Source organism: Schistocerca nitens, chromosome 1, assembly GCF_023898315.1.
Source record: "Schistocerca nitens isolate TAMUIC-IGC-003100 chromosome 1, iqSchNite1.1, whole genome shotgun sequence".
Taxonomy (NCBI): Eukaryota; Metazoa; Arthropoda; class Insecta; order Orthoptera; family Acrididae; genus Schistocerca; species Schistocerca nitens.
The window spans coordinates 136,836,561-136,980,739 of record NC_064614.1 but is presented as its reverse complement, the minus strand read 5'-3'; the positions used below and the strand labels follow the sequence as shown (position 1 = coordinate 136,980,739).

Sequence of the window (144,179 nt, the reverse complement as noted above, 5' to 3'; positions counted from 1 at the left end):
AATATGATGATCTGGTTGTAGATCGATAGCAAACTCCCTCCTTACATTCCTGAATACGTTGTAGTTACTGTAATGGAAAAAACACCACTCACATCACAGTCAGAATCTGATTTGACATTGTCTTCCTCAGCACTACTCGAACTATCACTGAATTAAATTTTCGATGCATTCTTCCACAACCCCTTCGGTTTTGGCCGCCTCTCTGATGGCACTTGCAGTGCTGTTTACAGTTTTAGCCCACGTCTCGCTTGTCACTTTATTGATAGCTGCTGGAAGGAGAGTTTCCACTTCAGAGATCGTGAATTTTTTATTGTTTGCAGCAATGTAATTTTTTATCTGCGCCCACACTCCTTCAATTGCATTGAAGTGACAGTGGTATGGAGGAAGCCGAACGATTTCATGCCCGTGCCTTTTAGCAATCTCGTCAATTACATATGTTGGAAATTGGGGTTTAGTGCCGGCCGCAGTGGCCGTGCGGTTAAAGGCGCTGCAGCCTGGAACCGCAAGACCGCTACGGTCGCAGGTTCGAATCCGGCCTCGGGCATGGATGTTTGTGATGTCCTTAGGTTAGTTAGGTTTAACTAGTTCTAAGTTCTAGGGGACTAATGACCTCAGCAGTTGAGTCCCATAGTGCTCAGAGCCATTTGAACCATTTTTTTTTGAAATTGGGGTTTCTTTTGTGCCACAATTTCGAGCAGTTCCGCCTTCCTTAAATCTTCTCTGAAATCTACTTTTCGCCGTTTCAACCACTGAATGATATCGTCTTCTTTTGTTGCCAAGGTTGGTGCCTTATCGTGAACAACGGAATGATAAGGCGCATTGTCCATAACAATCACTGATGGACTTGTCAGATTCGTCATAAGCGATGTCTCGAACCATTCTTGAAATACTACACTGTTCATTTCTTCATGGTAATCTCCCGTCTTTTTTGACCGAAACATTTTCAAGCAGTTTGGCACAAAACCTTTCGATGTTCCTGCATGTAAGACAATAATACGCCCTCCTTTGCCAACATGCACTGCCATTGTCCCCTCGGGCGTTCCATCATTCCAGCCTCTACGTAAAGAATGGCTGGCATTGACCCAAGTTTCATCTAACCACACTATACTTTCGAATTCCACACCCATGATCCTGCGCAGAAACCTGCACCGCCATGCAACTACATTTGTCCTTTCCATTAATATTTTGCGTCCGTTAAACAGTGAATAGCTGAAGCCTATGTCTTTCAACACTGTACGCAATGAAAATTTGCTCCCTTTAAAAAGATCGTCTTTCTGAAGCGACACCTGTAATTTAGATAGAGTGGGATGTTCCCTTCTCTTATAATAGCTGTATATATGACGACGAATAGCGTCTTTCTGAAAATCGTCCAAAGCTGTCACCTGCTTATTTCTCGGTCGCTTCTTTCCTGGTGTGTGCAGCTTTGTTGTGCCACTCTCGTCACAATCTACACTATACTGTTCTTTCCCTATCTTTACAAAAGTGTTCTTACTTATTTTCAATGCTGCTGCAGTTCTCTTCACAACCTGAACAACAGGGATTAAGGGCCCACCTTTGTCCTTTTCTTTCTCAAAGTAATCCCTCACAGAGCACACGAATTCACGGGCCTGGGTGTGTAGCACACTTTTCTTCCTCCGTTTCACTTCTTGTGTTTGGCTGGTACTACCCGCCGCACTAGACATTGTTTACAACGAAACATAAACAAAGAAACACTAAAAACAACAAAAACGAAATAAACTGCGAATTCAACATCAGACAAACGACGAACGACCGCACCGCCTGCACGCAACACACTGGTAAGTTTCATAAGCGCGCGCGACCGGGTTTCAGAGCGGCAACGTGGCCCTTTCTACCCGCTCAAAGTCAGGCCGTCATTGGCTGCCTGCCTGCGGTCGCTAGGCAATGGAAAGACGCTACCGAGCTGTCAATACCAAAGACTCGTCTCCCAGCCTATAGCATGTGGAAGACACATTTGCCTGTTCTCTAGACATGGGAAAGACCTTAGTTGGATTGTAAATTATAGGGGTGACTTGGAATCTGTTACATCAGCAGCTTCGGTATTCGAGAGTGGAAATATCAGTTTCCGCTATTTGTTTCTAGTTACTCAGTGCTTTACAGCATGCCCCACCTATCTTAAGTTCCGGGTTTGTAGAGAAATAATTTTCAGTCTATATCTTAGGAATTATGTTGCGCCAACGATCGGTAGGGTGCTACCTAGTGCTTGATATCGAGAAGTACCACGAAAGTGGTATAAAATTATGACGGACCATGCGAAAAAATACATGTTTTCTTGTAATCCCCAAGTCTGGAGATGTGTGTAGAAAAGCGAGCAAGCAAGTAAGCAGGCTCAGAGCAGAAACAGTAATGTGTTTGTGCCGAGGGGAAACGATCCCGAATTTGTAGAACAGTTCTGAAAGCGACTTCAGTCCACTGAGGGTACTCTGGTCTCGCATTGGGGGGTGGACGACTTGTGATCGCTGGCTGTGGGAAAATATCTAGTGCTGAGAGGAGTATATATATACAGTACTGTATGTCTTCGCAGTATATCTATGAATGGTGTAAAAGGGATTATTTTGTTTGGTGCAGAATACGAATTGTATGTTTACTACATTGACATGGCATGTGGCGATATATTGCTGGGTTGGAGATCTGTTTCACCCACTAATATTCAAGCTCCTGTCCTCAGTGGGAGAGCAGTGTAATCGAGAAGAAATCTTTCCATGTTTCACTATATGTATGGTAGTTTGCAAGGGTTAATTGCCAGTGAAATATGGCAATCTGTGTAAAATAACCACTGAAACTCTCGTCTGCAGAAGGAAAAAACGTGGATGGTACTTCGATACCGGCGGCATCAATAATTCGGCTGATAAATTCGATAAGAGCCAATCATAATGCTCGATTCATTTACATCCTTCGTGCTGGGATATAGGAGGCTCTACACAGCGGAGGGAACGTTTGTGTGTGTTGAAAGCAGGAAGGGTAACACATGATGGAATGGGTACCACGTTAGGTCTGCAAGGACGACTACTGCATTCGGCGTTATTCGGCGCTTTTTCCGTGCATACAAGTTGAAACAACAAGAAAGCGAGCTTTCTGAGACACTATACAATTCCCAAGAGATCGACTTGACTCTAATGTTTTACAAAGCCATGTGACATCAGAATAACATTGAGAACATTTTAGATGGCGATTCGCCATGTGGACGTTTTGCGGCGAGGTGTCAGTCACACTGGGGGCAGGTACGTATGGCTGGACGCCGCCTAAAGCCGCCATCTTGGTAAATGGTAGTTGCATCATAAGCTAACGTCATGACCGCCATCTTGGATTACGTAATGTGCTGTTGCCAAGTCTACACGCCGCCACCTTGGATGACGTCATCGCCACCATCTTGGATACATCTGGCAATAATGCCGAGTGTGCCAGAACCCACCTTGTCCCAATACTGTTGTCAGTCATCTGTTTGTTTTCAACAGCTTGTGGGATAAAAGAGAGGAAAAAACATTGTTAAGGATGGATAGGGACTGCGCTTGTTGTGTACTGATTCAGGGGGAATTTCCCACCGTCCATAAACAGCTGGAAGCTGTGTTGGCTGCGGCTGACAGGTTCCAGGCTGTTGCCCTGGGCTGCGGTGAGATTGGGACACCCGAGGCGAGCGCTTTGGCGCCTCTGGAGCCTGTAGCATCGCCTGGGATCTCTGACGCCACTGCCCCTCGGATTCGGACGTCCCTGCCGGTCGTCACTTGCCTGACGGTGATTGGCGAACCATGGTAGGGTTGCGAATCCCTGGGTGGAAGGCGAAGTTGGTGCTGGTTGCAAGGCTGTATGTACCCTTACACCTCCGTAACATGTTTGAGGTACTGCCCACTGCTGAATGTACTTCTGAGTCAGCAAGGGCGACCTTGCCTGTTGCGGCAGTGGCTGATCTTCCTGAGAGGTCCAGACAAGAGAAGAAGGTGGGATTGCTTTTCGTTGGAAGCTCCAATGTTAGGCGGGTGATGGAGCAACTTAGGGATATGGCAGCTAAGGACGGGAAGAAAGCCAATGTGCACTCTGTGTGCATACCAGGTGTGGAAAGGGTCCTTCTGGATGCCATGTAGGGTACAGGGTGTAGCCAACTGCAGGTGGTGGCTCATGTCGGCACTAATGATGCTTGTCGCTATGGATCAGAAGAAATTCTCTCTGGTTCTGGCGGCTATCTGAGTTGGTGAAGACTGCCAGTCTTGCTAGCGAGGTAAAGGGAGAGCTCATCATCTACAGCATCGTCGACAGGACCGATTGCGAACCTTTGGTACAGAGCTGAGTGGAGGGTCTGAATCAGAGGCTCAGACGGTTCTGCGCCATAGGTTGGTGAGGTTTCAGGTTCCGCTAAATCGGTCAGGTGTCCACTACACACAGGAGGCGGCTACATGGGTAGCAGGGGCTGTGTGGCGTGGACTGAGCGGTTCTTTAGGTTAGACAGTCTCGGGAAAGATCAAAAAGGGCTCCAGTCTCAAGGAGTACAGGGCACAGAAACGACGAGAATCGACCAAGCAACAGTCGGTATTGTAGTTGTAAATTGTCGTAGCTGTGTTGGAAAAGTACCAGAGCTTCAAGCGCTAATAGAAAGCACTGAAGCTGAAATCGTTATAGGAACAGAAAGCTTGCTAAAGCTGGAGATAAATTCTGCAGAAACTTTTACAGAGGCGCAAACCGAGTTCAGAAAGAATGTATTTAATAAATTAGGTAGTGGTGTGTTTGTGTCTGTTGTTAGTAGTTTATCTTGTAGTGAAGTTGAAATATATAATTCCTGTGAATCACTATGGGTAGAGGTTATACTCAACAGCCGTACCAAAATAATAATTGGCTCCTTCTACTGGCCCCCCGACTCAGATGATATAATAGCTGAACAGTTGAAAGAAAACTTGAATCTCATTACAAATAAGTACCCCACTCATAGTTATAATTGGTGGAGACTTCAATCTACCCTCGATTTGTTGACGAAAATAGATGTTCAAAGCCGATGGAAGAGAGAAAACATTTTCCGAAATTGTACTAAATGCTTTCTCTGAAAATTACTTTGAACAATTAGTTCATGAGCCCACACGAATTGTAAATCGTTGCAAAAACACACTCGACCTCTTAGCCACAAATAATCCTGATCTAATAGAGAGCGTCATGATGAATACAGGGATTAGTGAACACAAGGTCATTGTAGCGAGGCTTAAAACCTTATCAACCAAAACCACTAAAAATAAACGCAAAATATATCTATTTAAAACAGTAGATAAAAATTCGCTTGATGCCTTCCTAAGAGAGAGTCTCCATTCCTTCCAAGCTAATTATGTAAGTGTAGACCACATATGGCTCAAATTCAAAGATACAGTATCGACAGCAATAGATAGATTCATACCGCCTAAGTTAATAAGATACGGGACTGATTCACCATGTTACACAAAACACGTCAGAAAACTGTTACAGAAGCAACGAAAAAAGCATGCCAAATTCAGAAGAATGCAAAATCTCCAAGACTGGCTAAGTTTCATTGAAGCTCGAAATTTAGTGCGAACGACAATGCGAGACGCTTTTAATAGTTTCCACAATGAAACATTGTCTCAAAATATGGTAGAAAACACAAACAGACTCTGGTTGTATGTAAAGTACACCAGTGGCAAGAAACAGTCAACACCATCACTGCGTGATAGCGATGGAAATGTTACCGAAGATGGTCCACTAAAGCGGAGTTACTAAATACAGTTTTCCATAATTCCTTCATGAAAGAAGACGAATTAAATATTCCAGAATTCGAAACCAGAACAGCTGTTAGCATGAGTGACATAAAAGTAGATATCTTAGGTGTTGCAAAACAACTCATATCACTTAAGCAAGGCAAGTCTTCCAGTCCAGATGGTATACCAATCAGGTTCCTTTCAGAGTATGCAGACACAATAGCGCATTTCTTAGCAATCATATACAACCGCTCACTTTACGAAAGGTCTGTTCCTAAAGATTGGAAAGTAGCACAGGTCACACCAATATTCATGAAAGGAAATAGGAGTAATCCATTGACTTACAGACCCATACCACTGACCTCAATTTTCAGTAGGATTTTGGAGCATATACTGTTCTCGAACATTATGAATCACCTTTAAGAAAATTACTTATTGATACATAATCAACACGAATTCAGAAAATATCGCTCTTGTGCCACACAGAAGTAATGAGTGCTGTTGACAAGGGATCTCAGATCGATTCCGTATTCCTAGATTTCCAGAAAACTTCTGATATCGTTCCTCACAAGCGACCATTAATCAAATTGCGTGCATATGGAGTATCATCTCAGTTGTGTGATTGGATTCGTCATTTCCTCTCAGAGAGTTCACAGTTCATAGTGATAGATGGTAAATCATCGAGTAGAACAGAAGTGGTATCTGGTGTTCCGCAACGCAATGTCATAGGCCCGCTGCTCTTGCTGACTTATATAAATGATCTAGGTGAGAACCTGAGCAGCCCCTTAGATCGTTTGCAGATGATGCTGTAATTTACAGTCTAGTAAAATCATCAGACGATCAATTCCAATTACAAAATGATCCAGAGAGAATTTCTGTATGGTGCAAAAAGTGGCAACTGGCACTCAACAAAGAAAAGGGCGAGTTCATACAAATGGGTATTAAAACAAATCCGATAAATTTTGGGTATACGATAAATCGCCCAAATCTAAGGGCTGTCAATTCGACTAAATACCTAGGAAATACAGTTACGAGTAACTTAAACTGGAAAGACCACATAGATAATATTGTGGGGAAGGCGAAACAAAGACAGCACTTTGTTGGCAGAACACTTAGAAAATGCGACAAACCCACTAAAGAGACAGCATACATTACACTTGTCCGTCCTCTGCTGGAATATTTATGCACGGTATGGGATTGTGGCGTTCGCTGGATTATTCAGTGGTTTGGTATTTAACTAATTTGTAAATGGAAATGATAATCTTATTTTATTACATTGAGTAATTACTAAATAATTTTTCTCCCAGCTAAAGATTGGATCAAGTTGCTAAAGAACTCCAAGTAAACGTCGTGTTAAAGTGTTGTCTGTAAGTTGTGTAAGTGTCACTAAATCACAGTTCATACAACAGATTCTATACAACTATTGATTAAGATGGAAGCAGTTATCTTCAGCAAAATGATCATTAAAACCACCGAATATCAGCCGCGCACAACACTGAGGTATGTTACCTGAAACAATATTCTTCACAACTCATATGTAATTAATTTCGGCTCCATACATCAGCTAGAAAAGTTTGTTATAACGTTAGTGCTATGAGCACTGTTTTTTAAGAACCAATCTGATTCGAATTATTTTCATTAAAATGAGTTTGGGACCACCGGTGCACATTTATTTTTACACATTTGTATCACCTTCGGCATTTATTCTGCAGAGTTGCGTAATTTAAATTTGAATTTGCCGCTGAGATAATTGTAAAGATGGCGGCAGACAATTGATAGAGACTTTCTATTGCTAGAGCAAATAAGTAAATATTTAAAATGGTTATTAAATGCTATAAAATCTACTTTCGTATTGTGCACTATTTAGACTTCATCAAGCAAACATTTGATTTGTTTCTAAGGAAAACACAGACAAACACGCGATGCAAATCACTATCATCAATAGCTGCGCCTGTTGCAGTGTAAAGAAATAATTAACACAGATAATGCTTACTAAGAGAGGAATTAGAGTTACAAATAATTAATCACTCATATTTATAATAATAATGAACTCTATTTTCAAGTAATAATTAATAAATAATTACAATTTCTTAACAGACCTCAGTTTGATATGCATCTGCAACTTACAAAAGCCATCCAACAAAAGGTAAAAACAAAGGAAGACAAACGCAGATCATAAAAGCACTTTACAATTATCATTGTCTTTGTTCGATACACATCGATATGTCCAATTATATCATAGAATATTATATAATTAATTAATATTTATAAGTTTTCACTGTTTTTTCATACGTCGAATAGATAATGTTTATAACTGTTAGAGGCATAATTTCCTCTCGTAGCCAAAAATTTAACACGTGGATGTTACAATGCCCCTTGGGCTGAGAAAAAAAATTGGTTTATCTATTGTATATATTTTTATCAGTCCACGTAATCCACATAGATTTGCTACTCTCAAGATGCATATGTTCAGTTTCAATGTTGTTTTAGACATGACAAAATTATAGTTGAATCGAGTAGTTTAAATGACTTCAGTGACTGTATTATCTCGGAAATTGCTGCGGATACGTCCCGGATTAACTTATCCCCCCCCCCTTATTTGGGTTCACTGGACTCGGAAAACCGGGAGTAAAACTGTCCAAGGGGCTTCAAGAAAATACAGACACCTACTTTTAACAGTCAGGCTTGACATGAATGTAAAAAAAAAACATGCTGGAAAATGCAAATTTATGACTCTGTTATAAGCATCTGAAATAATGAATGTTTTTCATGGTGGTATATCATAAAATTTCCAAAGTCACTCATTTATCGAACGTCATAATAATTTGCCGCTGACATCGTAAAACCGCCCCCGTGTCGAGCCGTTGGAACGCAGACAGGTAGTGGCTGCTGCTGGACCGCCCCCAGCCAAGTCAGTGGGGCATCAGTTGCCGTCGGCGGCATCGTGGTTTGGATCTGCTGCTGGCTAGAAGTCGCGCTGCAGCAGGTCTTGTTTCTCCTTTCCCACGTCCCTCAGTTTAAGACGGGTACATGAAATGTCAAAATGTAAGCATCAGTGACAAGATAATTACTATTCTCAACCTGTGGAAAAGTTTATTAGTGTCCATTTCACTTGCATTCACACAGATGGAATTAGACTGTCTTTGGAGTATGTTCTGTATATTGACACTGTTCAACACAATGTAGTGATTCACATGTAAGTTTATCACAATATGCACATTTCGAACACTGCACCGTTCATCATACAAGTGTCCGTAGTGTGCTTCATTTACTTAAGCGGAATGTAAATATTTTCGTGACACGCTGCATAGCCAATGTTGCATTATTGTTTTGCCACGCGGCTGGCTGTACAGTCTGTCACATTAAATTTGGCACACAGAGACGCTTCATATCAAACTACTAAAGGTCATCAGTTCAAATTAATTATTAATACAGTCAACAGAACTCAACGTTCATAGCGTTGCTGCTAATTTTGACACTCCAAGAGCGTTCATAAGGTTACGTGATCACAATTTTTATCACTGTTCATCATTATTCACAATGTAAATCACAGTTCTTCATGTGTCCACTAGTTCTTGCGAAACACGTTTCACGGTTCTGATTGCTGTCAGTAGTTTTCCACAGTACTTAACAGACAATCTATATGTAAATGACACTTTTCAAGTAATGAGGTCTGGAACACTTGCACATAAGTTCATATTACCATGACTGAATAACAAAATTTAAAATTTTGCACTGTCACATGAACATGAGACAACATAAAACTTTCAGAATCTGCTACATTATCATGACCATGAGATCATTACTGAACTGTCCAGATAACAGTACATTTCCATTTTTATTGCAGATACATATATTTATATATATTTCTATTTTTTATTTTTTTGGGATTGTTATTTACCATGTTTTTGGGACAGATGTCCATGTTCGGTTCATCTAACCGGAATGTTGCTCATAAGAGCATTTTAAATGACTTTGTAATGAAACTGTGTACATAAATCAGTACACATTCAGATTTTGCTTCACTAGTGGTGAAAGCAGTTTATTTTATTTTTTATTTTTTTTCAGTCACACAGCTCACACACCACCAACACTCACTACGTGTGTGGGACTACATGACTTAATCTTATGAAAATATTTTTATTATGTCCATTCTTACACATGAACAAATATATTATTTAAGCATTTTAATCATTTCTATGCTATGTATAGAAAGGTAAAATTCCTCACATTTAATGCAATAACACTCAAGTGTTTATCAAGTTATTTATTATGGGGATTTTCTACTCCTTGTTCAATTAATTCAAGAACATTACAGTGCAATACCTCACATAAATGCTTATAAACTAATACATACATAATATTATCAAATTATTACTGTTAATTATTTTACCATAAACATTATATATACAGTTATGGGGTAGTGCACTTGCACTTCTGATTGCTCCTTTGTATATTCACTTCATTTTTCTTAGTCCAGGGGACCGAGTAAGATGCTCTGCAATAGGTCTTGTGCAGATGTACTTTCATATTATACTGGTAATCTTTTATGATTCCAGAGCTTTCAATGAATATTTCGAGGTATCCGGATAGTAATTCTGTTAATTGTCTAGCCTCTGAAGCATTAATGCAAGTTGCCTCCTGTACTTTCTCTTCTATTGTTGTGACGATGTCACTCACGTTGCTGGGTGCATCGTTATTTCGATTTTTTTGACACATCTGTGGCTGCTTATGATCGAACACTAACAACTTCTGTTTGCTGACAGAAAGATTCATTTTTCTCATCAGCGGAAGGTTCGCACCGAACTCCCGATTCAGCATTAATGTTATGGGTCGCTGTTGGTACTTAAGTGCACATGTCCCATGGGCGAGATCAATTACAGCTTCTCTTTCCCGAAGGAAGTCAAGACCCAGAAGCACCGGTACTGACAAGTTATCCATTAGTAGGAACGTGCATAATAAGCGATCATTTCCCAAGGAAACTTCCACCTGTGTCTGGTATTTTATACTCTGTGCCTTTTTTCCCAATGCCCCTATAACCTTACAATTTGCAACCAGCAAAATCGGCAATCTCCTTATCTCCGATACTTTCTTGAAAAACTGCGTGTTCATAACTGATACATTCGCACCTGTGTCAAGCAGAATAGTAGTTGTTACACCATTTACAGCTCCGGTGACACTTGCTTGGATATTTTCCCTTTGTGGCTTATCAGAGACAGCAGGTTCCTGATATAGCTCATCTTCGATGTTGTTGCCATCCTGATACCGTATCATGTTTATTTTTTGTTCTGTCGACCTATCGCCTTCATTGTTGGCCTAGGTCACCTGGCGAAGGCCTACAGGGACCGAAATTAGTTTGTTGGCTTCTGAGTGTTTTGTTTTGTTTCTGAAGGTACCTCCAGTATTCTAACATTTTGTGAGTTTTCAGTCGGAGGAGACCTGCTTGGATCCCACCACGGTGGATATTGATTGCTTGGTATAGGTATAGCCTGTACATAATTTATTTGCTGAACTGAATTGATAGAATTTTGCTGCGGCTGCCAATGACTAGGCCCTGGCTGTCACCAATATTCACTGCCACCCCGCATATTTTTAGGCTTGTCTTTATATGGACTGTCTGACCTGTTGTCATTTCGTCTCTTTCAGTTGCTATTCTTATTGTTTGGGTTTTCATTGTGGTATGGCCTCTGATTACCATTCGGTTGTTGGTGTTCTTTGGCCTTTTGATAATTACTGTTATTATTATTAGGATAACCAAAATTTTGGTTGTAGGGATTCCTACTACTATTATTATTATTGTATTCTCCGTTACTATAAGCTTTACGTTTATTTTCTTTGGACTACCTTCGCCCCTATTTCCATTATTTCCAGTCCGTGAATTTTTTCTATTAGGACTATTATTATTGCTGATCATGTCAGAATTTTTTCTGGCGTCTTCTTGCACTAGATCCAGAGAATCAATTACAGACAGAAATTCTTTCAGATCGGTGTCTGTAACATTAAATAATTTTTCTCTAATATGTATGGGTAATCTAGCTTTTAACACTCGCAACAAGTCTCTGGTGGTTACTGGCTCATCCCAGTACCGGGTCATGTTAATATATTTTTCAAAATACTTTCTTAACGAACCTGACTTCGGATTGTACATTTCTGCACTGTAAACAATTTTGCAGAGTCGCTCTTGAGTAGACGCTGACCAGAATTGATCAAGGAACGCTTTCTCAAAGTCGTGGAAAGTCTTGCAAGTTTCTGCTGCATTTAATGCCCAGAGCGACGCATCACCAGAAATATGTGAAACCACAAACTGTATTTTCTGTTCCTCCAACCATGATTTTGGAAGAACTCTTTTGAAGTTTCGAATGAAAACTACTGGATGTATGTTTTTCTTGCTTTCTTCGTTAAATATTTGAAACTGTCTATACTTAATCAGGCTTTCTTCATGCATCAAAGTAGTTAAGTGCATGGAATTGCTATCATTCGCAGGTGGTGTGGTTACTTTATTACAAGTACATTCTATTGCACTATTATTGTTCCTTGGTGTCACATATTGCTCTGGTAATATCGGTTGATTACCAAAATTTGGGCTTCCTTACGGTTCATTAATATTTGCCGTCAGATTATCTGCGCTCTTTTGCCTGTCAGTACCAGTGTTGTCATTACTGCATACTGTCAGATTTTCAAAGTTTTGATTTTCAGAGCTCAGCACCCAGCACAGAAGCTGTTTGGACTTGCTTTCGGATTTCCGAGGGAATGTCCTCCTGCATTGTTTCCACAGCGGTAGCCAAGGCTTTGAATTAGTTCTCTAGTCTATCTACTTCAGTTTGAAGACTATTGACCTGAACTGGAATGTTTGTTAACGGTTCAATAGTGGTTTTTACTGCATCGATCTCCTGCTTAAAATGGATAGTAATAGCATTATCACGATCGACCAACACTTGATTTATCCTATGGACAATTTCTTTATCTCTTTCCAGAAAAATAGCCGGCCGAAGTGGCCGTGCGGTTAAAGGCGCTGCAGTCTGGAACCGCAAGACCGCTACGGTCGCAGGTTCGAATCCTGCCTCGGGCATGGATGTTTGTGATGTCCTTAGGTTAGTTAGGTTTAACTAGTTCTAAGTTCTAGGGGACTAATGACCTCAGAAGTTGAGTCCCATAGTGCTCAGAGCCATTTGAACCATTTTTTGAACCAGAAAAATATTTCCAGAATGAGATTTTCACTCTGCAGCGGAGTGTGCGCTGATATGAAACTTCCTGGCAGATTAAAACTGTGTGCCCGACCGAGACACGAACTCGGGACCTTTGCCTTTCGCGGGCAAGTGCTCTACCACTGAGCTACCGAAGCACGACTCACGACCGGTACTCACAGTTTTACTTCTGCCAGTACCTCGTCTCCTACCTTCCAAACTTTACAGAAGCTCTCCTGCGAACCTTGCAGAACTAGCACTCCTTTCTTTCAGGAGTGCTAGTTCTGCAAGGTTCGCAGGAGAGCTTCTGTAAAGTTTGGAAGGTAGGAGACGAGGTACTGGCAGAAGTAAAGCTGTGAGTACCGGTCGTGAGTCGTGCTTCGGTAGCTCAGTGGTAGAGCACTTGCCCGCGAAAGGCAAAGGTCCCGAGTTCGAGTCTCGGTCGGGCACACAGTTTTAATCTGCCAGGAAGTTTCATATCAGCGCACACTCCGCTGCAGAGTGAAAATCTCATTCTGGAAACTTCCCCCAGGCTGTGCCAGAAAAATATTGTTTATATTTTCCATAAACTTCTTTTCCTTTTCTTGGTCCCTGAGCTCCTGTTGCTGTTTTTCTATAAGCTTTTCCTGTCTACGTTTTTCCTTTTCCTGCTAACATCGTCTTTCACGCTCCTGCTCTTTAAGCTCACGTTGTTTTTCACGCTCCTGCTCTTTAAGCTCGCATTGTTTTTCATGCTCCTGCTCTTTAATAGTAAACTTTTCAAATAATGCTGTTAGCATATCCTGTAGGGACATAGCTTGAGCATTGCTAACTTCTGCCCCTTGCCCAGAAGAAATATTCTCATTAATTCCTAACTGGTTGAATGCAGGAGTGTCAGTTTGTTTTGCCAACTCCTTGGTTTTACTATCACTCGGGACATCAGTTTCTAAATTATCATTCGTAATTAAATTTTCTAATAATTCGACAGAAATGTGGGTAGATTGTTCTACCTGAGACTCTGATGTCATCTCTGCATCAGTATGCTCATTAGGTTTATTTCTCTTTTGTTTAACCATTCTATCACCAATATAGCACAACAAATATATAAATCACTGACAAGCACCAGTTGACACAAAATGATCTTATAACTAACACATATCCACAAATAACACTCAAAACTATTATTTTCGCAGCCAGAAAATTCGATTATTATTACCTATGGTTACAGGTACTGGTTTAAATTTAAAATTGCACACGCAGCAAATGTTGTTAGTGTGCTACTATGTAATAACAGAACATGAACATCTGTTCCTACCTGAATTGATTGACAGTTGTGGACTGCACTGCTTATGTGAAGTTACTCGTGTGTCTGGCACCAGTGCAGATACAGATTCGTACAGCAGTTCGGTAGGAAGATGTCAATGCTCATGAAAAAATAAATAAACAATGATTAATAGTTTGTTTTGGTACTCCATACCTGTAATAAATCACAATTTCAATTATTAAAATGAATACATGTGCATTGGTGGCCCCACGCTGGGTTACTCAGTGGTTTGGTATTTAACTAATTTGTAAATGGAAATGATAATCTTATTTTATTACATTGAGTAATTACTAAATAATTTTTCTCCCAGCTAAAGATTGGATCAAGTTGCTAAAGAACTCCAAGTTAACGTCGTGTTAAAGTGTTGTCTGTAAGTTGTGTAAGTGTCACTAAATCACAGTTCATACAACAGATTCTATACAACTATTGATTAAGATGGAAGCAGTTATCTTCAGCAAAATGATCATTAAAACCACCAAATATCAGCCGCGCCCAACACTGACGTATGTTACCTGAAACAATATTCTTCGCAACTCGTGCGTAATTAATTTTGGCTCCATACATCAGCTAGAAAAGTTTGTTATAACGTTAGTGCTATGAGCACTGTTTTTTTAAGAACCAATCTGATTCGAATTATTTTCATTAAAATGAGTTTGGGACCACTGGTGCACATTTATTTTTACACATTTGTATCACCTTCGGCATTTATTCTGCAGAGTTGCGTAATTTAAATTTGAATTTGCCGCTGAGATAATTGTAAAGATGGCGGCAGACAATTGATAGAGACTTTCTATTGTTAGAGCAAATAAGTAAATATTTAAAATGGTTATTAAATGCTATAAAATCTACTTTCGTATTGTGCACTATTTAGACTTCATCAAGCAAACATTTGATTTGTTTCTAAGGAAAACACAGAGAAACATGCAATACAAATCGCTATCATCAATGGCTGCGCTCATTGCAGCGGAAAGAAATAATTAACACAGATAATGCTTACTGAGAGAGGAATTAGAGTTACAATAATTAATCACTCATATTTATAATAGTAATGAACTCTATTTTCAAGTAATAATTAACAAATAATTACAATTTCTTAACAGACCTCAGTTTGATATTCATCCGCAACTTACAAAAGCCATCCAACAAAAGGTAAAACAAAGGAAGACAAACGCAGATCATAAAAGCACTTTACAATTATCATTGACTTTGTATGATACACATTGACATGTCCAATTATATCATAGAATATTATATAAATAATTAATATTTATAAGTTTTCACTGTTTTTTCATACGTCGAATAGATAATGTTTATAACTGTTAGAGGCATAATTTCCTCTCATAGCCAAAAATTTATCACGTGGATGTTACAGAATCCTGACCAGATAGGATTGATGGAGGACCTTGAAAAAGTGCAAAGAAGGGCAGCTCGTTTCATGTTATCGCGCAATAGGGGTGAGAGTGCCACTGATATGATATGTGAGTTGGGGTGGCAGTCACTGAAACAAAGGCGGTTTTCTCTGCGGCGAGATCTATTTACGAAATTTCATTCACCAACTTTCTCTTCCGAATGCGAAAATATTTTGTTGACACCCACCTACGTAGGGAGAAATGATCATCATAATAAAATAAGAGAAATCGGAGCTCAAAAAGAAAGATGTAGATGTTCCTTTTTCCCATGCGCCATTCGAGAGTGGAATGCTAAGTGTGAATTGCAGAATAACCATGTAAATGTAGATGTAGATCATCTGCCTGGTCATACTCTGGATAAGACATCACACCACTACATATCCAAACTCTCATACCAATTAATGTCCACACAAACCATGCCCCAAAACAATCCATATAAAAGGGTCAGCAGTAACATCCCAAGCATCTCAGAAACCAAAACACAGCTGCATAAACCTTAGATCACTTAGTCTATGGACTTACATCACCTGCTCTAGATACAAATAGTTAAAACTGTTGCTTTGCATCGACATGTAGTGCATGACATTTCTTTTCCATGTAAAATTATAATTAACTCAAAATGCGTGTTATATGTAATAATAAAAAGGTTGCTTACTTTTGTTAAGCTTCCGAGGGTTGATTTTATAAACATCCTTGTTAGTAATAATAAGCAATGGAGTTTTAGGTAGATGTTAGTAGGGGTATTTTGTACCTCCCTACATTTCTCAAGGCCATAAACAGCCCTCCTTACCCTAATACAATGCAATATCATAAACAACTATAACGCAATACAGTGTCAGAAACAGGGTGAGTGTCCTAAGACAGTCAAAGATTATATGACATCACAAAACTGCACAATTGTTGACCATATTTGTAGTTGGAAGGCTCTGGATTCAAATCCCGACCTGCATAAACTGCTTAAATTTCATCATAATTAAATGAAATTACACAGCACCTAAACTATGGAGTTCCAAGGCCTCAGGTTCAAGTCCTGGTATCTGTAACTTTCTTAAATTTCAGTGAATTTAAACACATATATTGTTTAAATTATTTCACATCCAACTAACTGTCCTACCATCTTTATAGTCAGATGTCTCTGTGTAATTTTGTTTAAATTATTACAACACTATCCCAACTCTATAGGATGTAATGTTCAATCTAAAACACATTTAATTTTCACAGTTGCAGGGCAGATGTTGAGATCATATCCATCACCACAATTAAATGTGGATGATAAGATGTAAGCATATGTTTAAAAAACTTTGATTTTGTTCATGAAATTTCATCCACATATGACGCCCTTGATACACATCCAGTACAGGAGATAAGATTTTCCCCATTTCTTCATTATATCTACTGAATTAACTTCAGTCAAAAGACACCTGTTTCCACAGATCAATACATGTGGTACAATGAGCAAAATTCCATGCTATTACTTTGTGAACTGTCACACAATTTTTTGCAAACTGCACTTTCTTACTATGCATAAGCATGATGATCAATACCATCTCTGATTCAAATTACCATCACATTAATGACACAATAATGTTAGGAATAACATTCACCCAACAATTATTTGATCATTAAATATCAATGCAGCAAAACAGGAGTAGTAAATTAATAATGTTAATAAAATACCATTTAGCATTTAGTCTTTCAGTGCCACTTCACCACTACTGTAGGAACATGTGTGTATTGGAATTCGCTAATGATATGTTTATTGCTGCCCTCACTGATGCTTTACAACAATCCAGTTCTACATCACTCTGTCAGCATGGTGAAACAAGTTAGTATAACTTCCATCAAAAGGAACGTATAGGGATGCTGCTGCCACTAATAATGATAACAGTAATAATTATAATAATGACAATAATAACAATAGTGATAGTAGCAGATAGAAAAAGAATGTATAGGTGTACAAAATAGATTTTCTGATACAGCGAGTTCCAAGAGGAGAAATTTAATGAGACTGCACAATCTAAGAATACTGGGACAGGAGGAAGATCTGGTTGGATAGAAGGATGTACAGGGGTAACACATGTGTAAAAGGACAATGGTAATCGTTATTGTTGCTTTAGCAGATATGTTATTAACAGTCTTTAGAAGCTGGAGATGTTGTTCAGTTCTCTAATATAAGACAAGATGTTATTCCAAAGTGAGGTTCCTGCTGCTAAGAAGGACTTCGAGATAGGGCTGAACAGTGGAGTGGAACAGAATGGATTTTTCTCTGATGGGAACGCATGTTTCTGTCAGGTTTTTCAGACAAGAGTGTTAAGGTCCAGGGGGGATATGAGGGACAGTGTAGATTGATAAAACAGTAGAGAAGACAATCTGCACACAACCATGATAGTTGTGCACTTGGTGGTGAAATATCACCAAAGAGTCGAACCTCAAAGATATAATGAACACAGGCATTCATAACCAGTTCTAGGCGTCATGAGCTTTCCTGAGAAAGACTTTCCAGGATTACATCCGTGTATTCAATAAGTGGAAGTACAAGTATTTGAACAAGTTTCTTTTTGAGGTCAGTAGGAACAGCTTCTTATATTTTTGTAGGTCATGGAGAGATAGTGATACCTTCTTGCTGATTGCTGAGTCTAACGGAATTTTCATCTATTATTACTCCAAAACTCTTTGCTGAGGAATAGAAGCTGATATTTGTCCAATTTATGGTCAAGGATGGTATGGATTCCCGATAATTTGGGTTAACAAGCCTAGAATGACCCATTGTACCACTTGGTTTTGGACACATTGAGCTTTAATCCTATACATGGTGTGCATTTTGATAGTGCCCAAAGGTCGGTTTTGAGATCCTTGATAACTGTCTACAGGTTTGTTGGTTTTGCACTTACAATAAGGAGATGATCAGAATACATGTGGTACCACAAAATTGACGAAATATCTTTGATATGGAAGATATAGGATCTAATACCGAAGCCTAGGGGATGCCTGAAAACACCTGTCCCATTGTGATTTTCTGATGCCAGACATGACACACTCCTGGCGAGACATCTGGAATGAACGAAACCATTGCACTGCACTTCGCAAGAAATATTGTGTCAAAGGTTTCGCTGAAGTCTTGTTCATTAAGATATCATACAGCATTCAGCAGTTATTAATTATCATTGAGTACCTTGATAATATTCGTTTGCTGCACATGTCTAACTCCTATAATTTTTGAGATACATACAATATTAATTCCTACAACACATCTTAGTGTTGTAAATATTCTGAAATGCTTGTATTTGTGCTGTGATGAACTATCTGATTATTACAGAATTAAGAATGTTTGAATGTCTCCATATTCCAACAACTGGCTAACACCACCACTATACACTTTTCCTGCACTGTCCCTTTCACACTGCTGGCCACAAGCTCAGCCTGGCCGCCAGCTTTCATGGTAAAAACCGTCGATTACCTGGTTATGACTGCCTCTTTGTCACTGAGTGTGAGACCATCCTTTCCATTACTCCCTGCACTGGTCTGACTCAGCTCAGCTAAGTCTTACCTTCAACATCTCATACTTTAAGGTGGCCAATTTCTCACATGATAAAAATTTAAGAACTCTGGTTCATTATGACACTTTTCCATCGAACTGTGGTACATGACTTTCTGGGAGAACTTCTTGATAGCTGCTGTTATATCTTTGTTTTGATGAGACATTGATACTGACGATTTTTGCACGCATTATCAACCTCCTTAGCAAATCTTACATTCTTGGGCGTTTTTTCTTACACATGTCAATAAACTCAAAAATTCTGTTTTAAGAGCTCCCTTATCATCTTATCATTAACATCTATAATCAGATCTCATTATAATTCACTATAAAACCAACAAGCCTACTATTGCGACCTACATAAAACACTGGGCATGATTTTGTGCTAGTGCCATGTGCAATACCTGTAGCAGCATATTATTCAATGTTTGCATAACCTTTTGCTTTTTAGTATGCCCTGTATTGCTTCTTTCACATGGTTAGCGAAAACAGCCCTCTAATCAACAATCAGCATTTCAATTTTACTGTGAAACTCTCTTGCAAATGCCGGTTTCCATCAGATCACCGAAGTTAAGTGCTGTTGGGCTGAGCTAGAACTTGGATGGGTGACCATCCGGTCTGCTGAGCACTGTTAGCAAGCGGGGTGCACTCAGCCCTTGTGAGGCAAACTGAGGAGCTACTTGATTCAGAAGTAGTGGCTCTGGTCTTGTAAACTGACATGCGGCTGGGAGAGCGGTGTGCTGACCACATGCCCCTCCATATCCACATCCAGTGACACCTGTGGGATGAGGATGACACAGTGGCCAGTTGGTGCCATTGGGCCTTCCAAGGACTGTTCGGACGGAGTTTACTTTAGGGAATTTTCTCAGACCGAAAGAAAATTCGCTTGCAATCTCAATCAATACATGTAATTGCGAATACTTCCATGCTCACTTTCAGATCAAATAAATCTTTGCAGACCTTTTTTACGTAGAAACACTGTTCCTTATAAAAAAATCTAACAATTCCCAGTTCACTTTTGATTTTTTATTAACTGAACATCACTAACTTCGATTAACTCAATATGACTTATTTCTGAAACAGTCACTTGAGGTTCAGTTGCTTCAGTTATTTGTTTACAATTTGATACTGTTTCTGACAAAGCATCAGTTACTAAATTTTCACTTTCTTCATCATTCCTTCAGTAGTGCTGAGTTTTCTGAGCGAATCTCATCTTTTATCTAATCAAGTTTTTTCAAGATATCATACAATTTTGCAGAGTCGCTCTTGAGTAGACGCTGACCAGAATTGATCAAGGAACGCTTTCTCAAAGTCGTGGAAAGTCTTGCAAGTTTCTGCTGCATTTAATGCCCAGAGCGACGCATCACCAGAAATATGTGAAACCACAAACTGTATTTTCTGTTCCTCCAACCATGATTTTGGAAGAACTCTTTTGAAGTTTCGAATGAAAACTACTGGATGTATGTTTTTCTTGCTTTCTTCGTTAAATATTTGAAACTGTCTATACTTAATCAGGCTTTCTTCATGCATCAAAGTAGTTAAGTGCATGGAATTGCTATCATTCGCAGGTGGTGTGGTTACTTTATTACAAGTACATTCTATTGCACTATTATTGTTCCTTGGTGTCACATATTGCTCTGGTAATATCGGTTGATTACCAAAATTTGGGCTTCCTTACGGTTCATTAATATTTGCCGTCAGATTATCTGCGCTCTTTTGCCTGTCAGTACCAGTGTTGTCATTACTGCATACTGTCAGATTTTCAAAGTTTTGATTTTCAGAGCTCAGCACCCAGCACAGAAGCTGTTTGGACTTGCTTTCGGATTTCCGAGGGAATGTCCTCCTGCATTGTTTCCACAGCGGTAGCCAAGGCTTTGAATTAGTTCTCTAGTCTATCTACTTCAGTTTGAAGACTATTGACCTGAACTGGAATGTTTGTTAACGGTTCAATAGTGGTTTTTACTGCATCGATCTCCTGCTTAAAATGGATAGTAATAGCATTATCACGATCGACCAACACTTGATTTATCCTATGGACAATTTCTTTATCTCTTTCCAGAAAAATAGCCGGCCGAAGTGGCCGTGCGGTTAAAGGCGCTGCAGTCTGGAACCGCAAGACCGCTACGGTCGCAGGTTCGAATCCTGCCTCGGGCATGGATGTTTGTGATGTCCTTAGGTTAGTTAGGTTTAACTAGTTCTAAGTTCTAGGGGACTAATGACCTCAGAAGTTGAGTCCCATAGTGCTCAGAGCCATTTGAACCATTTTTTGAACCAGAAAAATATTTCCAGAATGAGATTTTCACTCTGCAGCGGAGTGTGCGCTGATATGAAACTTCCTGGCAGATTAAAACTGTGTGCCCGACCGAGACACGAACTCGGGACCTTTGCCTTTCGCGGGCAAGTGCTCTACCACTGAGCTACCGAAGCACGACTCACGACCGGTACTCACAGCTTTACTTCTGCCAGTACCTCGTCTCCTACCTTCCAAACTTTACAGAAGCTCTCCTGCGAACCTTGCAGAACTAGCACTCCTTTCTTTCAGGAGTGCTAGTTCTGCAAGGTTCGCAGGAGAGCTTCTGTAAAGTTTGGAAGGTAGGAGACGAGGTACTGGCAGAAGTAAAGCTGTGAGTACCGGTCGTGAGTCGTGCTTCGGTAGCTCAGTGGTAGAGCACTTGCCCGCGAAAGGCAAAGGTCCCGAGTTCGAGTCTCGGTCGGGCACACAGTTTTAATCTGCCAGGAAGTTTCATATCAGCGCACACTCCGCTGCAGAGTGAAAATCTCATTCTGGAAACTTCCCCCAGGCTGTGCCAGAAAAATATTGTTTATATTTTCCATAAACTTCTTTTCCTTTTCTTGGTCCCTGAGCTCCTGTTGCTGTTTTTCTATAAGCTTTTCCTGTCTACGTTTTTCCTTTTCCTGCTAACATCGTCTTTCACGCTCCTGCTCTTTAAGCTCACGTTGTTTTTCACGCTCCTGCTCTTTAAGCTCGCATTGTTTTTCATGCTCCTGCTCTTTAATAGTAAACTTTTCAAATAATGCTGTTAGCATATCCTGTAGGGACATAGCTTGAGCATTGCTAACTTCTGCCCCTTGCCCAGAAGAAATATTCTCATTAATTCCTAACTGGTTGAATGCAGGAGTGTCAGTTTGTTTTGCCAACTCCTTGGTTTTACTATCACTCGGGACATCAGTTTCTAAATTATCATTCGTAATTAAATTTTCTAATAATTCGACAGAAATGTGGGTAGATTGTTCTACCTGAGACTCTGATGTCATCTCTGCATCAGTATGCTCATTAGGTTTATTTCTCTTTTGTTTAACCATTCTATCACCAATATAGCACAACAAATATATAAATCACTGACAAGCACCAGTTGACACAAAATGATCTTATAACTAACACATATCCACAAATAACACTCAAAACTATTATTTTCGCAGCCAGAAAATTCGATTATTATTACCTATGGTTACAGGTACTGGTTTAAATTTAAAATTGCACACGCAGCAAATGTTGTTAGTGTGCTACTATGTAATAACAGAACATGAACATCAGTTCCTACCTGAATTGATTGACAGTTGTGGACTGCACTGCTTATGTGAAGTTACTCGTGTGTCTGGCACCAGTGCAGATACAGATTCGTACAGCAGTTCGGTAGGAAGATGTCAATGCTCATGAAAAAATAAATAAACAATGATTAATAGTTTGTTTTGGTACTCCATACCTGTAATAAATCACAATTTCAATTATTAAAATGAATACATGTGCATTGGTGGCCCCACGCTGGGTTACTCAGTGGTTTGGTATTTAACTAATTTGTAAATGGAAATGATAATCTTATTTTATTACATTGAGGAATTACTAAATAATTTTTCTCCCAGCTAAAGATTGGATCAAGTTGCTAAAGAACTCCAAGTTAACGTCGTGTTAAAGTGTTGTCTGTAAGTTGTGTAAGTGTCACTAAATCACAGTTCATACAACAGATTCTATACAACTATTGATTAAGATGGAAGCAGTTATCTTCAGCAAAATGATCATTAAAACCACCAAATATCAGCCGCGCCCAACACTGACGTATGTTACCTGAAACAATATTCTTCGCAACTCGTGCGTAATTAATTTTGGCTCCATACATCAGCTAGAAAAGTTTGTTATAACGTTAGTGCTATGAGCACTGTTTTTTTAAGAACCAATCTGATTCGAATTATTTTCATTAAAATGAGTTTGGGACCACTGGTGCACATTTATTTTTACACATTTGTATCACCTTCGGCATTTATTCTGCAGAGTTGCGTAATTTAAATTTGAATTTGCCGCTGAGATAATTGTAAAGATGGCGGCAGACAATTGATAGAGACTTTCTATTGTTAGAGCAAATAAGTAAATATTTAAAATGGTTATTAAATGCTATAAAATCTACTTTCGTATTGTGCACCATTTAGACTTCATCAAGCAAACATTTGATTTGTTTCTAAGGAAAACACAGAGAAACATGCAATACAAATCGCTATCATCAATGGCTGCGCTCATTGCAGCGGAAAGAAATAATTAACACAGATAATGCTTACTGAGAGAGGAATTAGAGTTACAATAATTAATCACTCATATTTATAATAGTAATGAACTCTATTTTCAAGTAATAATTAACAAATAATTACAATTTCTTAACAGACCTCAGTTTGATATTCATCCGCAACTTACAAAAGCCATCCAACAAAAGGTAAAACAAAGGAAGACAAACGCAGATCATAAAAGCACTTTACAATTATCATTGACTTTGTATGATACACATTGACATGTCCAATTATATCATAGAATATTATATAAATAATTAATATTTATAAGTTTTCACTGTTTTTTCATACGTCGAATAGATAATGTTTATAACTGTTAGAGGCATAATTTCCTCTCATAGCCAAAAATTTATCACGTGGATGTTACAGAATCCTGACCAGATAGGATTGATGGAGGACCTTGAAAAAGTGCAAAGAAGGGCAGCTCGTTTCATGTTATCGCGCAATAGGGGTGAGAGTGCCACTGATATGATATGTGAGTTGGGGTGGCAGTCACTGAAACAAAGGCGGTTTTCTCTGCGGCGAGATCTATTTACGAAATTTCATTCACCAACTTTCTCTTCCGAATGCGAAAATATTTTGTTGACACCCACCTACGTAGGGAGAAATGATCATCATAATAAAATAAGAGAAATCGGAGCTCAAAAAGAAAGATGTAGATGTTCCTTTTTCCCATGCGCCATTCGAGAGTGGAATGCTAAGTGTGAATTGCAGAGTAACCATGTAAATGTAGATGTAGATCATCTGCCTGGTCATACTCTGGATAAGACATCACACCACTACATATCCAAACTCTCATACCAATTAATGTCCACACAAACCATGCCCCAAAACAATCCATATAAAAGGGTCAGCAGTAACATCCCAAGCATCTCAGAAACCAAAACACAGCTGCATAAACCTTAGATCACTTAGTCTATGGACTTACATCACCTGCTCTAGATACAAATAGTTAAAACTGTTGCTTTGCATCGACATGTAGTGCATGACATTTCTTTTCCATGTAAAATTATAATTAACTCAAAATGCGTGTTATATGTAATAATAAAAAGGTTGCTTACTTTTGTTAAGCTTCCGAGGGTTGATTTTATAAACATCCTTGTTAGTAATAATAAGCAATGGAGTTTTAGGTAGATGTTAGTAGGGGTATTTTGTACCTCCCTACATTTCTCAAGGCCATAAACAGCCCTCCTTACCCTAATACAATGCAATATCATAAACAACTATAACGCAATACAGTGTCAGAAACAGGGTGAGTGTCCTAAGACAGTCAAAGATTATATGACATCACAAAACTGCACAATTGTTGACCATATTTGTAGTTGGAAGGCTCTGGATTCAAATCCCGACCTGCATAAACTGCTTAAATTTCATCATAATTAAATGAAATTACACAGCACCTAAACTATGGAGTTCCAAGGCCTCAGGTTCAAGTCCTGGTATCTGTAACTTTCTTAAATTTCAGTGAATTTAAACACATATATTGTTTAAATTATTTCACATCCAACTAACTGTCCTACCATCTTTATAGTCAGATGTCTCTGTGTAATTTTGTTTAAATTATTACAACACTATCCCAACTCTATAGGATGTAATGTTCAATCTAAAACACATTTAATTTTCACAGTTGCAGGGCAGATGTTGAGATCATATCCATCACCACAATTAAATGTGGATGATAAGATGTAAGCATATGTTTAAAAAACTTTGATTTTGTTCATGAAATTTCATCCACATATGACGCCCTTGATACACATCCAGTACAGGAGATAAGATTTTCCCCATTTCTTCATTATGTCTACTGAATTAACTTCAGTCAAAAGACACCTGTTTCCACAGATCAATACATGTGGTACAATGAGCAAAATTCCATGCTATTACTTTGTGAACTGTCACACAATTTTTTGCAAACTGCACTTTCTTACTATGCATAAGCATGATGATCAATACCATCTCTGATTCAAATTACCATCACATTAATGACACAATAATGTTAGGAATAACATTCACCCAACAATTATTTGATCATTAAATATCAATGCAGCAAAACAGGAGTAGTAAATTAATAATGTTAATAAAATACCATTTAGCATTTAGTCTTTCAGTGCCACTTCACCACTACTGTAGGAACATGTGTGTATTGGAATTCGCTAATGATATGTTTATTGCTGCCCTCACTGATGCTTTACAACAATCCAGTTCTACATCACTCTGTCAGCATGGTGAAACAAGTTAGTATAACTTCCATCAAAAGGAACGTATAGGGATGCTGCTGCCACTAATAATGATAACAGTAATAATTATAATAATGACAATAATAACAATAGTGATAGTAGCAGATAGAAAAAGAATGTATAGGTGTACAAAATAGATTTTCTGATACAGCGAGTTCCAAGAGGAGAAATTTAATGAGACTGCACAATCTAAGAATACTGGGACAGGAGGAAGATCTGGTTGGATAGAAGGATGTACAGGGGTAACACATGTGTAAAAGGACAATGGTAATCGTTATTGTTGCTTTAGCAGATATGTTATTAACAGTCTTTAGAAGCTGGAGATGTTGTTCAGTTCTCTAATATAAGACAAGATGTTATTCCAAAGTGAGGTTCCTGCTGCTAAGAAGGACTTCGAGATAGGGCTGAACAGTGGAGTGGAACAGAATGGATTTTTCTCTGATGGGAACGCATGTTTCTGTCAGGTTTTTCAGACAAGAGTGTTAAGGTCCAGGGGGGATATGAGGGACAGTGTAGATTGATAAAACAGTAGAGAAGACAATCTGCACACAACCATGATAGTTGTGCACTTGGTGGTGAAATATCACCAAAGAGTCGAACTTCAAAGATATAATGAACACAGGCATTCATAACCAGTTCTAGGCGTCATGAGCTTTCCTGAGAAAGACTTTCCAGGATTACATCCGTGTATTCAATAAGTGGAAGTACAAGTATTTGAACAAGTTTCTTTTTGAGGTCAGTAGGAACAGCTTCTTATATTTTTGTAGGTCATGGAGAGATAGTGATACCTTCTTGCTGATTGCTGAGTCTAACGGAATTTTCATCTATTATTACTCCAAAACTCTTTGCTGAGGAATAGAAGCTGATATTTGTCCAATTTATGGTCAAGGATGGTATGGATTCCCGATAATTTGGGTTAACAAGCCTAGAATGACCCATTGTACCACTTGGTTTTGGACACATTGAGCTTTAATCCTATACATGGTGTGCATTTTGATAGTGCCCAAAGGTCGGTTTTGAGATCCTTGATAACTGTCTACAGGTTTGTTGGTTTTGCACTTACAATAAGGAGATGATCAGAATACATGTGGTACCACAAAATTGACGAAATATCTTTGATATGGAAGATATAGGATCTAATACCGAAGCCTAGGGGATGCCTGAAAACACCTGTCCCATTGTGATTTTCTGATGCCAGACATGACACACTCCTGGCGAGACATCTGGAATGAACGAAACCATTGCACTGCACTTCGCAAGAAATATTGTGTCAAAGGTTTCGCTGAAGTCTTGTTCATTAAGATATCATACAGCATTCAGCAGTTATTAATTATCATTGAGTACCTTGATAATATTCGTTTGCTGCACATGTCTAACTCCTATAATTTTTGAGATACATACAATATTAATTCCTACAACACATCTTAGTGTTGTAAATATTCTGAAATGCTTGTATTTGTGCTGTGATGAACTATCTGATTATTACAGAATTAAGAATGTTTGAATGTCTCCATATTCCAACAACTGGCTAACACCACCACTATACACTTTTCCTGCACTGTCCCTTTCACACTGCTGGCCACAAGCTCAGCCTGGCCGCCAGCTTTCATGGTAAAAACCGTCGATTACCTGGTTATGACTGCCTCTTTGTCACTGAGTGTGAGACCATCCTTTCCATTACTCCCTGCACTGGTCTGACTCAGCTCAGCTAAGTCTTACCTTCAACATCTCATACTTTAAGGTGGCCAATTTCTCACATGATAAAAATTTAAGAACTCTGGTTCATTATGACACTTTTCCATCGAACTGTGGTACATGACTTTCTGGGAGAACTTCTTGATAGCTGCTGTTATATCTTTGTTTTGATGAGACATTGATACTGACGATTTTTGCACGCATTATCAACCTCCTTAGCAAATCTTACATTCTTGGGCGTTTTTTCTTACACATGTCAATAAACTCAAAAATTCTGTTTTAAGAGCTCCCTTATCATCTTATCATTAACATCTATAATCAGATCTCATTATAATTCACTATAAAACCAACAAGCCTACTATTGCGACCTACATAAAACACTGGGCATGATTTTGTGCTAGTGCCATGTGCAATACCTGTAGCAGCATATTATTCAATGTTTGCATAACCTTTTGCTTTTTAGTATGCCCTGTATTGCTTCTTTCACATGGTTAGCGAAAACAGCCCTCTAATCAACAATCAGCATTTCAATTTTACTGTGAAACTCTCTTGCAAATGCCGGTTTCCATCAGATCACCGAAGTTAAGTGCTGTTGGGCTGAGCTAGAACTTGGATGGGTGACCATCCGGTCTGCTGAGCACTGTTAGCAAGCGGGGTGCACTCAGCCCTTGTGAGGCAAACTGAGGAGCTACTTGATTCAGAAGTAGTGGCTCTGGTCTTGTAAACTGACATGCGGCTGGGAGAGCGGTGTGCTGACCACATGCCCCTCCATATCCACATCCAGTGACACCTGTGGGATGAGGATGACACAGTGGCCAGTTGGTGCCATTGGGCCTTCCAAGGACTGTTCGGACGGAGTTTACTTTAGGGAATTTTCTCAGACCGAAAGAAAATTCGCTTGCAATCTCAATCAATACATATAATTGCGAATACTTCCATGCTCACTTTCAGATCAAATAAATCTTTGCAGACCTTTTTTACGTAGAAACACTGTTCCTTATAAAAAAATCTAACAATTCCCAGTTCACTTTTGATTTTTTATTAACTGAACATCACTAACTTCGATTAACTCAATATGACTTATTTCTGAAACAGTCACTTGAGGTTCAGTTGCTTCAGTTATTTGTTTACAATTTGATACTGTTTCTGACAAAGCATCAGTTACTAAATTTTCACTTTCTTCATCATTCCTTCAGTAGTGCTGAGTTTTCTGAGCGAATCTCATCTTTTATCTAATCAAGTTTTTTCAAGTCTTTTCAGAAGTTTTAACTGACATTTCGAGTTTTTCTTCTTGATTTTTCATGGAATTTTCGACTGATTCCCAGAGTTCTCTGAGAAACCCCATCATCCTGATTTCATGGTCAGTAATATTTACCACTGTACTTTCAATAGAGAGTTCACCATCACTATCAACCGGTGCAGTGCCTAATAATAAAGTGCATTGACTTTCACTCTGTACATTCATTTCTAAACCATAATAATTTGAATGAATCTGATCTGTGTATTCTGTGACATCTGAAATATCTTTCATTGATAAACTTTTCTCATGTAATTCTGTAAATTCGTCATTTGATTCTGACTAAAGTTCATCGTTGTTATCTCTCCCATGAGAACACTAACATATTTCCATGTTGCTTAATAATGTGACATTTCCTCTGTTGGCACTCATGGATCAAATCTTACTGATATTTATAATAAAAATATCTGTTGCGCATCTTCATATTTTCACGACGCAATGACTGTTCCATCAAATTTTGAGCGTGCAACCACGTACATTTTACTTCTTCTTCTGATATTCTGACTGTATACCGTCCAGCCATCTTCAGAGTGAGCCAAGTGAGTGAGGTTTCAGCACTTGCTCCATCGTTTTAAATCCACTGGCCATGCCACTGTGCATGCCACCACAGTTGCACAAGGTGCCAGAGACTTTGATTGGTGGCAAAGAGGTACAGTGTATGCGTAAAATTAGATCTATGGCTGCACTCTCGATATTGATACATCACTGCGAGCTGTGCCGTTGCGACGTCTTTGTGAGTTTGTTACAGAAAGTGCCTGATTCTATGATTTGCCCAAGCTCAAGTCGACATCTGTATTTATTAAATTTGTCGCCAACCGAATTTCAATTGCTTCTTTCACTACTGAGTCCCAGAAAGATGAAGTCAATGCTAAAATTTCGATGTTATCGTACACCATAGAGTGTCCCATGTCAATAGAGTGCTCTGCCACTGCCGATTTGTTTTCTTGTAAGAGCTGGGTGTATCCGCAGTGCTCTGTGCAAACAGATGTATGCACTGCAACTGTTCATTGCACATTTTTGATGTGGTTTTCACATCTTCGAAATATATTTAACTATGTTAAGATGATTTGAAAATGGGCCTTGGCCTGAAACTAGTCATGGAGTGAGTAAAAAAAAAATTTGCAACTTTGGACTGACTTTTGTTGCTGACCCACAGCTATTCCAGCATGCTGGAAGTCCGTAAACAACAATAACAACATGATTGTCCTGTCATGAATCTGTGACATCTCTCTGTCCATTGTCAAGGAATGCGAAATCCCCTTGCCCATCAGGTGGTGACTTTCGGTTTCTGTGACAGCTCCCTGTGGTGCGAAGGGTCGTCTGTCTGCCTGCCACAAACTAAAGTAGAGTAAAGTAAAGTGTGATAGTTCTTATCAGTGATGTTACATACACAACCGCTCTCTGTTGTTGCCACCACTCAACTCTAGCAATGTAATATTTCTTAAGAATTGTCTACAGCCATCTCATATGTGACCATTCACCTTGGCCATCACCACCTGATTCTAACCAGCAATGACACCACAGTTGCTGCCTCAAACTTATCAGCCAGTAAGGGACAAGGGAAATTTTCACTACCTTATTAGGTCTGCTTCCTTCAGCCAATACTAAGCGAATCTGCTGTCTGCAGGTGGATTGTAACGCTGTAACTTATCACCAGGATGCCTTCACCTTGTAAAAGGCCACCCAGCAGTAGGGTTTGCTACATATTGCATAATATGACTATTTGAGGGATACTCATTTGCCATAAATGTTTCAAAGCCAAACTTTGCATTTGTTTCTATAAAAAATAGCTCCACTTTCCACAATAGTTAGTCGTTGTATGTCATGAGAGTGAACTTTTTTTAGATTTTCTTTGTTTTTCCTAGGTCAAGCCATTTTCATTAGCATTTTGTGAGTCTTCTGTTTTTAAGTTGCTTATATACAATAGACACATCATAGGTTTTAGATCCACTAGCTACTGCTACCTGCTTGTAACATCTCTATTTCTTTGCTGATTTTGTCGTGTCGTGAAGGTAGCCACGTGAGACTGTGGATCATAGAGCTAGAAATTGCTTTCTTGCTTTCTGAAACAGGAAGGTGGTAGTATCTATAGAAGACCTCTTCTAGCTTTCTGAAACAGGAAGGCAGTAGTCTCTATTTTTCTTGTTCAAGAATTATATATCTCTGGTGGCATATTTTTTTAAAGCCAATAATCTCATTTGGATTAAACAAGGACTTTGTTTTTTTAATGTAGTTGCTATCATATATGACATCTGTATTATCTTTATCGCCCTCAGTAATGGTAACTTCAGCCATTTCTAGTTTTTATGAAGGTTACTCAATATCTGAATACTGTTCCATTGGCATTTTTCTATTTTAAAAGGTGTATTAGTTTTGATTGATCTACCTTAGCTACTTCAGTGACTAATATTATTTCCCCAATAATTTCTTTGATTTTATTCATCAAGTCAAAAACTATATTGAAAGTCTTTAACATAGCTTGTTGCTTATTGGTCAATGCAATTTGTGTAAGACTAATTACTATATCATAGAACGTTTGTACTTTCTGAGTTTCTTTTCAACTGTTTTCCTGGATTCCCAATATATGTTAGATATATTTTTTCATGTTAAACTACATTCCTGTCACTACTGTGTATTCTGTAAAACCACTTAAGGAACATATTTACTTCCTCAATTCCAATGCCACTACAGTTATTTCGATAGAAAAGAAGCATCACATCATACCCCCAAACTAACAAATCTACAGCAAATCAGGTATTTTTCGCTCATGATACATAATGATTAGGCAAGAATAGGTTCATTAACTTACTGAGGAATAAGAAAAATCATTTGCAAAAATTTAGCCCATATGAAAATCTAAGTAAAGGAAACTAGTAGTGGAAATTTTCTGAAAGAAACAAAATAAATTTACACACCTTCCGGAAACATGAACTAAAAAAATGTAGGAATAAGCCCTGCTTAACTATGCTGGTAAAAAAAGCAATGACAGTCTGTTTACCACGACAAAACGTACACAATTATATGATTACAGACCGGATTTACGAACATTTAGCGTTTTCTTGAATGATACGTAAAAAAGTGAAACTTTTAATAGGAGACTGACAACACACACTAATACACGTATTTACTGCATAGTCTTTACAGAACTAGCCGTTATTGCACGCCAAATAACTTATCTTTAAGTGAGCACAAAACTTGGGCGCCTCCCTGTTACGTCGCCCTTCCGTTCAGTTCCGTTGACGTCCAGTATGACTCGACCTCTAAGCGAACTAATGATTCTAAGTGTTCTTTAGATGACCAAACGAAACAGTAACAATCATAATAATAATAACAGTCTAAACTAATGCAAAAAAACTCTCTAAAAATTAGGTACGTACATTTTGGACGTGTTAGTGGCGATAACGACTTTTTATTTGCATATCTCTGACGCGAGTAGAGTCACATGTTCCGTTATGGAAATCTTTGCACAAACCTACGTACTACGTAGTCGATATTGATGGCGTCGGAACAGTGCGAGTATTTGCGACCAAAAACGAGGGATTGAACGTCGATATCTATTTGTCAAAAGTTGATTATATCGGAAATATCGCGGTAAATTTTGAGTGATAAACAATTTAAAGTTACAAAGTGTTTACACTTTTTGTAGTTTTTCTCGGTATCACTTCATGGTATTAACTTCAACGTATATGAAATGTGTGGCATCCATTTTGAAGTGAATTGTGCGTTTTAAGATTGCCTAGACAAGCGTAGTGTAGTGTGTTGTGGAGCGACAATGTCAGTAAATTAAACACTTGGGTGCCGTTTTCTATGAAAATGATTGTGAAAGTCATGCTTCGAAGTGTTAGGCGTGTGTTGTATGTAGTGTGAATATTTAAAATGGATTTCCTTTAAATATTATGAGGAAACCAAGACATGGATTCAAAAATACAAATGCAGATGATGTTAGCAAAAATGATGGAAGAAAAACACACATTTACGTATAAGAAGTTGGTTGTGCCGATGTCAATGAGGAGTATTTACTGGAAGTATTTCGGATTCCCCGCTACCAATGAGGGAGATATTTTGACAAAGGTAAAGATTGTCTGCATACTTTGCAAGACGCAAATAACATATAATCGAAACACCAGTAATTTAAGAATGCACTTGCAAAATAAACATGCCCACGAGTTGTTGGAGCTGGAGGCGTCAGCGCCGCCCCGTAGACCAAGCATGGATCCCAAGGAAAAGCGCGCAATGAAAAAACTAAAGTTGCCTGGACTTTCACCACATATTTACACAACGGCTGCGGACGGAACCGTGCAGATTGAGGGAGATATACAGTTTATAACGGATCCAAATATAACTCTTCAGAATATAGACGATGATTCGTCTAGTAACCAGAATGTTCGTGTTGTCCTGAAGGGTAATACGCAAGGAATGAGCAATCAAAATGTTGCCATTATTCTTCCAGAAGAAAACAATTCTAGTAGCCACATCCATAGTATGGTGGATGGTAAGACAGTGTCTGACGCAATAGCAGAATTTATCATTTTAGATTTACAGTTACCTGATGTTGTTGAAGGTCGTGGATTTCAGAGACTTATAGCAACGCTACGTTCACCATGTGAAATACCAAGTAAGACCAAGCTTGAAGAAGAAATAATACCCAAGATATATGATTCTTTCAAGGATTCTGCCATGTCAGCACTGTCAGGTATAAACAGCGAAATGTCAATGAGTATAGAGGAATGGAGCCTTGCAAGTGGAGAACTGTATATCACTGTGTCAGTTCATTACCAGCCGTCTGTTGAACCAGTAATGGAAACAAAAGTGTTATGTTCAATACACTGTGCTGCTGATATGGACTCGAGTCAGTGGAGTATTACTTTTGATGCATTATTTCAAGAGTGGGACCTAAAGATAGATCATATTACTGCTGTTGTTATTGCCACAACAAGGGAAGAAATCCTTACAGCATTGTCGCATAAGGGCCTATCATTGGTGCCATGCCTTGTTCATAGTTTACAGGTAAGTTTATGAGTAATGAACTGTGCCATTCTTTGTTTAGTATCCACCCTGTAGAATACCTATAGGCCTATTTATTTATTTTATGTCAAATGTCATGATGTTTGAGCATTGTCACACTGAATGTGATTATTTTTCTACCTAACCTTCTTTTTCCTCTAACCAGTCTTCAAGGTATCATTTCTTGTTTTTATTTATTAGGTGAATTCTAAAAATGGAAGAACATGTATGTATGTTTATGTTGTAGGAGAAGTGTTTTAATACTTTCCATTTGTTGTACCATAATGAACTTAAGAGGTTATATTCATTACAGTACAACAAATGGAAAGTTTGAAGGCATTTCTCCTACAACATTGCTTACCACAAGTCTTACTTGTGCTATTTGTAGCTTTCAAATAAAGCAATTAGTTAAATATATATATATCTCTCTCTCTCTCTCTCTCTCTCTCTCTCTCTCTCTCTCTCTCTCTCTCTCTCTCTCTCTCTCTCTCCCCCCCCTTTCCCACTCCCCCCCCCCCACTGACTCTCTGTGTGTGTGTGTGTGTGTGTGTGTGTGTGTGTGTGTGTGTGTGTGTGTGTGTGTCGAGGGGGGGGGGGGTCAGTCAGTTATTTAATATTGTAAATATATGAAATACAGTATCTGCATGTGCAGTGTAAGAGGTGAATTCTGTATAAACTCTTAAGATAGATTGTTCGTATTTGACACCATCCTGTTCAGAATGTGTGTAGGTCATTCTCACAAATGACTTTCCAAGTGACAGACACTAGGGGTAAGTACACTGAAACTCTTACTGCTACATTTGAAAATGAATAGTAATGAATCTTTAAAACATTGTTTTGGGATAGCTGTACTTCCTTTCTGGTGTAGATTCTGATTGTCACAAGCATCTGCAAAGGTCTCAAGAGATGAGAATTTTCTGCAGAAGAATGAAACAAATGGTAAACATTAAAATTGGGGGAGGATCATTGTGGGTGGTTGCAGCTTAGTTTGTAGATCACATGATTGGTTTCACAGGTAGCATCTTCAGCCTATTACCCACAACCTACCCTCCTATAGAAAAGATACCAACCACTTACTCCACCAACACTCCACATTTCCTGATCCTGTATCACATGGTGACTACAGCCCCCTTCCTGGTCACCGTGACTTCTTCTTTAAAGGCATCACCTACAAACAAATCTGGGGTATAACTATGGCACACTCATGCCACCATCCTATGCCAACCTATTTATGGGCCATGTAGAGGAATCTGTCCTAACCACCCAGAATCCCAAACCCTCACCTTGTTCAGATTCATTGAGGGTGAGGACACCCTATCCACATCCCTCCAGAACCTCAACATCTTCTCCCCCATTTGTTTCACCTGGTTCTCCTCAACTCAACAAGCCACCATCCTCGACATGAACTCCACCTCAAAGATGGCTACATCAGTACCTCCGTCCACATCAAACCTACCAACCACCAGCAAAAGCTCCACATCAACAGCTGCCACCCATTCCATCCCAAAAAGATCCTAGCCACCCATGGGTGTTACATCTGTAGTAATGAGCAGTCCTTCTTGAAATACACCAAGGATCTCGCTGCGGTCTTCACAGACTGCAATTGCTCTCCAAACTGTGTACAAAAGTAGATCTCCCTTGCCTTATCTTTCCGGTCATCCAGCACCTCCCAAAAACCCACTGTGGCCACAAAGGAGCATTCCCCTTGTGACTCATGACCACACAGGACTGGAGCAACTGAATCACATTCTCCATCGGGTTTCGACTGTTCTCATCATGCATTTCATTGAGGAATGCCCTACCCGCTAACCTTCCCAGTCCCACAGTGATATTCTGCTGCCCACTGAACCTACACAATATCCTTGTCCATTCCTACACAACCCTTGCCTTATGGCTCATATCCCTGTAATAGACCTAAATGGAAGATCTGCCCCACACATCCTCCCACCATTGCCTACTCCAATCCGGTTACAAACATCACCTACCCATCAAAGGCAGGACTTCCTGTGAAACCAGTCATGTGATCTATGAGCTATGCTGCAACCACTGTGCTTCATTCTATGTGGGCATGACAACCAACAAGCTACCTGTCAGCATGAATGGCCACTGACAAACTGTGGCCAAGAAACAGCTGGATCACCAACTAGCTGAGCACTCTGCCCAACACGACATTCTTCAGTTCAGTGAATGAATCGCATCCTGTGCCATCGGGATGCTTCCCACCTACACAAGCATTACTGAATTCTGCAATACATCCTACGAACCCATAATCCTCCTGGCCTCAACCTTCATTGGTCATTGCCCTTTACACGCCTATCTTCTTCAGCACTAAACAGCCCTGTATTCAATTAATGAACCCACAGCCCTCCTCCCTCCTTTACCACTGCCTCCTTCTCCTCCCTCTACCCCCTCTCCATCTAACCTCCAGACTGCACCTAGCTGCCTCACCCTCTCCCTACCTCGTTCCTGTATGCTCCCAGAAGCAGGACTTTACTGTACCCCATCCCTACTCTGCTATTCCTCCCCCTCCCCGCACCAGCCTCCTCCTCACCATCACCACCCAGTTGCTTCTCCCACAATGTGCTGCTGCTCGCAGTGTGGCCTTGGCAGTCAGAGAATGTTGTGTTTGTGTGTGTGTGTGTGGGGGGGGGGGGGGGGGGGTTGTACAGGACTGCACTGTTTAAAACAGTGACGCCTCATTCGGTTGACCCACAGTGTACAATGCTGTTTTACAAATAATTTACTTAATAAAGTAAAAGGCTGCATGTACATACATATTCTGCAAGCCACTGACCAGTGCGTGGCAGAGAGTACCAAGCATCACTACTAGTCATTTCCTTCTCTCACAACTTTGCTGTCCATATGCGAGATGTACATTGGTGGCAATAAAATCATTGTGCAGTTTGGCCAAAATGCCGGTTCTCTAAATTTCTGCAGTAGTGCCTTGTGAAAGAGCATCGTCTTCCCTCCAGGGAAGCTGATTGAACCTACCAGCAATACATTTAGTAGCACACCTCTGAATGGCTTCGATTTCTTGTTTTAATCTAACCTGGTGGGGATCGCAAAAGCTTGAACAGTACTCAAGAATTGGTCATACTAGCTTTCTGTATGCCATCTCCATTATGGATGAGCTACCCATTCCCAAAATTCTCCTGATAAAAATAACCATCAAGCATTTGCTGTCTATACTATCAACCTGTCCTGCTCATTCCGTTTCATGTTGTTTTGCAACGTTACGCCTAGATATTTAATCTCTGTTACTGGTCAAGCAGTACACTACTGATGTTGTATTTGAACATTACTGGATTGTCTTTCCTACTCATCTGCATTGCCATCCATCACACCAACTAGAAATTCTGTCTGCAGGGTGACAGTTATTGAACTATATGAAATAAATTCATCATAACTTCTGAACAGTTGGTGTTACGATGTTCAAACTGCACAATTGGCCACAGGGCCTGGTGGGAACTAGTTCACGCTGTATGGTTTGGTTTAGCGACGAAGCCCACTTTCATTTGGGTGGGTTCATCAATAAGCACAATTGAAACATTTGGAGGACTGATAATCTGCATTTCGTAATTGGATAGTGTCTTCACCCTCTGTGGGTGACTGTGTGGTGTGCAATGTCCGGTCACGGAGTAAGCAGTGCAATGTTCCGTGATGTCACAGTGAATACCCAATGGTACGTGAAAGTTTTGGGAGATGATTTCATCCTCATTATCCAAAATGAGCCTCTTTTCAACAAGATGTGGTTCACGCAAGATGGAGCTCGACCCCGTCAAAGCAGGAAAAAACTGTTTGATGTCCTGGAGGAGCACTCTGGGGACCGCATTTTGGCTCTGAGGTACCCAGAGGCCACTGGCATTGATTGGTTGCCACATTCTCTGGATGTGAACACAAGTGACTCCCTTTTATGGGGCTATATTGTACAGCAATAACCCCAAAACCATTGCTGAGCTGAAAACAGCCATTCTAGAGGTCATTGACAGCATCGATGTTCCAACCCTTCAGCAGGTCAAACAGAATTTTAATATTCGTCTGCCACATCATTGCAAATGAGGGCAGGCATATTGAATACGTCATAATCTAAATCCGTAGTGATATTTACATGTTGAATAAAGTGTATGCACACTGTAGTTTGTAACTAATCTATGTCCCCCACCCCATATGATTCAGTCATTGTCACCCTGTAAGTCATCTTGACTAGTCACTCAAAAATGACACCTTCCCATATACTACAGTGTCATAAGCAAACAGCTGTAAATTGTTGCTCACCATATCCATAAGGTCATTTATGTATATAGTGAATAAGAGCCGCCCTGTCACACTTTCATGGGGCACTCCTGATGATACCAATGTTTGTCACCTCACACACACACACACACACACACACACGTAAATATTTTCTTTAATGATGTTGCAGCCATTTGACTGCAACAATTTTTATTATATTGTTATATTCGCTGTATTTCATACCAGTCTGATATATTTTGACATATAAATAAGCTAATGTACTTGAAAATGGCCAAAGGCCGAACTGTGGATTTTATAATAATATAATAAAAATTATTCAACATTAACTAGGTAAAGCAAATTGCACAAATGTTATGTGTAAAATATCGAATAAGGACGTTATCTCTATTTTTTGTGCAGGAGAACAACCACATAGTCTTCGGTATCTTCACTGCTACTGTTCTCATCATCTGATAAAGAAATTACAATATTATGAACGGGTTCTTCTCTTACACTTTCTTCTACGTTTGACCTTGTAATCTCTTTCCACACGTGGTTCACGACATTCTTCCAATTTTCTGGCGTTGTTCATGTGACAGCCTTATTTACCAGCCTCTCTGTGTCTCGCAAAGTAAAGGTTTTGTTTCGCTCCACATCATCTGCGTTTATTTGAGCCCAGATAAGTTCAATTGCGTTGTAATTGCAGTGGTACGGTGAAAGACGTATAACATTTTGGCCGTGGTTTTCTGCTACTGTATCAATCACATAATGCATTTTCTGTGGCTTGTATCATTTCACTAATTCCAGAAGTTCCACTTTCTGCATATTCTGTTCGAAGTCTATTTTACTACCTTTCAACCAAGTGACTATTTCATCTCTCCTTGCAACAGCCGGTGGTGCCTTATTTAATTGTACAGAATGGTACGGCATATTGTCCATTGCAAAAACATTACCAGAATTGACGTTTGGTAGAAAACCATCTCCTCGTGGTAGTCGACAGTTTTTTTAACTCAAACATCATCATAGCCCAGACACAAAACCGTACATAGAGCCAGCATGAACTATAATTAGTCGCCCTCCCTTACCAGTTCCGTCGCGCATGTCGTCTGTCCATGCAATGGAACATGCATGATGCACGTTGACCCGTGTTTCGTCAATCCGTATTACCTTTTCCGGATTCATTACTAGCAACTCACGCAAAAAAATGACATTTCCATGCTACAATGTCTCCACATTCCATTAATTCCTTTTGTCCTGAGAACTTTTTCCAATGGAAGCCAATTTTTTTCAAAACAGTGGAGAGACTTGTTCTGCCTGTGAACTAACCACTGTCCTACTGTGATGCCATCAACTTTTTTAAGTGTCAGATACTACTTTCTCTTGTAGTACGCGTCTGTGTGTTGCCTGATAAAACGTTCGTCAAAGTTGTCCTTTTCGGTCACACGACACAATCTCTTCCTTGAGTATCCAGGTGTCACAATAACAGTTTCGCAGCCAAATAGGCAGCCTCCTTATCATTTGTGACTCTCTTCACTGTCGCTGTAGAGATGTTCAATGCTTCTGCCACTCTGTCAACCAGTTTACTCACTGATGTCAAAGGCCCACCATTGTCCCTTTCCCTTTCAAAGTAAACATGCAATCTGCATATAAATTCACATGTTTGGGATTTCAGCGTAGCTCCTTTCGCTAAAGCTCTCTTCTCTGCACTACAGGTAGCCATTTTCCACTTACACACGGCAAGAAACTCACAGAAGTAACAGAATGCACACATACATACAAACCTGAGCATAGCACGTGACGCAACTAACTGAAAGCAGCGGTTGCCCAGCACAACCACAATGCTGGGGCGTTGCCACAGTAATGTAAACAAAAGCTCATGATCTGATTGGCCCTCGTGAATGCGTGAAGCATGTGAGCCAAGGCCACGTCAACTGTCAGAGCTCTTCCCTCGCCGTGTGGAGTATAGTACTTCAGAGATTTACTAACTTTAGCAATGATCGTCACTATTGCGGCATGGTGGTCACTAATTCCTATCTTTCCACAGACACTGTCAATAAGGTCAGGCCTGTTTGTAGCTGTTGTTGTGGTCTTCAGTCCAGAGACTGGTTTGATTCAGTTCTTCATGCTACTCTATCCTGTGCAAGCTTCATCATCTCCCAGTACCTACTGCAACCTACATCCTTCTGAATCTGCTTAGTGTATTCATCTCTTGGTCTCCCTCTATGATTTTTATCCTCCACACTGCCCTCCAATACTAAATTGGTGATCCAACCAATCCCTTCTTCTAGTCAAGTTGTGCCACAAATTTCTCTTCTCCCCAATTCTATTCAATACCTCCTCATTAGTTACGTGATGTACCCATCTAATCTTCAGCATTCGTCTGTAGCACCACATTTCGAAAGCTTCTGTTCTCTTCTTGTCCAAACTACTTATCGTCCATGTTTCACTTGTATACATGGCTACACTCCAAAAAAAAAACTTTCAGAAAAGACTTCCTGACACTTAAATCTATACTCAATGTTAACAAGTTTCTCTTCTTTAGAAATGCTTTCCTTGCCATTGCCAGTCTGCATTTTATATCCTCTCTACTTCGACCATCATCAGTTATTTTGCTCCCCAAACCGCAAAACTTGTCTATTACTTTAAGTGTCTCATTTCCTAATCTGATTCCCTCAGCATCACCCGACGTAATTCGATTACAGTCCATTATCCTCATTTTGATTTTGTTGTTGTTCATCTTATATCCTCCTTTAAAGAGATTGTCCATTCCATTCAACTGCTGTTCCAGGCCCTTTGCTGTCTCTGACAGAATTACAATATCATCGGCAAACCACAAAGTTTTTATTTCTTCTCCGTGGGTTTAATTTTCTACTCCAAATTTTTCTTTTGTTTCCTTTACTGCTTGCTAAATATACTGATTGAATAACATCAGGTTGAATAACATAAGCTTATAGCCCTGTCTCACTCCCTTCCAAACTACTGCTTCCCTTTCATGCCCGTTGACTCGTATAACTACCATCTGTTTTCTGAGCAAATTGTAAACAGCCTTTTGTTTCCTGTATTTGACCCCTGCCACCTTCAGAATTTGAAAGAGAGTATTCCAGTCAGCATTGTCAAAAGCTTTCTGTAAGTCTACAAATGCTACAAACGTAGGTTTGCCTTTCCTTAATCTATCTTGTAAGATAAGTCAGAGGGTCATTATTGCCCCACGGGCTCCAACATTTCTACGGAATCCAAATTGATCTTCCCAGAGGTCAGCTTCTACCAGTTTTTCCATTCGCCAATTCATGTTAGTATTTTGCAGCTGTGTCTTATTAAACTGATAGTTCGGTAATTTTCACATCTGTCAACACCTGCTTTCTGGGGGATTGGAATTATTATTTTCTTCTTGAAGTCTGAGGGTATTTCGCCTGTCCCATACATTTTGCTCACCAGATGGTAGAGTTTTGTCAGGACCGGCTCTCCCAAGGCCGTTGGTAGTTCTAATGGAATGTTGTCTACTCCCGGAGCTTTGTTTCGACTTAGGTCTTTCAGTGCTCTGCCAAACTCTTCACGTAGTATCATATCTCCAATTTCGTCTTCATCTACATCCTCTTCCATTTCCATAATATTGCCCTCAAATACATCACCCTTGTATAGACCCTCTATATACTCCTTCCACCTTTCTGCTTTCCCTTCTTTGCATAGAACTGGGTTACCATCTGAGCTCTTGATATTCATACAAGTGGTTCTGTTTTCTCCAAAGGTCTCCTTAATTTTCCTGTAGGCAGTATCTATATTACCACTAGTGAGATAAGCCTCTACATCCTTACATTTGTCCTCTATCCATGCCTGCTTAGCCATTTTGCACTTCCTGTCGATCTCATTTTTGAGACATTTGTATTCCTTTTTGACTGCTTCATTCACTGCAGTTTTATATTGTCTCCTTTCATCAATTAAATTCAATATTTATTCTGTTACCCAAGGATTTCTACTAGCCCTCGTCTTTTTACGTACTTGATCCTCTGCTACCTTCACTACTTCATCCCTCAAAGCTACCCATTCTTCTTCTACTGTATTTCTTTCCCCCATTCTTGTCAATTGTTCCCTTATGCTCTCCCTGAAGCTCTGTACAACCTCTGGTTTAGTCAGCTTTTGTAGGTCCCATGTTCTTAAATCCCCACCTTTTTGCAGTTCCTTCAGTTTTAATCTACAGTTCTTAACCAATAGATTGTGGTCAGAGTCCACATCTGCCCCTGGAAATGTCTTACAATTAAAGCCTGGTTCCTAAATCTCTGTCTTAGCATTATATAATTTATCTGAAACCTGTTAGTATCTCCAGGCTTCTTCCATGTATACAACCTTCTTTTATGATTCTTGAACCAAGTGTTAGCTATGATTAAGTTATGCTCTGTGCAAAATTCTACCAGGCGGCTTCCTCTTTCATTTCTTACCCCCAATCCATATTCACCTACTACGTTTCCTTCTCTACCTTTTCCTTCTATTGAATTCCAGTCACCCATGACTATTAAATTGTCGTCTCCCTTCACTTCTGAATAATTTATTTTATCTCAGCATACATTTCTTCAATTTCTTCGTCATCTGCAGAGCTAGTTGGCACATAAACTTGTATTACTGTAGTAGGCGTGGGCTTCGTGTCTATCTTGACCACAATAAGGTGTTCACTATGCTGTTTGTAGTTGCTTACCCGCACTCCTGCCCAACTAAAGGATCTGAATTCCACACTCCAATATGTAGTACATCAGTTTTCTTTCTCCTGAGAATGATGTCCTCCTGAGTAGTCCCCGCCTGGAGATCCGAATGGGAGACTATTTTGCCTCTGGAATATTTTACCCAAGAGGACTCCATCATCATTTAAGCATACAGTAAAGCTGTATACCCTTGGGAAAAATTACTCCTGTAGTTTCCCCTTGCTTCCAGCCATGCGCAGTACCAGCACAGCAAGGCTGTTTTGGTTAATGTTACAAGGCCAGATCAGTCAGTCATCCAGACTGTTGACCCTGCAACTACTGAAAAGGGTGCTGCCCCTCTTCAGGAACCACTCATTTGTCTGGCCTCTCAGATACCCCTCCGTTGTTGTTGCACCTACGGTATGGCTATCTATATTGCTGAAGCACGTAAGCCTCACCTCCAACAACAAGGTCCATGGTATTATTGTCCATGGTTCATGGTTTGTAGCTTTGAGGTCTAAAATTCTTCCATTGCACTTGCATTGCCCAACTATTTGTTAAAAGCACTTTTCTATGTCTTTCTGTACCACCTGCAGTGAATCTATTGGCATCTCAGTCTATATTCAGTAAATTTGCTAAGTCACCACCAGCTAATATAACGTGATATGGGTATTCCTGCACTACTGAATGCAGACTTTCCTTGTTTGGCTGGCAAAAACATCTGTAATCACCTAGGCCTACTACTCGTGGTTGGTTGGTGGTTAGTGTTTAACGTCCCGTCGACAACGAGGTCATTAGAGACGGAGCGCAAACTCGGGTTAGGGAAGGATTGGGAAGGAAATCGGCCATGCCCTTTCAAAGGAACCATCCCGGCATTTGCCTGAAACGATTTAGGGAAATCACGGAAAACCTAAATCAGGATGGCCGGAGATGGGATTGAACCGTCGTCCTCCCGAATGCGAGTCCAGTGTGCTACTACTCGTGTCTAGATACTTCACACCAGACTCAATTTCGACCTTGATAGTCACAATATTTTTGTCATCAGTAATGAACGTTCCTCTCTATTGTGTCTAATCTGCCTTTTCAATGTATGCTCCATGCCTCACTAAATGTTTTGGAGCTATCTACTTCAGGTTTCAGCCAGCTCTCGGTTCCGAGAGGCTAATGCTGCACATTTCATTCATTTCTATTTGGGAGTGTCATGAAATTCCGCTCCTTAAGGTAAGTTCCGGCCAGCCAGTATGTCTTGTAATACAGGAAGAAAAGTGCAACATTTGAAATTATAGTATGCAGGCATCTAGTGTGGATGTATTATTGTTCATTCACTATGAGATGCCTACCAGTAGTGATCATTTCTGTGCCTGAGGCTAGACGTTTATGGCTCAGTTTTATTATAACCCTCTGAAGCAACTGGATGAAACAGCTAGCACAACTGTCATGAATAAGTAAATTTGTTTTGGTTTCATCCATATCCCAGCGATCTGTGATAGTATTACTCTCCCATGCTACATATTCTCCAATTTACTCCCGTGAGAGCTTGGAAAAGGCTTCATAGCAATAACTCCCATGTTCCAGCAGGAATTCAGAAGACAATGAAAAGCAGTGACATTCAGGAATCTGGCATTGCTTTACAAATAGTCCCATATATCTGATGTTCGAGAAACCGTAAGAGTATCTCAAATGTTTCTTTTATTTTTTCATAAATTCTGTCATGATGCCAGGAACATTTTTTTGGGGGAATGTTTGTACAATGTGGCAATTTATAACAGGACACAGCTTATTTTAGGAGTCATCTAAATCCAATCCTGTCTAGAAGTGATAATAATATTTTTTGGCTTCTGTGTCATTTACATACCAAAACAATTTCCTTCCAAATAATTCTGACAGTTCATTTCTTTTCTGTCGATGTTGAAGACAACCTTATACCAGATGTGGTGAAAGATGGTGTAGGCACAGCAGTGACTATCCTTTATTAATTGCTTGGAATTTAATTGGATGTTTCTTTCTCAAATAATTTTTCGTAGCGGAAGTACCTATTAAACGATAAAAATATTGGGTTTAGGATAGATTAGATATTTACTATTAGTTGTGAGTGATTTTTTATTACTGCATTTCACAAAAACATCTGTGCATCCCTAACCAGTTTACATAAATGATATATTCAGTAAATAGGCACATACTTGGCAATATTAATCATCATATCTAGGGACAAACACGTTGTGGATCAGTGTTACAAAGCAATTCAAATCAACAGAATAAATAACAAGCTAAGTCTTTGGTACACAGCTGCTTTTCTTTCTTCTCTGCCACAAGAAATTTGAATTTTATACAACAAACAAATGGAAAACTTATTATTGTCACTGTTTATATCCACACGTTCTCTGATAACATTTTTTGTAATTTATCTTGCAATTAACAAATTGTTTTCAGTAGTTATCTCATATAACAAAACGTGAATGTGATCACAATTCACAACCAATAGAATAGTCAGGTCAGTCAGTATATCATTCACTTGGTTCACTCGTGAACTAAAATGTCTGTGTTTACCAAAACCTGCCTGATCATCCACACTGACCTCCGAAGGCTTGCTCAGATGTACGTGGTATGGCGTGCTTTGGGATGATGTTCGGCTGAATATCCGGCCACCGGCTATCCATCTTACAGGATGGCCAGACATTCAGTGTCTGGTCAGAGTTATACATGTAACCTCTAGTTACAACACTCCTGAGATGAAAAATTTATTGGTGCTGGTGCAAAAAAAGTATGTTTATCAGATTTTTGCTGTGTTATCATTGGATGCAGGTATAGTTATAAGTTAGAGTGCTGTGCAATACCACTGGTTTAGGGCACTAAGCAAGAAATTTTCTCTGCATATATGTGCAAGTCAAATAATTAGATGAGTCAAAATGCCCTGACATCATGGAATACTGTTGTTTTCGGATCACCACAGGAGCAAGTGAAATGGTTTATTGACTAACTTGAGTATTTTATTTGTTGCAAATTGTGATCACATTCACTTTTTGTTGTATGAGGTAACTACTGAAAATAAATTGCTAATTGCAAGATCACCACTGATCGAATCAAATATACCCAGAGTCATCATCATCGGATGTGAGTCTTGAGTTCTGCAGTACTGTACCATGAACTATTTGCAGTAACAAGGAGACAGAATAGCTGACCAGTAATTACTTTCAGGATCTGATATCCCAATTACTGCCAACAGTAATTTTTTCCTCTAATGTTGTATGTGTGGAGATCATTATTCTTCTCGAATTGCAATGGCATACTTATGATGAATTTCATTAATATATGTATTGTGATGATGCAGTTAAAATACATAACTCCTTGGCAATGTACCTACATGACAACTGCCAATGAACACCACATTTTATTTTTTTCTGCTCGCTTTGCTTTTGTGTAATCGGTACTTCATTTCTAAGTGGTGAGTTACCACTGAAAATTATTCCATGAGACATTATTGAGTGAAAATATGCTAAATATGTCAGGAGATTGGTTTGTTTGTTTCTGAGATCAGTAATTATACAAGGAGCAAAACTAGCTGAACTTGAGTGTTTGAGAAGCTCAGTAATATGCTTTTTTACAGTTCAAGTTTTCATTGATATGAGCACTCAAAAATTTGGATCATTCTACTCATTGACTCTTGTTCATGTGCTACATAAATTGTTTGTATGACTTCTTGTACAGAATTGAATAGCGTCCTTTTTTTTCCAAAATTAATGGGGAATCCGTTTTCAGAAAACCACTCAATAATTCTTCAAAAAACACCATTAACAATATCTTCTGTTGCTTTCTGTTTAATAGGATTTATTATTATAACACATCTGCTGCCCAATATTTTACAGTTGGCATGAATGAGTAGACTCCCCCAGAGTAGTTTCTAGCTCAGCTTTAGTATAAGTTGGTTAAGATCTTTCATATTAATGGATTGTATTACACAACAATGACCAGTTGTATCCATGTTTACAGATTTGCTTAGAGTTTTCACTGTTGATGGCTGTGAAACAAATATTAAATAATGTAACATCATCAAACCTCGAACTTAAGCTTTTATAAGGATGGTACTTTCTACCATAGTCATTTGTTTGAAACAACCACCACTATCTGTACTTTAGGTCGGATGTTTCCGAGACAACCATTTCACTTAACAATCTCTGTACCACTGGCATACTTCGAGATGCAGTGTGGGATATGAAATCTCCTGTTGCAGTGATGGTAATGACGTTGGTGGCATGTGTTGCACACCACCACCGTTCCCAATTTATTCAGAAGTTCAAACGTATTCCACTCAACATTGTCAAATACTTTCTGTGATTCACAAATTATCTGAAGAGAAACAGTCTATCGTCTTTTTTCCCCAGTTGTCCCTTCTGTTATTACAGGTAAGATCAGATTTATATCTTTCCCTTTCGGAAACTGATTAATTTTTATGTAGTGCCCCTGTAGCTTTCCTTAACTCTCACCTGCACACTATTCCTGTCAGCAGTTCGCAGATGTGAAATGAAATGTGAGACAGATAATGTGATAGGTCACACATTTATCTATGTTTTCGCTTTATGTAGCAATGTAATGATAATTATTCTGTGGGAATCTGGTGACATAAGTCTTGCGTCATAAAATATATCAAATAAAAATTTTGAAAATTTACCAATGTTTTGAATATGAACTGATGGTAGGGTTATATAATTGTACCAAATTAACCAGTAACAGGCCTTCTCTTTATGGATACAGTTTTGCTGCCTTTACACGAGAAACTCTTTGCAGAGCAAATGTGTGAATATTTTTGTTGACAATGTCTTTTTATTGGAGAAGTGGATGCTTCAAGATTTTACTTTGGACAAATATTAAAGCTTTTCAGCCCCTCAGGGGCTTAGCATTTAGTTGCTGGGTACGGGCTTGGTGACCCTGGGGTCCCTGAGCTGGGGACTGGGAAGCGCCACCAGCCCACAATACCGTAAGCTCTGAGCGTGTTTCAACGACCACCGTAATGTGCGACGGTGGAACGTTGCACAGTACAGAGCCCGGGGATCTTGGCTTAACTGCCTGGGTCATGAGGATGGTATAAACCCCTATAAAAAAAACCTCAATCTCAAGGTGTGCTGCGCGCCGAGGAGACGCATGGCTGTTGAGGCAGAACAGTTGCTAGCGGGCGACCTCTGGGGAACCTGCCACCCCCCGGTTGTATTAGGCTTACCCAGGCAAGCGGGGCTCTGTCTGTTTGGACAGTCCTTCCCCTAGCTGCTCATAGGACCACCATGAAACAAAATATGAATAGTGCGCAAGCACGAGTCTCTAAGAAACGAAAGTTCAATGCTTTACAGTATGACCCCAAATCGTTCCCTTCCCTGTCCACACCAGGGAAGGAACGGCAGTCTAAATTACCTGGTGAGACGTATTCTCCTCAATTTCTGGTTTGCAGCCGAACAGATGGGGACCCATTTCTGACCACAAAGCCTCAGTTTTTTGTGGAAAATTTAGAGGACAAGTTTGGAGAAGTTGAGGGCATGTCTAAAATGAGGTCTGGAGCAGTCACGGGCATTGCTTGCTTGTGACAAGCTCGGTGATGTTGCAGTCTCCATTACACCTCATAAGAGCCTCAATATGGTTCAGGGACTTATTTTTCATCGTGACCTGTTGTTGCAGTCTGACGACGAGCTCCATGCAAATCTGGAACGCCGCGGTGTCCACTTTGTATGACGTGTCTTCAGGGGACCTAAAGATAGTAGGGTCGCCATCAGCGCCTTCATCTTGGCTTTCGAGGGAGACACCCTGCCCGAGAAGGTCAAGGTGATGATATATTGATGTGATGTTAAGCCTTACGTCCCTCCTCCCATGCGCAGCTTTAAGTGCTGGAGGTTTGGGCATATGTCATCGAGATGTGATGCCAACCCTACCTGTCGGGATTGTGGATGTGCCTCCCACCCCAATCTCCCGTGTTCACCGCCTCCTGTTTGTGTCAACTGCATACAGAAACAGTCACCTTGCTCATCAGGCTGCGTGGTTTATCAAAAAGAATGGAAGATTATGGAGTATAAGACCTTGGACAGGCTCATTTACACAGAGGCTAAACGCAAGTACGACCGACTTGCTCCTGTGCGCATTTCATCGACATTTGCTGCAGCAGCTTCGATGTCGCCATCCCTGGCGACGAGCCCCCAAGCTCAGCCGCTTTTTGTGGGCCCTCTAGCCTGACCGTCTATTCCTGCCCCCCAGATAGTTGGGGGAACACCCTCTTCCGTTGCTCCCCTGTTACCAACATCGGGAGTAACAACCCGTCCTTCTTTGGGGACTTCAATCCCCACCTCTGAGCCAGAGAGTGCCAGACTCCTCCGGCTCCCCTCGCAGGGAAGGGATCGCTTGGTGCCCTCCCTTCCATTGTTACTGCCCCTCCAGATGTCAGCCAGTGGCTGAAAAAGCCACCACCTGAGGGTCCATAGGGCTTCCAGGTCTTCCTCGGTCCGTGAGACTGGGTCAGAAAAGCCCACCCAGCCTGATAACCTGAGGGACAAACAGGACCTACCAAAAAGAAGAAAAAGCAAAAGGAGAAGGACATAGAGACCACTGCACCTGAAGATGATGTGGAGCATCTAGTTTCCCCTCAGGAGCTAGATGTTGTTCGACCTGCAGCTCCTATGGAAGTTGACCAGGCTATTTCGCAATCGGTGGTGGCGAGTGCTTCTAAGGCGTAACCTATCCCCCCCCTCCCGGTTCTTTCAAGTCTTCACAGTTGGATACCATTATCCTTCAATGGAATTGCCGTTGTTTTTTACACCACCTTGCTGAGTTGAAACAGCTTTTGTGCTGCTTCCCTGCCACTTGTCTGGCTCTACAGGAAACCTGGTTTCCTGTTCAGCGAACCCCCTCCCTCTGTGGCTACCAGGGTTACTATAAGAACCACGTAGAATACGACAGGGTGTCTGGCTGTGCCTGTGTTTATGTTCTTGCCACTGTTCCTAGTGCCTCAGTGCCACTTCACACGGCTCTCGAGGCTGTGGCTGTTAGAGTGTGGGCAGGAATGGAGCTTACCATCTGTTCCCTCTACCTTCCCCCGGATGAGGTTGACCCTCTTGCCAACCTAGCTGCCTTGTTCACCCAGCTCCCCCCGCCATTCCTCCTTTTGGGGAACTTTAATGCCCACCACCCTTAATGAAGTGGGGCCCAGATCTTGGGCCAGGATAGGAACGTTGAGGCTCTCTTGGCACAGCAGGACATTTGCCTCCTTAACACTGGTGCTCCCACATATTTTAGCTTGACTCATGGCACATACTCGGCCATTGACCTCTCGCTTAGTGGCCCAGGTCTTCTTCCATACCCCAGTTGGAGGGTCCACGACGACCTCTGTGGTAGCGACCACTTTCCTACTATCCTGGTTTCTCTTCTTCAATCCCAACCCCCTGACCAGCTGCCACGATGGTCTCTTCGTGGAGCTGATTGGACAGCTACTATGGCCATTGCTCCGCTTCCTGGTGACATTGATTTGGCGGTGGAAGAGGTCACTATGGCCATTGTTTCTGCTGCCGAGGCAACTGTCTCCTGCTCTTCAAGTACCCTAAGGCGTAAGTCAGTCCCTTGGTGGACACCAGAGATTGCAGAAGCTATACAGGACTGCCAGCGAGCCCTGCAACGCCACTGGCGTCATCCTTCGGTAGAGAATCTGGTTGCCTTTAAACGGCTGCGGGCCCAGGCTCAGCGGTTAATCCGGCGGAGCAAACGGTATTGCCGGGAACGATATGTTGCCACCATAGGTTCTCGCACCTCCCCATCTCAGGCGTGGTCGCAGGTTCGACGCATTTTTGCTTTCGCCCTCATGCGTCTGTCCCTTGCCTTTCTCTTCGGGGTAGACTTTGTACTGACCCAATCGCCATCGCCGAACATCTCGCAGAGTACTTCGCTCATATTTCCATGACATGAGGCTACAGCGCAGAATTCCGCGCAATTAAAGAGCAGGCTGAGCGTACGCAGTTGTCGTTTCACACGATACAACGCCCCATTTAGTGAATGAGAGTTCCAAAGTGCCCATACAGCTTGCCCCGATACCTCTCCAGGTACAGACCGAATTCACAGCCAGTTTCTTCGCCATCTCTCAACGCACTGTCAAGATGAATTACTTGCCCTGTTTAACCACATCTGGACGGAGGGTGTGAAACCTGGTGCAGATCCACTGGTGGTTGATAGCTATCGCCCTATCAGCCTTACCAACGTTATGTGCAAATTCCTGGAACGGATTGTGAGTTGGCAGCTCATGTGGATCCTCAAAGCTCAGGGCCTCCTAGCCCAGCGACAGGGGGGGCTTCCGTCAGGGCCGCTCAGCGATCGACAATTTAGTCTCGCTAGAGTCGGCTATTCGTACAGCTTTTACTCAGCGAGAACATCTAGTTGCTGTTTTCTTTGATCTTCGGAAGGCGTATGATACCACCTGGTGCCATCACATCCTTGCTACGCTGCACGAATGGGGCTTACAGGAACCACTTCCGATTTTTCTACGGAATTTTCTCTCCAATCGCTCCTTGGCTCATATTTTAGCTCTGCTCATATTCAGGTGAGCGGTGTCCCGCAGGGCTCGGTTCTCAGTGTTCCCCTCTTTTTGATGGCGATTAATGGTCTTGCGGCTGCGGTGGGCTCATCGGTCTGTTCCTCTCTATATGCCGATGACTTTTGTCTTTATTATAGTTCCCCAAGCATCAGTGTCGCTGAACAGCAGCTGCAGGGAGCTATCATAAGGCACATTTTTGGGCATCCAACCATGGTTTTCAGTTCTCAGCCTCTAAGACCCGAGTGATGCATTTCTGTCGTCGTCGAACAGTCCACATCCATCCAGAGCTCTACCTTGCCAATGAACTCCTTCGTATTGAGGAGACGCATCGCTTCCTTGGCATGCTGTTTAATGCTCAGCTCACTTGGACACCTCATCTTTGCGAGCTTAAACAACGGTGCTGGCGGCACCTCAACATCTTTCCCTGCCTCAGCCACACCGTTTGGGGGGCTGCACGAACAACCCTCCTACAGCTCTATAAGACCTAAGTCCAGTCCCGTCTCGACTACAGGAGCGTGGTGTATGACTCAGCAGCACCTTCAGTGTTGCAGACCCTTGACCCGATTCTCCATTGTGGCGTCAGACTGGCGAGAGGTGCCTTCCGCACTTGTCCAGTGACTAGCCTTCTTGTAGAAGCTGGAATCCCTCCCCTACGATTCCGCCGACAACAGTTGCTTGTATCATACATCGCCCGCATCCATGCCTCACCCGACCATCCAAACCACAGGCTCCTTTTTCCATCTTCTGCACTCCCCTCCCCACGACGGCGGGCTAGGTCGGGTCTCCGGATCGCGGTCCGCGTTCGTTCCCTTCTCTCGTCACTCGAGTCTTTTCCCCTTCCTCCATCCTTCCGGCCCTCTCTTCTACCCCTCCTTGGTCCCTCCCTCGCTTGCAGCTTTGCTTGGATTTGTCCTGCGATTCCAAGTCCTCCGTTCCACCTGCCAATATTCGTCAACAATTCCTGGTTCTTCTTGCCTCATTTCGCAATGCACATGGTTCTGTGGTTGATGGACGCACTGGGTTTGCTTTCATCCATGGCGATTATGTTGAGCAGCATTCCCTGCCTTGTGGGAGCAGTGTTTTCACTGCGGAGCTGGTTGCTCTTTATCTTGCATGCGCTCACCTTTCCTCCTGCCCTGGGGAGTCATTTGTCATATCCAGTGACTCCCTGAGTGGATTGCAAGCACTCGACCAGTGTTTTTCTTGGGATGTTTTTCTTGGGACCCTTTGGTGCGCGGTATTCAAAATGCTGTTTTTGCTCTCGCCGAGTGTGGTCGTTCAGCGACGTTTGTGTGGACCCCGGGCCACATCGGCATTCCAGGAAATGAATGTGTCGATCGGTTGGCCAAGCAGGCCACCCCGGGAGCTTGGTCTCGTGGAAAGAGACCTCCGGTCAGTCCTACATCGCAAGGTCCGCAATGTCTGGAGCTCTGAATGGTCTGTCTTGAACACGCCAAGTAAGCTCCGCATGGTCAAGTCATCCACGGCCGCATGGAACTCATCCTTGAGGGGCACGCGTAGGGACTCAGTTGTCCTCTGCCGTCTCCGAATTGGACATACACGGTTGACCCACAGCTATCTCCTTCGTCCTGAGAACCCCCCCAAGTGTCGCTGTGATGCAGGGCTGACGGTGGTCCATCTTCTGATGGACTGCCCCCTTTTAGCCCCCTTGCGGCAGTCGTTTAATTTACCAGCTGCACTTCCTTTAACTCTCGGTGACGATGCCTCTACAGCTGACTCAGTTTTACGTTTTATCCGTGCAGCTGTGTTTTATCACTCGCTCTAGTGTGGGCGCTCTTGCATGATTTCTCAGGCTACACCCACTCCAGCAACTTTTAATTGTGACATGGATACCAAAATAGTTTCTTTTATGGTAACAAGTTGTGTTGGTACCTCTATCAATGCTTTCCAGCTGGAGGTTCTTCGTTTGTAGTTGAGTGGTTGACCTTTTACCTGATCCATCAACCACTGTAGTCTGTTTTACTCTAGTCAACTATTTGCTCTGCTCCTTTAAGTGTCCTCTATTTTGTGTTACTGCAGTGTTCATTTTAGCTCTGTATCCCTTGGTGTTCCCTCCCTCTGGGTGCAGAGGTTACGCTTTTACTGTATATGCCTTTTGCAAGTATGTCTGTTTGGAACTGGGGACTGATGACCTCAATGTTTAGCCCCCATCAAACCCCAAAACCAACCAACCAAAGCTTTTCAGTATTACAACAGACTTATTTGCCTTTTATTGTGGACACACAATATAGGTCTAAAATTCAAGCAATTGTAGGGCCATTCCTCGTGATAGAATGGGACAGTCACAACAATTTTCTGTGTAATTTTAATTTTTATTGGAGACTAAATTTTTTTATATGTTGGAACTTGATGTACTGTAGTAAAAAAAAAAGTATTATTTCTTTATTATAGAATAAAAAACAAAGAAGTACCTTACATAATACAACCAAATTTATAAATAATCACATTTGTGGTGGAACAGGACTCATAAAAACAAATACTGTCATCCTTCTGAGTATGAGGTGGAATTCCTGTGAAAGTAATTATTGTTAGTACCATTTCTTTTTAGTGGTACATGAGGGATGCTGCTTGGGTATACAAGTCACATAAATGCAATAGCTCTAATGATTAATATAGGCCTATTAAAAATATACCAGGATTTGAACTTTAATAGTGGCAACTATTTATTTACCGAGTTTTACTGACCTTCAAAGTAGTCACCAGCATTGTGTATAACCCATTGCCAGCGATGTGGAAGTCGTAGGATATTCTTAGCAGTGCCAGTTGTGTTGACAGTTCGAGCAGTGCGGTCTATTTCCTGACAGATTTGTAGCAGTTCTGAAGCAAATGCCGTGAAGTGTTTCCTTCACTTTATAAATTAATTTGAACTCACAAGGGCTTAAGTCAGGGGAGTGCAGTAGGTGGTGTAGCACTTAGCAGCACAATCAGTCAAACAAATCAGTAACATCTTGCACTTTACGTGCTTGAGCATTGTCCTGCAAAATGATGGTCAGGTCCTGCAGAAAGTGTCATCACTTCTGTCTCTAATCTGGTATTACGTTGTGTTCCAAAAATGAACAACATAGATACAGAAATGATGACACTTTCTGCAGGACCTGACCATCATTTTGCAGGACAATGCTCAAGCACTTACAGTGCAAGCTGTTACTGATTTGTTTGACTGATGGGGTTGCTAGGTGCTATACCACTTACTGCACTCCCCTGACTTAAGCCCTCATGAGTTCAACTCGATTTCTAAACTGAAGATGGGAAAAGGAGTGTTGGGAGTGATACATCTTGACCTTTGGGTGCCATACATCACCTTTTCAAGTCTGGGCAAAGATCAAATGAGTTTTTGGGTACCAGACCCCAACACGTGTTCCTGGTGTTAACATAAATGGCCCTACCGACACAAATGCTGTTGCAGAGCACTTTGCTGAGCACTATGCTCGAGCCTCTATGTCAGAGAACTACCCCCCACCCTTTCGCACCCTCAAATGGTAGTCCTCTCATTCATGGCATTTGCTTCAGAACTGCTACAAATTCGTCGGGCAATAGACCGCACTGCTCGAACTGTCAACACATCAGGGACTGCTAAGCTCTTCCTACAAAAATGCTGATGACTACTTTGAAAGCCAGTAAAACTTTGAAACACATATCTACTTCCCCTCCCCTGCAGGTCCGGGGGTTAGAATAGGCCTGAGGTATTCCTGCCTGTCGTAAGAGGCGACTCAGAGGAGTCTCGCATGTTTCAGCCTTTGTGTGATGGTCCCCTGTAGGGTTTGGCCTCTAGTTTTCAAAATTTTCCCGAAGAGTGAGCCAATTGGGGAAGGGTGCCTTACATGGTGCATTGAATCCATCTTGCACTGAGATCTTTAGCCCACTTTCTCGTCATCGCATTGCAGTCCCGCACATTCTCCTTGTCTTGGGCGAGGACACCTTCCTGGGTACATTTTCCACCACGCCTATGCATTGTCACTTTCTGTGCCGACAATGACCATGGACTTCTTTGTGCCTCATATCCAGCGTGGTAGCAAGTCAGTTGTGGTGGGGCCACCGTGTACCCTGTTGGTTGTAGCCCCCTGACAACACAGGGATCATCTGCTGATGCCTGCGCCATTAACTCCCCACATATGCCAAGGAGTAAATGCCCATCACTCTAGGGCATTGGGACTCCCAGCAATGGCCACCGTGCCAGGTGGCCTTTGCTGTGGCTGGGTGGCGCCCTAGGGGAGCGACCCTGGTCGGAGTGGGTGGCATCAGGGTGGATGACACGCCATGAAGCGTAGTACGTCATCTCTTGCTGGTGATCTGCTGCCAGCAGTCTCTTAAGCTGGCAAAGTCTAACTTCAATGCCAGAAATATGACCCCCAGTCGTTCCCCTCCCTGGCCACACCATGGGAGGAACTTCAGGCTAAGGATGACAGCGAAGTTTATTCGCCCTGGTACCTCGTATGTACAAGAGTTGATGGGGAATCTTTCATGTCCACGAAGCCTCAGTTTTTGGTGGAGCATTTGGAGGACAAGTTTGAGGAGTTGGAGGGCTTGTCCAAAATATGCTCTGGGTCAGTTCGGATAAAAACAGCATCCTCTGCCCAGTCACAGGAATTACTCTTTTGTGGCAAGTTGGGGAATGTTTCTGTTACCAACACACCACATAAGAGCTTAAATATGGTCCAGGGTATTATATTCCACAGGGACCTCCTTTTGCAGTCTGATGACGAGCTGCGCACCAATTTAGAGCGGTGAGGTGTTCATTTCATCCAGCGCGTCCATCGGGGTCCGAGGGATAACCAGGTTGCCATCAGTGCCTTCATCTTGGCCTTCAAGGGTGACACATTGCCTGAGAAGGTCAAAGTGATAGTGTACCGCTGTGACGTCAAGCCAAATATCCCTCCCCCAATGCAGTACTGTAAGTGCTGGAAGTTTGGCCATATGTCTTCCTGTTGTACTTCTAGCCCCACCTGTCGAGATTGTCGATGTCCATCGCACACCAATACTCCATGTGTCCCGCCACCTACCTGTGTCATCTGTGGAGAGCATCATTCACCTTGCTCGCCAGACTGCAGGATTTTACAGAAAAAGAGGAAAATTATGGAATATAAGACCCTGGACTGACTGACTTACACTGCGGCTAAGAGGAAATTTGAGTGCCTACATCCTGTGGTTATGACCACCTCATATGCCGCCGCTATGGGAACAGTTGTCACCCCATCAGTTCCTCAAATTCCTGTCGCCTGTTAGAACCGGGAGACTACATGTGCCGCCTTGATGGTGGGGGATTGGGGGATGGGGTGGGGGGGACTTCCCTCCCTGTTGCTTCCGCACCACCTACTTTGGGAGCAACACCCCCCCCCCCCCCCCCCAACCATCGGGAATTTCAGTCCCCGCTTCTGAGCCAGAGAACTGTAAGGCTTCTTCAGCTTCTCTCGCTAGGAAGGGGTCCCTTGGGTCACTCCCTTCCCAGGTTCCTACTATTGAGAAAGATGGCACCTGCCAGTGGCTGAAGAGCCAAAAAGCAGCTGGTCGTAGGGCTTCACACTCATACTCAGTCCCAGAGACTGATTCAGTGAAGTCCTCCCAGCCAGGGAAACCCAAGGAACAGCGAGAGAAATTGGAAAAGAAGACCCCCAAGAACAAGAAACTTGCAGTGGCACCCACATCACCGCTACCTACAAGCTCTGTGTCTGAGGATGGGGGTGGAGAGTCCGGCGTCCGCTGAGGACCTGGATCTCACCGGACCCTCAGACACAACTGATATAGACTGTTCGGAGGTGTAAACTGCATCATTGAATGTTCCATGCCTTCCCAGACTCACGATGATGTCATCTTCCAATGGAATTGCGGCGGTTTCTTCCACACCTGGCTGAGCTATGGCAGCTGTTAAGCATTACACCTGCTGTCTGCATTGCCCTCCAGGAAAGCTGGTTCCCAGCAATGCAGATCCCTGCCCTCCGCACTTGGCACATATTTGGCCATTGATCTCTCGGTTTTGCAGTCCTGGCCTTCTCCCATCTATCCACTGGAGAGCACATGGCGACCTGTGTGGTAATGACCACTTCCCAATCTTCCTGTCACTGCCCCGGGATCAGGTCCATGGAAGCCTGCCCAGATGGGCTTTAAACAAGGGGACAGGGAAACATTTACCTCTGATGTCACCATTGACTCTCCCCCACATGGTAACATTGATGTGATTGTTGAGCAAGTGACCATCACAATCATTTCTGCAGCAGAAAACACAATCCCTTGCTCTTTAGGGTACCCCCGATGAAAAACAGTCCCTTGGTGGTCACCAGAAGTCGCTGAGGGCAATTAAAGAGCATCGCCAAGCTCTACAGCGGCATAAGCGGCACCCTTTCCTGGAGCACCTAACAGCCTTTAAATGGCTCGCCAGCTTATTGGAAGACGGAAAAAGGAGTGTTGGGAGAGATAAGTCTTGACCATTGGTTGCCATACATCCCTTTTCAAGTCTGGGCAAAAATCAAATGAGTTTTTGGGTACCAGACACCTAACAGATGTTCCTGGTGCTAACATAAATGGCGTGTTAGCTACCGACACAAACACTATTGCAGAGCACTTTGCTGAGCACTATGCTCGAGCCTCTGTGTTGGACAACTACCCTCCAGCCTCTCGCACCCTCAAACGGCAGATGGAAAGGAAAGTCCTCTCCTTCACTACATGCCACAGTGAATCCTATAACATGCCATTTACAGAGTGGAAGCTCCTCATGCCCTTGCACATTGCCCTGACACAGCTCCTTGGCCGGATCGGATCCACAGTCAGATGATTAAACATCTCTCATCTGACTACAAGCGACGTCTCCTTGCGATCTCAACCAGCACTGGTGTGACAGCGTCTTTCCATTGCAATGGCGGGAGAGCACTATCGTTCCGGTGCTCAAACCTGGTAAAAACCTGCTTGATGTGGGTAGCTATTGGCCCATCAGCCTCACCAACATTGTTTGTAAGCTGTAGGAACGTATGGTGTGACGGCAGTTGGGTTGCATCCTGGAGTGACATGGCCTACTGGCTCCGTGCCAGGACGGTTTCCACCTGGGTTGCTCTACCACCGATAATCTTGTGTCTGCCATTCGAACAGCCTTTTCCAGATGCCAACACCTTGTTGCCTTGCCACATAATACGGGTGGGATCTCTGAAGCCCGCTCATGATTTTTATTCAGAATTTCCTGTTGCTCCATACTTTCCACGTGCAAGTTGGTTCCTCCCGTAGTAGTCCCCCCCCCCTCCTCCCCCATATCCAGGAGAATGGTGATCCACAGGTCTCTGTAGTGAGTGTATCACTATTTTTACTGGCCATTAACAGTTGTAGCAGCAGCTCTAGGGCCGTCCATCTCACTATCTGTGTATGCAGACAACTTCTGCATTTTATACTGCTCCACCAGTTCTGGTGTTGTTGAGCGGCACTTGCAGGGAGCCATCTAGAAGGCGCAGTCATGGGCTCTAGCCCATGGCTTCCAGTTTTTGACTGCAAAGTCATGTGTTATGCCCTTCTGCTGGCGTCATACTGTTCATCCGGAACCAGAACTTTACGTTACTCATGATCCCCTCACTGCAGTGGAGACATATCGATTCTTAGGACCGGTTTTCAGCACCCAATTGACTTGGCTTCCTCACCTTTGTCAGCTTAAGCGGAAGTGCTGGCAGCACCTCAATGCCCTCCACTACGTGAGCAACACCAACTGGGGTGCAGATCGCTCTACGCCGCTGCAGCTCTACAGAGCCCTTGTTCAATCCTGCCTTGACTATGGTAGTCTGATTTATGGTTTGGTGACGCCCTCAGCATTGCGTTTACTCGACCCAGTGCACCACTGTGGCGTTCGAGTAGCGATGGGAGCTTTTAGGACGAGTCTGGTGACCAATGTCCTGTTGGAGGCTGGAGTCCCTCAATTGCAGGTCAGGGATCCGCAACTGCTCTTCATGTATGTTGCACACGTTTGTAGTTCTCCCTGCGCATCTGAATTACCATCTCCTTTTCCTACCCACGGCGTTTCGTCTCCTGCATCGGCGGCCCAGGTCAGGGCTTATAATTGCAGTTCGCGTCCAATCCCTTCTATCTGAACTGGAGTCCTTGTCTTTACCGCCTATACTCGAGGTCCATTCGCGTACAGCTCCATGATGTACACCTAGGCCGTGGCTTCTTTTGGACCTTTCACATGGCCCAAAGGACTCAGTTGACCCTGCGGCTCTCGGCTGTCACTTCCTCTCGATTCTTGACATGTACCAAAACCATGAAGTGGTTTACACCAACAGCTCGATAGCTGATGGTCATATCGGCTTCGCGTATGTCCATGGAGGACATATGGAACAGAATTCCTTGCCCGATGGTTGCAGTGTTTTCACTGCCGAGCTGATGGCTGTATCTCGTGCACTTGAGCACATCTGTTCATGCCCTGGAGAGTCGTTTCTTCTGTGTACTGACTCCTTGAACAGACTACAAGCTATCGACCAATGCTACCCTCATCATCCTTTGGTAGCGACCATTCAGGAGTCCATCTGTGCCCTCGAACGGACCGGTCATTCAGTGGTGTTTGGATGGCCCCCAGGACACGTCGGAATCCCAGGCAATGAACAGGCTGGCCAAACAGGCTACACGGAAACCACTTATGGAGATCAGCATTCCAATACCTGACCTATGTTCATGTTTATGCCACCAGGTTTTTTGGCTTTGGGAGACGGAATGGCATAGTCTCAGTACGCACAACAAACTGTGCGCCATTAAGGAGACTATGAATGTCTGGCAGTCCTCCATGCGGGCCTCTCCGCATTGGCCATGCTTGGGCGACCCACAGCTACAGCCTGCGCCGTGAAGACCCACCTCTGTGTCGATGCGGCGCCTGATTGAGAGTGGCCCATATTCTGGTGCACTGTCCCACTTTGACTGCCCTGTGACGAAATCTTTGGTTACTGGACTTGTTGCCACTAATTTTATCTGACAACACCTCATCGGCTGATGTAGTTTTACATTTTATTTGTGAGGGTGGGTTTTATCATTTGATGTAAGTTTTAGCGCGTGTCCTTTGCCCCTCTGTGCCCTCCACCCTAGTGCTTTTAGGGTGAAGGTTTTAATGTGTTGTGGAGTGACTGGCTTTTCCTTTCTATTCTCATGGTCCGCCAGCTGTGGTAATTTGTTTTGTTGTTTTAATCTCTTCTACCTGTTTCTTGCATTTCTGTGGTTTTTTTTTTTTTTGTGCCCTTTTGTCCATTTAAGTGTTTGGTGATTAAGATGATGTGACAAAGGTAAAGAAATTTAAAAAAATACATTTAAACCAATTAATTGAATAAAAATAATGATCGAAGTAATATCGATAAAGATTTAAATATTAAAAAAAGAAGTTACTGCTCCTAACAAGGTTCGAACCCACAACCTGCTGCATGCAAAGCAGTAGTCCTATCCATTATACCATGCAACCATACCGTATAATGCATCTTTTTAACAATATTGAGTATCTCTCATAAAATTCTGGTTTTTTTCCCCATTACTCACAAATGAGGGCCCACCAAGGTGAATGGCTGCGGCATGTGATACCTGGGATCTTAACCTACATCACCATATAGATTTTTCAAAAAGTTGATTCTACTGCTGATGAGCCCTTCTTGGAAGCGAAAAAAAATTTCAGTTTCCAATTTTGATGACTGTATGTTCATTTTTGAGAATTGGATAGGCTTCTGCAAAAGTTATATACATATATCTCCTTGGACATTTGGTTTTCACATTATCATGCCCCCCACAGGGTTCACCCCTCTTTGGTGGGTTCGTGCTTAGTTATCAAGGGGCCCCAGCCTTTGCAGCATCTTTTCACTTCCATATCCTGTTGCTATTTTTTTCCCCTCTCTTGGGGAACATGTCTGAGATTTTTTGTAAATGTGTTCTGCATTTTCAGTAGCCTGCCATCAGAACAGTCCCTCCACTGTTTTTTCGTTCTTTTTCTTTCTTCATTCCCCTTTTCTTATCCTTCCTCCACTTTGGCATTTGAGGCTCATCTTTTTCTTCTTCTTCTTCCATGTGCACTCCTGAAGGTTGGCCCACATGTCTGATGAATAACAGTGACTGGGTAACATGTAATTCCCAGCCCTGCTCAGGTAGAGGTAATTGTCTTAGCTTTTACCTTCCCAAAATGCCATTGCCAGTTAGTCCTTCTGTCAGGTGTTTGGGAGGTGTGACTTGAGGTGTGAACAATCACCTAAGGCGGGTGAGCGCGCCCCCCACCCCCACCCCTTCCCGCCTTTTGAGAGGGAGGTCCCCAGTTGGAAGGCGCCCACTATCGGAGACACTGGCAATCATGGGGGATTTTCTCGCAATGGGCCACTTATGTTTTTCAAAGTCTACATCTACTAAATGTAAATCGAATGAGGCTAATGATTCAAAGACTCTCCCAGCTGCATCACAGTTCCTCGTGGTCTCACATACTGAAGACGGTCAGTCCTTTGCCACAGTAAATCCGTTTATTATTCAGAAAGATGTTGATGCAGCTGCCAGCCCTGTGAAATCTTGCTCTCGTTTATGCAGTGGCGCTTCTGATTTTTAAGCACAACAACTGCTTGCAGCTTCACTCCTTCATGGCTATCCTGTTCGTGTCGAGGCCCATCAAATGCTGAATTCTTTGCATTGTGTTATTTACACTAGACTGTTCGATGGTCTGACCGAGGGAGAAATCCAAACTTACCTCTCTGATCAGGGTGTCATTGCAGTCCATCAATTGATGAAAAAGGTAGATGCATCTTTAGTGCCCAAACACACTCTTTTTCTCATGTTTGATAGAGTAGTGCTTCCATCAAGGTTCAAAGCAGTATGAAGTTATCACAGTCCGACCATACATTCTGAACCCAATGTGCTAATACCAGTCATCGTTACAACCACACTTAAATGTCCCGTCGACACACAGCCAAATGTGTAACGTGTGGTAGGGATGCTCACGAGGGTGATTGTCCGCCTCCTTCTCCCTGCTGTATCAGTTGCAATGGTGACTATGCAGCCTCCTCCCAAGATTTTCCTTTGTATCTCGATGAGCAGGCCATCGAGGTGATCCGGGTGAAGGAAAAAGCGCCTTACCCTGTGGATCACAAGTTGTTGGCTAGTTGCAAATCCTGCCACTTACCATCTGGTTCTTACAGTACTGTTCTCGCTACATCTCACTCCACGAAGGACATGGCCATGCAGACGTGCTGCCTCAAATTCAGCACCCCAGTTCTAAAATCACCCACCGTCATGGTAGCCTCCTCGTCTCCTCCTCCTCCTCCAGCTGTCCAGCAAGCCACCAAATTTTTGGTGTGACTATGAATGTCATCCCGTATGAGCAGCATGACTCCCCCATGAGATGGAATGCCGTCCTTGGGGAGAAAGTCAAAGTGGACCATAAAGGAATAATCCCACGAAGACTTTCTACATCCCTCCAGCCAGCAGACATCTGAATCGTCATCTGCCAACTGCAAAGACTCCCAAGAAATCCAACAGGGGGAAACAGTCTCCTCCTTTGCCAACTCGGAGATCCTCTTCAATGGTGTTGCCGTGTGATACTCTCATACGGCCGACCTCCATGCCATCAGTGCGCACCACCAGTCGTTTTTCTGCTCTGAACTCGGGAGACTGATAGAGGGAGTATGCTGATGCCTCTGCAGATCTCATGGAGCAGGATCCTCTAGCCTCTGCACCCTGCAGCAGAGTGTCTTTGAAGGTTGGCAGTCAGCAGCCACTGAGGTGACACTTCGCACAGACGAAGGTCAATGGCTGGGTACCCTTAAACTATATATATGAACACAGTAACTGTTCTTGAAAGAACAGAATACTGTTGATGACCATGCAGCTTTTCCCTGAAAAAGCAAATGCGCACAGGTTGCCCAAACTCTTACGGGAATCGCCAAAGCATGCGTGAGTAATGAGTGAATGGGCAAATGTCTATAACATACATTACATATGTAGAATTGTGGACAGTTGGGAATGTGATTCTCACGGGAAGCGTGCAAGGGATAAGTCCCTGCAGTCGCACTATTCATCTGTGTCCTCGGTGGCTCAGATGGATAGAGCGTCTGCCATGTGAGCAGGAGATCCTGGGTTCGAGTCCCGGTCAGGGCACACATTTTCAGCTGTCCACAGCGAGGTATATCAACAACACCTGTCGACAGCTGTGGGTTTCAGTTAGTCATCATTTATTCCAGGGAAAAGATGCACGGTCATCAACAGTATTCTGTTCTTTCGAGAACAGTTACTGTCTTCATATACTCCTTCATTTTTTTCCTCCTCCTCCTCCTCCTCCTCCTCCTCTCTCCTCTCTCCTCATCATGATTCTCCTTCAATGGGACGTTCACGGCCTTAGATCCAACAGGGAGGAATTATTGCTCCACTTGTTCTCTATCTCCAGGAAACAAAATTGTGTGCTCACCTCCGCTTTGACCTCTTGTATTTCTTTCTGGTCTGCTTTGACCTTCTCCCCAAGGATGGCATTCTATCTCATGGGGGAGTCATGCTGCTCATATAGGATGACATTCATAGTCACACCATCTCCCGACCACCCAGCTGCACGCTGTTGCGGTCTGCATTTCCCTTCCTCACTTCCCCGTTTCTCTTGGTACCATTTACATCACTCTGTCATTTGGTGTCACCAGGGAAGACTTCCTCCAGCTTATTGGGCAAGTCCCTCACCCCATTTTTGCTGCTCAGTGACTTTAATGCGCACCAGAGCACGTGGGGCTCTCCCAGAACCTATCAGAGGTGTCCCCTTTGCTGACCATCTCAATCAACTCAACCTCATCTGCCTTAACACTGGAGCACATTCCTTGCAGACTCCATGAACACCTATTCCCATTTGGACTTCTCTTTCTGTACTGCCCCCACATATCCGTCATATCAAGTGTCTGTTCTCTCTGATACATACTCGAGTGACCATTTCCCATGTGCTGTCCATTTCCTGACTCCTACCCCACATATGTGCACACACAAATGGCATCTTTCTAAGGCTGACTGGCGGCTTTACTCTCCCTGGCAACCTTCAGCGAACAACACTTCTTGAGATGACTAGGTCGAATACCTTACCAACATTATTCTTACTGCCGCAGGACGTTCCATTCCTTGCACTTCATCTTAACCGCACCATGTCCCGGTCCTTTGGTACACTGAGGCATGCCGTGACACAATTCGCACACGGGGACGTGCTCTCCGCATTCTTAACTATCATCCTATGATGGTAAACTGCAATCGTTATAAACAGTTACGTGCGCAGTGTCGTTGCATTCTTTGGGATAGCAAAAAAGCTAGCTGGATTTCATTTACTAGTTCTTTTAACAGTTCCACTATCTCTTCCATTGTGTGGGACAACCTCTAATGGCTCTCTGGAACCACGGTCCATTCCCCAATTTCCAGCCTGACTGTAGCAGATGATGTCATAGTGGACCCTGTTGCTATCTCCAACACCTTGGGCCACTATTACGCAGAGATTTCGAGCTCCAGCCATCACCCAACCTTCCTCCATCAGTAATGAGTAGAGGTGGCTCAAGCGATACCCTTTTCTTCTCAAAATGAGGGAGCTAGATCATGCTCTCCCTTCATCCGAGTCCTCCGTACCAGGGCCGGACAGTGTTCACATTTAGATGTTGCAGCACCTTTCTCTTTTGAGCAAGCACTTTCTCCTTCATACATTCAATCACATCTGGGCATAGGGCACATTTCCCAGATGCTAGCTTGAAGCCAGTGTCATACCCATACCTAAGACTGGTAAAGACAAACACCTTCCTTATAGTTACTGCCCCATTTCTCTCACCAGCTGCATTTGCAAGGTGATGGAACGTGTGATTCGCACCCAGCTGGTATGGTGGCTCGAGTCTCGCAATTTACTAGCCACTTCACAGTGTGGATTTTGAGCACGCTGTTCTGCAGCTGACCATCTCATCACTTTGTCAACCCATGTCATGAATGGTTTTCTGCAGAAATACCAGATTGTGACAGTGTTTTTTTGATTTGAAGAAAGCCCATGACATCTGCTGGAGGACTGGTATCCTCTGTAGTCTCTACATGTAGGGCTCCTGAGGCCACCTGCCCCATTTCCTTCAGGAATTTTTAAAAGATGAAGGTTTCAAGGTATGTGTGGGTTCTGCCCTGTTGGACACCTTTATCCAGGGAAGCGGTGTGCCTCAAGGTTCTGTCCTGAGCATCGTCCTCTTTGCTATGGCTATTAACCCTATCTGTCTCCTGCCAGCTCCCTTTTTATTAACGATTTTGCCATCTATTTCAGTTGTTCACAGACTTGTCACCTTGAGCAGTGTCTTCAGCATTGTCACAATCATCTTTACTTATGGAGCATTGACAATGGCTTTTGCTTTCCCACTGACAAAACCATTTGTATGAATTTCTTCTCGAAAAGAAGAGCAACAAGCCCAAGATGTAAAGATTTATATCTAGGGCTTGTAGCTCTTCTGTTCGTTGAAACTATGAAATTCCTGGGGCTCATGCTTTACGGGAAACTTTCTAGGGCCTCCCACATGTCTTACCTGGCTGCCTGCTGTGCCTGGTCCCTCAGTGTCCTCCGTGTCCTCAGTGGTACTTCCTGGGGAGCTGATTGTACCACCCTCCTCCATTTGTACTGGCCCTCGTCCATTTGAAACTAGACTATGGGTGTTTCATTTATACGTCTGCATGTCCGTCCATCTTATGCCGTCTCAATGCAGTGCACCTCTGTGGCATCCATTTGGCCACTGGCGCCCTTAACACTAGCCCATTTGAGAGTCTATCTGCAGAAGCTGCCACACTATCACTGTCGTACCAACGTGAATTTCTTCTCAGCAGGTTCGCACGTCGTTTGTCTGCCATGCTTGGCCACCCGTCCTGTGCCTCCTTACAGTATTGCCAACCAAATTTCATACATTCTATAAAAGAGGAACATTTTCTCTATCAAAAGAATACAGTTTGTTAACTGTAAACAAAATTTCAAGTTTAACTTATTAGGGTTCACTTTTCATGGAATGGCCCTGTAGTCACATGTACAGGATTTATTATTAACTTGCTGCTGTGTTATCAGAATATCCCTTTTACCCCAATTGTAAATGGTATACAAATATTATCTCCCTACTCCCTTTCTTCCCTTGCAAAGACTCAGCACAATACTGGATGATCCCAAAAAGGAATGGAGCATGCAGCTGCAATTTGTGAAAAGGCACCATGGTTTCACAATGTGCTATAAAATTATAAAAAAGATTTCCTCTGAAACTCAAAAATAAACTCATACTAGTTTTTTGAAATCTTGTTTGTCCATAGCTGCTTTTTGAATAAATTAAATCCAGCAAAAAGTGTGCATTACAATCAGAAAATGAAGAGGTATGTAAACCAGCCATAAAAAAAGGTTAAGAAAAATCAAAACACATAAATGGAGGAACTACTGTATGTATGTAATCTTTGACAAAACTGTGGGATTCATTATAATTTGAGCCATTTCTTTCAGCAGCAAAAAATAAGGAAAGAGCTCTATATTTACTGTATCCCCCTTTCTGTCCCCTGTACTGTTAATTTATTGGGTCTTGGGGCTTCATAGCTAATCGTATGGATACTAGCACAAATCAAGTACAAAATACGCAACACACACTACGGCCAATATTTTACCATCCATTGTGCATATGACTAGCAATTTCACTCTTCCTAATGCTTTCACACAACTCATTTCCTTTCTGTCTGTGCAAGTATATCGTAAATAGACCCACATTTCATTTGACAGGTGTTTCTTACTTTATTTTGTTTTTGTGAAATGTTATGAAAAATGTTGTAGTAGCAGCTGTGTTGCATTTCAAAAGTTAGCTGTAGTAAATATAAAAAATAGTCAACGTGTTGTAAGGTCTAATGGGATGACTTGTTGCCAAGTGGAATAAAAAAACTGGAAAAGATGTAGAAGAATATTTATATTGGTTTTAGAGTTATAATATCAGATTTCTATGTGTTACTGTTATTCGCATAAGTTGCCTTCGACTTACGAATATGGCGCTAGATACTATTGTGAAGCAAGAGCCTATTCTCTCCTCTCAGTATGATTTATTTCTTTCTTTCAGCTCTGTACAACTTCGTGTTTCGAGCAACCAGAAGTTGCAGCAGTCCTCAACAAATGTCGAGCTATTATTGCCTCGATTAATAGAAATGCTAATGCAGCCGCCACACTTAGGATACAAGAACAAATGATGCAGGTAATATATAACTAGCATGAACTGCGTGCCTGAATGTAATGGCATTTTAAACTAATGGCCTTTGTTACTACATTGATATTGTTACCTATTTTTCCCTGTTCTACTCTCCCGACTTCAATTTTTTCCTAGAACAATACTATACGATAAATAGTGTTAGTGATAAATATTGAAAATGGTTACCTAGACATGATGCCAAGTCAGTGAATAGTGGCACTGATCTTTTTTTGTCCCCCTCCCTTTTGCACTTGTAGTTGTGAGCGGTTGTTTCATGAGATGACTAAGTCCACACAGGATTCACAGCAGAAAAATAGGAATGTGTCACAACAAAGCACTGTTTGTAAACATTCTGTGCTGGAAAATGGGAGCACTTTGTAGTGAGCAACCTGTGGCTAACTTTCCCCCTCTTCAGAAATCTGAGATGAAAGTTTACAAATTTTTGCTGCAGGCTCGTGGTGAATATGACTTTCCATACTTAACTTCATGTTATCAGTTGAAACTCTGCAGGAGAACCATCCTTCAAAATCAAAACAAAGCAATCCAGAAACTCTGACTACCAGAGTAATAAGATCATTATCAACATGATTGTCTTTATTGTAGAAAGACAGACCTATGGTGCTGGATACATATGAAAAGGCATTCAATGTCTACTGGGATGAATCATTAATTTTGGTTTATTGGCAACGCATACAGCAATGTTTAAGCCTGTTTTTAGAGATAATCACCTTCAGAATTGAGACACTTGTCATATGGGGATCCAACTTTTGCATTCCTGTGTCATAGAAGTGCACTGCCTGGAAGTGGAACCAGTGTGTGACAGTCATCTTGAAAATGCTGACTGGAGGAAAGAAATTTATTGGGGTATGAGAGAAGATGAAAACTTTTGGGAACAAGATGAGGACTGTACAGTGGATGATCAAACATCTTCCAGCTGAACTACTTCTAAGCACTTGTTGCATGCAAAGCCATTTGTGGATGAGAATTGATATGGATCAGCAGAACACCTGCACTGAGCATTCCATGTCACTTATTTTGAATGGCCTGTTGCAATTTCCACAGTGTTTCCCAGTAAATCGGAATTTACTGTTTCACCTCTTGGTAGATAGTTAATAAACAGAATGCCCTTCCTGTCATAGAACACCATGCACACTACTTTCCATGTCAGCACAGTCTGTTTGAACTTTTTCTTGACCAGACATCCATTGTGAAGCCAGTGTGTCGAGTGATGCTTGCCAATGTGTCTACTGATGCCTGATTTCTGGCATAAAGTGAATGACCTGTGTCTCGTTGTCTGTGATAATCCTGTGGGAGAATTCGCTACCTTCATAGAACCACTCCGGAAATGTCCGTTCTTCTCCCAAGTGATTCATTTTCAGTTTTGGTGTCAGGGTTTTTCGGCACCCACTTGGCATACTTGAACAGCAATTTGTAATCTTACCCTCCCACACATCGCCATTAAAGTTATCATTCTTTGCACAACTTTTGAGAATCACGAGAGGAGTAAGATTACAAAATCTTGATTATCTCGTTGTTGTTGTTGTCAATGGCTCAAAGTCTTGTCGAGGAGTACTTTCTGGCAGCTGAAAATTTTGATTTCTTAGGTTCGTGGTGACAAAATAACTGTTGAAGAGTTGTCTGCTGCTATGGATATCTTTTTATTTTATCCAACAATGGAAAACTCTAGGATGGAATGTAACAATATTCTGAGAAGGAAAGTTGCCACTTACCATATAGCGGAGATTTTCACACGTGAAGCTTTCAGCCAATGGCCTTTGTCAACAACAACAACAACAACAACAACACACACACACACACACACACACACACACACACACACTTGCCTGAGTTGCGTGGTTTTGTGTGTGTGTGTGTGTGTGTGTGTGTGTGTGTGTGTGTGTGTGTGTGTGTGTGTTTTTACAAAGGCCATTGGCCCAAAGCTTTAAGTGTGAAAATCTTTTTGTTGTGTCTATCTACGACTCAGCATCTCTGCTATATGGTGAGTAGCAATTTTCCTTCTCAAAATATTTTTATTTTATCCAATTATTCTAAATCACACTGACTTTACAATTTCCACATTCAAAAAACCGTCAGTTACATTGTTGTTGACAAATTTAGCTGAATACATGCATTTCCATCACAGGCATGCCCACCACTCCTTACATTCTGCAGTACTCACAATTTCCAAAGAGTTTACAAACTTTCTCAACAGGAGAATAATCTTTACCAAATTATATCATTATTTCATAAATAAATCCAGAAACAAATTTAATAATTAGCATTTGATTGTGCAATTAATAATGTGAATTTTAAGTACACCACAAATTTTGTAATTTCAAATATTTGTAAAAGAAGAATAATTTTAATTGTTAGTACATAAATCAATTGTAACACATTAATTTTTTTAAACACATTTTAGCGTGAAATATAATACATAGTATACAAAATCGTATGAATTCTTTTAATGAAACAGCTGAGATAATTTTAACCTATGTGATGAGATTATACATGGTCAGTTATCTCTTATGCTACAAGGATCATGATATCAGAGGAAAATGACTGTCGAGATCATTTTCATGGAGTGACCTTTCTCAGTAATTTGCTGCCACACCAACTCTGATGAAAAATGGTTTTCCATGGCCCAGCTTTGACAACCTTTGGAAAATTACCTACACCAGTGCCGTACCTTTGGCTTGCTCCCAACTTTCAGCCCATACCTCTTCACAAGGGACAATGAATTTCGATGAGCACTATGTTTTGTGCATTAAGAAACTTTATCACACAATAAACCTTGCAGTCAATTGGAGAAAGAGTAAGACTTCCATTGTCAGCTACTAATCCAGCGTTACTGACAACAGTAGAGGCTTGTCTGGCTGTCATATGATTGTTAGATCATAGCTCTGTGTATATTTCTGGTTAAATATGGTGACATAATGTCTGGATGCCATTCATAACTGATACATTGGTAATTGGTGGCTATTGAGATTACCAGAAGCAAGTACAACAGAGGTTTTCTTAAGAGCTTCGGTAATATGTAGTACAGTATAGTGGGGCTTACTATTAAATGAAACAGACTTCATTATTTTGACTCTGAAAGCAAACATTATTCTAACCCCAAAAGAAAATATGCAACCACAGTCTGGAAGCACCTTGGTTTGTCAACATCATAAATGGCCCTATTTGTTTGATTTGTGAGGAATGTAAGTGTGATGTTTTGTTAACACAGAGGATCCATGCCATATATGCTGGAAGTTATTACATATTGTCAAACATCGTGGCCTAACACATCTAAAGAAGGCTCTTGAACTCCATCCATTTGCCTGGTGCCTGCACTACAGTCAAGTATATCCCAACATTGCCAACAAAATTATCCAGTACTGAATGTGCGCTATGCCAGCGGAACAACTCATAACTTCCTCCTTCTTGCCCCCCCCCCCCCCCCTCAACTTAATTGAGCAGCTATTGTGAAAAATATGGAAGCAATTCTTAGAACAATGTTGGTATGAGTGTATCCTGCACTGTTGCATACACATTGAGGCAGGTAAATATAACGCAAACTGCTCTTTTTATAAGTGAAAAGTTCATTCTCTGACTTTATTAACAGTTCTTGCTTGTCATATTTCAATGATCACACATTATGGCATATGTTGTACTGGGTCACAAACCTGTTTCACCAACGCAACAGAACACAAAACACTCTGAACAAATTAACATCAAAACCTCCTGTCTGATTAAAATTGTGTGGCAGATCAGGATTCCAAACTGGGGCATGTGTCTTTCATGAGAAGGTGCTCTTCTGACAGATATCCAAGCAAAATTCAGAACCTGCCATCATAGCTTTACTTCCACCAACACTAAATCCACATAAATAAGCTGACCTGTCGACATTGTCTGACTAATAATGGGTATAAATAGACAGTTTTGTGTTTTGTAACTTGCAGTGAGTGTCTTCAGAAACAGTAATTTAAAGTCCGTGACACCATTTAAGATTGTGTGTTAAAATTGTGTGAAATGTATTTGCAGTTGTGAATACAACCAACCATCAGCTGTGTAAGGGAATGATGACAGTGAAAATTTTGTGTTGAACTGGGACTCAAAACACGCACAGAATTTTCATTGTCATCATTACCTTATACAGCTAACGACCGAGGTGGCGCAGCGGTTAGCACACTGGACACACATTCAGGAGGACAACAGTTCAAACAAGTGTCTGTAGGTTTTCTGTGATTTCCCTAAATTGCTTCAGGCAAATGCTGGGATGATTCCATTGAAAGGGCACAGTTGTTTTCCTTCCCCACTGTTCCCTATTCCAAGCTTATGCTCCAACTATAATGACCCCATTGTCGATGGGACGTTAAACACTAATCTCCTCCTCCTCATCAGCAGCAGAGGGGGGGGGGGGGGGGGTAGCAAACAGCTCTGAGAAGAGAGTGAGATGGGAATAAGTAACAAACAGAATCCAAATTTTGTGCATGGGAAGTAGTTATCAAATGTATGGGTATTTGCTCTATGATGAGTGCAAAGGAAAAGCTGTACAGCAGCATTATTCACAAGTCTGTGAACAACTTTACAAAGAAGTATGTTAAAGATGAAAATAGGGCCCACTTAGAATATTGCAGCAGTCGGAGGAGGCCTCATTTTGGGGCACAAATTAATAAAAATGCCATTCTGACAGAGTAATTTTGTTATGGGTTGAACTAATACACTATAATGCCAGAAAAATAAGGAATTCAGTACACATGGAAAGATGACATTGATTTTGATCCAATGACGGCTTATGTCTCCTGGCAGATGTACTGATAATGGTTTCAACATAACCTTCCAACAGATAGCATAGTAAAATAGCTACCAGAGTGAATCTATGTCTACCCTTTAATAGGGAATGTTCACTACCTGAAGGCTCAGTGTGGTGCAAAGGTGAGAAGTAAACAGGCAACCATACCACAGAGACATACTCGTACTTGTCCTTCCAAGTGGCAGGATGGTCCTTTCGGAGAATTACCACACAAGTTGGATGTGCTGCATCATTTGTGCAATGATCCTGGTATCAGTGGCCATGTGAACATTTTCACACCCATAGAAAATGTTCTGGATGTCCATGCGGCACAGACACCCCCCAGGATCACCGTATTGTAAGGACAACAATGGACAGATTGTACAACTACCACAGCCCAGATAAGAAAGCATGGAAGTCCAGACATTTCAACACATACTGTTGCAAACCAGTTATTTGTAGTGGGACTACAAGCGTGCACACCTCTAGCCTGTCTTCACTCACTGCACAGCATCAATATGCACGACTCAGCTGGTGCCATCAGAGGATCACATGGAAGATGAAATGGCACACCATGGTCTTCAACTTGAAAGCAGATTCTGCCTGCATGCAGTTGACGGTCATTTGCACATACAATGTACACCTGGTGAGCACTGTCTAATAAGAGTGCATTGGTCCAAGACACGTTGGGCCCATCCCAGGCCTAATAGTCTGAGATGTGATATGCTGCAACTCTCGTTCACCTTTGGTGTTTCTGGAGGGGAAGCTAACTAGTGCTCTGTATGTGCAGAATGTTGTTAGACCCGTTCTTTTTCCATTCTTGCAATAGGAAGGTGACGTGCTGTTCCAACGGGATAATCCTCACCCATACGCTGCCCTTGGAACTCAATGTGTTCTGCAAGATGTGCAGCATCTTCCCCAACACAACAATCTCCAGACTTGTCTCCAGTCAAGCACATGTAGGATATGATGGGACGAAAAGTGGTTTGTGCTAATCGTCAACCAACAGCTTTATAGGTCTGTGTGAACAGGTCAAACATGCATGGTATATCATATACCAGGACAGTATTTGTCATCTGTATGATCAACTTGATGGCAGAGTCAGTGCCTGCATTGTCTCCTGTGGAGGCTACACCCCATACTAATATGGGTATTTTGGCATGGGTACCTGGTCCCTCAGAATTGCTTGTGCTAGTGATCTGTAAATGTAGTCATTTCATGCACTCCATACGCACTGTTGCAACAATAAATCTTGAGTGAAATGGAAACGTCTAAAAGTGTGTACTTTTTTTCCCCATCAGTGTGGATGGAGGTACACGCAGTGCTTGGTACAAGGTGATGCTTTAGTAATTTCCATAACTGTAAGTTATTCCATACTTTTAGTGTTTTCCAGATTTACTTTTGTAGCTTCATTTATGTGTTGCTTGGCACTGTGGATAGTTTGAATTGCTAAACAGTAAAGAATGGCAGTATGCAGCTGCATCAGAGCTTCAAATTGTTATGTAATTCTTTGTCATTTTAAACACTTGTACTATGTGTGTCTCTATTTCTTGTGTTTCCACTCATGGAAGCTCCTGGACAGGGTGTAAAAGACAACCACTCCTCTTTTAGAAAAGACTCAGTCAAGCTACAGCAGAAGTAAGGCCACTCACTCACTCCCCCTCCACCTCCCCCTCCCCCCTCCCCCCTCTCCTGCCACACCCCCTCCGCCTCAGTCTCCCTCCCCCTCACTACCCGTCCCCCACTCCCTCTCCCCACTCCCTCCCCCACTCCCTCCCCCTCTCCCTCACTACCCCTTCCTCTTCCTCACCACCTCCACCTCTCGCCCACCCCTCCCCCTTCTACTCTCCCTCTCCCAAAGTGTCAGTGGCCATTCATGCAGACAGTTGGCTTGTTGGTTGCCATTCCCATATAGAAAGCAACACGATGATTGCAACTTAGTTTGTAGTTTACATGACTGCTTTCATAGTCAGCCCCCCTTTCCCCATCATACCTCCCGTCTGCACCTAGCAGGTGTACTCTGTGCCCACCACATTCCTGCAGGCTCCAACAAACAGTGCTATACCTTCCTGCACCCATACCTTGCTATAACTCCTCTTCTCCGCCCCAGCCTCCTGCTTACCCTCATCATCCACAGATAACTTCTCCCATTCAGTGCAGTTGCGGGGCGCAGTCTGGACTCAGCGGCCAGAGAGAGTGGTCACAGGTGTGCTGAACTCTGCTTGTGTGAATGTTTGTGTGTTTTCTACTTTATAAGAAGGCCTTTCGTCCAAAATCTCAAATGTCTAGTGGTTTTTTTTTTTTCTGTGAAGTTTTTTTTCTTTTAATATAAACAGAGTAAGATCACATTTAAGTTGTTAATATTTAACATTCTTTAATCATGTGACAGATTGGTAAACTGGTAAACACAGTGTTTCCAGCGCTACGTAACAAGCTGCTCCTCTCCGCGCTCTTTCCAGCCAATGTCATGGAGTGTTAATGGGCTGAAGATGATATACCATGATTGAAACTAGTCACCTGATTAAAGCATTGCAAATTTCAATGGGCAATCTTTGATTGTTTTTATTTAAAAAACAGAACTTTTAATTTCACTCACTGTTTCCAAAGAACAATGTTCGAAAAGATATTTTTTTTTGTACCTGTCTGCGACTCAGCATCTCCTCTGTATGGTGAGCAGCAATCTATCCTTTTCAAAATATTGTCGTTATTGCATCCTGGATTTTCCATTTTTTTGTTAAACTTTTCGGATTTTTCTGACCTCTTGTAAAGTGTTTACATAGAGAATGGGCAGTTACTGTGTTCTCCAAGGTATGGTTGGCTACTCCGAAGAAAATCCATCAGGAAACAACACACAAAAGTTTGACACAAAGAAGTTACTGGAATCCAACGTAAAACAGGAATGGGAAAAGCAACCAGCAAACACATGGGAAGAATTCCATAGAAAGATCATACAAAAAGCAAAAGAACTAATACCACGGAGAAAGAATACGAAACACCCTTGGTGGGACTCAGAGTGTGAAAAGGCACTGGAAATACATAAACAAGCTTTTCAGGACTACAGTAGCAAAAAATCCCCAGAAAGACTATGCTGTTTCCAAAAATTAAGAAAACAGGTTGCAAAACTTATTAGGCAAACAAAGCTAAAGTAGCGGAAGGAGTAACTGGATGATATAGAGGTAAACTTCTGCAACCACAACACAAGAGAATTCTGCAGGACCTTCTCAAGGAAGATCTGTGGGTACACACCTCAAAATTTGTGCTTCAGGAAACCAGATGCAAAACTAGCACTAACTAACCAAGAGAATTGTCAAGAACTGGCACGCTATTTCTCTACTCTCCTTAACTGCCCTGAACCTGTAACAAGATTTCCAGTACAGTACTGTACCTCCACCAAACCAGAATCACTCCCACCAACATGTGAAGAGATCAACAAACACGTACTTAAACTAAAACACAATAGGATATCTGGTGAAGATGGCATCGTTGCAGAAGTACTAAAGAATCTTGGACCAGGAGTTTACACAAATAATCTCTACCATCTGGCAAACAGAAAAACTTCCTGACAACAGGAAATGTGCACTTATCCATCCACTGCACAAGAAAGGAGATAGGATGAACCCGAAAAACTGCAGAGGAATCTCCCTGCTACAAGTTACCTACAAAATTTTCTCAGCATGCTTACTCCAGAGAACACAATAACAGTTAGAATGCAGAATTGGTGAATACCAGGCAGGCTTTTGCCGCAGTCGATCATGCACAGAACAATTCCTCAATCTGAAAACAATTTTAAAGTACAAGGCCATCAGGAATGCATCAATCATTTTGCCCCTTCATAGATTTCAAGAAAGCATATGATTCTGTTGACTGACAATCCTTGTTCAACTTGAACAGTTCTCGGGTATCCAACTGGGTAGCATCGTAATTTCTGCACAATATTTCGGCAACGTACATGCTGCCATCTTCAGGTGGTTCCTGACGAATGCTGTGCTCTTCCTCTCGGCAACCTATACATACTAGCCGTTACCCCCTCCACCGTTCCTCTCCTGGTGTCTTTGGTGCGGCCGGCACGGCGGCTACTGGACATGGTGGGGGAAGCGGCGCCTGGGTCTGAACTGGGGTCTGCAGTCTCTCTGCTGCCACCATCGGGGCGGGGCGGTCTTCGATCCCTGGGACCGCATCTTTGTCTCCATGCTGAGTGCAGGGTTCCAAGCCTGACTAAGTTGAAAGCCACTGTCTTTATTAATTAGATCGTCCTGTAATCGGGTTTCAATGGCCTCTTTAACAATGCAGTCCCAGAAGTAGTAGAATTGACAGAGTATTTTTGTTTTTTATAGCCCATAGCATGGCCAGTCTTTATACAATGGTCAGCCACGGCTGATTTAGTGGCCTGGCATAATTCGGTATGGTGCTTGTATTTGTAGCACCTCTCTTCTACAGTGTGGACTGTCTCCCCAATGTATGATTTTCCGCACTGACAGAGAATTTGATAAAGTCTGGTTTTTGAAGGCCTAGGTCATCTTTCACTGAACCCAGTAGAGTCAAGGTTTTTGCAGGGCATCGGAATACACATTTCACATTGTGTTTACTGGGTTCAGTGAAAGATGACCTAGGCCTTCAAAAACCAGGCGTTTATCAAATTCCCTGTCGGTGCGGAAACTCATACATTGGGGATACAGTCCGCACTGTAGAAGAGAGGTGCCGCGAACACAAGCGCCATACCGAATTATGCCAGGCCACTAAATCAGCCGTGGCTGACCATTGTATAAAGACTGGCCATACTATGGACTATGAAAAAAACAAAAATACTCTGTCAATCCTCCTACTTCTGGGACTTCATTACTATAGAGGCCATCAAAATCCGACTATAGGACGATCTAATTAATAAAGACAGCAGCCTTCAACTTAGTCAGGCTTGGAACCCTGCACTCAACACGGAGAGAAAGATACGGTCCCAGAGATCGAGGACCACCCCAGACGGCGGCAGCAGGGAGACTGCAGGTACCAGTGCAGACCCAGGCGCCGCTTCCCCCACCACGTCCAGTAGCCGCTGCGCCGGCCGCACCAAAGAGACCAGGTGAGGAACAGTGGAGGGGTTAACGGCTAGTATATATAGGGCGCCGAGAGGAACAGCACAGCATTCATCAGAAACCACCTGAAGATGGCAGCATGTACGTCTGCCGAAATATTGTGGAGAAATTACAACGCTACCCGGTTGCATACCCGAGAACTGTTCAAATTGGAAATACGCCGGGAAAACTTCAGATCGCAAATCCTTGTTCAACATCGTAGAAAACAGGGACTCAACCTAATCAAACAGACATTAGCTGACATGACATCAAAAGTTAAATTCATGGGTGAAATCTCTGATCCCTTCATGATCAAAACCAGAGTGTGTGAGGATGACGGATTATCCCACTATTATTCAACCTAGTCCTGGACAAAGTAATGAGGGAATGGGAAAAACAACTGAAAACTCAAGGACACTGGAAACCAACACACCGGGAAGATGCTGGGACAAAATAGAAATATCAAACCTAGCTTTCACAGACGATCTGGCCATACTATCAGACAACCGAGCAACAGCAATCAAATAAATAGAGGCGCTAAAAGAATGTGCAGAAAAAGTTGGGCTCCAAATCTCTTTCGAGAAGCCTGAATTTTTCTGCTCAAAATTAAGCATAACAAAATTAGACACAAAATATGGCAAAATAAACAGAGTTGCACACTTCAAGTATCTAGGATACTTGAACCTACAGGAGTTGAAAAGATTGCACAGAAGACTCGACTACAAAAACTTGAACGTACAGGAGGTGAAAAGATTGCACAGAAGACTTGACTACAAAAACTGAAGAGAGCATGCAGCAAGACACAGCATGTATATAATAAAAACTGCATGTCCATTCACACAAAAGTCAGACACTGAAACACAATAATCAAGCCTGAAATACTGTTTGCAAGTGAGACGCTAACACTTCATACGAAAAGTGACATGGAAAGCATACTGAAGGAAGAAAGGAAAATTGTGAGGAAAATTCTTGGCCCAAAGGTGACAGAAGAGGGATACATATTACACCCTAGGAAAACTACAGAGAATATGTCAAACATATCAGCAGATGTCAGAGAAAGAAAGTTGAAGTTCTATGGGCACATCATTCGGCTATCACCAAAATACTCACCAAGAGAATTCTAACATACATACAAGAGGTCAAATAAACAATACCGTGAATCTCACAAGGCAAACTGGACCTAGAAGCAGCAAAAATCGACCCAATAGAAATTGAATACAGAAATGTATACAGGGACAAGATACACAAGTGGAATGTGAGGTCAGAGAATGCAGTCCCAAAGAAACAAGGGACAAAGCGGACTGAAGATAGAAAGAGACTCCATGGAGAAAATGAGAGAATCATGTAATAGCTATTGCCAGATGAGAGCAGAAGTCTGAATTTTGTCTTCATGTGTTCCTTCACAGAGGATAATTAATGAATGTTGTTACCATTCTGTTGCTGTATCACCATAAAGATGAATGACGTTAGTAGTAATGGTCTTGAAAAGTAGCTGAATTCAGTTAAATTTAACCAAACTACAGATACAGCTTGTAAATAGAATGATAAGATTCCTTAGGTGAAATTTTTTTCCAGTATTCATTGAAAGAGACTCATTACTCACATCTACTAAAAACAAAGGGGGGGGGGGGGTCAAGAACTAATCCTCAGAACTGTTACATCACACCTCTCTTTATGTTATTTAATTATAAAACATATGCAAAATTTTAACGTTGCGACCTATCTGGTCCAGAATAACTTCCCTTGAATGTGATATGAATTCCAAAAACCTCACTCTCACAGAATCCAGCTCACTCATCACATGATATACCAAGTTCCGTAGACTGTTTCTAGACTTTAGTAAAGTTATTGATTCAGGACCATACCAAAATACACTAAAAAAAATTCATATTCTCTGTCTGACAAAGTTTGTAGCCAGGCTGAAAATTTGCTCACAGAGAGAATGTGGGTGAGCCTACAGGGAATGCTTGCTTTTGTTTAACCTACATTCCTCTCAAGGGTACGGGATCCATATCATATTTGACTAATATGGACCATCAGACACAAACAAATAAGGGTGATAGGCTTATTCGACAGGCAAGAGAGAATAACAGAAATGCTGAAAAATCTTCACTGGCAGATAATGTGAAAAATTATCTTTAGGAAACTATGGCAACTGGTTTTCAGGACATAAATTGTGAAAATTGTAGAGGTGTCTCTTTATAGATTGCTGTTCATTTGTTAAAGTATGGTAAGGCTAATAACAGCTTGCACAAAGACAAGTAATTAGTCTTTCAAATTGCATTCTTGAATGAAACAAGTAGGAACCTTAATATGTGGTACAATAAAAGAAAGTCTCTACAAAAAAACTTCATAGTGATTCACACCACATAAATGTAGATTAGAGAAGTCTATGTTTTAGCATGTGCGGGTGGTTCCTGAGGAGATGATCATTGAATTGCACATTGTTTACTGTGTGGCTTTATATGCATCCTAAGCTGTGCTGATTTCTGTTACTAATTATACATAAATGGCAGCATTCTGTGTTTCAGATTGAAGAGGGGGTGTTAGCAGCAGATTACCCAAAGGTATGGACGTCAACATATCTAATGTTGGAACAGATGTTAGTCCGAAGAAATATCCTGCCATCAGTCTTGGAGAATGTTGAAATTGCTGATAAAGAAGCTTTTATATTGAATGACCATGAATGGAAAATGTTAGAAGATCTAGTGATGATCTTGGAACCATTCAAGGTAATTGAAGCAAGTTTTCTGATTTGCTACAACTAAAAACTCTTATTTTGTTGGTTTCCATTCATGGAAATGCTTCATTTCAGGTTACAATTATGACGTTAAGTGAAGAGAAGATACCTCTCATATCACTTCTGAAGCCCCTCTTATGGCAGCTCAACAGTTCTCACCTTAAAGTTAAGGATACTGATACAGAATTTGCACAGAGCTTCAAAGCAACACTATCAGAAAGTCTTTCAGCCAGGTGAGTAGAAGCACTCTCACACACCTTACAGGTACAATATCAGTTTCATTAGTAATTGTATGAATACTGATATACAATGATTGTTAGTTATTGAGTATGAGTAATTGTAGATAACTCTGCAGCATCCTTCAGACATTTCTTAGAGACAGATGTAAGTCAACACATTTATCTTTAACTTATAGCTTTTTGATTAGAATCTGTAATGATTTATGTGTTTGCCTGAATATTAAGACATACTTGGAACATACATCCTGCTCTGTTGTTTTGCAGTTTCTCCAAGCTAATATTAACAGTGTCACTGATGTCCATTTGTAATCACTTCAGTTACAGCCCCCTGTTTTTCATTGATGTTTGAAACTTCTTGGTGAATGTTTTGTAAAAATTAATCAACTTTAAGGTTTAGTACTACCTGTCTTTCAACCAGGCAACTGGCTCACCCGTACCATGAAATCATACTGTGTCATGGGGCAGCATATCATTTTTCACATACTCAAGGCATTAAATGCCAGAATTAGTTTGAATCATTGGAGATGTATTGGGGTAGCTGCATTTGAATATGTGATATTTTCCCACAGTTTTAGTTTTTGTCAGTAAATAATGATACTGCCATGTACAAGATGTTTGAAAAATCCAAACCATTCTCTAAATATGATAGATGGTGCATTTCTCCTGGCTCAGTACACCAATATGCCCCAATTCTGTCGTTCTGGTGTAGATTTGGGTCAGACTGTTGTAGCAGTCTTTGACATCTCTTTAATATGATATCAAATTATTATTATTGCAGCTTATTCTGATTTCACAGAATAGTGTCTTAATGTCAGAGGTGTAGTATAATCAATCTGTAAGTTCGATCCTCTCTTTTCATTCTTGTTCCTCCCATGCAGCCTAAATATCACATTGTAATGATTCTGTTGTGGTATAAGTGTTTCTGTGTATAGCAGGGTAATTTCTTCAATGTTATGGACCCACGTAATCTCAAACATCATTTTTATTGCAAGGAAGGGGGGAAAATACTGATGATGATATGCCACATGTATAAATTTCTTTTTGTTATAGATACAGTGATCCTGCAGTTGATGTATTGCTTCAGACTGCCACCACCTTAGATCCACGTTTTAAGTTACTTCCGTATGCTACCGAAGAAGACAAGAGCATTATTTCAGGACCAATGAAACAAATGTTAATATCATATGTTGAAGAAGAACGTGGGTGCCCTAATGGAGAAGAATCTCCAAGCAAAAAAAGCAGGTTATCAGGTGTGTGTTTTAAATTAATAAATGTTCAGTGGTGTTTCTAAGCCCTAATGTGGAAACCAAATGCACCAGTCTTTCTCAAGATGAATAAGCAAGTATGTTTTCTTAGTCCAGTTCTTCAGTATGTTCGTGCAACAGCTAAGAGACAAACCCCTGAGTTCAGGTATATGTATTGAGTGTCCATGATTTCTGTAATTAATTCCTGTAGCAAAAAGATGTAATTTCATATGTTTTCCTAGAGCAACCTGCCTTGAAACTGATAAAGTTTTCTTCAGTGATGTCATCTTCACAAATTTCAAATAACTGCACCAGTGCTTTCTTTATCAAGTCCTACACACATTTCAGGATAAATCCATTATCAACAGTCAGATTTCCAAATGTGCAGAATTATCCATGTTTATACAGGGTGTTACAAAAAGGTACGGCCAAACTTTCAGAAAACATTCCTCACACACAAAGAAAGAAAATATGTTATGTGGACATGTGTCCGGAAATGCTTACTTCCATGTTAGAGCTCAATTTATTACTTCTCTTCAAATCACATTAATCATTGAATGGAAACACACAGCAACAGAACGTACCAGCGTGACTTCAAACACTTTGTTACAGGAAATGTTCAAAATGTCCTCCGTTAGCGAGGATACATGCATCCACCCTCTGTCGCATGGAATCCCTGATGCGCTGATGCAGCCCTGGAGAATGGCATATTGTATCACAGCCGTCCACAATTAGAGCACGAAGAGTCTCTACATTTGGTACCGGGGTTGCGTAGACAAGAGCTTTCAAATGCCCCCATAAATGAAAGTCAAGAGGGTTGAGGTCAGGAGAGCGTGGAGGCCATGGAATTGGTCCGCCTCTACCAATCCATCGGTCACCGAATCTGTTGTTGAGAAGCATACAAACACTTCGACTGAAATGTGCGGGAGCTCCATCGTGCATGAACCACATGTTGTGTCGTATTTGTAAAGGCACAGGTTCTAGGAGCACAGGTAGAGTATCCCTTATGAAATCATGATAACATGCTCCATTGAGCATAGGTGGAGGAACATGGGGCCCAATCAAGACATCACCAACAATGCCTGCCTAAACGTACTGTAGAGCAATGAGTCGCATGTCAACACAAGCACCAAAGTCAACATTACCTTCCTTCAATTGGGCCAACTGGCGGTGAATCGAGGAAGTACAGTACATACTGACGACACTAAAATGAGCTCTAACATGGAAATTAAGCGTTTCCGGACACATGTCCACATAACATCTTTTCTTTATTTGTGTGTGAGGAATGTTTCCTGAAAGTTCGGCAGTACCTTTTTGTAACACCCTGTATAGACACCCATGAAACGGGCATAACTATTTTACACTAAAACATCAGTCTATATGCATTCTGTAAAAAAAAATGTATGCTTATTCAGTAATTAACACTTTATGGGAAATAAAATGAAGTTTTTTGTTCTGGCTGAGTGAGGTGGTGCAGTGGTGAGACACTTGACTTTTATTCTGGAGGCTGACAGTTTGAGTCCCTGTCCAGCCATACCGATTTAGGTTTTCCCATAGTTACCGTAAATCATTTAGTGCAAGTGGCAGGATGATTGCTTTGAAAAATAAATGGCCGATACCCTTTCACATCCTTCCCTCAGTCCAAGCCTGTGTTCCGTCTCAAATAACCTTATTGTCAACAAGACAATAAACTTTAATCTTTCTTGTTTTGTGTATTCTTAAGTGTACCATCAAGTTCTGTTCTGAGTCCCATAAGTACAGAATTTTATTACAGGGTTTTATGTAACTTTCCCGTCTTTATTCCCCCATACTAAGTGAATAATTTTATTTAGGGGCATTAAGCAAAAGAATTAATTGAGAACCATTTGCACAAGTACTGTGCTAAGATGTAATAACTGATATAATACAGAATTAACATCTGCTTTGTGTAGGCTACTGGAAATTTTCCATTTCTATTCCATAGACAAATTTGTAAAAAAGGCGGGCCCTAGTTTTTAAATGTAGTTGCATGGGTATTACTAAAAATAATATGGTAAGTAATGTTTACACCAATCAACTATACTTATCCTGTAAACTGAATCATTCCATACCATTTCAGTGAAAGAATTATTCAGGTGATCTACCAGACATGTAACTAAATAACTAATTACATATGTGCATACATCAATATGTTCTATTCAGTAGCATTTCATATAACAGAGAGGAGGAATATCATGAAATTGTTCCAATCAGCTTAGAAGAACCTCAGGCAGCTTGAAAAGAGATGAAAGACGGAAAGGTAGCAGGAATTATTGAAATACAGTAGCCTGATCCTACAATGGAGACTGTTACACACATTAAATTAAATTAATACTGGCAAATGAGAAAGGCACCATATTCTTGAAAGACAGCAGAATCAATATCCTTGTTTAAGAAAAGGCTGCAGAGATTATGAAAATACTTAAATTTCACAGATAAATTGCGTGCAACAATAATACAAGGTGACAAAAAAATTTCTCTCGCGCATGTGTGCCCCCCCCCCCTTTTACACACACACACACACACACACACACACACACACACACACAGAGAGAGAGAGAGAGAGAGAGAGAGAGAGAGAGAGAGAGAGAGTTAATGAAAATCAGTAGTCAGAAATCTTTATAAGGGCAAGAGGAACAAAGATTAAAGGATTTTTAACAAGGAAGGTTATCCAATATCACTTTTTTTCCCCTCACAGAAATGACATAATGGCACACGGGGGCACTGTGAAGATAAGGGTAGCAGATTACCAGAAGGAAATATTTTAAGTAGTTTACACTGATGAGGCTTAGTTCTCCAAGAAATGGAAGATGACTTCCAAGGAAGACGGCATCACTTTATCATGTGTACAAGCATTATGATTATGTGATTTCAAGAAAAGAGTAAAGTAATTGCCTTTCTGTGGTAAGGATTCAATAAGAATTGAAGTCACTGTACATGGAGAGGTCCCCAGCGATGGGATTGATCTTTTGAAACCACCTGTTTGCTGGTGTAGGTTAGGGTCCTAGATATCAAACACCATAAAGTCATTCACCGTGGTGGCCCCTCGTTTATAAGTAATCAGTGTAAAAGAATTTCTCCTGATAGTCTAGTGTGTTGTTATTTACGCAGTCATTTGGAGTGGCGTGGTGTATCATACAACGCTGATAAGCTGAAGGGGATGGGTTGAGATCCCATTGGATGCTTTTTAAATTTTTACCAAAATTATTTCCCTCATTCTTTTTATTTGTTTAACTGATTCAAATGTACATTTTTTTCTAACACTTTGCTACATCATTTTAATAATTGTATTAAATTTCCCATTTCCTCTCATTTTGTCTTCCTATCATTCTTTTTTCATTTGGAATCTTGGTCGGTATGGTTTTAATTATTTTATTTATATATTGTAATATTTAATCATTTAGAAATACTGATGCATCAGTTAAACAACAAAAGGTGAAATAATATACCAGAATTTGTATTGGTTATGCAATAATTCAAGACTTTATTTTTCATTGTGACTTGCACATTTCTTTTTGGGTAGTAATTGTCTTATAAACATTTAAAACATAAACTGTTCTTGCACCATGGACAACATCTTCATGTTTAGTAATTTGTGATTATCTTGAAGTAATTCAGATGTGATCTGGAGTTTTTTTATCACATTTTTCACCTGATGATAGAAATAATTTTCACAGTGCAAATAACTTTTACAGAATTATTCACGAATATTAAGCATATAATGAGCTGTCCATCTGACTACTCTATGAATCTACAAGTAACAAAAAATTATCTTGTTCGGCGTACGGTTTCATTCCAGATTACAGTATTGTTTCTACTTTTTTTTTTTTTTCCAGCTTCAAGTAGGTGATGATGACGTTATTCTAATGTTCAATTTCCGTGGCAACCCTCAGCCTCAATTTATTTCCGAAATCCTGCATACACCACATGTGGTAGCAATTCTCTGTAGAATGTCGAAGTATATTGTGCTGTCGCTTTTGAGCAAAAACTGTTTTGATCCCCGAAACCTAAGTGAGCAATGATACGTTGATTTTGTAACTGCAACCCATCAAGTATTATGACATTGTTTGTACTAACGAATTTAGTCTCTTTTCTTTTATGGATTCTGTGTTTCATTTTAAAATTCTTTACCCACTTCCCATTTGCAAAGAATGAAAAGTTTTCTGGTGTGTACAGAACAATGACAGCCATCGCAGAGACTTGCAGTGCACACATTGTCACTTTGTCATGAAACATCCGAGCAATCTTAAATTTTTTGCACATTTTAAATGCTGCACTTAACAAAGGACAAACACAAGAGGAAAATGAGAAACAAAAAAGGAACTGATTTGTGATAGGTAAAAGCAAAATGCGCAATGATTACGAATCCAATGGGATGGTCAAACATTTATCTAGATTTCCTTATACCTGCTCTGACAAAAATATTTATTATAGTTACAATACTATAGATCAAGATTTAACAAATAAAATGGAATTCAAATGAAGTGATGATTAGAAACAGTAATTACAATAACTTGGATGAAAGTATAAAATGAAAAAAATGGAAGAAATTAAATCAGTGTTAACACAGAAAAGGCAGGGATGCCAACAAATACTGGAATTCTTGAGAATTACAGTGTGCTTCGCATTTACTTTCTATTCACTACACCTAATTCCATCTTGTAAAAGCACTTCCTGAGGCTGGTTGTTGTTGTTGTTGTTGTTGTTGTTGTTGTTGTGGTCTTCAGTCCAGAGACTGGTTTGGTGCAGCTCTTCATGCTACCCTATCCTGTGCAAGCTTCTTCATCTCAAAGTACCTACTGCAATCTACATCCTTCTGAATCTGTTTTGTGTATTCATCTCTTGGCCTCCCTCTATGATTTTTACCCTCCATGCTGCCCCCCCCCCCCACCCCCCCCCACCCCTTCAGTACTAAATTGGTGATCCATTGATGCCTCAGAACATGTACCAACCAATCCCTTCTTCTAGTCAAGTTGTGCCACAAATTTCTCTTCTCCCCAATTCTATTCAATACCTCCTCATTAGTTACGTGATCTACCCATCAAATCTTCAGCATTCTTCTGTAGCACCACATTTCGAATGCCTCTACTCTCTTCTTGTCTAAAGTATTTATCATCCATGTTTCACTTCCATACGTGGCTATACTCCATATAAATACTTTCAGAAAGGACTTCCTGACACTTAAATCTATACTCTATGTTAACAAATTTCTCTTCTTCAGAAACGCTTTCCTTGCCATTGCCAGTCTACATTTTATACCCTTTCTACTTCGACCATCATCAGTCATTTTCCTCCCCAAATAGCAAAACTCATCTACTACTTTAAGTGTCTCATTTCCTAATCTAATTCTTTCAGCATCACCTGACTTCATTTCACTACATTCCATTATCCTTGCTTTGCTTTTGTTGATGTTCATTTTATATCCTCCTTTCAAGACACGTCCATTCTGTTCAACTACTCTTCCAGGTCCTTTGCTGCCTCTGACAGAATTACAATGTCATTGGCAAACCACAAAGTTTTTATTTCTTTTCCATGGATTTTAATTCTTACTCCAAATTTTTCTTTTGTTTCCTTTACTGCTTGCTCAATGTACAGAATGAATAACATCAGGGACAGGGCACAACCTTGTCTCACTCCCTTCCCAACCATTGCTTCCCTTTCATGCCCTTGACTCTTATAACTGCCATCTGGTTTCTGTACAAATTGTAAACAGCCCTTTGTTTCCTGTATTTTACCCCTGCCACCTTCAGAATTTGAAAGAGAGTATTCCAGTCAACATTGTCAAAAGCTTTCTCTAAGTCTACAAATGCTAGAAGCATAGGTTTGCCTTTTCCTTAATCTATTTTCTAAGAGAAGTCATATGGTTAGTATTGCTTCATGTGTTCCAACATTTCAACGGAATCCAAACTGGTCTTCCCCAAGGTCGGCTTCTACCAGTTTTTCCATTCGTCTGTAAAGAATTCGTGTTAGTATTTTGCAGCCGTGACTTATTAAACTGATAGTTCGGTAATTTTCACACCTGTCAACACCTGCTTTCTTTGGGATTGGAATTATTATATTCTTCTTGAAGTCTGGGGGTATTTCGCCTGTCTCATATATCTTGCTCACCAGATGGTAGAGTTTTGTCAGGACTGTCTCTCCCAAGGCTGTCAGTAATTCTAATGGAATGTTGTCAACTCCCGGGGCCTTGTTACGACTCAGGTCTTTCAGTGCTCTGTCAAACTCTTCACGCAATATCATATCTCCCATTTCATCTTCATTTACATCCTCTTCCAATCGCCCTTGTATAGACCCTCTATATACTCCTTCCACCTCTCTGCTTACCCTCCTTTGCTTAGAACTGGGCTTCCATCTGAGCTCTTGATATTCATACAAGTGGTTCTCTTTTCTGAAAAGGTCTCTTTAATTTTCCTGTAGGCAGTATCTATCTTACCCCATTGATAAATGCTTCTACATTCTTACATTTGTCCCCTAGACATCCCTGCTTAGCCATTCTGAAAGGCCATTTACTAACCTATAATTGTATAAGATAGGATATAATTTCTGGCTGATAGTGAAAACATTACAGTAGTAAACCTGTATTACTTTGGCTTCATTTGGTCCATTATAGTGAGACTGTAAAATTAAATGATTGGTGGAAGCATTAAACATTCCAATATCGTGAACTGCAACATATTACTCGACATGTTTTTGATGTATACCTTAGCAATACAGGCAGGCCCTAACTGCAGTATCATCATTTGGAATTTTTGGTTATTTAAACCGGTAGCTGCTGCTCTGTAAACAAACATGTCTTAACAACTTGTCTTTTCAGTGTCCATGTAGACTTTTACATTATTTTATAAACCCATAGCTGTATAGTATTATTAAAAAAAGGTCTATTTAAAGACTTATCACAGTTGTGAAAGTAAAATATACTGACAGAAAAGATTGTATTAACAAATCATAATAGTTGTAGATGTTTGACAGTGTGTGTATGATTTTCGTAAGTACAGAACAGACATATTCCATTACTAATGAAATTAATGTTTGCTAATTTGTTTAGGTATGGAGTTCCTATTGGGAGATCTTTGCACAGGTCAGTCTGGCATGCCAGCTGAGGAAAGAGCAAATCTGGAATTAGTGCAATATCAGTCAGAAAGTGCAGCTGCCCTCGACCAGTGCCCACTAACGTGGTGGGCGCGAGCTGCAGCAAAATGCCCAAACTTGGCACGCCTCGCTCGCAAATATAACTGTGTTCCTGCTTCATCAGTTCCACCTGGCCGAATTCCTGTGGAAAACCAAGTACTGTTTCACAAACGGAGGGCTAATCTGTCACCAGAATTAGTTGATAAACTTCTTTTTCTCAATGGAAACCATGTGGTGTGAACAGTGGCTTCCAGTTTTCGAGTCTTTGCATTGATTGCAAATCTCTTTTATTAAAAGCTGTTCAGTTTGTGGGTACTTCTGTAAAGCTGTTTAAAACAGTGGATGATGGAGTCACATATTGTGAAGACTTTTATGGTGCTGTGAACGCCTTGATGCCTGTGTGTGTGTGTGTGTGTGTGTGTGTGTGTGTGTGTGTGTGTGTCCTATTTAGAACAGTAAGACATTCTGTGAAAGTCATTTACTGTTTGTTACCATTACAAGTCAACAACTGAACAGAATCCTTTTTGTGCTTAAGGTAAGAGACTGTGCAAAAACTAACTTATGTAACGTCTAGTGTTCATGTTTCATAAAATGCTGTGGGAAGGGTTAGAGTGGGTAATATTTGTACTTTGCAGTGTAAGAGTCTGTATAGAGATTTTACCTTTGCGTGGTGTTCTTTTTTTTTTTTTTTTCCAGTACTGCCTCTATCTCTTCCCACTTTACAAAAATGTACCTGTCATGTTTTAAAACAAACTGTACTGTTAAATATGGTATGTGAAAATTTATATGGAATGACGTGAAATATAGTGTGACACTGTATTTTGTGGAGTTATGCTTTTTGAAACCCTGTTATCTGGGAAAAATTGTAACATATTGCAGATATTATGAAGATATTCTGCATATGCAGGGTAATTTATCTATGTTTCTCTCTGTCTCTTCTTCTCATTGAGTACAGTAGCTTGTCACACCATAACCCTGACAACACCCATAGGTTCCAAAAGTACTATGTTATGTTAATGATAGAAAGACAATATCTATTCTGTCTTAGATACAAAGTTCTTGTAAACATGAAGTGTGTCATAATGACAGCCTTTTGCTAGAATGAAGTAATTGTAAATGATACACTAGTTTTGAAATTTGCTGTTGCTAAAAAAACTACCTTGCATTTCAGCACTTATTTCCTAATGGCTGTCAATTTGTTTATTGATTATTTCTGTTTATTATTAGAAGTTCTACGAATTTCTCAAATGCTATATAAATTTTACATAGATAAGCAATTGTATTTTTATGTACAACCATTAAAAGAATAATGTTTGTTGGATGCCACTCACTGAAGCTGTATGATAAATATAATGTATATATGAAATTCTAATTTTATGTAACTTAAAACTTTTGTATACAGATGTACCAGGAATTACCAGTATTTTATAGATCTCTTCTACAAACAAGTCACTCTGAATAAATCAGTAGAAATATTCAAAGATTATTTTGAACTACAGTGTGTGTAAGTATTAGCCCCATACGTAATATAACCAAAGTAAAGTCCATGCAGTGAATGGTTTCAGTGCTGTACTGAAGGTGCTGGTGCTGCTCTTCATCAGACCAGTTTGCCTACACGTGAAAATGATCTCTTCAAAACAGTATACCAGATACATTATGTGATCAAAAGTACCCGGACACCTAGCTGAAAATGACTTACAAGTTCGTAGCGCCCTCCATTGGTAATGCTGGAATTCTATATGGTGTTGGCCCACCCTTAGCCTTGATGACAGCTTCCACTCTCACTAGCATATGTTGAATCAGCTGCTGGGAGATTTCTTGGAGAATTGCAGCCCATTCTTCACGGAGTGCTGCACTGAGAAGAGGTATCAATGTCGGTCGGTGAGGACTGGCACGAAGTCGGCATTCCAAAATATCCCAAAGGTGTTCTATAGGATTCAGGTCAGGACTCTCTGCAGGCGAGTCCATTACAGAGATCTTATTGCCATGTAACCACTACACCACAGCCTCTGCATTAGTAACAGGTGTTTGATTGTGTTGAAAAATGCAATCGTAATCCCCGAATTGCTCTTCAACAGTGGGAAAAAAGGAGGTACTTAAAACATCAATGTAGGCCTGTGCTGTGATAGTGCCACGCAAAACAATGAGGAGTGCAAGCCCCCTCCATGAAAACCACAACACACCATAACACCACCACCTCCGAACTTCAGAGAAGGAAGCAGGGACCAGAACTTGTGGCTGTCGCTGGCGGCTCCGTGTCATCCCCTCGTGTGGCGTATCCTGTGTGTCTCAGTGGCAGTGCTCAACTGCAAATGACACTGCTACAAAAATCTGCAGTTATTTATACCAAGTAGCAGCCATTGTGGCACTCTTGGCCGTGTAATTGGAAACATGACCGAAATACCGACGTTGGAGACACCACCTGACCTGTGCCACATTTTACTGCTGCATTGGAAAGTTAATGCAAAGTGAGACCAGCCCGTCCCACAAGTTTCACATGCTTGCTGTCTTCATCCAAATGGCGACACACTGTGCTCACTGGCGGCTAATCCAATGTTCCGTTGCACCTTCTGACAAAATTTACTCTTAATTGTTAATGGTAGTACACTTTATTGATTTCAATAACTGCTGATGGTGAAATGGAGGGGAAACATGTAACAAATCGCATTCCGTAAATCCTTTAATGAAGGTAAGCTTTAGGGATGTGGAACAAGTCAAATTTGTACATTAGTATGCAGAATCAGTCTTTGCGGGCTACTTTTGTACAGTATACTACCAACAAATTATGACTGCTGCTAGCCTACTCACATTGTTAACAAAGGAAAACTCACATTGTTAACTATGGAAATTACTTTTATCCTTTCTGCGAGTTTTCTGCACCATGTGGCATGTATCCCATCCAAGTGTTCGTTTCCTCGTATCCTGCCAGTCTTGTTGCTTCGCCGTGTCGTGCATCACTCAGGTCACTCCATCATTCTATTGTCGCTGTGTCATGGAAGTCTCCAGTGCCAAATTTTAGAAGGCCACCTGTCCTCAGGCATTCTTGTATGACGTCCATACCCTGTTAGCTGTTGTCTACAATATCTTTTGTAACTTTGGTCTGTTATTGTAGCACTTCATTTCTTATTTTGTCTCTTCTTGTTAGTTCACAACTCCATTTCCTTTGCCTTTAATTTCTTCTCGTTGACTCTTGAGACTTCCCACAGTTCAGCACCATACACAATAATGGCTCACAACTATAATTTTGTACATCCTCCTTTTCATATTTTTTGTTGTCATTTTATTCCAGATAATGGAGTGTAACTGGTTAATTGCCAACTTTCCATTTCCTATTGTGTGCTTTATTTTCTCATTGCTTCCACCTTTATGTAAAATGACCGTCCCTAAATATTTATGTCATCAACAACACGTTACTATAGGTCCGTCATTCATAATAAGAACCCTTCCTATACATCTCGCAACAAAGTGTTCAGTTCTTGTAAAGTTAATGTTCATGCTCCACTACTCATCCTTCCTTACTTTTAGATTGCTAATTATAGGAGAGACCAATAAGGGTACTCTTTCATTTAAGTTTGAATATTTTGGGTTTTCCAAATTCTGATGTGTGCAAGGAACCTGCCACTATAGTGCCAAGGATATACAACTACATTCTGAACCCTAAGATATATATTTATGTAGATTTTTTTTTTTTTTTTTTAACCAACCAATATTACCATTTAGGGAGTAAATGTATTGGCATGGTGCAAGAATCCCAAGGTCGCTGAAGAGGTTCCTTCATGAAATTCAGTGAGTATAAATATGCAAAATACACTAACATTCCATCCAAAGGTCAAAGCAGTGAAGAGAGATTTCTAAGTGAAAGGCATATGTGAGCTTTTTGGTTAACATGCTCACATTTGCTGATACCACGTCAGTTTACATCCACGTAGAAATTGAGGAATATCGCAGAATGAGTTACATTTTGTGGATGCCCATTGATCTTAATTTCTGCTACTGTAAGTCATTTTCTTTGTTTCAAATAGCGTAATATAAGGCTTTGTAAGATTTAGGGTTAAGCTGTTTACTGTAAACATGTTCCATTATTCTCCTGATTGTACCTTTTATTCTTGCATCAGCAACCATCAGTTTTCAAAGAGTCCGGTCCATCACAGTCTTTGGTAATAAGAACAGGTGTGGGCCAAGTACCAAACATATGCCACTGTATTTAATGTTTCCCCGCTCTGCACTTGTATTCTCATGATATTTGTCATTGTGGCCCTTTCTTATCTCTTGCTAAGATACGATTTCATATTTGCAAAGGAGATGCGTGTTAACTCCATAACATTTTACTTTTCATATTAGAAGTTTGTTGTGGTTCACACTGTTGAATGCAAACAGAATGGTTTTTCTAGTTTTGTTCTACCAGATGTGAGTTTGTGGGGTTGTCAGGGCTCTCTCTACAAAGCACCCTGGACTGATGGCAAACTGAGTAGTTGTGGAAAGGTTTTTGTCCAAAAAATGGCTCAAAATATTCTATTATAGGCTATTACCATCATTTTATTTAGGCTGTCTTGGCAAAATTGTTTGTTAAAGTAGTTGTACAAACAAACCATCTCAATACTGAAATCCAATCAGTTATGAAGTTTCGAAAGGTAAGTGGACATAGTGATGTTGAAAGTCACTTCCAGTAGTGTCAAACATATGGGTCAGTTGTAGTGAGCAAAGGAAACACAAGGTACAGGTCTTGAGCATTCAAGGAAGGTCATTCACATTGGCACACAACTGCCTCTGCACAAATGACTAAAAGTATTGGGTTAGGAATTTTTTTATTGTTCCCCTTATGGCCACACACTGTTGTGCAGCGACTGGAGTCTCTTCTGTCTGAAAGCCAGGTTTATGTTTAAACATTTTGAGGAGAGTAAAATGAAAGTCACTTGCAAAATTGGCTAATATCTCATGAGGCGGAATGTGAAAAGTTCAAAATAGTCTTTGGAATGACAAGTTGAAAAATAAATTATATCTGTAGATTTTTTTAACCATTAATTTTTATCCAATTGTCATAGTATTATTCCTGATGGGTTCTTAATTCTGAAATGCTCTTCATATTTTACCTAGAAGAAAGGTGAGCTAGTCCAGCAAGTTATGCAGTAGAATTTCCGTGAAGTTTGGCAGGTAGGAGAGAGATACTGGTGGAAGTAAAGCTGTGGAAATTGGTCACGAGTCATGCTTGGGTAGCTCAGTTGATAGAGCACTTACCTGCAAAAGGCAAAGGTCCCAGGTTTTAGTCCTAGTCCGGCACTCAGTTTTAATCTGCCAGGAAGGTTTTTGCCATTTGTGTCAGAAGCATCAATACAAAGAAACACAAAAGATGAACAGAATACACAACACAAGTTACTTAAAGTGAACATGTCTGGGCATATGAACATGGAAGAGTACACCACTGATGGCCAAAGTGGGCACCTGCTTCCTTAGTGCAGGATATCGGACAGAGCTGTCAGCAGAGCAGGTGGCTCACGATTTGCACTTCTCTGTAGTCACAGTTGGTAGTGATGACTGGAAATCCCCAGTTTTGGAGATTACATCTTGATCTTCCAACTCCAGAGGGTAGGTAACTGAGAGCAGGCTTTGTCATCAATTTTTTTTTTAGTGGCCATGAGGGAGATTTTCAGATAGTGGAGGCCAATTAGAATTGTTTACATCTTGTACTCTCTACGTTTCTATTCTTGCTTTGGATGAAACTGTTAGCAAGATTTTGCTGCTTTTCATCAAGCTTTTTCTGGACTGCAATCGCTGGACAGTTACTACATAAACATGTAACAAGTGGCTAGGCTTTGTTACCAGGTCTTTTATTCCACATTGGCAGCAGATTCATGAGTGATGTTGGGGAAAGTAATACTTGTCAGATGATTTACCTTGGTAAGCAGTGTATGTCACAGACAACCATAATGTGTCAGAGACAGACTATGGCTCCAGCTGCTAGGGACTGTGGTCGTGTGTGTTGCATTTGCATGGGTGTGTGTCTGTTGTTTAATTTTGACAAAGGCCTTGTTGTGATTGGCAAGCTTTCAGAGCCATTGACTCCTTCTTCAGGCAGAAGTGTTGAGAGGAATGAAGAAGGGTGAAGGAAAAGGACTGGAGAGGTCTAGGAAAAGGATCAGGGACTGTGGTTATGTGTGTGTGAGTTGCATTTGTGTGGGTGTGTGTGTGGTGTTTAATTTTGACAAAGGCCTTGTTGGCCGAAAGCCAATTGTGTGACAGTCTTTTTGTTGTACCTTTCTGCGACTCAGCATCTTTGCTATATGGTGAGTAGCAACCGTCCTTTTCATTATATTATAACCTCATAGGTCTCATTCAGTCACTTGCTGAATTCATTGGCGAAGGCAGATGTGCTAGACACAGTGGACTCGCATTCGGGAGGACGACGGTTCAATCCTATCGTCCAGCCATCCTGCTTTAGGTTTTCCGTGATTTCCCTGAATCGCTCCAGGCAAATGCCGGGATGGTTCCTTCGAAAGGGCAAGGCCGACTTCCTTTCCTAATCCGATGAGACCGATGACCTCGCTGTCTGGTCTCCTCCCCCAAAATAAACCAACCCCAACTACCCCTTAACGACTGAGAGAGCCAATCAGATGTGCTAAACAGGGTATGCATATTCTGCCACGAATTTACAGGCTGAAATTGCCTTTCTTCTGTAGGTTCATGGCTGAGAGCTGTACGTGTAATTGATTGTCTTCCTATAGATGCTATTCCTGGCTTCTAATTTGAGCCTTGTGTTACGGAAGTTGTTTGTATGTCAAAGTGTGATATGGTGTACCATCTAACTAGGAACCCCATGAGTGAGGTCACAAGTTCAGTCTTTATTAAGATTCATTTGAAAGTGTTGTTTTAACAATTATGACAGGAAAAATATTAACTGCTAATGTCTCATCATGTGCATCAGGAGGGTGATAGAAAATTAGTGTCCGGTAGGTGCAGAGATTAACCTCTGGGATATATATTATTTAATTTAATTGATAAACAATCTGCTCACCAAGTAGCAGCAGAACACACGCATAAAAGACAGTTGTGACTGGCAAGTCTCCCCTGACCCGCAGTTCTGGGTGACTTTCCCAAAATCTGCCACTTATTCCTAGACCTCTGCAATCCTTTTCCTTCACCCTTCTTCCTTCCCCTTCAACCCTCCTGCCGGAAGTAGTAGCCACTGGTTCCGAAAGCTTGCCAATCACAACAGTATTTTATGTGTATATTCTGCCGCCGCTGCATGAGCAGATTTTTTTATGTATATCCAATTAAATAATTTATATCTAAAAACAAAGATGATGTAACTTACCAAATGAAAGCATTGGTATGTTGATAGACACACAAACACATACAAAATTCAAGCTTTCGCAACCCACAGTTGCTTCATCAGGAAAGAGGGAAAGACGAAAGGATCAGGAAAGAGGGAAAGACGAAAGGATGTGGGTTTTAAGGGAGAGGGTAAGGAGTCACTCCAGTCCCGGGAGCGGAAAGACTTACCTTAGGGGGAAAAAAGGACAGGTATACACTCGCGCGCGCACACACACACACACACACACACACACACACACACACACACATCCATCTGCACATATACAGACATATGTCTGCTTGTGTCTGTATATGTGCGGATGGATGGATGTGTGTGTGTGTGTGTGTGTGTGTGTGTGTGTGTGTGTGTGTATACCTGTCCTTTTTTCCTCTTAAGGTAAGTCTTTCCGCTCCCGGGATTGGAGTGACTCCTTACCCTCTCCCTTAAAACCCACATCCTTTCGTCTTTCCCTCTCCTTCCCTCTTTCCTGATGAAGCAACCGTGGGTTGCGAAAGCTTGAATTTTGTGCGTGTGTTTGTGGTTGTTTGTGTCTCTATCCACATACCAATGCTTTCGTTTGGTAAGTTACATCATCTTTGTTTTTAGATATATTTTTCCCATGTGGAATGTTTCCCTCTATTATGTTCATACAATTAAATAATTTTATCAATAATTGATTTTCTTCTAGAATTTATATGTTGAACATCCTAAAATGAGCATCATTGACCTTCAAGAAATGTTCAAAACAAAGCATTAACTTGCACCATGAACACCAAACGAAAACTGGTGTGCCACAGTGATCTCAAAGGCTGTGACCATCAAGATTGAAGGTGAACTCCTTGAGACAATCAGCTAGGTATCCACTTTTGAAGAACACAGGTGTAAAGGGGAGAACTGATGGAATGTGATGGCATGCAACTGAATGTGAAACTGACTGTCATGGGGCTTATCATGAAACTGGCTATCCTTTAAGATGTAGCTGCAGGTAGTGCGATAATATGTGATATAGGCACAGAAGAAAAGAAACATCAAGAGGCTGCATTTGTCTAGTGGTTCCAGGTGGTGTGAAATGAAGCATCAAACACTTTTCAGGAGGGATAGTTTATTCTAAAGGAGTATGATTTTTATATGCAGACCTGGAGTTAAGAAAAATCAAGTTATTTTGACCAGCTATTGGCCAAAAGCAGTGCTCATACCATAGTTGTAGTTATCTTACGCCCATTTTACCACTCTTGCTTGCTGTGACAGAAATATGCCCTACTGCCCTTGCAAGGTCATGCACACAAGAAAGAAGCATAGGGGGCAGAGCACCTCAAACTTCTCACAGTACAATAAATAACTTTGCAGCCTATTTACCATCCTGTTTGGCAGTCGGCATAATTGTATACAAATGCAAAAAGGCACCAATGTTACTTGGTCTTGATACAACTCCCTTGGTGCCCCTAATTTCCAGGGTTCCTTTCATATGGATTTCCTCTTAAAATCCCGATTGGTCGGAGATGAAAACAAATTCCTTATTGAATGATGGGATAAGTGTTTATCTCATCTACAAATTTTAGGCTGATTCATCATCGTCAAATTGACGCTTTGCTGTTTTTTTGTCTTCCGATTCAGTACACAGTTTTGAAGTTAGGCAACCATCCACTGCTTGCCTTGAAGTCACTGTAATCTATGTTGCACTCAATTTGATGTGTGTAACATAGTGGGTTACTATCATGCACATCCTGTAAACTGCATCAAGCAATCTTAAAATGTGGAGTCCACAGCTCTTGATCTAGTAGTTAGCATTACTGGCTCTGGATTGGGGGGTCCCAGGTTCGACTCCCGGCTGGGTCAGGGATTTTCTCTGCCCAGTAACTGGGTATTTGTGTTGTCATCATCATTCAGGAAAATGGCGAGACTAGACAGTGACAAGATTGGGAATTTGTACGGCACCGATAAACATGCCATTGAGCACCCCAAAACTCAAAATCACCTTCATGCTGAAATGCAGAAACAGCAGAGTTTGTAACAAGTCCTGCCTTTAATATCTGATCATACTGCTGCAGACTTACTGGAAATCTGTACATAATTGTTTTTCAATTATGTTGTGGATGATCTTCCGTGCACCCTGTCAAATGAGGATGCTGGCTTGACACCTGTTTCTGTAGTACTTTCACTTGTTAAGCACGTATCATCATTGTACTCCTCATGTAAATTGTATGCATCTCGGGCATATACAACACTACACAGTCCACTAACTCATCTTTCAGAAGTGCAAATATTTCATCTGCCTCTTCTTTCTCACTCTGCAAAATTCCTTGGGTTCCTTTCTGATGAAATGTCAACTTTGGCAACTGCTGTTGTAGATATAATGTAATGTTTGCTTTGTTTATCATTGCCATTGCTCTGCTTTGTAGCACCACCACTAGCACTGTTTCGAGCTACATGTTGACTAAGCAGTTCAACTATGCTGCATAGCCTTATGCTGTGCACACCATTGGATATGTCCAGCCCCACCCCCGTTGCCATTGTCAGTCAATATTGTGGTTGCATGCTAGATAACATGTGGGGCATCGAGTGCCATAAACATCATTTGCCTTTTGCGACCTTGCACTCAAGGAATCCCTTGTAAGTGTACTCTTTGCTATGACAGACTGAGTTTACAACATGACTGCTGTAAGTGGCTGGTCATTAGAATAAATCTTAAAAAAAAAAAGACCACTATGCTTCCTTGTGGTAACCTATTTTTCAGGCATCTCTCAAAAATCTACGTAAGAACCTTCTGTTTTTTAATAATTCTTCAACATGTTTGAGGAAACTGTAATCCTTTGTGTGCCCTTAGATCTTTTTTTATCAGTATGCAATGAATGACAGTATCATAAGCAGCTGTTAGGTCTGTGAAAGCTACACATGATGTATGTCTCTCCAACCCATTCTGTACATCACACTGACTGCTGCATGAGTAGTGTTGGGTGTTTCACCAGAAGACCAGTTTGCTGTGGCTGTTGGTGGGCACATGGTGTCAGGATCAAGGATCTGCAGTGGCCAGCAGTCAGCTTGTGGCTGTCAATGTGATGTACTATATTAGACTAAGAATTAGAGATGTTCATTTGTTTCCTGGTCTAAAATATGCTTCACGAATTGACACTGGCTCTGTCCTGTACTGCAAGCAGTGTAATTACATTCATTCAAATGGATTTATATAAAAGATTTTAATGTATGTTGGTTATTTACCTGGTTTCAGAATGGTGATATCACATGTTATTTTCTCCATATTTTTGCGATGTGACATGTTACAAGAAAGGTTATGAAGTGATGTGCACCCTGTGCTTTGATAGATAAATTAGTATCCTCCAGAGTTGTGGTGAGCCAGAGTACTCAGTGTGTGCAAGAAGCAGCTGGGTCTTACTTCCCGAATTAAAGAAAGAGCTGCAAAGCATATGCTTTTACAAACAATGAGACACCTAAAAAAGATATATTTCAATATTTATTTCCCGACTGAATTCCTTGACATCGGCTGTATTACATATTGATCGTCTACCCAATGGTGTCGTATGAAAATTTGTGTCAGGCTGGGATTCAAACCCAGTCTGGCACAAATTTTCAAATGGTGCTATTGAGTAGAAGGTCTATGCCTTATACAGCTAATGTCAAGGAAATCAGTTAGCAAACAAATTTTGAAATATTACGAACAGCAATGGATCGTCAGCAGTGTCTGTTCTTTCAGATATGCATGTAAATATAAAAAATATGCAAGCAAAAAGTACAAGTTAACTGGACTATATTGTGGCTTTCCTGGAATCAAAATGGTCAATAGTGCATTTTTGAAAATATCCAGTTATTGATTTTGAAACTAGCTTTTAAGTGGTCTGTGTCACATTTCTTTCTGAAAGTGCCTCTAATTTGAAAAGATCAGTTTAGAATTTATACAAGGTCTGTTAAAAAAATTCTGGAACTTATTCAACAAAATTTTTCTATGCTGACCTTTTACTTATTGTGCATGGTCTCATTCGAAGTACTGTCCTCCACAATTGATACACCACTCCGAACGCTGTTTTCACTTCCGGCAGCAGTCTTGTTACATCTCTTGTCAGATCACAAGAAGCACCATCTGCGAATTTTCTTTTATCTTGTCTATCATTGCAAATCATCCTTTCAAGAGGGTTTTCCACTTTGGAAATGAAAAAAAAAAAAAAAGTCTGCAGGGGCCAGGTCACCAGTTGCAATTCTCTTAAGGAAACCTCATTCTCATTTGTGTGCTCTAAAAGCTCTTCAGAGATTAAAAGACGTAGGTCTTTCTAGTCATGAGCCATGTGATGAACTTGGTGGCAACATGATGCATTCCAAGATGCTGTCACAGGATTTCACGACATGATCCAACTGAAATGTTACATTCTTCTGCAATCTCTCGGTCAGTCAGTCTTCAATTTCGTTGTTGTTCCTGACACAGCATCATTGGTAGACATTGAAGGGCATCCTGAACGAAGGTCATCTTTGAACTTCTGTCTGGACATTTTTAAACCATGTGAACCATTCAAAACATCGAGTACGGCTTAAGCACTCGCCACTGTCTCCCGCCGGGCATCTCCGGCTCTGTTTTTGTTAACAATTTTGTCATCTATTGCAGTTGTCCATGGACCTGTCTCACTGAGCAGCATCTTCAGCAATTTCTTGATCATCTTTATTCCTGGAACATCGACAATGGCTTTCGCTTTTCCACTGACAAAACCATCTGTTCGTATTTCTGGTGGCGTAAATCTTTACATCTTCAGCCTGTTGCCCTTCCGTTCATTGAAACTACGAAATTCCTGGGGCTCATGCTCAATGGGAAACTCTCTTGGTCCTCACATGTGTCTTGCCTGGCAGCCCACTGTACTCGGTTCCTCAGTGTCCTATGTGTCCTCAATGGTACTTGCTGGGGTGCTGATCGAACCACCCTCCTCTGTTTGTACCAGTCTCTTGTCTGTTCCAAACTTGACTATGGGTGCTTTGTTTATGCATCTGCACGTCCATCCCTCTTACACTGTCTCAACACTATCCACCATCGTGGCATCCATTTGGCCAAGGATGCCATTTACACTAGCCCGGTTGAGAGTCCGTATGCTGAAACTGCTGAACTACCACTGTGATTTTCTCCTCAGCAGGTATGCATGCCGTTTATCTGCCATGTGTGTCCACCTATCCTATGCCTCCTTCTTCAATGATTCCTTTTATCACCATTAAGGGGCATGTCCCTCTTCTCTGTTACCCCCTCGAGTCCGCTTCCAGCACTTGCTACGGCGGCTTAACTTCACACTACCTTCAATTTTCCTGGTGGGTGTGAACCCTTCACCACCTTGGCTTCGTGAAGTGGCACATATTAACCTTGGCCTTCATTAGCTTCATAAGGACACTACTCCAGCCTCGGTCTATCACTTTCAGTTTCACGACCTTCACATGGAACTTCACGATAGTACCTTTGTATATGCTGATGGCTCTTGGACTGACCGAGGGGTCGGGTGTGCCTTCGTCATTGACACCCGTGACTTTCGATATCAGGTTCCATCAAACTGCTCAGTATTTACATCCGAGCTCTTCACCCTGTATCAGGCCACGGAGTACATCCAGCGACACAGCCTTTTCAATAGTGTCCTCTGCTCAGACTCACTCAGCGCCCTTCAAAGTCTGTGTGTGCTGTACACCGCCTATCCCTTACTACAGAAGGTCCGGGAAAACTTGTACTTGCTGACTCTTGGTGGAGCCAGTGTGATGCTTCTGTGGGTTTCTGGTCATGTTGGTCTGCCAGTAAACAAGGCTGCAGTCCTCATACCTCAGCCTGCGAGTTCCTATGTTCCCTCTGATGATCTCTGTGTTGCCATCTGTCAGGAGGTGGTATCCCTTTGGCATCACCAATGATCCTCCCTTCACGGGAATAAGCTCAGTGCTATTAAGCTTCTCCCATGGGCTTGGACGACCTCCGCTCGGCCTTCCCGATGGGAGGAGGTCATTTTAACTAGGCTGCATATTGCGCACTGCCTTTTTAGCCATTGTCATTTCCTAAGTGGTGCTACCCCATCACTCTGTACACATTGCACCCAAGTTTTAACTGTCTGCCACTTCCTGATGGAATTCCTATTTTTTAACCGTTTATGTTTCCACTTGAGTTTGTCGTCTGAGTTACCGGCTGTTTTAGCAAATAACGCATGGGATGTTGACCGCATTTTACTTTTTATCCACCAAAGCAATATGGCGAAGGCCATTTAATTTTTAGTATTGGACCTCTGTTTCAGTATGGTGTCTTTCTTAGCCCTTTTTCCATGCGCCTGATTTTAGCTGTCTTCTATTATGTCAACAGGGACTGACATATAGTCATCTTTTAACTCCTCTCTGTCTTCGTGTTATATAGTTTTGACTTGAGTGCTTATGACCCCAGTTATTTTTTGCGCCCTAAAGCAAAACAAAACAAAACCAACTGTAGGTTTCCTGCATCATTTGACATGTCTCTGTAAAGTTTTTCATGTGTCTCACACAAAATTTAGTGCAGATGGTTGCTCCTCTAACTCTGCCATCTTGAAATTTGCAAACTGTGTGATACAGTGTTCTACTCAATTCAGCGCTGAACAGTAACTAACAGACATACGACAATGAAACTTCCGACAGTTACGCATCAAACACAGGCGTTTGCAGGGGTGCCAACCGCATTCCAGTCCAACACACCATTGGCACGAAATTATGAATGTTCCGGAATTTTTTGAACTTACCTCATACAAGTTCGGGTTATTAATTTTTTCTTAAATGTTTTTCTCCATTTTTGCTATTTGTGCCAGCCATGTGGCTATCATCTTCAGTTACTTTCTACTTTACTTACACTTCACATATTTAATACAATTGGCCTCAGCACCCAGAGACAGATGAGTGTGTTTGTGTGAATATGTGTGTGTATGTGGTCTAATTCAGAATTAAGCCTTTCGGCCAAAAGCTTACTTGTTTCACAGTCTTTTTGTTGTGCCTGTCTGTTACTCAACATCTCCACCATATGGTGAGCAGCAATCTAGCCTTTTCATAAAGGATTATCCTTTGTTTGATATATTACATTAAGAGATTCTAGATGGTTGCCTAAAACAGTTTTCATAGCAGCAGTGGTCATAGGAATAACTTGTCGCCACAAGGCCTTCTACAGTAGGACAAACACAAAAATCACTGCCTCTTGCCAGTGAGATCATATGTATAGCGGTCTTTTGTTGTATCTGTCTGCATTGCAATGTGTCCTGTACATCTACGATTTCTCTGCTATTCACAGTAAAGTGCCTGGCAGAGGGATTCAATTAACCACCTTCAAGCTGTCTCTCTGCCGTTCCATTCTCAAACAGCGCCTGGGAAAAACGAGCACTTAAATTTTTCTGTGCGAGCCCTGATTTCTCTTATTTTATTGTGATGATCATTTCTCCCTATGTAGGTGGGTGCCCTCAGAATGTTTTCGCAATCAGAGGAGCAAACTGGTGATTGAAATTTCATGAGAAGATCCCGTCGCAACGAAAAACGCCTTTGTTTTAATGACTCCAATTCACGTATCATGTCTGTGGCACTACCTCCCCTACTTTGCTATAATACAAAATGAGCTGCCCTTCTTTGTACTTTTTCGATGTCGTCCGTCAGTCCCATCTGATGCGTATCCCAAACACACAGCAATACTCCAGAATAGGGCAGACAAGCGTGGTGTAAGCAGTCTCTTTAGTAGATCTGTTGCACTCTCTAAGTGTTCTGCCAATGAATCACAGTCTTTGGTTTGCTCTACCCACAACATTATCTATGTGATCGTTCCAATTTAGGGTATTTATAATTGTAATCCCTAAGTATTTAGTTGAATTTACAGCCTTCAGATCTGTGTAACTTATCGCATAATCAAAACTTAGCGGATTTCTTTTAGTACTCATGTGAATAACTTCACACTTTTCTTTATTCAGGGCCAACTGCCACTTTTCACACCATACAGATATCTTATCTAAATCATTTTTCAATTTGGTTTGGTCATCTGATGACTTTACAAGATGGTAAATGACAGCATCATCTGCACTCTATACAGTGAGTAGCACTCCAAAAGCCACTGGGGTTTGGCATGCCATGCAAAACGGTCAGTGCTGAACCAAATTAGAATCCAACATGGCAGATGCATTTACTTCTTTTTTTACACAAATGGGGTAAGCAGCCATCCCACTTTACAACTGCAGAGCATCAAATACATCACAAAAGAATGACACACAAGATCATACACGATGATAGACCAGAAGTCTTTCTGCCGGCAACTCGAAAGTCAATAGATTACATAAATATGCTGTACGTTTATCTAAAAGATTTTATATTGTAAATATTACACTCTATGTACTTTTTTTCATTGTATCAAAAAGCTGTATGATAAATAAATAAATATGCCTCTGAATTAATGGTTGATCCTTTTGGCAACACGTCCACGAGAATGACACCATCAGTATCCCAAAAAACTGTCATAATGACTTTGTTTGCAGAGGGAGCTGATTTGATCGTCATCTTTTTTTGTGATTAGAGATGGTGGTACTGTTCAGATGACTGCCCTTTTGTGTCCAGTTCAAAGTGATACACAAAGGTTCTGTCACACGCAACGAACCATGACAGAATGGCTTCTGCATTGACCTCACACTGCTCCAACATTTCAAATTAAATGATTTTTCTTTGAATCATGCATTCTGTTATGAACATTTGTGGGACCCACATTGAGCACACCTTTAAATATCCAACTGTCTCAACCATTGCACACGCACTTGCAGGACTCACCAATTGCTGTAGAATTGTGATACACAGGTCTGCATGATTCATCATGTCAGGAGCAGTGGCTGTGACAGGACATCCCAAACGTGACTGATCAGGGAGTTCAGTTTCTGCACTTCCTGACAATTTAACTGTATTTACTCATTGTACAGCAGTACTATCAACTGCATCATTACCAGACATGGTCACAAACATTTAAGGTTGTTCACTATGGTTCCTTTTTCTGCAACCAAGAATTCAGCACATTTCCTGTACCCAGTGTCTTGCGTAGAAGCCATTTTCTTGATACACTACAGCCTTGTCATCTGTTGGAATTGCTCAGAATCTTCATCCATTGATGGCTGTAAAACAATTAGGGCATTATTTACTGAATGACACTTGTAGTTTATAAACAGGCTGTTCAACATAATTTATGGTTCAAACTTTTCTCCAGCACACATGAAATTGTCATCAAATATTACTTGGTGAGACTGATCACCAAATGTCGAGATGTCACCATAGCACTCCAAGCCACAAAACATTTAAACTTGGGCAAATTCTGGTCAGTGACACAACAGTGTAACTGGGCCCATGTAGCACCATCCAGCCAATCCCAAGAAAATCCTGAAATTGTCAAAGCAATCCTTAAATAGAACTGAAATAATTCTTTAGAAATAAGTCACACTATTGTGAAATATAATGGATCTGATCAGAAACAAGACCTTCCTTGATATGAAGGGGCAGGAGAATAGAACATCTGAACAACATTGTGGTCTTGATACGCAACAAAAATGAATGTGCACATTGGAATCTCATTTGTCTACCATGAAGCTTACCTACCTTCCACAAATAACAACACACTTCCTCCAAACAAAGATTATTGTGTATTTGCTGTCTTCGTGCACACGCCATGTTTTGTTTCTGTGTCAGCAGAGCTATCTCTTGTTGCATTTGTGTCTTGAAAATGACATAATGTTCACCATTAAACTATTCGCAGATGTTAAGGAAGTCACTCAGCCGCATTCCCATACGTTATTTCAAACAATGGAAAGTCCAGGTAGGAATATCAACAATGCAGGAAAAGATGGACTGCTACTTGCCATAAAGAAGACACATCAAGTTGCAGACAGACACAATTAAAAGACACTCACATACAACTTTCGGCCACAGCCTTCATCAGTAAAAAACACCCACACAAAAGCAAGCACACCTCTCACACACTATGGGACACCCAGTATTGGTTTGTGTATTTTAGGGAGCATGTATAAGGTAGGTGTGTAGGGTATCAGAGGTGAGGAGGGACATGGATTCAGGGGAGATGCTCTGGGAAGGGCCTACGGCATTAAGCAGGGGTTGAAGTTTGTGTTGGACTTCTGGGATGGGATCGCTCTGGCAGAGTTTATAGGTGGAGGAGTTGGATAATTGGCAGAGGCCTTCTGCCAGGTGGTCACTGTGATTCTTAACAGCAATGGTAGAAACTTTGTCTGTAGGTAGGATGATTATAGATCAGGATTTGTTTTGAGGTTGTGTACGGCTATTCTTTCTTCTATGGGTTCGTGTTCTGGGGAAGGAGGGTGAGGCTAAATTTGACGTAAGGAATTCCTGGAAGCGTGACCAGCGGGTGGTAGTTTGGGGGGGGGGGGGATCATGGTTGGATGGTGGTATGAACTGGAAGATGCAAGGTTCTGTGTTGGAGTTAGGGTGGTTTTAGTTGGAGGGGTTGGTGGTAAAGAAGTGCTTCCATTGCAGGGATCAAGAGAAGGAGAGTAGTTCTTTGATAAGTCCAGTGTTGTTAAATTTGGGTATAGGGCTAAAGGTGAGTGTCTTTTAATTGTGCCTGTCTGCAACTTGACACGTCTTATTTCAACATTTGATATGCTGGTAGAAGGTCAAGTTTCAAATTGAAGAATTTCTTCATATTAGAGAGAGTCAAATGAACACCTGCCATAATGGGACCATGGAATGGTTCCATTCAAATGTAATCACCGCACATATAAAGACATTTATCCCACTCGGAGATGAAATGATCAGTTCCTGTTTCACAGAATGTGGTCGGCCTCTGACTGCACCCACACTTGCACTTCCTCGTCCGACAGAAACTGACAGCCACACACATCTTTCTTTACATCGCCACCATTTTGAGCCCGAGGACAAACAGCAAAGCCAATAGTGGAAACACCCCACATCTCCCCCACCAAAGGAATCCAAAGCTGTTCGCACAAGTTCTAGTAAGGTCATGATGACTTCCTTTGACATAAGGGGCCCTCAGCTCATTGAATTCCTTGAGTGTAGAACCACAGTCAGCGTTCAGCAATATGAAGACACTTGCAGAAATTGTGCTGTAAAGCCAAATGCCAAGGGATGCTGTCGAACGGAATCATCCTGTTGCACAACAATGCCCTCACCCACACTGCCAATCAGAGGAAGGCTGTGCTATGCTTCAGTGATTTGGTTTAGGAAAACAGCAACATTCTCTGTACACTCTAGATCTTTCACTATGTGATCATCACATCTTTGGCGACCTGAGGAAAGATGTGAGTGAACGTCAGTTTCGATCAGATGAGGAAGTGCAAGAGTGGGTGCGGTTGTGGATCCGTCAGTGGCCGACCACATTCTAAGAAACAGGAATTACTAGTCTTGTCTCACAGTGGGGTGAATGTTTTAGCAAATGTGCTGATTACTTTCGGATGGAATCACTGCATGGTCCCACTGTGGTGGATGGTTTTCATTTGACTGCCCCTTATGGTTTACTTTGTTATAACTGTAGTTGTTTGTTCAACTTCTGTGACTGCCCTTTTAGTTATACTCATTACTCAATTACATCACCACAGTGTCTACAGCTTCAGTGTTTTTGTATCCAACTTATTTGTATGTTTATTCTCTTAAAGATTACTATTCTTCAACTTACTATACTGTGATCTGTGAACGGGCCTTCAATTCCAGTACCTGATTTCAGAATATCAGGTCCACCACAGTGTAATCCAGCTTGTATCTTTCTGTGTCACCTGGTCTTTTACAATTATAATTCCACCTCTCATGATTTTCAAGTAGTGTATTTTATATTACTAAGTGAATTTTATTGCAGAACTCAACAAGTCTTTCTCCTTCTCTTCCTTCCCATACAAGATCATTCCAATCTCCCATGATTATTAGATTTTCATTTCCTTTTGCATATTCAATGACCCATTTTATTCCCTCATATACTCACTCTATCACATCATTTTCTGCCTGTGATGCGAACGTGTAAACCTGAACTATATAAGATGTCATACATTACTCCAGTCCACCACTCTGTGTTGTCTTTATTTCAATTCTCATGAAAATAATCCTATTGCTGAACTGTTCACAATAATTCAATCTTTGTCCTGCCTTCTTATTCATAAAACATCGTACTCCCATTTTACCATTTTCTGCTGTGCAGATGTTACCTCAGATACATCTGACCATATATTATCATCTTCTTTCCATTTCATTTCAATTCACTGACCCCTACTACATCTAGATTCAGTCTTTGCATTTCCCTTTTCAGATTCGCCAGTTTTCACACTATATTCAGACTTCTGACATTCCTCACGCGAACTCACAGAATGCGACTCCTCATTGGTTTTCCAAATTTTTACCTCATGATCACCTCCCCCAAGGCAGTCAACTTTTGGAGATCCAAATGAAAATGAGAGAGGGTAATGTCGAATCTTTTACCAACAGAGAGATGACTGTGACACTGTTTAAATTACAGGCTACGTTTCCTGTGGTTTTGTATCATGTGTCATTAACCTGGTGGTTTCCTTTGCCTTCTGTATCCTATCATCATTGATCATTGCCAATTCTTCTGGATTTAAGGGCTGTTTCCCTCCCCAAGGGAAAGAGGGTGCCTTGAATCCTATCCTTTCCTCTGTTCTTTTTTTAGTAGAATGAGTGAGAGTCCTTGAATTGGGGTCTTTGGCTGCCATAGCTGAAGATTTTTTATTCAAGATCCAAGCAATGGCTGTGACTGAACCATGGAACCAGGACTTTTGATATTGGTAGTCACAGATGGTAACCCTAGTAACATGTGTGCCCTTCATTACTGGAATATTCAGTTCCATCTCAATTGTTTCAAAATATCATTCCAACCTTCATTTATTCTGATGCCTCCATAGTGATGTTTAATTTATTTGTTGCTGTAGGTCATCTGATGGCTAAATGTAAACTGGTAGCAGCAGGAATAATCAAAGAGTGTGATTGTACTTGATAACTACAAGAGAACTGAAATGTAAGTGAATGTTAAAAAAATAAATTTAAATGATCACCTCAGCACATCTGTCTGAACTCCATAGGGTGCTAAGAACAAGCAACATATTATTGCTGTTCTTCTTCTTCTTTTCAACTATAAACGAGGAAGGTAAGAGGTTAATTATTATATCTCCTCACTCTCTTTATACTGAAACCAGCAATGATATGTGTAGTTAATACATACTGTATTTTATTGTACCCAATTCCTAACCACATACAGTGGAACTTCAATTTTATGTTCTCTGATTTTACGTTTTTCTATGATTTTATGCCATAAATTTATAGCCCCTGTGAGAAACCCATACGATCAGTGGTAGAAATTCCCCAATTCTGCATTCTTACTCAATGTCCCTCTTGAGTTCATCCTGTTTTCTTCCAATTGACATTTGAGTGACTGAACGAGTTATAAATGGCACAAAAGATGGACGGTTTACACCGTGGGTGGCAGTGGCGTTAAGGGGATACGGAATCACCTATCCCCGCAATGTTAATATATGCCTACTATAGGGAACATTTTCTCACAAACTACTGGAGACAGAGAGGTAAAAATTTTACTGTATGTGCATTCATATGTTACAACAATACTGAAACAACAGTTTATTGTCAAAGTATTTTCTTACAGAGATATTGTACATTTATTTTTAAGTAAATTTTTTCCATCGCTTTTTACTAGACTATCACCCCTAAGTCTTTTGTAAATCAAGTAATTAAAAAATCGTTGTTTCAGTATGTAATAGGGACCTATGTCACTACGTCATAAAAATTTCAGACTTCTAGGTTGACCAGTACCTGAGATAATGTTCCTAGATGAAGTAAAAAGTAAACTTACGGGAAACGGAGAAAGAAGATTAAAACATTCCTGATCCGTAGCTAATACCCCCTTCACAGTCTTCATAATCATCTTCAAGTCTTCTTTTGGCACCCCTCTGCACCTGTCTTGCTTTTTTCACTAATGTCTTGATTATATTATCAGCATGCCTTAGTCTGTGCTGATCTAAAAAGAACATAGCATGTACCGTACGGGAACCAACACACATACCCAACTTTTGAAGGACCTGGCATTTAGTTATATTTCCAAGATTGAAGGTTGCCACAGCATCATACACACCAAAATGTAGTGTATTAATTCCGACAAACACTGTTTTTGGGAGACGATGCCATATCACACTATTCAAGCACTCGTTGGGGTTCTGCGTTTTTCCGTGAAGACATTTCATCAGAAGACTTCTGTCAGCCAGATCTCTGAAAATGGGCTTTATTTCTGCCATGATGGCTGATGGTAGACTGTGGTGGTGAATGTATTTCTCTCCTGTTGTTAGTCCCCTATTGTATTTACACCAGCTGTTTTCACCTTTGGGGCACAAACCATGTTGTGGATGCTCATCCGTGGATGCGGTGTGGAAATATAAAGCCCATATAGCTCTCCTCATTTCTTCAAGATTGCCTGTATTTTGCCTGATTGCAAGGCCATAGCAGTTCTGAATGTGGTCTATTATGGAATCAGTCAATCTTCCTCTGCCATCCAAGGTTTTCCCATCTAGTTTTTTCCCTTTCATAACTGATTTTAACCTTCTCAGCCTGGCACCCATTCTCTTCTGCACATGTCCTATACATTCAAGTTTGCTTATATTTACACTGTTCCCATATGGTTTGCTTTCCAAAACTTCTTTGAATGCTTTAGAGTCACCATCTCCCAGATATTTGACATAGCGAACATTATACCACTGTGAAGAGCGATGAAAAATTTTCTTCACCCCAGCAACCTCCATGCCACCACTACTACCATAATAATTAGCAATACAGTCATCACTGTGTTCATTTTTCAGCCTGCCTGTGCACCTACAGTATTTAGACATTATTGCAACATCAATAACCTTGCCAGTATCAACACTAGTTGCTGTTACAACACCATTGTTGGAGGTGTGGCCCCTTTTCTGCCACGTGCCATCAAACGCCACTGTGAGGTCACGACTGCCGTCATTTTCTTCCACTGCTTCTTCCACAGCAACCTGCATTGACTTCTGTGCTACATCTTCAACTGCAGATCCTAGTACATAATTGTAAGCTTCAAACTTTGAAGGTGCACTTGGAAGATTTAGAACACCACATAGCATATCACCAGCTGCTTTGCCCTTACCAATTGCTCGCAATCCATAAACTAACCTAATATTTACACTATAAAGTTCAGTTTTCTTGTATCCATTATTTACAGTTACTGAAACCGAACTTGGAAACTTACAGCTGTATTTACAAACACTGCATATTAAATTAAACTGGGCAGCCAGGCCAACATGGGATTCTACTTTCAGAGAAACGTTTCCATGACATTTTTTGCAGCACAAACTGTTTTCAAGAGCTTCACACAATATATTCGTATCAATGAGTTCAAAAACTTCATTCCCTCTATCAAGTAAATTATATTTCTCTTCCAAATCTCTTAGTTTTTTATGAGAAGCACTGTTTTCATTTGGTGTAAGTTCGTTCGGCAAATCAGTAATAAGTGGATTCACATTTTCCAACAGTGATGATGATGAACTGCTTTGCTTTGCTAATGAATCATTATTTCTTTTCTTTTGCCAGTTCACACGCTTTTTAAATACTTTTGCTTTAGCTCTAGGCATTTTCACTGCGAAAAATGAAGCACTAAATACGAAATAACTCAACAACAACTACTTTCTTATATCACACTGTTTACAAAACAGTCCCGCCACAAAGTCAAAGAGTAACTTGAGGAAACCAGAGAGAAACATTTTCGGGCAACTAGTGTATAAATAGTCGCTGGAAACCGGGATATTTGAATTCATGTCACTTTAAAGGTACTGCCAAAAAGTTCATGGTCAGCCACGAGAGACGTGTATAACTAAAGCGCAATACCCGATCTCACAAATATATAAAAATAAAATAGTTATAATTGTAGTAGAGCTATGTATGATACGTCATTTTAAACAGGAAACATGGCAGAATATAATACGCCAATAAAAAAAAATTCGATTTTTTAACCCAAAATCCGATTCCGTATCCCCTTAAGGGAATATTTTAGGCCGTTGCAGAGAGGGGAGACACGAGAGAGGAAATGCTGACATAATCCACAATCCATGTTGCCAACTCAACTTGCAACATTTAGCTTCACTGTGCAATTATAATACAACTATTGCTAGGCTGTGGCAGCAATGGAAAAACAGGACAAAGTTTTTTGGACCGAACCAAAATGTGGCAAAGGGGCCCAGCAGCTGCCACCTTTTTTTCTTGAGTCACTTATAACTCAGTCTTGTCCTTTTGATGTATTTTTGAATTAATGTACCCAGCAACATTATTGATCATCGACCGTTCAAATTCAAACACTGAGTCTCGAACAATTTGCTCGATCAGAATCACGGAAATGTCAGCCATTTCCAGCTAGTGAGCTCTTATTGGCTGGTGACTTGTGCCCAGAGCAGCCACCACACCACACTAACACATAACATACTTTTGAAATTGCCATATCTGAGCGCTGACAGTTTGTGTAATTTATAGTCTTTGGTATAATAATTTACATGAGCTGTTCTGCATGAGAAATATACTTTTAACTCTGCATGAGATTCCTGCCCCCCTCCCCCCCCCCCCCCCAACCAACACACACACACACACACACACACACACACACACACACACACACTCTCTCTCTCTCTCTCTCTCTCTCTCTCTCTCTCTCTCTGTATACTGTATAGCACGTAACTTAAAAGACTATCACTTTTGCTAATGATGTACGAGGTAATTGAACCATTTCCCAACACACTACTGCCACAAATTACACCTTAAAACATGCTGTTTTGAGGGCTCTTTCATTCTATGTTCACCTCAAAAATAGCAAAAATTTGTAGTCTACATACTGGAATAAACTGAAAACTGTGAAATATGGTGAAAACTATCAGTTTACAACATCTAACATGTTTGTAAAATCTTGAATATTTGTTTTCCACCTGCTGTTAGTAGCTGTATAGCATGGTGACATCAAGCTAATGCACTAGCTTCTAGCATACAGAGTGACAATCAGCAAACTCACTTGGTGACTTGTTCCAAAATACAGCTGATGTGATCAATGTACTGCAAATGGAGCAACTCCGGCTTCCACTTAGGTTTAATTTATGTAGTTACACCTCGTATGTCCTTCACCATCATCATTAAGTACTTACAGTAATTCTGCTCTGAGCCTGTTGACAGAATCTGGAATGTACTGTGTCTCTCCCAACTATAGCCAATGTAGGCTACTCCATTTGCTATGTGTGGCACCACAGTTAACACGACATGTTCAGCGAACAGTTGTGCGATGGCTTGTTCGTCTTTGTTGCAGTCCTCAATGGTATTTAATGTGTTGTGATGGCACATAGATTGTTATAAATGTGATGGATTGCTGGGACAGAGAAACACTGAAATCACAGCAGGCTTAACTTCACTATGCAGATTTGCATATCTGCAAAGCGGAATTACATGAAATTTTCTCAGGTGTCTTTGCTAGTTTAACATTGAAGTCCCCTTTACACAACTGCAATGCTGCATATCTAAAACTGTGGGCAAGAATTTGAGTCCGCACCACTGTCAACTTACATTCGTCATGTACACAGAAACTTCAGTTTGGCATGAAGCGCTGTCTTGTAAGAGTCTGTACACATGGTGAAAACGAAAATAATGTATATATAATTGTGATTCAATAACAGTGGTAAACATATCTTCGTGTTCATGCATATTTCTGATAATTAGCAAGTAAGTAATAAGTAATATTATTCTGTTTGCACCTCTCCAAAGGAGCGTGATATGGTTCTAGTGTTGTTTTCAACTCTTACATTATACAGATTCCAGCTACATGTTTTTTGTTTCAGTTTCCTGTACACTTGTTGACAAAACATCACTGGGATGGACTCCATTGTGTATTGGGATAATGGAAAAAGTAAGGTTTTGACATCAGATGAATTGATGGCGATGGTTTGCCCTTCAGAGTGTGAAGATGGGTTGCAATTCGACGATTCTGATGAAGATCCAACAATAAATGTCCAAGAGCTTGAATCTCCAGATAGCGGTAGTGATCGTGGAACTGATATCCAAACAGAATCAATTGCAAATATATCCAATACTGTTAAGGGAAATGTTCAAGGAAATTCTCCATCTTTTCCAGAAATTCGAATTAAAATTCCTGTGACAATAGAAGAAATACAAAAAGACACCAGGTTTTATCGAAAAAGCAAAGTTTTCCTTCCTCTCCTGACAAGTTCTCATTCACAGGAAAGGACAAATTACAGCAATCAGTTCTAGAGCTATTTACACCATACCAATTTTTTAAATATTTCCTCACTGATGAAATTATATCAAAAGTTGTGGATGGAACAAATTTATATGCTAATCAACAAAATCCCAACAAGCCAGTTGATTGTACAAATTATGGCATGTATAAATTTTTGGCATATGCATCATCAGTGCTTTGGTCCCACCAGCCAACATCCGTGATCTACGGAAAGATGTATTTGGAGTTGAGTTGGTGAAACAGACTATGTCACAGAAGCACTTCGAAGGATTACATAGTACTTTGCATTTCAATGAGAACCTGAAGCGACCAGACCCCCAAGGTCTTGAAAGTAACAAACTGTACAAAATAAGGCCAATATTAGACTACTTGAACCAAAGATGTCATTCAGTACCCATGGGTGAACGTCTTTCAATTGATGAACAGATGTGTGCTACCAAGGCGAGACACCATATGAAAATGTATATGAAAGATAAACCACACAAATGGGGTTACAAACTCTTTATGCTTTGTGGTGACTTGGGGTTTGCTCACAGAATCAAAATTTACAGCAGACAGGAAAATGATCCTAAATTTGGGCTGATAAGGAACCTGATATTGGAGCGAATGGAAGTGTCGTTATTCAGCTGTCGAGAGAAGTGCCAAGACACCAGAATTACAAGTTATATTTTGACAGGTGTTATACTTCTCTGGATTTAGTAGTGTATTCATTCAAGAAAGGAATTCATTGCTTTGGTACAATTCAACGCAATAGAATTCCTAACTCCAAGTTCGCTGACGAAAAAGGACTCAAAAAGGAATCATGCAGTTATTCATAGGAATTCACAATAAATTTTGAGTCTGTTGACATTTCTACTGTTTAGTACAAGGACAACAACGTCAGTTTCCTCTCAACTTTACTTGGAGAATTTCCAAAATCAGAAGTGAGAAGATCTGATAGGAAGAAAAAGGAGCATGTAATGTCCTTGACCAGCAGTTGTCCCCATTCAGTATTCAGTTTATTCACCATTCACCACTTACAGCGGAATAGGTCTGAACATTAAATATACAATTAACAATAACTTCACAGTAAAGTTTTTACAATTTAATTCCTTTTCTTTCAGGAATATTCTTATATACTAATGTCAATGATTACTTCAAAATATTCTGTTATCTTATAAAATGGGTGTTTGAGTAACCAGTCATAAACCTTATGTTTGAAAATATTACAGGTCAGTGACCGAGCAGATGCTGGAAGTTTGTTGAAGAGTTTTAAACTCATTATTTTGTGTGAGTTTGCAGTCTTTGTGAGTCTGTGTCTTGGTATGTCGAAGTCCAGTTTGCCTCTGGTGTTGTGGGGATGTATGTTCTCTCTCATCTCGAACTCATTTAAGTTGCTTTTGACATAAAGCAGTGCTGTGTAGATGTATAGATTCACAACAGTTAATATCATGTGCTTGATAACGAGGGGGCAGTCTCCAGATGAGATAACACAGTCTTGCTATTCTCTTGCAGATATGGCTAATGTGTTCCTCCCAGTTTAATTTTGAATCAATGTGGAATCCTAACAATTTTACTGATTTGCTTTCAAGAGCTGTAGTTAAACCCAGAATTAGTTCTTGTGTTTTATCAGGATTACACAGGAGTTCATTAGAAGAAAACCAATCCATTACTAGTTCTAGTTTTTCCTGTGTTGTCTGATGCAGTTCTGTTGTGTCATGGTGTGTATTGAGCAATGTTGTATCATCTGCATAACACACAATTGAATTTGCTCCTACATGGTAAGGTAAGTCATTAATTGCAATGATGAACAGAAAAGGACCTAGGACCAAGCCCTGAGGCACTCCAGTCTGGACTTCCTTCAGTGAGGAGCATCTATTTTATACAGTTCTCACATGGGGAATTTTGGTTTGTTTGACAGCAAAGATACCACATCAAGATAAGATCAAAGAAATGGTATCTCCGTCTACTTTTTCACCTGCTTGATACAATGGTAATAAATTCACAGATACTGTACCGAAGAATGCTTCTTGAAACAGGATCAACAGACACGCCCATGAACCAAAAGAGGTTTAGCAATGAGTTAGTCCAAACTCTATGCCAGGTAGGCTGGGAGCCAAGAAAGTGTGGAAGACCAAGCAGCTTGGACCAAATACAGAACAAGAGAATAAAAGTCATGGGATCTTCACTACCACCAAAAGATGTACGATTGGATCCAGCAAACCACTGGCCAATTTGGAATGAGAAAAGAACATCTGCAAAAATCCAGAGTGCAAAGGCTACATATTTGCTTCATGTGAAAAATGTAAAGTAAATTTGTGCTTGAATAACACAAATAAACTGTTTAACCTCATTTCACAAAAATGAAATTGCTTATACATATTTTGATTACAACACATTTAAGTTTTTTCTCTATTGTTGTAATTTTGATAGTTTTATTTCAATATTTTATTTTATTATAAAAATACAAAATAAATATTTGTTTGAATAAGAAAAATAACTGTTTCACCTCATTTCATGGATGTAAAGTCCCTTAGTTGCATGCAAATATACTCTAACTCAAGATAACATTTCAGTTTTTTTCACAGTTTTAGTTAATTCTACTGTTTTTAAATGTTTCAGCTTTTTGCTGTTGAGTTTACTTTATCACTTAGTTTGATTGTAAATGCACTGCTTTGCATATGTGCAAAGTGTCAAAGAATAAAATTTATCACTTAAATCAACTATATATGCGTGGCTTTGCATATATGCAAAGTGTCAAAAAATGAACTTTTCTCGAAAACTGTAAGCGGAAGATTTTTGAAATATTTTTCAGATATTCTGTAACCCGTTAAATGCATATCAAATTATAGTTACTGAGGAAAAAAAAATTGTGTAACGAAGGGTTAACTTTATTTCATATTAATTGGTATAAATAATTATGGCATGTGAAGGAAAACTTTTATGTATACATGTGCTTTCATGAAACATACTGTGTTTACACTACAGCAGGTGACAAGTTCGAAGTGCAAATGGTGCTCATTGGTAATGCTGCAGAATGCTCCACTTCAACCACTCGACACAATGAACAAGAAAAAGTTTACAAGCAATACGCAAGACATCACTGTGCAATACGCAAGACATCACTGTGCTTGCATCACCATAGTATGCTGCACTGGCTACAGAAAGAAAAGGCACACCGCCACAGGTTAAGGTTCTGATGCCTTTCATATGTTCATCAATTTCTGATTTTTTCTGGGTGAGCACAAGAGAAAGATCTCCCTAAAACATGTGTTTTGAAGTATAATTTGAGGTTGCAGCATGTCGGAAAATAGCTTGATTACCTTGTATCAATGTCAATTTTTTGATGAGTTTTTACTTCTTGTTACACATCTGTAATTTTTTAAAAACTGATTAAATGCTTACCACAAATTATTGAATAATGTTGTGTTGTACATTAAATTTCCATCACTTGTACAGATTTTATATAATTTATTGGGGAGGATTATGATTTTTAATCATATATACGAGTTACACATGTTTCTGCTTGTATTTTGGGGCTTTTAATGTTTTCATTGCTTTTGCATTTTCCTCATGTTTGCGTTTTTTAAGTCTGGGCCACTTGAAAACGTAAAATAGAGGTCTCACTATACGTGGAATTTGTTACTTTTTCTGTTACATGAAAATGTAATTCCATACACAGATGCTCTAATTTACTTTCTCAAAATATCAGAAGACTCTTTTCTTGACTGTTTAAAGTACCAGTACTGAATTTCTTATCAAATCTTCACAACTGTTTCAAGGGTGTTCATGTTTCACTCATCACTGGCTGGGCTTCCAACAACGATCACAGTTATACTTTTACTACTGTTGTAACTAGCAGTTTTGCTAACATACAATAAAATAATTCATCTTACATGCTAATTTCAAAGATATGCGTCTTTTCCTCATGAGCCAAATACATAATCTTCCAGAGTTGTCTCTTTCAGAGTCTTTGTCCCTCATGCTATGCAATTTCTTGGAATCCATGATGGTATAACAAATAACTAGTTTATTCCAAAGTAATTTCTTCAAAATGTGCATTGCAATGCTCCTTTTGAAATCATATGTGGAATACATAATGAGAGGCCAAACAGTAATTTTTTATGTTTGCATTAAGAGACATCAGAATCGCTGACCAATACTTACCTTGAGGAAGCAGACATTTAAGTCCTCAAGACTCACAAGTAGAAAAAACTTTCCTAGCTTTTGGAACTTTTATGGCTGTTCATCAGGAAGGAAAATGGGATTGGTTGGAAGGGAGAAGCAGGCCTCTCACACCCTAGGTTGACAGGAACCAAGCTGTTGAAAACCAATAGAGGAAAAAAAGACAAAGTGGTGGTCTAGCAACTTGCTGCTCATTCTGTATCCTTGCTACATGGAGTTTCTACTATCTGTTCTGTCAAAGTTGACAGCAAAACTTCTTATGCCAGTCCTCCAATTCCAACCCCTGCTTTCTTACAACCTATTGGATTTTGCTCTTGCTTTCCCTATCTTCCATGGCTCCTCCAATGATCCAGTCTTCTAGGCTCTTAGGGCACTTTCAGATTATTTTCCTCCTTTGCATATTGATCCTATCAAAGTGATACTTATTACTCATGAACGTATCTGTTGATAGGAGTGGTTGTTTGTCATTAAAACAACTGCTACTCCATATATATGTGGTTACTTTTTGAGATTATTTATTAGTCCTGTACCCAAAGAAGATGCCCTTATAACTGGCACAATAGAAAGTACCCTCTACCATGCAACACTACTGATGTAGATGTTGACAAACTGCTTAAAGTCATCACCACTACCTTCAACCGCATCATCTTCACTTCGTAGAGTAGGCTGCACAGCCAGTTCCAAGAACCATCTTGTCCCCGAACATTCAACACTTCACTGTCCAACTGGCCCTTTGGCTTGTAGTTCATGGTCATACTATCTCTGCTGATGTAATTTTCTTCCTGTCTATCTTCAAAAGTATTGGTGTATGACTTTCATACAGCATACTGTACTGTCACTGTTTTATAATGCTTAAGTTTAGTTTTCTTTCTGGCTTTATACTTCAGAGGTCTATGAATTTTTTAGGTAAATGTTGCATTTTTGTATGCCAATAATAGTGAAAGAAACTTGACAACTGCACCATAATGACAGTTATTTGGTTGCTTAATGGAAGTGGGAGTACCTTCATATTAATCCAAAAAATACACTTTCTCAATTCACAGCAACATTCAAAATTTATTATCATTGAAGACTTACAACAACTCCACTGAAAATCTTACGTTAATAACTGTAACAAGCATCTTAAGAATTTCTCACTGTTTCTCATATAGTGAAACATCAAAATCTTCATAAAAACGTGGGTCACTTAATCGTAATACTGTTCTCTTGTAGAAGTAATAGTAAAATACAGCCACTGGAAAAAAAAATTGAGGAATTATTTTTGAAAAGGTAAATATACATAAAATTATTATAACATTAATATATATGGTGTAATTAAACAATCAGGTGAATAAGGTGAATGGGGAGGCGTATTTGTGGTAGTGTATATACTAAAACACACACACACACACACACACACACACACACACACACACGTGTGTGGGGTGAGTGTGTGTTTTAGTACACACACTACTAAAACTAAAATGTACTCTATACTCGATATAATACAAACAATAAAATTAAACACATAAGCCTAGACAGTCAGCGTAACAGATAAAACAGTTAGGTAGAGCACAGATTGAACAGGTAACAGAAACATAAACAAATAAACACAAAATTGCAGGCCTTCAGAGACATACATTCTTTTTATGAATGAAAAATTCGGAACTGCTGAGAGAACGAAGATTAAGATTTAACATTCCACCATCAACAAGATCGTACAAAATGGAGCATAAACTCCAATTGTACTCAGAAGACGGGAAAACTGGCTGTGCCTTTCTCACAGGAATCATCTCTGCATTTGTTTTAATCAGTTTAGGACGCCACAGAATACCTAAAGCTGGATAGCCAGATAACTGAACCCCATTCATCTCAAATGAGAGCCGAGTGACTTAACCAATGTGTCACCTCACTCAATGTGTGCAATGCACCAATTCAAATCTCTGAGTATCAGAACAGCACCAAAAATGGTGTGGAAATGTCTGTTTAACTGATGGACTCGCATTTTTCTTCGAAGATGTCAAGTTGTCTTGGAAAGCTTGATTACAAAGAGTAGCATGAAACTACACACATTCTGACAACATGCACACAAGATACCTCCCTTTAAGAACTTCACCACCTTTTATGAGGTATATTTTATCTTTTGAGCAGTTCTTTCAGTCCAGAAAACTTAAAACTATAAAGGTGACATTAACACAATTCTGTCTCACTGAAATAGTTGTGTAGCAGCAATCACTGCCTGCTACAATAATTAAAACTTCCATTCCTCTGTTAATGGAAATTTCAAAATCACTGTAGGCAGTGCCTGGCAGCAGTATCTTGAACAATTATATTAAAATTCCTTACTAAAAGGCTACCAGTACAGACTCATTAACAACAACTTGGTGTAGATTTCCCTTAAATTTGTGTGCTGTTCTTTTATTTGCACGTAATTTAACACGCAGCAAGAGATTCTGAGTAGCTTTCTGGGGGGAGTCAGTTACTCTGACATTTCTTTATCACTACACAGTATCTCCCACAAAAATCACCTCACCATAAAATACTTGTGCAAAATATAACTCCAGAATATATCCTCATTGCAAAATAACTGACACATGCCTTCTGAATTAGTGGGCTATAGTCGAGATAGCTTAAGAAGATCCCTGACAGCTCATAGCACTGTTGCCTGCTTTCAGCTGTGAAGCCCTAATGGCAAAAGAAGTAGCCGTCTTCACACCTGTGACAACAGGGAGGCATTGTCATATGAACATTTACAAAATCACATTATGCTGCTTGAGTTAGGCCCACGAAGCTGCCACACCTAGCCCATTGCAACTGTCAGGGATCAACTTATGCAGATTCAACTATAGCTGCAAATCTCATGCATACATATTGGCTCCATTTCGTGTAGTTTAATAGAATCCCAGGGAGGTCAACAACACGACTACTCTTAGCTAAGTTTAAAATTATGCTAGAACATCTTTGTAGAGGAAAAAAGAAAAAAAATCTAGCAGCTGCTGATTTTAATATTGATATCACATGTGACAGTAGCTATGCTTCAACATTCATGGATTTCGTAAATAAACTTGGTTCCAAATAGAATTTCTTTGAATCTACCAGAGACAATGGCCAATCAGCAACCTATACTGACAATGTTTTAACTAATTATATCTAGATTCACTTTGCATTGTTCATTGAGCTGCCACAGACAGAAACAAACATTTCAAGTGTAAAAACACATATGAGAATGGACTTGGGCAAAGAAAAAAATGGCCTTTTGATCATTGTTTACTCAAGTGATGAAAACTTTGAAAAATTCCTATATAGTTTTCTTGGTGTCTTTGACGAAACATTTCCACCTAGACTCTGCAGAAATAAAGTGACAAATGAATTTAAGTGGATTAAACTAAGGCATTACAATTCCCAGTGTAAGGAAAAGGCAACTGCACAGAAAATTAAAATGTAATAAAGATTCTGATTTCACTGAATGTTAGACTCTATAAAATCAAACAATGGAAAATCCAGGATGGAATGTAACAATATTAGAGAGATATTTAAGAGAGATGTCAAGACAGCAAAATACTGGCAAATAACAGGCTAATTTTAAACAATGAAAATAAGATAAAGGCTGTGTGGTCAGTCATTAAATCTTAGATTTAATTAGGTGTTAAAGCCTGTAATCAGGAAATTCTAAAAATTAACACTGAAAAAAAAAAAAAGAAAAAGAAACAAAACACTATATTAAGACCAACTCAAATACCAGAGTGCTTTAATGAATTCTTTACAAATGCAGCAAAGTCTGATGTAAACGTAACTGATTATCACAACAAAGTAAATCCCTTTGGTCTAAATGAAAACACTGAACACCTTACTAAATTTGTAAAAGTTTCTATGAAGAATGTAGAAAATGCAATACTAGCATTAAAAATAAAAACTCTGCTGGTTGGGGTGGAACACTCATCAAAGTTATTAAAGCAGTACACAACAAAATTGCAAACCCACTAGCTCAAATAGTATCAGTTTTCTGAAGAGGGCTGTTTCCCAGAGTACCAGTGGTCATGGGGAATTATCATCCTATCTCAACTCTTCCACTCATGTAAAATGTTTGAAAAAGTTGGCGTTGCCCAAATCCAAACATTCACTGCAAAATTTTCAATTTTCTAAACATAAATTTAGTCTTCAACAAGGGAAAAAACACCATAGATGCAGTGAACAGTTTCACTGAGAAAATTAATACATCACTAGACAGAAGCAGTGAGGTCACAGGAACTTTCTGCAACCTCACAACGGCGTTTGAGTCTGTAAATCATGCATTGCTTATTTACAAACTTGAAAAGTACGGCATTAGGGGCAGTGCCGTACAATGGTTTAAATCCTACTCATCAAACAGAAACCAAAGAGTTAGAATCTCTTTAAATAGGACAAATTATTATTCTGACTGAAAAAAAATATCTCAGGGTATTCAACAAGGCTCCATACTAGACCCAATCCTATTTCTCTTCTACATAAATGACTTTCCATTAAATATCAGGTCCCCATCTGTTCACTGATGACACTTCTGTCTGAGTTGAAAATCAGAATTCAGAAAAATTGCTAAAACTGTGCTCAGTATCCTGAGTACCTTAGAAACTTGGTTTCAGCTAAATGCGTTGAATCTAAACATATCTAAGAATCACATGATGCAATTCAAAACCAAACAGTTGCAAACCAAATGGTTTGCAAATCTACATCATGAGATGAATGAACCACAATCCCACTACAGTTATTTTCAATATGATCTTGTACAATGTACTTCATATGATCAAAGGACGATAAAAATAAATCAACATACGCACTACGAAGATGTAGAGTTAGTTTGTTACATGTTCCACAGATCATTTCTCGTGATGGATCATAATGATGTGGAATGAGTCATTTTGCATTCACATCACAAATTAATTTGTACATGTACTTACATTATGAACATTTAAAAGTTTTTTATTTTATTTTTTCAAAACAAAGAAAAGATATATAGATGTGAGTTAGTAACTCCTACCCAACACATTTTACACATTACAGTAATAAAAATTTTTCTATGGAATACAAGGAGTTACAAAGGAGAACCTTTCTCACTTTGTATTGAAATTTTACTATGCTGTATGACAGACATTTTATATCACTGGGTAGGTGACCAAAAATTTTTGTTGCAGCACTGTTCACCCCTTTTTGTGCTAAAGACAACCATAATTTGGAGTAATGAATGTCGTTTTTCCTTCTGAGATTGTAATTAGGTACATAATTTTTCCTTTTGAACTATAATGTACATAATTACAATGCCAGGAGGAAAAATTACATTCATTACTCCACATTAGAAAGAAAGGCAACACTTGGAGATGGAGAATGCTAAAATAAACGTACTGTTTCACATTCAAGGTAATCTGAAAGAGCAGGCCTGTGTCATAATACAAAATGCCATAGAACATCCGTCCTGAACTGCACTATCCACACACTGTGTCGGGAAATACCTCATTAGGCCATCAGTGCCCTCCATGCCTTGAATCACTTGAAAAAGAGGCAAAATTGCACCATGTTGGACCACACTACACACCTCCAGTCAGCTACCATCCCATATAAGTGTTGTTTAACTCCACTGAAGATGTGCCGCTTTATATTCCACAATGGGCAATGGTCTTTCATGAGTTACCTGACTAAATCTCCACTGCATGTATTTTCGTTAGCATAAGTCGCTCAGAAACTGGTCGAGATGGACCTCCGTTCACTGACAGCAGCAATCCCCGACAGGTTTGACACTGACTGCAGTTGACAAGGCATTACATTCATTTCCAGCCCTTTTCAATTAGTATCTTTCTAGCAGTACTACATAAATCACTGATTAAGTGAGTTTTATTTAAGCATTTCTAGTTACTATGTCAAATCCACATCACTTGTTCATGATTTTGTTCCTCTCTTTTTTTTTTTCAACATAGGGTTTTATCATCCATTTCATAAGGTACTCCAATTTCTGTTTCTGTGTATTTTTTTTTTTTTTTTTTTTTTTTTGCATTCCATAACCATACAATGTACTCAACATAGTGTTTTCCATAATGGTATTAGTAAATGTGCTTTATTTGTCTGGTTTAATGATTGAAGAATCTGCCCACATTTGTTTCATTCTGGTGAGGTTACATGTTCTGTCAGCAGTGATCTATCTGTATTCTTTCACCTTCCATACGCAATCTTTGTCAAATATACCATCACATTTTTCAAAAGTAGAATTGAATTTAAAGTGCCATAATGAAATAGGTACTAGGAATCATAATTATTAGCTTATAGCATTTGCATGGTAAATCCTTGCTTGCTGTTCTCCCAGTAAAAATTATCTAAATATGCTGACCAAAACATTATTTACCACGCTTTTTCTTGGTTTTGTTGTGGTCTTCAGTGCGACGACTGGTTTGATGCAGCTTGCTCTTCATGCAACTCCACCTTGTAGAACCTCTTCATCTCCAAGTAACTACCGCAACCTAAATCCTTCTGAATCTGCTTACTGTTTTCATCTCTTGGTCTCCCTCTACGATTTTTACCCCCAACATTTCCCTCCAGAACTAAATAGGTGATCCCTTGATGCCTCACAATGTGTCCTGTCAACCGATATCTTCTTCTAGTAAGGTTGTGTCACAAACTTCTTTTCTCCCCAATTCTATTCAGTACTCCTCATTAGTTATGTGATGTACCCATCTAATCTTCAGCATTCCTCCATAGCACCACATTTCAAAAGTTTCTATTCTCTTCTCTCTTAAGCGTTTATCGCCCATTTTTCACTTTCATACATGGCATCACTCCAAACAAACACTTCCAGAAATGACTACCTGACACACAAATCTATTCTCAAATTTAACAAATTTCTCTCCTTCAGAAATGCTTTTCTTGCTATTGCCAGTCTATATTTTATACCCTCTCTACTTCGACCATCACCAGTTATTTTGCTGCCCAAATAGCAAAACTAATCTACTACTTTAAATCCCTCATTCCCTAATGTAATTCCCTCAGCATCAGCTCATTTAATTCAACAGCATTCCATTATTCTCATTTTACTTTTGTTGACGTTCGTCTTACACCCTTCTCTCAAGACACTGTCCACTCCATTCAACTGCTCTTTCATGTCCTTTGCTGGCTCTGAGAGGATTAGAATGTCACCGGCAAACCTGGGTTTAATTCCTACTCCAAATTTTTCTTTTGTTTCTTTTACTGCTTGACCAATATACAGATTGAACGAAGTTGAGGATGGGCTACAACACTGTCTCACCCCCTTCTCAACCACTGCTTCCCTTTCAAGCCCCTTGACTCTTATAACTACTATGTGGTTTCTGTATTTTCACACCTGTCAGCACCTGCTTTCTTTGTAATTGGATTTATATTCTTCTTGAAGTCTGAGGTTATTTCACCTGCCTCACACATCTTGCACATCAGATGGAAGAGTTTTGTCATGGCTGGTTCTCCCAAGGCTATCAATAGTTCTAACAGAATGTTGTCTACTCCATGGGCCTTGTTTCGACTTAAGTCTTTCAGTGCTCTGTCAAACTCTTCACGCAGTATCATACCTCCCCCATCTCACCTTCATCTATGTCCTGTTCCATTTCCATAATATTGCCCTCCCTTGTATAGACCCTTCCGCCTTTCTGCTTTCCCTTCTTTGCTTAAGACTGGTTTTCCATCTGAACTCTTGAAATTTATACAGGTGGTTTTCTTTTCTGCAAAGGCCTCTCTAATTTTCCTGTAGGTGACATATATCTTTCCCCTACAGATGTTGTTGTTGTTGTTGTTGTTGTGGTCTTCAGTCCTGAGACTGGTTTGATGCAGCTCTCCATGCTACTCTCCCCTACAGATGTAAGCTTCTAAACCCTTATATCTGTCCTCTAGCCATTCTGGCTTAGCCATTTTGCACTTCCTGTCAATCTCACTCACTTCTTTTTATCTTTGTATTCCCTTTCACCTGCTTCATTTACTGCATTTTATATTTTCTCCTTTCATCAATTACATTCAGTATCTCTTGTGTTACCCAAGGATTTCTGCTAGCCCTCCTCTTTACCTACTCGATCTTATGCTACCTTCAGTCTTTCATCTCTCAAAGCTACACATTCTTCTTTTTCTGAATTCCTTTCTGCTGTTCTTCTCAATTGTTCCCTCAAGCTCCCTCTGAAACTCTCTACAACCTCTGGTTCTTTCACTTTATCCAGGTATCATCTTCTTATATTCCTACCTTTTTGCAATTTCTTCAGTTTAAATTTACAGTTCATAACCAATAAATTGTGGCCAGAGTCCACATCTGGCCCTGGAAATGTCCTGAAATTTAAAATCTGGTTTCCAAATCTCTGTCTACCACTATATAATCGACTTGAAACCTTCTGGTGTCTCCAGGTCTCTTCCACGTATGCAACATTTCTTCACAATTCTTAAAACTTCTTAAACCAAGTTTTTCTTGGTATTATGCTTTACTCACTTTTTATCTGACCATTGTGGCAATAAAAGCCATTACTACCACATTTATATCTAAACCAAAGAACAGTTCCAGATAAAAGAATAAGTATTTAATGAATGTGCACTGCATTCTTCTTTTAAAAACCTCAAAAGTGATACCCTTTATTCAAGAGTGGTAATAGGCATTAAGTTGAAAATTACTGATCCATCTCACTCCTCTCGGCATTTTCTAAAGTAATTGAGAAATTAATGAAGCAACAAATCACCTAGTACTTAAACAACCACATTCAATGAGTAATAAGCAGATGGCTTTCAAACAGGTAGGTATACAGATACAGCAATAATGGATTAAACAGATTAAATAGAAATTTGGATAGGAACAATAGTGTTGTAGGAGTTAATTCAAATATTTCTAAAGCTTTTGATACAATTAGTAATGAAATTCTTTTAGATAGGCTGGAAGCAATGGGAGTAATAGGGGTGAAAAACAAGAGGTTTCAATAATATTTGCAAAATACATCACAGGTTGTGGAAATCGCATCAGTCCATTCTAATCATAAAATTAGATTAGTATCTGATACAAAGAAAGTTGAGATGGACGCCCCACATGACAGTGTATTAGCCCTCCTCTTGTTTGTTATTTATATAAATGATAAAACACCTCAAACAGCAGCCAAGGTCATTTTTGCAAATGACATAAGTGTAATAGTGAGAAATGTCAAGGAATCTCTGCCCACAACTGATCGAGTCCTCAAGTCCTTGCATTCACGATTCAATGCCAACAGGCTAACCTGTAATGCGAAGAAAACAAATTATATTCAATTTGGAACTAAAAACTAAGCTCCTCCTGAACAGGTCATGAAGGCCCAACGGTACTGACCAGCCGCCATGTCATCCTCAGCTCATAGGCGTCACCGGATGCAGATATGGAGGGGCATGTGGTCAGCACACCACTGTCCCTGCCATATGTCACTTTCTGAGACCAGAGCCGCTACTTGTCAATCAAGTAGCTCCTCAGTTTGCCTCACAAGCGCTGAGTGCACTCAATTGCCAACAGCACTCGGCAGACTGGATGGTCACCCATCCAAATGCTAGCCCAGCCCGACAGCACTTAACTTCGATGATCTGACGGGAACCGGTGTTACCACTGCGGCAAAGCCGTTGGCATTCAATTTGGAAAGAGGAACCAAAACCGAGATCTCGAACTGGTACTGGACAAAAATGAGTTAGGAAGGGAAAAACATAGAACACTTTTAGAGATGTATGTTGATCACGTCTTAATCTGGGAAGACCATGTCTCTTTACTCTCCCAGGGACTCAGTTTGCATGTTTTGCTCTGAGAATCATTTCTAAAGTTTTCTCTTCAGATAATGCTAGAAGGGCTTATTTTGGTTACTTCCATTACCCTGTAGCTTATGGAATATTTTTTGGGGATAAAATTAATAGACGATTGAATGAAATTTTTACATTACATAAAAGGGCCATTCGAATGTTGCTAGGGCTCGCTGCAAGCTCCTATTTAAGAAGTTCTGTCTGCTTACAGCACCCTCATTGTACATATACAAATGTGTGTTGATGACAAGTAAGAATAATTCATACTCGAAGATATGTGAGCCACTTAGTCTTTATCATGCACTGTCAATTTACATGAACAGGTTGGAGAAGGAAACAGCTTTTAGAGCAGAGTTAAAATCATTGTAGGCTAATTCTTACAAAGAAGCAAACAGCAGTGAGTAAAGCATAATACCAAGAAAAACTTGGTTTAAGAAGTTTTAAGAATTGTGAAAAAATGTTGCATACGTGGAAGAGACTTGGAAACACCAGAAGGTTTCAGGTCAATTATATAATGGTAAGACAGAGATTTGGACACCAGATTTTAAATTTCAGGACATTTCCAGGGCCAGATGTGGACTCTGGCCACAATTTATTGGTTATGAACTGTAAATTTAAACTGAAGAAATTGCAAAAAGGTTGCTGTTTTCTTCGTTGTAAGAATTAACCTACATTAATTGTACATAGCCACAGTCTCACCATGTCAGTTTTAGACAAAATAGCATTAAAATCATTGCTTGTTGAGAAGTGTTACTCCAATGTAAGTAAATACATTAGCTTACAGGAATACTTGGCCCTCATTAACTGTGGAGTTCTTTTTATTCTGTTAACTGATGTACCATCTACGATGTGTTTATCTTTGCAAAAGAATGTTTCTGCTGTTAGTTTTCTGTTCCAGGAGTGGTGCAACACACCTTCTCAGACAAGGGGTCTAGTGCTGTATTAGTTATGATGGATATTGCATCAGCAGGTTTTTGTGTGTTATACTTTTCAGCCATGTGATGCGTATTCATGTGTTTTTATTTTTCCATAAGTGTTTCATATCAAAATTTCATGTTCTAGTTGTACCGATAGTTTACTTATTGCACATGTTATACTTCTCAGCAAAGTTATGTAATGTGTTCATGTGTTTTCATTTTCTTTTTTCTAAACTTCTTTACATCAAAATTTCATATTTTACTCATATCATTGATTTACTTATTGTGCATATTGTACATCAATCCAGACTATGTCTTTTTGATTCCCCTTACAATCATGCAACAAGCACAGTGGCTATGCCAGTCTTAATGTACTGGATTCGCATTCAACAGGAGCGAGATTTATTCTCCGTGTGGCTATCCTGACTTGGGTTTTCCCAAGTTGCTGCATGGTTCCTTTGATCAGGCCATAGTCAACTTCCTGCCTTTTCCTAGCAGACATTCTTTATGTTTAGATATGGTTATATTATTACTGTAATACATCAGACATAAACAGTACAGTTGTACTGAATCATCTACAACAAATAAGTAAATAAATAAATTATTGTTAGGAATTTATTGTAGTACTGAACCAAAACCGGGTGTCTATCTACATTCCAATATTTGCATTCTCATGTAGCCTAAATTCAACTAGGAATTCCTACATATGAAGACTCTTCAACTGTTTGTTCAAAATGTGATTAATACTCTTTCAAAGTAACCTATGTGGTTAAGTCCAAAATACAGCCTATCACTTGGAGGAGTTCAAACGACTGACAGAGCTATACCACGTCCATTGATGAGGCAAGTACTGGAAGTGCTGTTCAATGGAATTTCCATTTATGCCTAGGGTATATTACTTGACTTCCATCTATGTGCATGTACATCTCTCTGTTCCTATCACTAGCTCTAGAGTAATATGAGTAACTGATGTTCCTCAACTTCGTTCATGGTAAAGCTCTGACGAATATAACATGTCAATAGATAGTGGTTTTAACCTTTCACATTCTTATGTTCATATTAAATTTATTATCATTTTTCTAATACTGCAAGGAAAACGAATCCAGTACCACAAAAAATGTTTTATGTTATACTTTCTGACACGCACGAGAATCATCCCATTTTTTGGGTCTATGGAACGAAAACGAAAACTATATCTAATCTAAACAATTACATCGCTCTTACAGAGGCTATTTTGCAACTCATATATATGTAAATCAATTGTGGAACTTTAAACTTCTCTCTACAAGAATTGTTTTCGTCACAGTAATCTAATACATATTATTCTAGCATAAATAGAAAGATCTTAAGTTTCTTTATACTATCAACACACTGAGACGAGAGTGCAGTACAGAATGACAGTTTCTCATGTTTGCGTAAGATACTGATCGAATTTTCGTTCTGCAGCCTAACACTGCGAGCATATACGGGCATAATAAGTTCAAAACGATAACTATGGTATAACGTAATGAAAAGTGCCATTTAAAGGTACTCACAAATTCGCTGACACACATAAAGCGCCAGTATGCAGTTGGGGAACTGAAGACTCCACATATGCTGCCAGCGAAACCTGACGACTAAAATATGGTATGATACCGTAAGTGTAACGTAAGTAGCGCATATAAAAACTGTAGCACGAAACTGGCGGAATAAGGATCCCAGAAAGCCAGCCTGTAAATCAAGAAGTGAAGGCCGACATTAAAATTAATTCCGTTTTATGAAGCGTAATTTCTGGTGTCAATAAAAAGGGATCTACCTGGAAGACAAATGTGGAAAACAGACTCAAGAAGAATGTAATAGCGCCAAATACTAGAAGAACGTCCTGGATTCTGCATCATACACAAAAACCTTAAGTGTCAAACACTTTATAGAAAATGTAAAATAGTATCTAATTACACATGTCTTACATGAACAATATCAACAAGGTTACTGCATCATTGTACGCAAAGTCTGAAAAGGTATTGATACAAAGATCTATCGCTAGAAGGAAGAGTTGTATAAACACCATAAAACCATAGCGACTTAAAGTTATCATCTCAGTACTGAATTTCTATTTGCAATAACTGTAGCATATTAATAGTTCTGAAAATAAAAATCAATAGAGAACATTGCAATTCTCTTCCAATTTCATGCATTTCGCTGCCGCTGCAGTTCATGGCACCCACGACGCGTTGCCATGACAACACTTGTGTAAGCGAATATGCAAAGACAAAATGAAACGTTCACAGTCGAAATCATCTCAAAGTATTGAAGACACAAGTGGACAACTTTTCAGGAGGTAAGAAGTATAGGTCTTGAAAAACTAACAACAACGCTCATGTGAAACAAGCACTGAAGAGAACCGACAAACTCCAAAATAGAAGCCAGTATATCCAACAATTTGACCAAAGTGGTTGGCCCTTTGTTGCTAATACCAGATAAATGTGTGAGAGTGGCCCACACGCAACGAGCAATCTTCCTGCATAGAAATCTGTATGCAGGATGAATAGAAACCATAGACCTACTAAATAAAATAGAAACAGTCTGAAAAGCTTCTACGGGTGTTGCCGGGGAGGTTGTGCTGAGAAATAACGTTTAACAAATATTTCATTAAGTTGCACCGTTTTCCAGTTGGTCAATCAGGCCGTCGCGCGCCCAAATTCAAACTCTTGCACGCGCTAAAATGTGGTAATGGTCAGATATTTGTGGGACCGCGAGTTACCACTGGTAAGCTATGTGAATAAAGGCTACGTTTGTCCAATTTAAGGAAACTGTTTAATGAACACATTACATCGCCTCTGGCAGGGTGCTTGAATTTTCGCGAGAGCCGACCTGATTGGCTAGCTGCAATGCTAAATAAGTTGAAAACGGTGCAACTTATCGATTTTTTTTCTTAATAATTATTTCTCAGTACAACCTCCCCAGAAATATCTTTACAAGCTTTTCAGACTGTTTCTGAACACCCTGTTGACGTCTATGCATGCAATAAATCGCGCAACAATTTCAATGTACTGCTGACCCGCCATCTGTCCAGGAAAAAGCTTTCAGCGGCAAGAGGATACTCTCTCGCAAAGGATATTCCAATGCAGGACACTAAAGGTCAATTCACACGTGACAGAACGAAACGCTCAAATAGTAACACTCATCCAGGCTGTTAGGAATGGGACGTCATGAGCAAGCCCCGCAGCTCGTGGTCGAGTGGCTAGAGCTGCTGTTTCTGGATTACGGCGTCATGGATTCAATATCCTTCCGGGTTGGAGATTTCCCCCGCCCTGGGACTGGGTGTTTGTGTTATCTTCATCGTTTCATCATCATTCGTAAAAGTGGCAAGACTGGACTGTGTAAAGATTAGGAATTTGTGCAGGCGCTGATAATATCACAATTGATGAGTGCCCCACAAACCAAACATCATCGTCAAAGTTTTCTCGGAAAGAAATTTTTTATGCTTTTGCATAATGTAGTAGTTTTTAACTTCGAAAGCTGTATTGTTTTCACTCGATCACTCATGTTATAGTAGTTACAAATGTTCCCGAAATCTTTCTTGATAAACACTTACTATGTTTTATAAAATACACAAAATTCTCTGTATAAGTCGCTCTTTATTTTTTTGGCAAATTGCCATCAACGGATTTAAATGATCAGGCCATGCAGGATTTCACAGCCAGTTCAAATTATTCAAATGGTCTGAGCACTAAGGGACTTTCTCTGCCTCGTGATGACTGGGTGTTGTGTGATGTCCTTAGGTTAGTTAGGTTTAAGTAGTTCTAAGTTCTAGGGGACTGATGACCATAGATGTTAAGTCCCATAGCGCTCAGAGCCATTTGAACTAAGGGACTTAACATCAGAGGTCATCAGTCCCCTAGACTACTTAAACCTAACTAACCTAAGGACATCACACACATCCATGCCCGAGGCAGGATTCGAACATACGACTGTAGCAGCAGCGCGGGTCCGGACTGAAGCGCCTAGAACCGCTCGGCCACAACGGCCAGCTCACAGCTAGTATTCACGTTCTTGGTCCTCTACATTGTCTGATACTTAACATCTGATGATGGCACTCAGCCGAAACGCATTGTTTTAAGGGGCAGTCAAATGAAAACGAGACAGATGGACAAAAATTAGTCAACTCTTTATTATGTAAGGGCATTCCAGCTAAACTTGTGCAGTATACGCTCGCTCATATGTTGCAAAGGTTTTTTGGACTATAGTGCGAGAGTTTCGCTGGAAAGCCCTTACAGATCCTCCATATAGTCCCAACCTCTCTTCGCGCAATATCCAAATATTTGGTGCCCTGAAGAAAGACATATGTGGCCATCGAGTTGTTTAGAAAGAAGTGCTCACCTAGTTACAGTAATAGTTCCATTGGCAACTGCAGACATTTTTCCATGAAGGCAGTGGCCGTCTTGTCTCACAGTGGGATAAATGTATTAAGAGTTACAGTAAGTAGTTCTGAAATAATGAACAACTTACTTATTTTTTTCCGGCTGTCTCATTTTCATTTGACTGCCGGTTATAGAACAAACAAAATGTGCAACTAAATAAAATAAATAGACAAAATCGTGTATAAATGCCTCATGGTCTCAGACCTTTACAAAGACTTCCTGTCTTCCATTATCTTTTTACAAAATTTTAATGACATTTTCGCACATTTATGAACCGATTTCCTCAATGATGCGATTAATTTGGTCACTTAAAGCACTGTCAAACGATTCACCTTAGGTGTACAACTGCAGCAGCACCCTAAGCATATGTGTTTGGAAGTGCCACTTGGTGTACGTCGCCTATTAAGTACAGGTGGGATATGCACGTCGTGAAAAGTCGCATGGGAATGTTAAATCGTTCTTTCCTACGAAATAAATCTAAGAGGTAAATGTTACTATTTGTGACGATTTAGCAACGATTACGTTAAGGGAAGCATAAATGGTCATTTCGTCGAAAATTTTCAATTTTTTTGTTTTTATGCAGAAATATTATTTGGAATTTGCTGATTAATTTGGTGTGCGATTTATTAAATTTGTTTAACTGGAAGTATTTTTAATAGAATTTAATCTAATTAGTTGCAAGGGACGTTTTTAGGATTTCGTAAACCATTGGTCAGCTAAAACCTTATATCTCAAGAACCATAAGGTCTAGAAGGCTCTGATTTGATTTAATTTATAGTGGAAACTTTGCTGCATAAGTTGGTAGGACTTGCATGACAGTTGCGAGTCTTGTTTGCGTTGTGCATGCGATATTGTTGGTGTAACGTTTGTGAGAACTTCATTCTTTCTGATGTTGTGCTAGTGTACTCTTGGTGCTGTGAGGTAATGATGACATTTGACAATGACAAGAGCAAAAGAAGTTATCAAGAAAATAAAAAATCGGTACTAGAGAACTTATTCTCGTGTACTAGAGGTTACAAGTTCAGTCCATACAGGTACAGCTCCACCCACTGCTACACCCTCAAGCTCCTCTTCCAAAAATAAACTTGCGAAATGTGGTGAAATATATTCAAATAAGAGAAATGTGAATGATAAAGACATCAACATAATTATAGATTTCAGTATTCTCAGTTCTGTGTTCAGAGAATTTACAAGTTGTAGTTTATGTGGAGGAAAAATAAATGTCACTGAAGACGCCTCAAAGCGATATGGGTTAGTTTGTAGCTTGACAGTTTCATGTGAAAATTGTAAACTTCAGAAGCAATTTTTTACTTCAGAAAAGTGCAAATATAACGAATTATTTGAGACGAACATAAGGTATTTTTATGGACTGAGGTGCATTGGAAAAGGGCCTACTGCTGGGAAAGTGTTATGCAGTATAATGAATCTGCCACGCCCCACTACAAGCATATCAAAACACAGAGACATTATACTAGACAAAGTACAAAAAGTAGAAGAGGAATCAATGAAAACCGCAACACAGGAGGCAGTTGAGGAAAATAGAGACAGTGAGGCACCTACAGACTAACAGTTGCATTTGATGATATTTGCCAGAAGAGGGGCCTCCAGTCTCTAAACTCCTGTGCAGCTGTCACAAGTATTGACACAGGTAAGGTCCTAGATGTAGAAATTTTATGCAAACATTGCCATGGATGCAATATTGTCAAATGTAGACAAAAAAAGGCAGCACGAACGAAAGTGCATCAAGAATTATACAGGCTCTAGTGGAAGGATGGAGAGTAGTATGTCAGCTGTAAACATTTTTCGTCGCTCTGTACAAAATCGAGGGGTTCGCTATGTGCAGTTCATTGGAGATGGTGAGTGTAGCTCATTCAAATCTGTTGTTGATAGCAGACCTTACGGCCACAAGATACCAGAAAAGTTGGAGTGAGTTGACCACGTACAGAAATGAATGGGCACATGACTTCGACAGAGGAAACAGGAGTTGTTGAATACGCCACTGTCTGATGCCAAGACTATTCGAGGTCATCTACTAGTCAAAAGCATCAACCGGCTGTCAGAGAACTATGGTCAAGCCATAAGAAGCAATCAAAATAACATAGATGGTATGAAAAAGGCTGTGTGGCCAACCTTTTCCAAAAAATATCAACGGATGACAATCTGATCCACAACTTTTGCTCAGGCGAGTGGTGTAAATACAAAAAAGCTGAAGCAGCTGGAACTTAAGATAAGTTTACCCACAAGAACTCTTTACCTGAGGCTATCATGTTGGCTATAAAGCCAGTCTATAGAGATCTGGCAAATCCAGATTTATTGAAGAAATGTCTAACAAGGAAAACACAAAATGTGAATGAGTCATTCAGCATTGTAGTGTGGACAAGACGACTTAAAAATGTATTTGTGGGGTACTATACACTGAAGCTTGGTGTGTTTGATGCTGTTATCGCATTTAATGATGATAATGCTGGTAGACTAAAAGTCTGGGAGTGAAGACTGCTTGGAATACGCAAGACATACTAGAGAAACTGGACAAGCAGCGAGTAAAGAATCCTGAGCTACTAGTCCAAAAAGTGTCCAAGGAGGCAAGATCTTTGAACAGCAGGAAGAGAACCGATTCTGCCAATGTAGATGAAGATAAAGACTACAATGCTGGTGCATTTTAGCTGTTGATTCTATTTAAAAGTGAGTTCTATTGAAAAATAATTTTCAATTGCAATTTCCGAAAAATAAATTTTTCTAAGATAAATGATCCGTTTTCTCAGTAACTGTAAGAGATAGACTCTTCATTTTTTTCACAGTTAATTTGTAATACCCTTATTGTACTATACCTCTAGAATGTTAGAAATAACTTACACATTTCCGGCAAAATGCACAGAAATGTATAGAAAATTGTAATAAAACATGTACAACAGAGAAAAATTCCTCTCTTAACTTATGTAATATATATTTCAATCAAACTAGAGGAGTAAGTACTTAAAGCATGTATAAGTAACCGACAAAAGCTTCATAATGTTGCATGAAGTAGTTCTTGAGAAAATGGGTCATTCATACTCCCCTTAACTAATATAGCAACACTCTTTGGTCAGCGCACAGCCCTTTGCTGCAGGACTACCTTTGACTCCAATTCAGTCTGAGTTTCTGTTGCACGCATCTTTCCATGTATTGCTACCAGGTAATAAAACGTATACAATTCGCATTTACTGTCTCAATCATTCGACCGTAGGCGTTCCTCACCTCTACATGCTTACTCCGTAAGGCGGAGGGTACCTTGCACTGCTACTACTACTACTACTACTACTACTACGTTTCCTTTCCTGTTCCACTCGCAAATGGAACAAGCGAAACAAAAACTGTTTATAAGCCTCCATATGAGCCCTAATGTATCTTATCTTCATTGTCCATAAGTATAATATACTTTGGCAGCAGCAGAATCGTTCTGCAGTCAGCCTGAAATGCCGGTTTTCCAAATTTTCTGTGTAGTGCATCATGAAGAGAATGTCTTCTCCCTTCCATGCATTCCCATCTGAGTTCACGAAGCATCTCTGTAACACTTGTTTACAGATCAAACCCATCGGTCAAAAATCTAGCAGCACACCTCTGAATTGCTTCGATGTTTTCCTTTAATATGACCTTGTTGGAAACACACACACTCTAACAGTAATCAAGAATGAGTCACACTACTGTTCTATATGCGATCTTCTTTATAGATAAGCTACATTTCCAAAAATTATCCCAATAAACAGAAATCGACCAAACGCCTTCTCTACTGCCGTCCTTATATGATCGTTTCATTTCATATTGATCTGCAATGTTATACATACATATTTAATCGACATGGCTGTACCTGGAGAGCGTCCGCAGCTCGTGGTCGTGCGGTAGCGTTCTCGCTTCGCGCGCCCGGGTTCCCGGGTTCGATTCCCGGCGGGGTCAGGGATTTTCTCTGCCTCGTGATGACTGGGTGTTGTGTGATGTCCTTAGGTTAGTTAGGTTTAAGTAGTTATAAGTTCTAGGGGACTGATGACCATAGATGTTAAGTCCCATAGTGCTCAGAGCCATTTGAACCATTTTTTGTACCTGGAGAACACTACTAATGCCGTATTTGTATGTTACAGGATTGGTTTTTTTATTCATCTGCATCAATTTACATTTTTGTATATTTATTCTATATTTACAGCAAGCTGCCATTCGTCACACCAACTAGAAATTTCGTCCAAGTCATCTTCTATCCTCCCAATGTTATTTAAAGATGACACCTTCCTGTACATCACAGCGTCATCAGCAAACAGAATCAAATTGCAGTTCACTCTGTCTGTCAGACCATTTATGTACACTACTGGCCATTAAAATTCCTACACCACGAAGATGACTTGCTACAGACGCGAAATTTAACCTACAGGAAGAAGATGCTGTGATATGCAAATGATTAGCTTTTCAGAGCATTCATATAAGCTTGGCGCCGGTGGCGACACCTACAACGTGCTGACATGAGGAAAGTTTCCAACCGATTTCTCATACACAAACAGCAGTTGACCGGCGTTGCCTGGTGAAGCGTTGTTGTGACGCCTCATATAAGGAGGAGAAATGCGTACCGTCACGTTTCCAACTTTGATAAAGGTCGGATTGTAGCCTATCGCGATTGCGGTTTATCGCATCGCGACATTGCTGCTCGCATTGGCAAGATCCAATGACTGTTAGCAGAACATGGAATCCATGGGTTCAAGAGGGTAATACGGAACGCCGTGCTGGATCCCAATGGCCTCATATCACTAGCAGTCGAGATGACAGGCATCTTATCCACATGGCTGTAATGGATCGTGTAGCCACGTCTTGATCTCTGAGTCAACAGTTGGGGACGTTAGCAAGACAACAACCATCTGCACGAACAGTTCGACGACGTTTCAAGCAGCATGGACCATCAGCTCGGAGACCATGGCTGCGGTTACCCCTGACGCTGCATCACAGACAGGAGCACCTGCGATGGTGTACTCAACGACGAACCTGGGTGCACGAATGGCAAAACGTCATTTTTTCGGATGAATCCAGGGACAGGCCTTTCTGGATACAGAAAATGTTCGACTGCTGCCCTGGCCAGCACATTCTCCAGATCTCTCACCAATTGAAAACGTCTGGTCAATGGTGGCCGAGCAACTGGCTCGTCAGAATATGCCAGTCACTACTCTTGATGAACTGTGGTATCGTGTTGAAGCTGCATGGGCAGCTATACCTGTACACGCCATCCAAGCTCTGTTTGACTCAATGCCCAGGCGTATCAAGGCAGTTATTACGGCCAGAGGTGGTTGTTCTGGGTACTGATTTCTCAGGATATATGCACCCAAATTGCGTGAAAATGTAATCACATGTCAGTTCTAGTATAATTTATTTGTCCAATGAATACCTGTGTATCATTTGCATTTCTTCTTGGTGTAGCAATTTTAATGGCCAGTAGTGTATATGGAAAATAGGAGCAGTCCTATCCTGTCACACACTACCATGGGGCACTCCTGGCGATGCCAGTATCTCTCATGAAGACTCGCTGAACGCTCAAGAACTTTTCAAGCCACTCATACATCTGGCTGCCCAATCGGTATGCTTAGACCTTTCTTAACAGTCTGCAGCATATATAACGCTTTCCAGAGATCTAGCAATATGAGATGTAACTGTTGACCTCCATCCATGGTTTGCAGGATGTCATGTGCGAAAATGGCAAGCTGAGTTTTACATGAGTGGTGTTTTATAAATCCATACCGATCTGCGGATGGAAGCTATTCAGCACAAAGGAAATTTATTATATTCGAACTGAGAATACATTCAAGAATTCTGCAGCAAATCAATGTTATGGACATTGGCCTGTAATTATGTTGACCAATTCTTTACCCTTGTTATACTCATATATGGACGTCATTTATACTTTTTTCTAGTTGCTTGGGACTTTGCACTGGGCAAGAGATTAACGATAAATGCAAGCTAAGTAAGGAGCCAACGCCATAGAGTACACTCTGTAAAACCGAGCTGGGATTCCATCTGGACCTGGCTACGTACTGGTTTCCACCTTTTCAGTTACTTATCTCTGTTATGGATGCTAATACGTCCTCCATATGGGAGTCTGTGCGACCGTGAAATGACAACATGTTTGTGTGATTCTGCTGCATGAAGTATTTCTTAAAAGCGAAGTTCAAAACTTCCGATGTTTTTCGGTTTTCTTCTATTGCCACTCCAGATTGGTTGATGAGTGACTGGATAGAAGCCTTCGATCCACTTAGTAGTTTTACGTAGGACTGTAATTTTCTTGGGTTCTCTGCAAGATCTTTCGACAAGATATGATGGTGGGCGTTGTATACTTCACAAATCAATCTTCTTACAGATGTACGAATTTCTGCTACCTTTTGCATGTCGTTATCTGCGCGTATTTTTGACCCTGAGTGCAACAATCTCTGCTTCCTCAGCATTTTTAGAGTTTTTTTATTAAACCATGGTGGGTCTTTTGCATTCTTAATTCATTTACTTAGCACATACTTAGCCTACGTCTTCTCTACGTTGACAACTGTATGACAAACATCAACACCAACTATACAGTATCCTTCATTTCATCTCATACATGATGACAATGAACCATCTTGCAACTACTAGCTGAAGTAATAGTACAAAACTGTGACTCATATAATGTTCAGTTCAGTGTACCACAACAACAGAAAGAATCTTTCTTCTTTGTGATATGTAGTGTGACTTTTTTTCGTACAGTAGTCTCGACATTGGCCCCCATATATCTGGACAATGTGCACTGACTACTAGTCTTCTGTGTGACTTTGCTAATGAATGCATTGCATCTGCATACCAACAAGACGTCATTCAACAATTATCACAAACAGACACAATGGAATGTTGTGATTCTTCAGTTTCTCCCAGCATATTTCTTGCTCGAACAGTCCATGGGTGTACTCCCGGTCCATAGTGTCCAACGGGCACAATATTTCGGCGATCAGACGTGTCGCCATAGTCAGGTGCGCTGACGAACTGAGCTCATGAGGGCGGACGGTCATCTTAAATCCCCTCCCCTCGCAAGGCGTTCTCTTTGCGGTATGCGCCCACGCGTAAGAGGTAGGTGAGACGCTGGCGTCGGCGTCTGTGGTAGCGTCGGGAATTGCCTCGTCCGCTGTAATCGCCCGTTCGTTTACTTTGCTGAGCGTCTATTCAATTCTACTCAGTGCTGATTCCCATGCCCTACTGAGGCTGTAGCCGCAATCTCGGTTGATGAGTCCATCCCTTTTGATAGCCTCTCTAACGACGCTGTCCCAGTATTTAGATGTCTGTGCCAGGACCCTGGTATTTTGGTAATCCATTTCGTGATTTTCGGACAAACAGTGCTCTGCGACCGCCGACTTGTTGGGATACCCAAGTCGAGTGTACCTCTGATCGAAATTCGTACCAGAGACGAAATCATCAACCGAGAGCGGCTACAACTTCAGCAGGGCATGGGAACCAGCATTGAGTCTAATTAAAAAGACGCTCAGCAAAGGAAATGAACGGGTGACTAGGGCGGACGAGGCAATTACAGCGACACCACCACAGACGACGACGCCAGCGTCTCACCGACCGCTGACGCGCGGGCGGGGACCGCGGAGAGAACGCCTCGTGAGGGGAGGGGATTTAAGACGACCACCCGCCCTCAGGAGCTCAGTTCGTCAGCGCACCTGACGATTGTGACATGTCTGATCGCCGAAATATTGTGCCCGTTGGACTCTATGGACCGGGAGTACACCCATGGACTGTTCGAGCAAGAAATACGCCAAGAGAAACTGAAGAATCATATCATATACCTCGATGGGGAGGAGATGTATCACAGCATGAAGAAATTCGACAAGCTGCGCCACCGAAGGAGCCGTTTGCTGAGTGCTCTTGCTTTTCTGAAGAGATGTTGTGCCGTTCAGGTTGTGCCAAACTTTGCTAAGATCATGCATCACATCGATTCTGCAGCAGCTAAGAGAATTATGAAGCGTGCTAGCCTCGCCTTGGTTCGTGAGAGGGTACACTTTACCAGATGCAGCCTTGAGTACAACTTCCAGGAACTACTTAAACTACATCTACAACTAGCCAATCAGTTTAATTCCCAGACCTGGGACTGGATTGATGGTGCTACCTGGGTGACCGACGATTCTCGGCATGTCATATATCTAAATTCTCTCGTCTCTCTGACAAACCATCGCTAGAGGTTCCACGCAAGACGGTCATCAATCTCGCGGACATTGAGCTGACTGGGGATGCAGTTTCTATTCTGGAGAAGGGACTTAATTTTGCTCCCACACCTAGGTTCACGCCGGCAGCGGACATTGTCAGTGCAGTTGAACAAGTTCTTGCGCGACTACCACCTGAAGCACCTGAAGAAGTACGCCAGGAAACCTGCCGTGCTCTGACGAGAACTAAACCGATCAAGTCGAATGTTACCAACAGGGAGAGGGCAGCCATTCGAGACCTGAGACCAGCTGACAAAGGCAAAGCTACGGTTGTTCTTTCCTGTAAGGACTATATTGAGAAGATGCAGAGCCTGATAAATGACGAATCTTACAGGAAGATCAACGCTGACCCCACAAAGAAGGTGGAGATCAAGACTAGAGCTCAAGGACACAGATTTAACAGAGGGTGTCGCCAAGAAATTGACACCTCAAGGACCTGTACCGCCAAGACTTTATTGACTCCCTAAATTCCACAAAGAAGGGGTGCCGCTACATCCAATTGTCAGCAACATTAGGGCGCCTACATATTTGCTGGTCAAATACCTGGCAGAATTATTAAGTCCTTATGTGGGTAAATGCCCTCATCACGTTCGTAATTCTGTGGATTTCGTGAAACGTCTCGACAGCTTCAAGCTGAAAGGCTCAGATATCCTGGTGAGTTTTGACGTTGTTTAATTATTCACCAGGGTGCCTCTTCGAGAGTCAGCTTGTTGTACAGAAATTTGACGAGAAGACGACCGACCTTTTCAAGCACGTTCTGACCTCCACATATTTTCTCTTTAATGGAGCATACTATAAACAAACAGAAGGAGTCGCAATGGGGAGCCCACTCTCGCCTGTGGTCGCGAATTTCTATATGGAGTACTTCGAGGAGGAAGCTTTGGCGTCATCCAAATGGAAACTTACATTTTTTTTTACATTATGTGGATGACATGTTCGTGATCTGGCCCCATGGAAGGGACAAGCTCCTAGACTTCCTTACATCCTTGAACTCCATGCATCCGAACTTCAAATTCACTATGGAGACCGAAGCAGAAGGAAGATTACCATTCCTGTACGTCATGGTCAAAAGAAGAGCTGATGGCACCCTGGGCCACGGGGTATACAGGAAGAAAACGCACACCGACCTGTATTTCCAAGCGGATAGCTGCCACCACCCTGCACAGAGGAATGGGGTGCTAAAAACACTGGTGCACAAGGCGCACACCATCTCTGACGCAGAGAGTCTGCCCCAAGAGGTGGAAAACCTCAAAACTCTATTTCGAAAAAACGGGTACTCAGAAGGGCAGACCAGACGCGCTCTCCGCCCCATCTATACAGTACAACGTGTGGAAACGGAAGAAGTTACGGAGAAAGAGATAGCCACTACCTACACTCCTGGAAATTGAAATAAGAACACCGTGAATTCATTGTCCCAGGAAGGGGAAACTTTATTGACACATTCCTGGGGTCAGATACATCACATGATCACACTGACAGAACCACAGGCACATAGACACAGGCAACAGAGCATGCACAATGTCGGCACTAGTACAGTGTATATCCACCTTTCGCAGCAATGCAGGCTGCTATTCTCCCATGGAGACGATCGTAGAGATGCTGGATGTAGTCCTGTGGAACGGCTTGCCGTGCCATTTCCACCTGGCGCCTCAGCTGGACCAGCGTTCGTGCTGGACGTGCAGACCGCGTGAGACGAAGCTTCATCCAGTCCCAAACATGCTCAATGGGGGACAGATCCGGAGATCTTGCTGGCCAGGGTAGTTGACTTACACCTTCTAGAGCACGTTGGGTGGCACGGGATACATGCGGACGTGCATTGTCCTGTTGGAACAGCAGGTTCCCTTGCCGGTCTAGCAATGGTAGAACGATGGGTTCGATGACGGTTTGGATGTACCGTGCACTATTCAGTGTCCCCTCGACGATCACCAGTGGTGTACGGCCAGTGTAGGAGATCGCTCCCCACACCATGATGCCGGGTGTTGGCCCTGTGTGCCTCGGTCGTATGCAGTCCTGATTGTGGCGCTCACCTGCACGGCGCCAAACACGCATACGACCATCATTGGCACCAAGGCAGAAGCGACTCTCATCGCTGAAGACGACACGTCTCCATTCGTCCGTCCATTCACGCCTGTCGCGACACCACTGGAGGCGGGCTGCACGATGTTGGGGCGTGAGCGGAAGACGGCCTAACGGTGTGCGGGACCGTAGCCCAGCTTCATGGAGACGGTTGCGAATGGTCCTCGCCGATACCCCAGGAGCAACAGTGTCCCTAATTTGCTGGGAAGTGGCGGTGCGGTCCCCTACGGCACTGCGTAGGATCCTACGGTCTTGGCGTGCATCCGTGCGTCGCTG

The 144,179-nt window shown here is 40.8% G+C and overlaps 2 protein-coding genes and 1 pseudogene across 3 annotated transcripts; 1 reads left to right on the top strand and 2 right to left on the bottom strand.

Annotated features, from left to right (window-relative positions):
* Positions 1-32,429: 32,429 nt before the first annotated feature.
* On the top strand, positions 32,430-90,120 carry LOC126243305 (E3 SUMO-protein ligase ZBED1). 2 transcript variants are annotated; one of them, XM_049948154.1, is made up of 6 exons: positions 32,430-33,944; positions 67,439-67,570; positions 79,936-80,136; positions 80,220-80,377; positions 81,434-81,633; positions 88,691-90,120. In XM_049948154.1, the coding sequence occupies exons 1-6, from the start codon at positions 32,850-32,852 to the stop codon at positions 89,011-89,013; spliced, it is 2,109 nt and encodes a 702-aa protein (XP_049804111.1). In that variant the 5' UTR covers positions 32,430-32,849; the 3' UTR covers positions 89,014-90,120. The 2 variants fall into 2 exon arrangements, with proteins under 2 accessions (XP_049804111.1, XP_049804110.1); XM_049948153.1 differs by having other exon boundaries at positions 79,921-80,136.
* A 29,451-nt stretch (positions 90,121-119,571) lies between these two features.
* LOC126234754 (transmembrane protein 138) lies at positions 119,572-131,590 on the bottom strand. The gene is made up of 4 exons (XM_049943507.1): positions 131,146-131,590; positions 130,995-131,067; positions 130,735-130,909; positions 119,572-119,769 (listed from the first exon to the last, which is right to left on the bottom strand). Exons 1-4 carry the CDS (start codon positions 131,271-131,273, stop codon positions 119,669-119,671), a joined length of 477 nt encoding a protein of 158 aa, XP_049799464.1. The 5' UTR covers positions 131,274-131,590; the 3' UTR covers positions 119,572-119,668.
* LOC126211200 (5S ribosomal RNA) lies at positions 127,999-128,116 on the bottom strand (annotated as a pseudogene).
* Positions 131,591-144,179: the final 12,589 nt, after the last annotated feature.

Excerpts from the sequence above, each read along its gene's own strand:
- LOC126243305 (XM_049948153.1), top strand. The coding sequence starts at position 32,850 with ATGGATTCAAAAATACAAATGCAGATGATGTTAGCAAAAATGATGGAA. Across the intron at positions 67,571-79,920 it reads TACAAGAACAAATGATGCAG|CATTCTGTGTTTCAGATTGA; the intron begins GTAATATATAAC and ends CATAAATGGCAG. Across the intron at positions 80,137-80,219 it reads TGATCTTGGAACCATTCAAG|GTTACAATTATGACGTTAAG; the intron begins GTAATTGAAGCA and ends GCTTCATTTCAG.
- LOC126234754 (XM_049943507.1), bottom strand. The coding sequence starts at position 131,273 with ATGATAACTTTAAGTCGCTATGGTTTTATGGTGTTTATACAACTCTTC. Across the intron at positions 131,068-131,145 it reads ACCTTGTTGATATTGTTCAT|AATCCAGGACGTTCTTCTAG; the intron begins GTAAGACATGTG and ends TGTATGATGCAG. Across the intron at positions 119,770-130,734 it reads TTATGTGTGTCAGCGAATTT|TGGCTGTATTTTACTATTAC; the intron begins GTGAGTACCTTT and ends TTTTTTTTCCAG.